Source organism: Pinus tabuliformis, chromosome 9 (assembly GCF_031772625.1).
Source record: "Pinus tabuliformis cultivar Carrire ecotype Pingquan chromosome 9, CPIR1, whole genome shotgun sequence".
Lineage (NCBI taxonomy): Eukaryota > Viridiplantae > Streptophyta > Pinopsida > Pinales > Pinaceae > Pinus > Pinus tabuliformis.
In genome coordinates, this window is record NC_142307.1 from 1,937,787,586 (window position 1) to 1,937,931,764 (window position 144,179).

The window sequence follows — 144,179 nt, forward strand, 5'->3', positions numbered from 1 at the left end:
ACGCGAGGAAGTATGGTGCATAAAATGCAAAGACCAAGGCCATGAAAAAGATCATTGTCCAGTGTTCGCGAACTACTTGGCAGGAGGAGGGCCAATGCCATTAAGACTAGAGACACAGGCGGGGCTGAGCATGGTGTTTGCATTATGGTACACGATCTGCCAGATAGTAGGAAAACATACCACGGATAATTTCCATCTGTTGCAGAAGTATACGTAGACGTCCCAACAGTTGCTTTGTAATTTCTATAGGTTGGTAGGCTACGACGAACGCACCTGCCAAAGCTATGAACTAATGATGGATCGGACCCCTACCTAGAGTGTGCAGGCCAAAACACGAGTCCTCGACCCAAATGTAGGAATGGCACACGCTGGGCTTTAGGGACGCGGTCGTGGTTGAGGTGGAATGGGACTAGGAAGGGGTCGTGGTGAGATAATTTGTTACAAGTGCGGAGGACCAGGGAATTATGCTCGCGATTGTACGAACCCGACTAGGATGTCTTGTTGGTACTATAATCAGTTTGATCATGAGGTGGAAGATTTTCCTTTGCTGATAGCGAAGATGTGTGAAAAGGGGGTACTCTAGCCCCCTCCGACCCAAAATTTACAAATAATGAGGTCTGAACTGCACGACGAAGACCCAAATGTAAACATGATTCTTAGGAGTAGTGTGACAATGGGAGATGATAAAGGGAAGAAGCTAGAAGAAAGCGTGTAGGTTTGTAAGGCTACTACAAAGGAACCTGAGTTTGATTTAGAACGCGTGAAGGAGAAATTCATGGAAGCTAAAAAGAGCTTCACGGAGGCCTCCACTTCAGGTAGTAGGGATCAACTAGAACCAGGGATGGATACTTCAATGCTCACTACCTTTCTAGAGACATGCATGAAACTATTGCACGACAACAAGGAAATCAAAGGGTTACAGGAACTTATCACTAGGTGCACAGGGTCAAGAGAACCGTGCATGGTCTGAAAATTGGGAAAGCATGCATTGCGCACAGGAAGGGAGATTTGGTTGACTGTTCAATAGGTGAGTATGAAATGGATCATGTAATCCTAGACCTGGCTTCGGACACGAATGTACTACCAAAGAAAATGTGGGAACGCATGGGAAAACCCACGTTGCAATGGTCCCTTATTAAGTTATGGATGGCGAACCAACAAAAGATTTTTTCCATGGGAAGATTGTAAGGAGTGATAGTTGATATTGAAGGCGCTAGCGTGCAGGCAAATTTTGAAGTGATAGAGATTGTTGATGACAACAATCCCTATCCCACGCTACTAGGGATAGACTGGGATACCGATATGAACAGAGTCATAAATCTGAAGAAGCGCAAAATGATCTTTGAGAAAAAGTTGCTACGCGTAGTAGTACCGCTGGATCTAGCCGAAGGAGCGCGATACACTGAACCGATGCGCGACGATGATAGTGATGATGATCTTGACTGTGTCTACAAGATAACTACCCAAGGAGGGGATTGGGTGAATCTAACTGCAGATGGAAGGATTTCGTGGTAGCGCGAAAGCTCTTGCACTTCGAATTCAAACAAAGAGATAGAGCAATGGCAGAGTCGGTTGCACGACATAACAACACTGAACTGCAACATGATGATTAGATCATTGCGTTGCGTAAAAACAGAGGCAAGGGAGTTGCCGACATATGATGGATTGTCAGTGGTGGATGAATTTCCGAGAAAATTCAAAAGTGCAGTACCAGAGCAGCAACAACTCAATGTGGTGAAGTGGGCACTGCGCGCAACACCCACACGATGGTGGGGTATGCATCAAGGAACTTTTGAAGACTAGCACGGATGTAGAAGGATGATGCACCTATGTTTTGGAAAACCTCAGCTTCAAATGAAAGCCAACTAGATGGGGTGAAACAACTTGCATGCCCACCTTTCCCGATGGGTAGAGACATATGTTGTACAACCAACACAAGCACACAACCTAGAGAATTGGAACAAACCACAATAGCAGGAAGGGCAACGTGCGTTACGAATTCTCCACGACAAGGCATTTGATAGGGTGCACAAAGTAGTGAACAAGGTTTACCAGATGAAATGAACTGATTGGGACCTGCACGTGCCAATGGTTCGATGGGCCTATAGGACCATGTCCAAAAACCTGAGCACGGAAATGATTCCAAAGGTACAAAACAGAGTAGAACCTGAGATTTCTAAAGGGAATACCAAAAGGAATCCACACGTAATAGCCCCCATGGTTATGACAACGCACAAAGACCAGGATGAAGAAATCACACAGCTACGCAAGGATGACCATATAAGGATTCGGGAAGCCATTCAATGAGGGAACCTTAAACTTCACGAACTCAAAGCAGAAGAGTTATGATTGAGAAAGAAAAGCATGTGGATTGATGCTGAGATTAGAAGATTGGAAAATGAGGTCATGCAAGAATGTCTCGTTCATAAACCAAGGATGACAAGGCAAGATATGGATGATCATACCACTGCGTTAGATGATTGTCACCGAGAATTTATGACTCTGCTACCATGGCTGAGACCACACCTTACCAAACATAGAAACAAGGGGAGTGCACCACATAAGGTAGAATGCGTTGCGCTGGTTGTCACAAGGGAAATCGAGGAGTTTCCACGGACTAGACTGGAAGGCGAATTAGAGTCTTGCACAGATGGTGCGATCACCTGACTAGCCATAGGGAGCATAGTCTCAATGCTCCAGACAGTTGAAAGAGAGTGTGGGACTCTAAATGAGTCTGTTTGGGAACTGTGCAGTGAGGGAAGTGCGTCCAGAATTTGCATGGTACAAGGTTCATGCCCATGCATGGGGGGCTGCGCTACCACATGGGTCAACTTGGAAGTAACCGTTGACATCACTATTCATGATGAGATGTCTAATTTAAGGAAAAAGGGAGCGGGTGGGGGGCAATTAAGACACGAATTACGAGCTAGATTTGGGACGTTCTGCTGCCAAGAACGCATTAATGACTCAAAAGTGGGGGAAACAGTCGAATTCAAATTCAAAAGATGCTTTAAAACTCCAAGGAATAACTACGAGATAACACTAGGTTGTTTGGGATTTTAGTAGTTGCAGAGTATTGAGCACCGAGCACTCTTACCATCTTTGAGTATATGACAGAACATATCCCGTGCAACCACAACGACTGCTACCAAGCCAGGTGTGAAATTTTCTGAAGATACCGCTGAGGAGCCTGGAGATGCGGTGGTTGCACCAAAAGTTCCAAAATCACCACGGATGCTGCGACCGAAGAAATATAAACAGACTATGGGACCAGTCCGCGTGTCCCCAAGAAACTCACAGTTTGGCAAGATATTAATGGAAGAAAAAGGCAAGGTCATCACCATTGAATCAGACGAAGAGGAGGAGGATTTACAGGCTCTAATTGATCAAATTGAGGTGCAAGACGACGTGGAGGAGGACATCCCACCAATGCCTTCCGCAGCGAAGTTACCCACGTATGTCCCTCCGTGGAAAGGGAAAGTTAGGGCGCCCAAAGATCTGGAGGCCACGAAGAGTGCAGTACAGACCCTGCTCCTCCCCAATGGAATTACTTTTGAAGGTTTGCTCCTAGGCTGAGTGCATACCCTAAAATTCAAAGATTGGGACCTCGCAGATAGCGAGAAGTTCCTGCACCTCACGATGAAGAGATTGATGAAGCAAAATTCGGAGGGGCCAGTAATCACGCTGGAGCCGTGAAAGTGGCTGCGTGGTGTAGAGAAGGCTAGGTTACTTCATCTACAATGGATATCCCACTTTTACCGTGTGCCCATCACCATTTTCGTCATCAGGCAGCTGCTATGCCTGGTGCATGATGGGCATCTATGGCTCGAGGAGCCTATTCCCATCACAACGAAGCTTATTCACCGGATTTCTCGACTTCCCTGCAAGGTAAAGGACCCTGCAATGATGGCAGGCAAAAGCAGCGATTTGGCTCTCGCAGAAGCCATGAAAACTAAGTACAAGCTGGAAATTAAGAAGCGAGGCTATGCAATTGAGAGTATCAAGGATAAAGGCCGTGCCGATAAAGTACCAGTGCCTGTGCTGCCGCTGGCTGAACAGTGTGCAAAGGGGGTCCAGTTCAACTGGGCAAAGTTCCTCTGTGAGGAATTTTTGACAAACTGCAAGGAGGCCCAAGAGTAGGGTAAGACCTTCCACTATGTGTGGTTTCTCTTATCCATCTTGTTGATAGTGGGCGAACTACCAGAAGATAGCTAGTTCCCAGATATCGACTAGGACATACCTGAGGCCGCAAAGTACGCTTCGCTCTGGGCCACTAAGGATGCAAAGCGGATTCACGCCACCAAGGTTTTTTGGGTGCTGATGGAGGTGAGCATCCGGATGTGGATCAATAGAAGACCACAGTTGTCTCCCACAGTGTACGCCACTCTACAGAGCTTTGCAGAGTTTAAAGCAGACATGCACAACATTTATGTTCGGGCATGGAAGGATCTGGTAAAGGCATGGATGAAGCTCCCATTCATTGCTACTAACGTCGCCATCTTCACAGTGTTAGAAACATGGCCTCCGAAGTGGCACGCCCCAAACTTGGCAAGAATGGAAAGGGTCATAGCTCAGCAAAGGAAGAAGGACACCAAGCTGCGCATCACGCAGCTGGCTGAAAAGAGGCGCCAGGAAAAAGCAGCAGCAGAGACAGCTATACAGCAGAAGCTGGTCGATGAAGCAGTAGCAGCGAAGACAACAGAAAGAACAAAAACACCAATAGAAGAGGCCGAGGAGGGCCATGGCATGTCCATAGGGCAAGAGACTGAGAACATAGACCTGGCCGAAGAGTGCATGGACCCAGAAACCACCTTGCAATAGTTGAAACAGCCGCACATCCCTAAGAAACCAGTCCCTAGAAGGAAGGTTAAGGCGTCGAAGATGGCTATCGACCCAATCGCGCTTACAGAAGGTGATCTTTTTGACATTGACGAAACGGTTCGCGACGTCACTAAGGACATGCTCTAAGAGGTGATGACAGAGCAGAAAACTATGTTGGGGGCACTAAGTACGTAGATACAGGGAGTATAAGTGCAAACCCCACAAACAGGAATGATGGCCTCATATGTCACAGCAGGTACATTAGAGGCGGAATAGATGCTGCACGTCCAAGTGACCAACACTTTTGTGTTCCCCGAGGGTGCGTTAGTAGCAGCGAACAAGGTTGACTGAGCTGTGGTGGGCAGGATGAAGGGACTGGGCTTAAACTTGGCTTCCCTTCTGTAGGAAACCATGTACCAGTTACAGGATGGGATCAATGCTGAGCTCCATGCTAGAGAAGACCACGTGCTATAGGTATTTAGTAAACAAAAGATCAAGATGGAACAGCTTAGCCAGTAGCGTGATGAACTGGTTGCACAAACTCAAGGACTAGAGCAAGTGGTAGACAATGCTTTTAGAAAATTCCCGGAATTGGTCATCCCGGTAGATCTACCAGTAGCGGAGTGGATCCACCGATTGATGACTAGATTCCATGAGGCAAAGGAGGAAGAAACAAGGGTATAGCTGGATTTCAACCTTCAGATTACCAAGTTGCGATTAAAGGCGTAGTCCTCTACACCCCCAGAAGTTAGGGAACAGCGTGCTGGTGCTATTCAAAAAGGGCTGGAAAAAATAGGACAGGCAGTACAGAACTACACCGCTATGTTGGAGGAATCCTTCGCAGTCCTCACTTCATTACAGGAGGACCCCAACATAAATTGCCTGGAAATGGAGGTGTGAGAGCTTCAAATGCAATATGATAGTGTGTGCAGTATGGCGTAGATAGTTGTCCTAACCTAGCGGCTTGCAAAGCTATAACAAGCAAAGGCATTGAAGGAATAGGTGGATGCCATGTGGCAGAAAGAGGTGGTCCTTAAAGCATGCGTCCAACCTTGGATTGATGAGGCCTTCCTCATCACAGTAGACATCGAGGGAAAACTCACATAGATGAAGGTGATGCATGCCTTAAGACAGGGAGTTTCCCCTGACAGCGAGACTTCAGCCGAGAGAGTGGATTAGATCCAGCAGACTGCAGATTAGTATGTCGTGGACCTTTAGGAAGTGAAGGACCGGTTAGAGGGGCTCCTTGCCAAGATTGCCGCACCAGTAGAGTGACTCAGGATGAGTCACAATGATTGTGTTGGGGGCCTGTTGGGCATGGAATCCCCCCACAGCAGGTTTTGGGGCTCAAAGCCCAAGTTTTGGTCAGAGATGTTGTAAAAATCCGCGAATTGCAGGCGCGGAGTGCGAAGTGTACAATTGAGTCATAGGGTTGTCCGCCCTAAGCATTGTATTGTAAATTAGTGTAAAGTCAGCCTACCCATGGTCCGCGGACCATGGGATTGTATAAATAGAGTGAGGCTCTAAGTTGTAAAGAGAATTAAGGAATGATGAATAGATGAATAGAAAAGGAGTTTTTTGAGCTTAGAGTAGAGTTCCAATTGTCTTGGGTTGTAGTAGTAGGAATAGGCTCTACAGCTGAGTGTGCAGAGGCCTAGTAGAGTCCACAGCTAAGTGTGTGGACCCCTGTAGCTAAGTGCATAGGGCGGTGTCAAGTTCTTAAGAAATATTGAATATTAATAAAAGAGAAGTTGATTCATATTCCTGTGTATTTGTTGTGCATTATCTTCTTTGTGGCCGTATTCATTTATGTATTGTGTGCACTGTTATGATTGATGAATAAGCTGTAATAACCATAAATCTTACACACACCAATTAAGTAGTTGGTTAGTTAACAAGGATCTTGGGTATTATAAGGGTTGCACCCCAAGTAGGGCTGCGTGGAAGCCGCACCACAGTTCGTGGACCTCCAAAAGCCCATCAGACATCCCCAGGGTGCAGAAACAAGGTTCTAGCACCCTCCCATACTACTTCAGGTGAGACCTCAGTTTGCGCTCTGCGGACTATTGCCAAAAGGGCCAGTAGTACTGGTATTTGCTTGGCTAAAACAGCTTTGAACTTGGGTTAGGCCCCACTAAGCCAACACCTAGTTATAAAATATAGTGTAATCATATCCCACTTCCATTCAGGTATGGATAGTGGATGAAGCAATCTAGTAGGATGCTGGTGCTCACATTTAACCTGCTGACATTCTAAACACTTGGCCAAATACTCAGAAATATCTTTCCTCATACCAGGCCAAAAATACCCTTATTAACTATAGAAAATAGTTTCTGATATATGGGGTGGGAAACATAAGGGCTTCGATGGAATTCATCCAGTATAAACTACTTATTTGACCCTTGGTTAGGCACATATACTCCACCATTGAAGGTTAATAAAGTGTTCCTATTTATACCAAATTCATATGGTGTTTTGGTGTTTTTTTCTTTCTTTCTTTGCTGCCATAAAAACATATATTCAGGGTCCTTTAAAGAAACCCTTTTAATTTGTTCAGAAAAGTAAAATTCCACCTGAGTGTAGGAAACTGCATACACATAGTCTAAATTCCTACTTAATGCATCAACCACATGATTTTCCTTTCCTTTAAGGTGTTTAATCTCAAAATCAAATTCGCCAAGGAAGGTAGTCCACCTAGCTTGGCATGCATTTAAGTTAGGTTTGTTAAAGAATCTGGTCAAACTATTATAATATATCATTAATAAAAATATTTTCCCTAGCAGATAATGTCGCCAAACCTTTAGAGCATGTACTAAAGTAGTGAACTCTAGATCATAAGCGGAACATATTTTCTCATGCTCCTTCAACTTGTGGGATTCATAAGTGATTACCTTTCCCTCCCGCATTAGAACACCTCCCACACCTTCTTGGCAGGCATCTGTACAAATAGTAAAAACTTTCTCCAGGTGTGTAATTTGTAGCATAGGGGTGGTTTTTAATAATTTCTTCAACCTTTCAAAACTATGCTAGAATTCTCATGTCCATTTTAATGATCTTCCTTTTTTCTTCAGGAAAGTTATAGGATATGCAATTCTAGCAAATCCTTTTATAAATCAATGGTAATACCCTACTAGACCCATAAAAGACCAAATGTTGCCCACATTTTTGGAAACAACCCATTCCATGATGGTTTTATTTTTCCTAGGATCCACAGCTAGACTTTCAAAAGAAATAATATGTCCCAGATGTTGAATTTGATCTTGATAAAAATCACATTTACTAATTTTGACATAAAGTTGATTTCCTCTTAAGGTTTGCAACACTATTTGGAGATGTTCTTAGTGTTCTTTCAAAATTTTCAAATAAATCATAGTATCATCAATAAAAACAAAAACGATATTGTCCAAATAGGGGTGGAATATAATGTTATTGAGAAATGGAAACATGAAATTCCAATTTCATTTATCCTTGAATTAAACTGTGAATTAAAATAAAATTATTTTCTCATAGCAATTTGAAAATAATTAATTAAGTTTAATTAACTTAATTAATTTAGGAAATTCAAATTAGAAGTCTTTTAGAAGACATGTATGTGTTCTCCCTAACTTATAGGAGTTAAGGATGAGTTATGAATGAGTTGTAATTAGTTAACTCAGTTTATTGAGTTAAGTCCAATTAAATTAGTTCCAATCAGTTTCAATAACTAATAATGCGTAAACAGTCAGTTGGGACACTAGTGACCTAATTAGTGCTACTCTAGTTAACTGAAGATTCCACCATCAGAAACTCATGCATGTTGATTCTGAGAAAGACCCAGTTGAGACTGGAGTGCAAGGACAATGTACTAATTGTTTTAGATTTATCTAAGTTGCACTGATAGTGCATTCAATCAGGAACTGATCCTTGAGTGATTATGATAATTTTAGAGGTTTTATTTCCCTTTAAATACAAGTTATCCTTCATAGGAATTACACATTGGAATAGAGACTTGCAGAGCTTTTGAATTGGGTAAGATTGGGCCTTGAGCTTGCTTATGAGTTTGATATTGAATTTGCTGAGTGTTGGAATTGTTCTACAGAGAACAAGCATTGTAATTTCATATTCATTTTCCAGATTAATAGAAAACAGATAGTGGGGTTTTGAGCTGTAGCTTTCCCTAGACATTTTTTGTGTTATGTGCCTTTGATTCTCTTCCTCTGTTGATTATTGTTTTCTTGATGTTTATGGGCTTCTCCTATAAAGAGTAGAAGTAGATTCTTGTCTCTTGTTTTAGTAGATTACATAAGCTTGTGAACCTATAGGTTTTTCTACATGGTATCAGAGCAAGATTGTTTTTTGGGCTGAGAGTTTGCACAGACGTTATGAGAATTTATGTGCAAAATTTTCATAAACAAATTGCAGATTTGGATTCCTTAGGAAAGGATACCCAAATTCAAAAAAAAAATCGGTCGAATCAAAGTTTGGATGAGGAAATATCGCTGATTTAAAATCAACTCTCTAGAGGAGATTTCAAGGTTTTGAGTTTCTGGGTTACAGGTGAAAGTTGAATTTACATACATACTTCAGGATTGGTAGATGGAATTCCATGGGTTGAGGCTTGAGTATTCCTTAGAAGGAAGCTTGAATTTTATAGCCTGGAGGGGAAAGATGGAGGTCGTGCTAGAAGATAATGGATTGACGGAATTCATTGATTAAGAAGTCCCCAAGCCAATAGCTATGGATGCATAGAACTTGGCTGAATGGAATAAGTGTGTGGCAAAGGAAGGTGGATAATCCTTGAGGGGGTTCAATACCACATTGTATTGAGTATCCATGGCAAGGAAACTCCACATGTTATGTGGAAAACATTGACGGACATGTATCAGAATAGCAGTGATCAAAGGAATTTGGCATTGAAGGATAAACTTTAAAATCAAGATGGAGAAAGGCGAGATGATTCCAAAGTACTTGATCAAGTTCGCTCAATGTTGGGATGAACTTGGAAGTTTTGGAATCACAGCTGCTGAGGAGGATATGGTGAGACTTCCTCTTCTTGGACTCCCAAATAGTTGGGATAGTTATTAAGACTCTGTCAATGGTCAGGAGAAGCTGCCAGATTGGGAACGACTATGGTCAGATTTGATGCAGGATGAGATCAGGAGGAACACCAGTGATGGCTTTTCATCAAAGACTGATGATGAAGATAAATGTGCCATAGTGATTAAGGCAAGGAAGGGGAAAGGTAAAATTTCTCGTTCCAAATCAAATTCTTATCATGGAGGTAAGAATAACGACATGACAAAAGTTAAATGCTTTCATTGTCACAAGATGGGTCACTTTGCTACAAATTGTCCATTGAATAAGTCCAAGGAGAAGTCCTCAGGAGGAGTGGCGAGTGAGGCTTTGGCCTCCCAATTCGAATTGGACATTTCCCTCATTGCATGCATGGTGTCTTCAATGATGGGAACTATCTGGTACTTAGACGGTCGAGCTTCTTTCCACATGACTAACAACAAAGAGTTATTCAGTGAACTAGAGGAGAAAGGTCTCAAGATGCATATTGAGAAGGGTGATGACGATAAGTATAGTTTTACTGGTGTGGGTACTATTAATGTTCATAGGGAACATGCGGCTCCACTCACCTTGAAGAATGTTATGCATGTACCTGGACTGACGAAGAACTTGGTATCCATTGTTGTGCTTGACTATAGAGGCTATGATGTGATATTTTTGAAAGGAAAGGTGTTCCTTTGACACATAGCCATAGGTCAAGTAAAGAAGATAGGGAGTCGAGTTCAAAATCTATATAAGATAGAGGTAGAGGATTGTACTGCTTTGATTTGAAAAGCAGAAAAGATGTTGAGACGAGATGTTGGCGAGTTGTGGCATAAGCCATTGGGCCACTTGCATCATGGGGCTTTGAAGATATTGTAGCAAATCTCTATCGGTCTTCCCAAAGGTACACTTGAGCAAGTTGATACATGCAAGGGTTTTACTTTGGGAAAATACACCAAGTCTTCATTTAGAGATAGAGACAGTCGAGCAGAGTCTATTCTGGAGAGAGTCCATTCATATGTGTGTGGACCATTGTCGATAATATCCACCGCCAAACATAGGTATTTTGTTATATTTGTAGATGACTATTCTCGTAAATGCTGGATAATTTTGATGCGGAGAAAGGATCATATATTCACAAAGTTTTGTGAATTCAAAGCATTGGTCGAGAAAGAGTCAGGAAAGAAGGTTAAAGCTCTACAGAGTGATAATGGTGGAGGATATGTCTCCAATGAGTTTAAGAACTTCTATGCAGCGGAAGGGATTAAACGAGAGTTGATGACATCTCATAGCCCTCAACAGAATGGGGTTGCCGAGAGGAAGAACAAGAGCATAGAGGGTAGCAAGGGCGATGTTGCATGATCAGGGCCTACCACTACACTTGTTGGCCAAGGAATGCAACACAACGGTTTATGTTCAGAACCATAGTCCACATCAGATTCGTGAGAGTAAAACATCAAAGGAGGCTTACTCCGGTAAGAGGCCAGATGTTGGTCACTTCAAGATTTTTGGGTCATCGATTTGTTTCCATGTGACCAAAGATGCACGGAAGAAGCTTGAGCCAACAAGAAAGTTGGTATCTTTGTGGGGTACACTAATACTCCCCACAACTATCGGGTGTACATGAAAACCAGTCAGATAACAGTGGTTCACAAGGATGTCAAGTTTGATGAGGAGAAGGCCATGCGAGTATCCCTTGAGAGGGATCTTGAGCTACATGCTGAGGAAGAAATTTTAGTTCCTAAGGTTGAGGAGCATCAGATTGATGTGCAGTAGTCACATGCAGATGTTTTGGGAGTAGAGGCATCTACTCAGGTAGAGTCTTCCAGAGAGGGAAGAAAGCACACTAGAGAGGCTGACAAATTGTTGGATGATGCACGGGAGAATGTGGGAACACCCTCTTCTTAGCACAAAAAGAGGAGGTCACCAGAGAGGTACACTGGATACATGGCACTTATGGGTGCATGTGTTGTGATAGAGCTATCTTCCTTTCAGGAAGCAGTGCAGTAGCCAGTTTGGGTTGATGTGATGGTAGAGGAGTATGACTCCATAGTTCAAAACTATGTTTGGGATGTGGTCCAGAGACCAGAGGAAAAGTCAGTTGTGAGCTCCTGTTGGCTTTACAAGGTAAAGCAAGTTGCATATGGTAGTGTTGAGAAGCATAAGGCCAGATTTGTGGGCCGTGGATTTTCATAGGTAGAGGGGATTGAATATGATTAGACCTTTTCTCCTGTTGCAAGGTACTCATCTCTCAAATCTATTTTGGCACTATTTGCACAGATAGGTTGGGGTATCCATAAGATGGATGTGAAAACTACCTTCCTCAATGGCATGATTGAGGAAGAGATGTACATAGAGTAGCCCAAAGATTTTGAAACCTTGGACTGTGAGTCGCATGTGTGCCAACTTAAGAGAGCATTGTATGGGCTAAAGAAAACACCCCGTTCTTGGTACACCATTATAGATAGCTACTTCACTGGGTTGGGCTTCACAAAGAGTGAAGCAGATGCAAACCTATATCACATAGTTGTGGAGGGTAAGCTTTTGATCATTGTACTTTATGTAGATGATCTCATACTGAAAAGTGATGAGAAGCTCATCAAATCTTGCAAGGTCCTGAGTTTGAGATGAAGGACATGGGGCTCATGCATTACTTTCTTGGCATGGAGGTATGGCAGGGAGATGGGGAGTTGTTTGTTTCTCAAGGCAAGTATGCCAATGAGATACTCAGGAGATTCCACATGGAGACTCCTCTAGCTGGTAACTGAAGGAAGGAGGATGATACTTAAGGAGAAGTATTGGAAGCTACTGTTTACAAGAAGCTTGTGGGTTCACTCATGTATTCGGTGAACACACAACCATATATGTGTTATGCAGTTAACCAACTTAGTCAAGCGATGGTTAGGCCTACCAAGTTGTATTACAAGGCGGCAAACCATGTATTGAGATACCTCAAAGGCACTACTCAGTTTGGGTTGTGGTACATATAGATAGAGGGAGTGAAGCTTCAAGGCTCAACCGATGGAGATTGGGCGGGGAGTCCATCTGATAGGAAGAGCACATTAGGAGGGATCTTTAGTATTGGGTTAGTTGCAGTTTCTTGGTACAGAAGGAGACATAGATCAGTTGCACTTAGTTCGGCAGAGCCAGAGTACATGGTTGCAAGTCAAGAAACGTGTGAGGATATCTGGTTGAGGAAGATCCTTGTTGGTTTGTTTGGTCATCAGATGGATCTGACAGTGATTTATTGTGATAATCAAAGTTCTATCAAACTCTCTGAAAATCCAGTCTTTCAAGATCAGTCCAAGCATATAGGTATCTGGTATCTCATCTCAGAGATTGTGTATTGAGGCAGATCATTTTGTTAGGTTACATTCCCATGGAGAAGCAAGATGCTGAAATCTTGACAAATTCATTGCCAAGATGTAAATTCAAGTTTCACAGAGACAGGATGAGGGTAGTGGATAATCCCTTTCTTTTTGAAAGGGAGTGTTGAGAAATGGCAACAAGAAATTCAAGTTTAATTTGTCCTTGAATTAAACTGTGAATTAAAATAGAATTCTTTTCTCATAGCAATTTGAAAATAATTAATTAAGTTTAATTAACTTAATTAATTTAGGAAATTCGAATTGGAAGTCTTTTAGAACACATGTATATGTTCTCCCTAACTTATAAGAGTTAAGGATGAGTTATGAATGGGCTGTAATTAGTTTACTCAGTTTATTGAGTTATGTCCAGTGAAATTAGTTCCAATTAGTTTTAGGAACTAATAGTGAGTAAACAATCACTTGGGACACTAGTGACCTAATTAGTGCTCCTCTAGTTAACTGAAGATTCCACCATCAGAAACTCATGCATGTTTATTATCAGAAAGACCTAGTTGAGACTGGAGTGCAGGGATAGTGTACTAATTGTTTTAGATTTTTCTGAGTTGCACTGATAGTGCATGCAATCAGGAACTGATCCTTGAGGGATTGCACTATTTTTAGAGGCTTTACTTCCCTTTAAATACAAGCTATCCTTCAAAGGAATTACACATTGGAATAAAGACTAGGAGAGCTTGTGAATTGGCTAATATTTAGCCTTGATATTGATTATGAGTTGGAGATTGAATTTTCTGAGTGCTGGGATTGTTCTAGAGAGAACAAGCATTGTATTTTCATCTTGATTTTCTAGATTAATACAAAACAGATAGTGGGGTTTTGAGCTGTGACTTTCCATGGATATTTATTGTGTTATGTGCCTTTGATTCTCTTCCTCTATTGATTATTATTTTCTCTATTTTTATGGGCTTCTGCTGTAAAGAGTAGAAGTAGATTCTTGTCTCTTTTTTTAGTAGATTACATTAGATTTTGAACCTACAGGTTTTTCTAAAAACGTTCATCAAGCTCATAAATATTGTTAGGGAATTGGTGAGCCCGAATGGAAACACAAAAAATCATAATGACCATAATGAGTTATGAATGTTGTTTTGTATATATCCTCCTCTTTAATCCTTGTTTGGTGATATCCTAATCATAAATCATTTTTTGAGAATACAGACACACCCTTGACTTGGTAAGATAAATATTCAATTCTTGGAAATGGGTACTTATTTTTAATAGTTAATTTATTTAATTTCCTATAGTCAATGCCTAATCATAAGGTTCCATCCTTCATCTTGACAAACAATACAAGGGCTCCCCAGGGTGACACACTTGGGCATATGTACTTGTTTTTAAGCAACTCTTGTAACTATATTTTCAATTCTGTTAGTTCCAGAATACTCATGCGATAAGGAGCTTTCGAAACTGGTGTTGCTCCTGGGACCAATTCTATCGTAAAATCAATATCCCTTTTTGGAGGCAACCCTAGAATATCCTCCGAGAATACATCAACAAATTCATGAATGGTTGGGATATTCTCCACAACATTTGATTTATTCCTAGAGTTAGTATAACCCACTTGCACTACATAAATTTGACAACCTTTCCAAATAAATTTCCCTATTTGATGGGTCGTAATTGGTCACAATTTTGTGCCTCTTATAATGCCCTGAATCTCTTGTCTAACATCTTCATCAGTAAGGAAACTGATGGTTTTCTCTTTGTAGTTTACTAAGGACCAATGATTTTCTAGCCAATCCATCCTTATCAACATATCATAAGATCCTAAAGGTAGTAGGTTTAGATTCACCTTGATTTGTTGTCCTCCTATCTCAACAAGACATTCATCCACCTTGGCAGATACCCTCCACTTTTATCCAACAACCAATTGTACAGGCTATGGGTTCCTAAATTTAATATTATGCAGATGACAAATCTCAACTAATTTTAGATTAACATAACATAAGCTTGCTCCGGGATCTATCAAAATTGGAACATTACTATTAACTAATTTACCTTCAAATTCCACCATCATTGGCTAATATTCAGCATTATGATCTTCCAGCACATCATTGATTCGCGGTATGCTCCTTGCCACCTCCCCAACTATAGAGGCTTCCTCTATATTAGCAGTTGGATATCTCCTAGAATGGTGAGGAATTTTTTTTATAATAATGGGGCTCTCCACAGCCCCAACATTATAAAGGAGGTTTCTGTCGTTGATTCTGTTTTGGCTTGTTGGACGCCTCTCTTTGTCTGGTTTTTCTTTGTGATCGAGGTTTCAATGGATTTTTCTGAGAAATTCCATTTGGTTGCTTCCTATGTATAGTCTTGTTTCGATTCATTTTAGCACTTTTGGTATTTTGAAAACCATTCTTCCATTATCTATTTGGCCATCCCTTGTTGGTATTGCCTTTTTATCTCATCTGTTGATAACATATTCGAGCTTTTCAGATAGCCTCATCCATGGACATTGGATTGTCAAATTCTAGTCTTTCCTTCATGAAAATCAGTAAAATGATGATAAAATTTTGTACTTTCACTTTCTCCTTCTGCATATAGTGGATATATTGTAATAAGGAGGTGAGCTTGGTTACAAATTCATCCATGGACTGTTATCCCAACTTCAAGCCACAAAATTCTTTCTCTTTTTTTGTCATAGAACCATTATGTCAAATACTTATCTTTAAAGTGTCTCTAAAAACTTCCCCATGTTAACTCTTTCTCATCCACTCGCCGAACAGTTTTAATCTCTTCCATCCATAAAGTGACTTTATTGTTTAGTTGATAGATTGAAAATTGAGCCTTTTGGTTGTCATTGTATTCATAAATATGGAAATATTTATTCATATTAATTAACCATGATTTGGTGGCTTCTTCTACCTCTCCATTGAATGTTGGAGGTTTAATTTTCTTAAAATCTCCTTGCAGTTCTATATGAGGTCTCTTGTTCCCTTTACCTCTAGAAGCATTTTCAGATTCCTCTTCATTATCAATTCTACCTCCTTCGACCTCCGGATTTTCCTCCCCTTGTTGATGCATTTCTCCTATGTTTCCATCTTCTAGACTGGGGTTTGTATTTCTTTGATTCTACCTATCTAAGATACTTTTAATTATTCTCTCTTGTTCTAGCCTTAGTTGCTCATTATCGGCACTTAAGTTTGTCATTTTAGCAATGTGTTCGTGTCGTGACTTTCTCCCCCTAACTGAGCCCACATTTCAGGATTAGCTTTTGTATGTTTTACTGGTACAAATCCCCCTGTTGATCTTCTGGGTGGAGTGATTCTTGTTCCACTCCTCATGCTACTCCTTCTTTTTGCATCATTATATTTTGTTAATTCACAATTTCCAAATAGGCCACAATGTCATAACCATGGTGCTTTGATACCACTTGTAACATGTTCTCACATACACCATAAAAAAAATAAAAATAAAAATAAAAATAATAAAAATAATAATAAAAAATAAAAAATAAAAAATTATACACAACAATTACATGTCCATCTTGAATCCGATAATAAACATGGTAACATAGTAGTGATATTTTATAGTTTATTTTATGGAGTCGAAGGCTTTTAATAGTTTAGAGTCTATTACAATCTACCCTCACTCCTATTCATACTGTTAATATATAATTGGGTGGTATGAAAACATTGTTAATCTTTAGTGGTAGATGTTTGTATGGTTAATATTTCTTTGATCCTAAAGTTAAGAGAGGGGTTCTCCCCACACCCTAGGTCATATGTTATGAAGATTCTCGATGGCTCGCTATATTCCTTATATATGACTCGTTACCTCCACTTCAGATGACGGCTAGGTTACAAAATACCATGGATTTTTCACCACCTCATCCAATGATGGAGGTAAATCATTCAACTTCTTGGGTAAGTACCTGCCCTGTACCCTCTCGGCCTATTCCGTCAGTTCCTCGATTAGCTGTTGGGGTTCTATCCGTCTGCATATTGATTTTGATGTCTAGGGTTTCTTCTGCTCAGTAGTTTTCAGCTAAACTCCACCACCCCTCATTCAATTACCCTCAGATATGCTACAAAATTGCACATTTGTTTCATGCAAGATTATAATGAAAATTCTTGTTTGTCACAGGTATGTCAGGCTCGGTCACAGTTTATTCAAGGCTATGGAAAGAAATCTTCTCTATTACAAGGTCAGTCATAGACTTCCACCTTCGTTGTATTAATTAATAGCCCCCCTTTGTTTGTTGAAATATGGCAACAAGAATATTCCAATTTAATTTGTCCTTGAATTAAATCGTGAATTAAAATCTAATTTAGTCTTAACAGCTACTTGGAAATAATTGATTAATTTTTTTAAAGTTAGTTAGTTGGAGAAATTCAAGTTATAAGTCTTTTTGAAGTCATGCAAGAGTTATCCCTTAAATTAAGGAGATAAGATTGAGCTATATCTGAGTTGTAATTAGTTAAATCAGTTTACTGAGTTAAGTCGAGTTAAATTAGTTCCAAACTGTTTGAGGAACTAATAGTGAGTTAACAATTAGTTGATGCATGCATGCACTCAACTAGTGCTACTCCAGTTAACTGAAGATTCCCTCATCATAAACTCATGCATGTCTATTCTGAGAAAGACCTAGTTGAGATAAATGTCAAGGACAATGTACTATCAGTTGCATGTGTTTTCTCATGGAGAAAAGTCACGCATGGAGTCAAGGATTTATCCTTGAGGATTGCACAGTTTTGGAGGATGAGTTTTCCACTTGGTAAGAGAGAATCATCCACAAGGAATAACACAAGGAAATAGGAGCTTGGAGGGTAGAGAGGAAGGCTAGAGAGAAGCCAAGACTTCCTGTGAGCATCTGTGAGGATTGTAATGAGAGCTGGCTAGCTGTGAAAGCTAAGGCTTTGCATAATTCCTATGTATTTCCACCATGTATGATAATACAATAGTGTGGTGTTTTTAGCTGAGGCCTTCCCCAAAGTATTTTCATGTGTATTGTGCCATTGATTCTCTTCTTCTGGTTATATTGTTCAACTCGATCTTTAAGCTTCTGCAAAATTGATAGTAGAAGTAGGTTATAGTATTCTGCTTTGATTTATATTGCATTATCAGGTTAACCTACATAGATTTTATACAAGGTATCAGAGCTGGATTTGTAGAAATTTTCTACATGGTATTGGAGTTGTGAACAGTATATTGAGAAGAGAATTCAAAATTTGAACTTCGAGGTTGCAGGTGCAAATCGAATTCATATCATACTTCAAGGTTGGCCAATGGCATTCTATTGCTTGAGACTCAAGTATGCCTTGGAAGGTATCTTGAAATAGCTAGCACGGAAAGATAGAAAGGAGGCTATATTAGAAGACAATGGCTTGAAGGAATTCATTGATCAAGAAATCCCAAAGCCAGCTTCAACTAATGCACAAGAGTTGGCTGAGTGGAAGAAGTGTTTGGTGAAGGCGAGATGGATAATCCTTGAGGGAGTTTGAGACCATATTGTCTTGAGTCTACATGGGAAGGATACTCCATTTTCAATGTGGAAGACATTGAAGGACCTCTACTAGAACAGTAGCGACCAGAGGAAATTGTCACTCAAGGATAAGCTTCAAAGAATCAAGATGGAGAAGGGCGATACTATTTCCATATATCTGAACAAGCTCACCACCTATAGAGATGAGCTTGGCAGTGTGGGAATAACTATTGCCGATGATGATATGGTGAGCCTCACTCTCCTTGACCTTCCATAGAGTTGGAATAGCTACCAGGACTTTGTGAATGGAAGGGAGAAACTGCTGGATTGGGAACGACTGTAGTCGAATCTTATGTAGGAGGAGCACACGAGATAGTTCTTCATCCAAGAATGATGATGAAGAAAATCTGGCCTTAGCAAGTAAGCCAAGGAAAGGGAACGGGAACACTTGCCATTTCAAATCGAATTATTCTCATGGAGGGAAGAAGGGTGACATGTCTAAAGTAAGATGCTTTAATTGTCACAAGATGGGACATTATGCGACTAATTGCCCATCGAAGAAGTCCAAGAAGGGATCCTCGGAAGGATCAGAAGGTGAGGCATTATCCTCTCAGTTCGAAATGGACTTTACCCTTATTGCATGCATGGTGTCATCGATTATGGGTTATGTCTGGTGTCTTGATAGTGGAGCCTCATTCCACATGACCCATGATAAAAATTTATTCAGTGCCTTGGAGGAGAAAGACCTCAAGATGTGCATAGAGATGGGTGATGACGGAAGGTATAGTGTTTCAGGAGTGGACACGGTTGCTTTTTAGAGGGAGCATGGAGCTCCTCTCACCTTGACAGATGTGATGTATGTGCCTGGACTGAAGAAGAACTTGGTATCGGTCATGATGTTGGAGGACAAAGGCTATGATGTTGTCTTCAATAAAGGAAAGGTGTTCCTAAGACACATAGACACTGGTCAGACCAAGAGGATAGTGTTGGGTGTGGAGCATGATTATCATCCTAATTTGGAGGTCTTTATTTTAGCTAGATGTATACCCCAAGAAGATTGTACACCCCTCAATGCAGGGGGTTTCGAGCGCAGCGCTCCCGAAGCTAAAAACAGATGTAAAATTTCCTTGTAAAAGTATAGCAATTTCTTGTCAACCTGGGCCATTCATTAGGCAGATGATCTGATGGTAGAACTTATGTTTAGTTTAGATAGGTGAGACTGTGAGAGAAAACAGAGGATATTACAATGGATCTGTTGTAGGTTGTGTCTCTTCATTTTGTTAGGTAATAAAAAATAAGGACTAGTTGTTTGGGGTGGACGTAGCCCAAACTGGGTGAACCACGTATATCTGTGTCTCTCTTGTTTTATGCATTTTTTTTGTTTTTATTTATACAATATTTTATGTGTTCCATTGCTCTGTAATATATAATTTTTTAACAGATATGGATTCAGGTGAAGAATCTTTTTAAACTAGAGGTAGATGATTGTGCAACATTGAGTATGAAAGAAGAATTGGCACAAAGGAAAGACATTAGCGAGTTGTGGCAGAGGCGGTTGGGCCATTTGCATCATGTGGCTTTGAAGATAATGCAACAAATACCTACAGGACTTCCCAAAGGTAAACTTGAGCAAGTTGACACATGCAAAGGTTGTACCTTGGGAAAGTACACGAAGTCTTCCTTTCATGATCGAGACAGTCGAGCAGAGGCTAGCTTAGAACGAGTTCATATTGATGTGTGTGGACCATTCTCGATGGCATCCACAATGAAGAAAAGGTATTATGTGATTTTCATTGATGACTATTTTCGTAAAAGCTGGATTTATTTCATGTAGAAAAAGGACCAAATCTTCACAAATTTTTGTGAGTTCAAGAAAGAGTCAGGGAAGAATATCAAGGCCTTGAGAAGCGACAATGATGGAGAATATGTCTCTCAAGAATTTAAGGACTTCTGTGCAGTGGAAGGAATTAAAAGAGAGTTGACGGCACCTCATAACCCTTAGATGAATGGGGTGGCCAAGAGGAAGAACAGAACTATTGTAGGGGCATCACGGGCAATGCTGCATGACCAAGGCCTACCACTTCACTTATGGGCTAAGGCATGCAACACAGTGGTCTATTTTCAAAATAGAAGCCTGCATCGCATACATGGGATGAAGACACCAAAGGAAGCTTTCTCCGGTAAGAGACTAGATGTGGGTCACTTCAGGATCTTTGGCTCATCAGTATATTTCCATGTGACAAAGGATGCACAAAAGAAGCTTGAGACAACAACAGAGTTGGGGATATTTGTGGGGTAAACAGATACACCTCACAACTATCGGGTGTACTTGCCTACCAGTCGAAGGACAGTGGTTCACAGAGATCTCAAGTTTGATGAGCAGAAGGCCATGCGAGTTTCCCTTGAGAGGGAGCTCCAACTACAGGCTATGGAGGAACTGTTGGTTCCTAAGGAGGAGGAGCCTTAGACTAATGTGGAGCAGCCACATGCAAAGGTTCCAAGAGTGGAGACATCCACTCAAGCAGAGTCTTCCAGAGATGGATGAAAGCGCACAAGAGAAGCTGACAGATTTTTGGAGGATGCGAGAGAGAATGTGGGAGCACCATCTTCTCAGCGCAGACAAAGGAGGTCATGTGACAGGTACAATGGATACGATGCCCTTGTTGGGGAATGTGTTGAGACCGAACCATCTTTGTTGCCTTGTTGGGGCCTGACCCAGGTTCAGAGGTGATTTAGCTAGACAAATCCCGGTACTACTGGCCCTTTCGGCACCAGTCCACGGAGTGCAGACTGAGGTCTCACCTGAAGTAGTATGGGAGGGTGCTAGAACTAGGTTTCTGCACCCTGGAGATGTTTGATGGTTTTAAGTGGTCTGCAGTACGATCCTACGCGCACTTACCCATACCTCGCAGCCTGTGATGTTTTCTTCGCACAACCCTACTCGAGGGCTGAATGGTGTTATTACCCAAGTCATTACTAGTAATCCTATCTTAGTTGATTAACTTAGCTTGTTTGTATGCTTTTAGTAAGACTTAACAATATTCACAATTCATACAAGTGCGCGTAGTAAGTAAACAGTATGATTGCAATTCATACTCAACAGATAATAACCCAAGACAGATATAAGTAATTCAGATAAAACTTATCTTTATTATTCTCTTCCTTCAGTTATAGACTCTATTTTACCCTACGCACTCAGTTGTAGGGGTCCGCGCACTCAGCTACGGACAACTAGGCCTCTGTGCACTCAGTTGTAGAGCCTTCTCCTACTCTACGACCCAAGATACACTTAGACACTCGCTCTGTACTTCTATCTCATACTTTTCTCTAACTTAATACGTGCTTTTTTACACTTAGAGCTTCACTCTATTTATACAATCCCATGGTCTGCAGACCATGGTATGATGCAGGAAAGTGTTCCCTCTATGGACAGAGGTAACCCCTCTAGCCCTAGAGTGGGTCTAGTCACAAAAAAGGACAGATCAACAATAGCTTTCCTTAAACAGTCATAGTTGGAGGCCTACCTCAACCGGTGGTCGATGGAGTTTCGTTGCGCTGCTCCAGCTTCTGCTTCCTTCTCCTTAACGAGTGATCAACCTGAAACCATGAAAAGGAAATACAAAAAGCACGTAACCGGAAAACAACAATGAACTATTTACTCACAAAATCAAGAAGTCATGAGTTATCAAGTAAATTACATACAAGACATAGGAAAACATCATTGATTGTATTAATAATGAAATAAGAATAAGCTTACAACCAAAGTCTTGACATCACAAGCCTTCTCAGAGGGATCCAACCAGAATGTTCTTCAAGCATTCACTCTTTGAAGATGGATCTCCAAACATACAAGATCTCTCTCACTCTTAAGTTTTACACAAGATTAAGGGCACTTCACAACCTTCCACAAGCTATCAACAATCACACACTTGTCACTCTCACACCAGTTATCTAGCAAACTCACAAACACTAACAGCACTGCTCAACTAGCCAACTATCAGAAAACTATCCCAAAAAATATCAGTGCATAGCAATGGTGAGAGTTTAAAGAGGAGAAGGAGTCTCTGTGAAAGGTGGAAGAGTGAGCTTATCCCAAAGAAAGGTAGCACAAATGATGGAACAGCCACGCCAGAGAAAGGAGGGCGATACAAACTATGCCAACAACCAGGTTTGGAGTCATCTGGAAGGCCGACTGTTGGGAAAAAATTGCCCAATATGGATCATCGCGGGTGCATAACTGAGCTTTAGCGCTGACATCACTAGTGAGCAATGTAGTCAGTCAGATCATCACTAAAGATAATAAGTAACCTCGTGCTGGAGCATGAAATCAGACCATCGTGGGAATCAAATGTACTTCTGTGCTGGTAGCATGGCTGGACTGTTTATGAGCATCGTTCAGCACGTATATTTAGTCCACAGACGCGATGAGGCAGATAACTTAGGAAAAGTGAGTCATTTGGCCACATCAGAGAGCATTTTTCTAATATGAGCATGTTTGACTTGGACACATGACACAGTAGGAGGGCTGGAGTGAAGACAGTGACAAATTATTGTGTAACAGATGCCCCCTAAAGTATGAAGCCCGAGAGAGTGGGAGGGATGAATTGCTTTACGAAACTGACTGAGCTGGAATACCATTTGGAAGAACCTACACGCAAGTAGAACTGATATCTCTGACAATGAAGTACATGTAGTCTAGGCATGGGCGCAGCCATCCAAAATACATACTGTGGTATGGACACAACCATCCAGCTAATGAGACTATGATAATGATAAAGGTATGGTCGCAGCCATCCATAAATACTTAGGTATGGTCGTAGCCATCCATCAATGAGTCATGTAATCACGAACCAATCCATGCAACCTGAACATGTGTAATCTAAGTTCGGGGTCTTGAACCCATCCGATCATAATACAAATTCTAACATACGAGTAGATGTGCTGAGGTCGAGCATGATAGAAAGTCGCTTGATTACTGGTCAATGAGTAAAACTGTTAACAAGCGTGAGAGAAAACACCAATAATGCCAATGGTTCTCAAGGTACTGTCTAGCACAATCCATGAAGTGTGAAAAAGGAGCTGAAGTCGAACACTCGTGGAATCACTCAATTGATGACCAATGATGAAAGTTGACCTTCAGGTGTGAAGAACTTGCCATTGAGGCATGCAAGGTCTAAGGTACCAAAGGGGATCTCTAGATCAATCTCCTGGATAATGAGCTGATGTCGACAGGAGACGATCCATCACAGGAGGGCCATAATGTTTCCCTCATCAACGTCACGAGATAAGGACCAAGTGGTAGATGGTGGAACAAAGTATCAAAGGAGACAAAGGAGGTAAACTGCAGAAGGATTATACTCTTGAACATATCGGCGACATGACTCTAGAGGGTGGTAGCATTCAGTTACCAAGGGATCAGAGGCGTGATGGAGATAGCGTGAATTGAATGGAATGAGGCTAAATGGAAACCCAAACCCGCAGAATGCCAAGTGACGATGTACGGATGTCCCAACCCGACAAGAAGCAAAAGTGTCAATGTTTAAGAGTGACTAGCTGCCAATGATGATTTCCAAATTTTCCCCCACCATTACTGGCACCCCCAATTATTTTTGAAAACAAAGTTGAAGGGGATAGCATGTGCTTGTAATATAAGTTCGACCATTGGTTGAATCCAACCTAGTAATGGTTTAATGAGCCCTAGGAAGGAGAAGCTCGAGTCTCATCATGGTGACGAGTCCAATGTCATCGGGGTTTAACGAGTTCAACATAGGTAAAACTCGGAGTCTTTTTCATGTTTAGAGAGTTTAAAAATGACATGGAAAAGAAAACTCCGAGGGGGGTCCTTTTTCGTAGATTTGTGTCTCTCGAGCCCGAAAAAGTATAAAACGATACTCGAAAGAACCACTTGACCATTACGACCGAGGAGTACTTTTCATGATTAGTGACTTTGACCCGAAAAAGTAGAAAAGCGGTCGGAATCATGTCGTTTCGTAACCAATAACTAGCTTGTAACGACAAAGGCCCAATAATCATTTTGTGTTTACACGGTCGAAAAAGAGCTTAAAGTCGACTACCTCTTATTTCTTTTAACGAGTCAAAAAAGGAAAAAATCGGCAATCTTTTCATCTTTAAACGGTCGAAAAAGAGCTGAAAGCAGACCTCCATTTATATTCTCTTTAACGAGTCAAAAAGGGAAAAATACTCCGCAATCTTTTCATCTTTTACGAGTCAGAAAAGAGCTTAAAGGAGACTTGTCCTAGAGGAACGAGTGGTATAAAGGGTAGCAACCGGTTCCAACAATGGTGGAACTGCTCAAAACATGTAATGGTTAAGAGCCTGGCTAATAAAACCACTCATCGCTGCGATTCCTCAGGAAAGGAAAAACAACCAAGTGAAAGAATATGATTAGCCAAAGAGATGGTGGCGATGGAATTAAACAACCAAGGCTCATCTAGTAGAATTTAGCAGATAAATGGCAACCATGAGATGTAAATCGGGTATGGGTTCATTTTTACACAAGCTTGAACCATGGAGAACTCTGCTTGGATTCGGTTTCATGTTTACACAAGCTTGAAACGAACAATTATTCTTGTTATAAGTTTGCATGCCCCCAGCATAATGACGCAAATCGAGGTGCATGCCCCCCAAGCTTCATTGCATTCAACGAGGTGGATGGAATGAAGGTTCACATTCGAGATCTTGGAAAGACTCGACTTGGATTTTACGAGATCTTAATCAAAGACTCGATTTGGAAAAGGAGGAGTTGTTTCATTTTTTAATGTGGTTGACATAGTAAAAGAACTATCCTCATAACCCTTGTTTCATTTTGTATCGAGCTTGACACAAGAGAAGGAACTGTGCTCGAGACTCCTTGTTTCATTTTTTATTGAGGTTGACACAAGATAAGAGCAGTCCTCGGGCACCTTGTTTTGTTTTTTAACGAGGTCAACACAAGATCAAAACTATCCTCGGGACTCTTGTTCATGGGCCATATGAGAACATGGCTCCCAAGAGGTCTTCCCGGGATGGAAGAAACACACTCTAGGAGGAATACATGTCATGATGCACCAATGACAGATCAGGTTCCAATGCCCCCAGTACATGATGGACGAGACCATCTGCATAATCATTAGTAGAGACGGAGATGGAATGGGTAGCCACATAATTGAACTGTGGCAAAGAAGGTACTGCTTGCAAGCAAGAACCGAGAGGGGATTATAGCTGCGTAGGAGGCACCGGGGGACTAAAGAACGATAATTGATCTATGGTCACCACTCTTTCGTCGTGTGGAAAACAAACCACATGGAAAAGTGAAGAGACGAGGGCCCCCATGGCATAAACATAGTCACGGCCAAGGAGAAGACTGAAATCTAAAGCAGCTTGGACAACCATAACGTCTATATAGATGGTTTTGTCCCCAAAATTGACAGGCAGCTTTGGGAGGATCCCTAAAGGTTGACTAGTTCCTCCGTCAAACGCCAACAAATTCTGTGTGACTGGCACAAGCTGTGGGAAGCCCAAAGCTTGCCAAGTAGTGGAAGGCATAAGACTGATAGACGCACCCTCATCCAAGATAGTGCCAGGTACCGCCTTATCATAGGCATGTACTGTAATCTGGAAAGGCACATAGGATGGAAGGTAGAATGCAGTCAAATGACTCCAGTCAAAGGAAACGACCGAACTACTTGCTGGGGGAATCGTATGATTGCCTCCCTACTCTACAGGAACCGAAGAAGGACTCTTGTGATCAGTGGGGATAGGAGGGTCGTTTTCGGACTCTGGAGAATCTGATGAGATGAGGAGAACATGAGCATGATGCCCTTTTGAAATAGAGTGATCAACAAGTGGTGAACCCAACTCGGCACTCTCTCCGACCAATGGTTGGTTTGGAATAGGCTTAGCACAGCCAGGCTCAGAAGGAGGAGGAAAGACAAGAGAAGAATCTAAGTCAATCTCTTTTTCAATCAGGAGAGGGTCTGAAGAGAGCCTCTAATAACAAACGGGAAGTTGGGGTGAAGAAGCTGTAAGAATTTCCAAAACGGCAGAAGCTTTATCCATGAGCGAACAAAGGTGAAGGGGATGGTTGCCTTCACATAGCCTATAGGGGAATCGAATCTTCCCTTTCTTCTTACCGTTGCCAGTTGATAGGTTAGCATCGCCATGAGCTTCAGAGGACTATGAGGGACGATTCAGATCGTGAGACCATACTTCTAAGATCCTAGGAATGCTAGGACAATCACGAAGAAGATGGTCACTCTTGCACAATTTACAAGGAAACTTAACCTTCCGCGGAGGAGTAGAAGGTGCTTCGACCTAAGATGTACTCAGAGCAGTAGCTGCACAAGTGGCCTCACATTTATCGGACTTCTTCTTCATCATCATCATCATCTTCTTCTTCTTCTTAGTCTCCTGGTTACTAGATGTGAAACTTTCATCAGGCGAAGGAGGAGAGGAGGAGGAAGAAACAGGGGAAGAAGGTGTAGGCTCAACCTTAGAATCAACATGTCGTGGTTCAGACGAAGAAGATGGTGGAACAGGAATCATGACACTTGGGACCACCGAGGTTGAAAACAACCGTATGGGCAAACCGATGGTTAACCTAGGCAAATACAATGTTGCCACATACAGAGCACCGGCAATTCCAAAAGAAGGAAATGGACTAGGATTCCCATCTGGGGAAAGACCTTGGCCAGTAGACTCGAGGAATGTTGCCATTAGGAACGAGCCTAAAAACAATCGAACTATAATGAAGAACTCTAAATGTTACCAGGAATATTTCGTGGGCAAATAAATTTTATGACATAGGAACAAAACTTGACCTTTTCATGTTTCAAGAGTTGAGAAAAGGACGAAAAGGTGACTCTAGGTTTAATGAGCCTGAAAGGACAAGTGCTCAGATGGACCTTTTATTTTAGGGAGTCCGAAAAGGAACGAAAGTGACTACTCTGGAGAACTAGGCAAAAGTTTTACCAGACAACCCGTAAAACTGCATATACACCTTGGAAGTCATATGAAAACCAAGGACTTTCCGTACGGCAGTCAGTCTTCCTGAATGCTGTGTTCAGTGCATTACATTTGGTAAGGCAGCAGACATGGCTTCCTAGGGGTAAAGGATGATAACCTAGTGGTGTCTCCCAACATATACTTGACGGTACATGGGAGCATAATTCCATACTAGACCACTATAGAGTCATAGAAGGAGGAATCACCTAACCTTGAGTGGAAACAAAAGTGACTAGGTTTAATGACGTCAGAGCACGTCTCTAGCCTAGACCTCTAAATAGTGTTTGTAATGTTCCAATGCGTTGTTAGGTTTATTCAGTTCATTTTACGGTTGATCTTGAATTATGTTTTAGTTTTCAGGCCTTACCGTATGTATGCAACAAATCCTAGGATGCAGCTAGAATGAATGAAAAATCCTTTTTCTTCAATGAACACCTACCTACGGGAGGGTAGAGAGATCATTCCCAAACCAAGAAAACCAAGACAACAAGGTAGTCACTCAATGCATACAGACATCAATCCTTAAAGTGCACGGATACTACTAATGAGAGACCTTATCATTCACTTTCCAATATGCAAACTTGGAATGCAATTTCACTTTCACTTTTGTACACTAAATGAATGCAATCTTTTTTATTTTGATGTCTTTAAATGTAAAAGAAACCAATAAGCAACAAGCAAGTGTGGAAAAAATAGTTGATCCAAACAATCGTGATCTATGTTCGGAAGCGAAAAGAAATCGAATCAATGCCAAAGATTGGTTCAATAACAATCACTAAACAATCAACCAAAATCAAACAGAGGGGAAGGCTCAATAAAACCAACAAAAAGCTGCACCTTGGGAAAACAAGCAACCAAGCCAGCTTATCCAAAAGACTTGAAATAATGAACTAGGTCACATAAGCAAAAAATCAAGATTCATTCAACAAAGCTCACGAAAGAGTGCCTTAACCATAAACAGTGAAAAACAAGCTACTAAGTAGGTGAGAAAAGCAAGGGACTAGCAGGACTGAGTGACTCAGGAGGCAGAATTGAGAAAATCAATTCTACAAAAATCAGTGTGGGTAATACACAAGCAACAAGTGCTAATAAAGCACTAGCCGCAGCAACAGAGCGATGTCAGCGCGGAAGTACACGACTTTTCTGCGATGGTCAGATTCTTAGAACCGTCGTGACTATGAGGCATAATTACGCGATGCACAGAATATTACAAAAGGGTGAGTGCGATGACAGTGCGACTGTTAAATTCAAATCCATGATGACTTTTAAAACAATGACAGGTGAACCAAAACTCCCAAATCAAAAGCAGTCAATCCTTCAATCAAATAGAGGTACTTCCCAGATCAAGCCAGGAAACTCAAGAGATTGATAACTAACCCCCATACTTCAAAAGAGACCAAATCAAAAACCAAAAACAAGAGCAAACAAAGAAAGCACAAAGGTCAGGATCCCCAATGGAGTTGCCAATTTGTGATGCAGGAAAGTGTTCCCTTTGCGAACAGGGGCAACCCCTCTAGCCCTAGAGTGGGTCTAGTCACAAACAAGGATAGATCAACAATAGCTTTCCTTAAATAGTCATAGTTGGAGTCCTACCTCAACCGGTGGTCGATGGAGTTCCGTTGCGCTGCTCCAGCTTCCACTTCCTTCTCCTTAACGAGTGATCAACCTGAAACCATGCAAAGGAAATACAACGAAGGACGTAATTGGAAAACAACAATGAACTATTTACTCACAAAGTCAAGAAGTCATGAGCTATCAAGTAAATTACATACAAGACATAGGAAAACATCATTGATTGTATTAATAATGAAATAAGAGTAAGCTTACAACCAAAGTCTTGACATCACAAGCCTTCTCAGAGGGATCCAGCCAGCATGTTCTTCAAGCATTCACTCTTTGAAGATGGATCTCCCAACATACAAGATCTCTCTCACTCATAAGTTTTACACAAGATTAAGGGCACTTCACAACCTTCCACAAGCTATCAACAATCCCACACATTTTACACTCACACCAGCTATCTAGCAAACTCACAAACACTAACAGTACTGCTCAACTAGCCAACTATCAGAAAACTATCCCAAAAACCAGCAGTGCATAGCAATGGTGAGAGTTTAAATAGGAGAAGGAGTCTCCATGAAAGGTGGAAGAGTGAGATTATCCCAAAGGAAGGTAGCACAAATGATGGAACAACCACGCCAGAGAAAGGAGGGCGATACAAACTATGCCAACAACCAGGTCTAGAGTCATATGGAAAGCCAACTGTTGGAACAAATTCGCCCAATCTGGATCATCGCGGGTGCATAACTAAGCTTTAGCATTGACACTGCTAGTGAGCAATGTAGTCAGTCAGATCATTGCTAAAGATAATAAGTAACCTCACGTTGGAGCATGAAATCGGACCATCACGGGAATCAAATGTACTTCCACGCTGGCAGCGTGGCTGGACTATTTATGAGCGTCGTTCAGTGCGCATATTTAGTCCACAGACGTGATGAGGCAAATAACTTAGGAAAAGTGCGTCATTTGGCAACATCAGAGAGCATTTGTCTAATATGAGCATGTTTGACTTGGACACATGACACAGTAGGAGGACTGGAGTGAAGACAGTGACAAATTACTGTGTAACACATGGGTAGGCCAACATTACATTCAAAACTTAGGGCGAACAACACTATGACTTTAACATACATTTCACACCTGCAATTCGTAGAGCTTACAATAATATCAACTCAAAACTTGGGCTTTGAGCCCCAAAACATGCTGTGGGGGGATTCCATGCCCAACAGGCCCCCAACACAAACATCGTGACTCACCATTGAGTCACTCTGTCAGCACGGTGATCTTGGCCCAGAGTCCCTCCAAATGTTCTCGTTCAGTGTTGATGTCGACAGTGCGTTGCACCGCTGCTTGCTGAATCTATTACATCCTCTGTTCTAAGACCTCCATGTCTGAATTGTGTCCTTACATCTGTACCGGCAGCTGCTGCGTGAGTTTATAGTCCCGCGCCCTTGTCCGTCTCCTCGGGTCACGAATATTGTGCTTCGGCCAGCTAGTCAGATACCCAGCCCACCTGTGTAGGGCTTCAAGCAACTGTTATTTACTTTGCTTGGGAAAGGTTCTCCATTTAGTTTGATTAGCTAGACCATGCCTCCATCTATGATCTCCTTAACCATGTATGGTCCCAGCCAATGCATTCTAAATTTTCTTGGAAATTTTTCAAACTTACTGTTATACAGCAACTCTAAGACATTTACCTTGAAGGTGCGCAACTTGATATCATGGTCATGCTAGGATTTTTCACACTGCTTTTGTACCTGCTGATGAAATCCAACCAAAAACAGTTCTTCCTCAAGTTCTTCTAATTTCTCAAGCCTTTCCTCCACAGCTTCACGGTCCATCATTCCTATGAGCACTGCTATTCGTAGACTAGGTACGATATATTCCATCGGCATGATAGCTTCTACGCCATAAACTAACAGGAAAGGTGTCTTTCCCATCAGTTTCTTGCATGTTGTCTTGTAAGCCCATAGCACGACAGGTACATGCAGGTCCCAATCGTTTCGTTGCGCGTTTCACACTTTGGTCAGCGTAGTCTCCATAATTTTTTTGAAAGCTTCTATAGTCCCATTGGCTTGTGGGTGATACAGTGTACTCTTTTGATGATACACCTAGAACTCTTCGGTGAGCGCACTAATCATTTCATTCAGGAAATGTGTTCCGTGATCACTCATTAAGAATTTTGGACAACCAAATCGGGTCAACATGTTTTCTAACAAAAACTTCGCAGCCATAGCGACTGTGCAGTCTTTGACTGGCTGCACTTCCTCCCATCGTGTCAGGTACTTCGTTGCGGTGATGATGTAGTGCGCACCCGTCTTTCCCTGAGGTTTTATCGGTCCCACAAAGTCAATTTCCCATTTTTCGAACAGCTACAGTGTCATTTGTGGATTTAATGGCATCTCTTCCCTTTGCAATGGTTTCCCAATCTTTTGACATATATCGCATGCCTTACAGTGCGCTTTTGAATCTTAGTGCAGGGTTGGCCACCATAACCCTGCGTGAAGAATATTTTGTGCGGTCACATGTCCTACATAGTGTCCTCCAGCATCACCCCCATGTGCTTCTGTGAGGATCTAACTTCGTTCAAATTCAGGTACGTATCTTTGAAATATCTCATCATTTCCCATTTTGTATAAGTGCCCCGCGATGAAAGAAAAATTCGTCGTGCGTACCACTAATTCCTTCTTCTGTTGGACAAAGTATTCCTTCAGCGCAGTCCCTATTGTCAGAAAATGGATTATATCTTCAAATTTCTTGTTCGTGACACGCACCACAAAGAGCTATGCATTAGGTAATCCTTCCTCCAAACTAGTAGGTTCCTCGCGTGTCTCAATGTACGACAAGTGATCTGGTCCTACATTCAGGCGTACCGGCTTTACTACAACCTCAAAATCATATTCCTAGAGCAATAAGAGCCACCTGCATATGCGCCCCCCAACACAGGCTTATTGACCAGGTATTTCAGCGCAGAATGGTCGGTATACATCTTGAAATGTCCTCCGAGCAAATAGTGTTGGTATTTTTGGAGCGCGTACACCATCATCAACCCCTCACGCTCGGTGGTGGAATGGTGGAATAGTTCTTCTTTGGTTTGGACAACCTCCGGCTTGCAAACGCGATAGGGTGATCCAAGCCTTCCCCGCCCTCCTATGTGAGCACTGCTCCTAGCGCAATACACGACGTGTCAACATGGACATGAAACTCCACATCCCATTTTGGGAAGACCAAGATTGGAGCGGAGGCCAATTTCCCCTTTAGGGCATCCAAACTTTTCATGTAATCGTCATTCTAGCAAAATGTAACATCCTTTTTCAATAGCTTTTCCATCAGTGCAGTGATCTGGGCATAGCTTTTGATAAAATTTCTGTAGTACCCAGTGTGTCCCAAGGTAGCGCACAACTATTTAACACTTTGTGATGCTTCCAAATTTAGAATTACTGCAATCTTCGTGGGGTCCACCATTAGTCCCTGTTTGCAGACCACATGTCCCAATAAGTTTCCAAAGGGAACAAGGAATGTTCACTTGTTAAGGTTCAGCGCAATTTGGTGTCGTCGACAAGTATCCAACATCAAGCGTAAGCTTGCTACATGGTGCTTAACTAATCTGAAGATAGTCCAATCATCTAGATAGACCTCCAAGAACTTGTGTATCTATTCTTTGGACGCAGCAACAACAATGCGCGAAAATATGTTTGGTGTGTTCTTCAATCCAAATGGCATAACGGTGTATTGAAAGCAGCCCGATTTCATTACGAAGGTCATTTTTCTCTCGTCTTCCAGCGCGATCTTGATCTAATGGTACCCTGAGAACCCATCCGTGGATGGGTATGCTTCCTAGCCACTAACATTTTCCAATACTTCATCTGTGAAGGGTGTCGGGAATGGGTCTTGTACACAGACATCATTTAGCTTCATGAGGTCCACGTATATTCTTATTTTTCCCTTCTACTTTTTCTCCTGTACTACCATAGGACTCACCCAGTTGGATTCTTCCACTGGCTCAATAATTCCGGCTGCGGGCATTTTTCCTAATTCTACACGGACCTTTTCCTTATATCTCGGATTGAAGTGGTAAGGCCTCTGCTTAACTAGCTTCATGTCAAGTTTCAGGGTGATCTGCATAATCCCTAAGTCACCAACGATCAATTTCAAATCCGTAATTTTGGTCGGGAATAATTCTTAGTATTCATGAGTAACTTAGCAACCTTATCCACCGTGGCATCATCCCAATAGTATCCAAGTGTTGCATACTTGGGTTCCGCGTCTGTCCCAATGTTTACCTGCTTCGTTTTTAGCGATGCAATGATGTCAGGGTCCTCAATCAATGGTCCTCGAACCTTGTGACAGCCTTCCATTTCTAGAATGTTAATATTTTGTGGGTCCTCATAATCCTCCTCAACATTTACATTGTAATACTCTAGCGCGTAGCTCAACTATGACGCCCATTCCGGCTGAAGCACTTCTATTAGCTCATGAGGTATTTTGAAGATAGCGGCTTTTTCCGCTTGTAGGGCATCATCAAATGTATCCCCCGCATGATCTTCAAATGTGAAATTTAACAGAAATCCTTCGTGCAAGATATCCCATTCACTCATACCATGGCAGAGCTCCATCTTAGTATACCAATTCATGGGTATGACATCCAGGGTATGACAGAACAAATGCACCCATTTAGGCTATGGCTCTTCCCGGTAGACTTTTGTCCATTTCGCGAGGTGTGTACGTGGATCATCTCTTCCATCATACTTGTCTGCCAGCCGTATCTATGGTTTCCCAAATCATATGCACATCATCCTTCTGCATTCGTGTTAGTGCTCAAATCTTCTCTGATGCGTACCCCACCACCTTGCGAGCGTAGCACGCAATGCCCATTTCAGAGCATCGAACCACTGCTTTTTAGGCACTGAGATTTCAAATTTGTTCAAGAATTCATCCACCACGGTCAACCCATCATACATAGGCATATCCCTTACCTCTGTTGTCACGCAGTGCAGTGATCTTACCATCATGTTGCAGTTGAGCGTGGTTACCTCATGTAACCGGTTTTGCCATCGTTCTGTTTCCTCATCCGAATCTGATGTGCAGGAGCTTTCACGCTCCCATGAAATCCTGCCATCCATTGTAGGATTTACCCAATCGTGTTCCCGAGCAGTGATCTTGTAGATACAGTCTAGCTCATCGTCGCTCTTGTGGTCGCGCACTGGCTCTGTGTAGTGCAATCCTTCTGCAGGGTCTAGAGGTACCACAACACACAGTGACTTTTTCTCAAATATCATTTTGTGATTCTTTAGATTTATCACTCCATTCATATCAATGGCCCAATCTATTCCCAGTAGCGTGGGATAGGGATTGTTGTCGTTGACAATCTCTATCACTTTGAAATCTTTGAGCGCGCTCGCACCTTCGATGTCTACCATTATCCCCTACAATCTCCCCATCAGTAGGATCTTCTGCTGGTTCACCATTCGCAATTGAATAGGGGACCATTGCAACACAGACCTACCCATGCACTCCCATGTCTGCTTTGGCAGCACATTCGCGTTCGATCCTAGATCCAAAATTACTTGATCCATTTCATACTCCCCGATTTGCGCAGTCAATCTCATTTCCAATCCTATTCACGATGTATGTTTCCTGAGCTTCCAGACTACGCGAGGTTCTCCTGAACCAACGCACCTAGTGATAAGTTCCCACAGTCCTTTCATAGCCTTGTTGTAGTGCAGCAGCTTCATACATGTCTCCAGAAAGGTAGTGAGAATTGAAGGATCCATCTTCAGCTCTAGTTGATCCTTACTACCCGAAGTGGAGGCCTCTGTAAAGCTATTCTTAACTTCCATAAATGTCTCCTTCATGCACTCCAAATCAAATTTTGGTTCCTTTGTAGGAGCCTTGCGAACCCACACACTTTATTTAGGTTGCTTACCTTTGTCATCTCCTGGCATGAAACTGCTTCAAAGCACTATGTTTACATTCGGGTCCTCTTCACGTGGCTCAGACCTCATCATTTGAAAATTATGAGTTGGGGGAGGCTGGGGTATCCCTTTATCACGCAACCTCTCTATCAGCGTAGGGCAGTCCTCCATCTCATGATCAAACTGATTACAATATAAACATGATGCTCTCGTTGGATTTGTATAATCGTGGGCATAATTCCCTGGCCCTCCGCAATTGTAATAAATCAGTTATCTACAACCCCTTCCTAGTGCCATTCCACCTCGACCTCGTCCGCACCCCTGAAATCTAACGCGTGCCATCCCTGCATTTGGATCGAGGGCTCGTGTTTCGGTCTGCACTCTGTAAGCAGGAGTCTGATCCATCATCAGTTCATAATTTTTACAAGTGTGTTCATCATGGCCTACTAACCTTTAGAAATTGCAGAACAACTGCTGGGATGTCTGCATATACTTCTGTAATAGATGACAATTATCCGTAGCATGTTTTCCTCCTATCTAACAAATTGCGCACCATAATGCAGGCACCGCACTCAATCCTGCTTGTGCCTCTGGTCTTAATTGCATCGGCCCTCCTGCTGCTAGGTAGTTCGTGAAGACTGGAAAATGGTCCTTGTCATGCCCTTGGCCTTTGCATTTTATGCACCATACCTCCTCGCGCACTTCTGGGTGAGTTGTCCTGTCCTATTTCAAACTCTACATTTCCAAACACAAATTTTGCAGTTGCGCGTGGATTTGTTGGACTCCCAGGCTAGGATCTTGTATTGGGGTCTCATGCAGTCTCATCGCAATCTCCAAAGCTTCTGCCTGGGTGGATAACTTCTGTTGCAACAATGCCATCCTTAAATGCGGCGTTAGTGATGCTACAAACCATGCGCGGTGCTGTCCATTCGTCAAGGTCATGTTGGCTTCACGAATCATACTCTTCAATCTCTGATCTAGATCCCATGGGGTTTTGCCTGGAAGCATCGCGATTTCCTTGAACCTGATAATCGATTGTCTCTCCAAATTTTCCTGCTAAATTCCCTGTTCAGCGTGGCCTGGATATTTGTGATCCCCGCGTTTGGATGGTCATTAGAATGCTTAATATACCATGTCAGTGCACGATCCTGCAACACCCTTACTAGTGTTTCCTTCTTTATATTGTCATCCACGACTCCTTGCACTTCCCATACATGTTTTAGCACGAACCAAAATTGGTCCGGATCTTCATTCCCTACTCCTCTAAACACCGACAATTTTATCGCACTCACCATATTGAACTATGGTGGTCACAGAGGTGGTGTAGGCAGTGATGGAGGTATAGATGGTGAGACTGGTGGTGGTGTAAGTGGAGGTGGTATGTGCGGAATTCATCGCCTTATCAGATTGATTGTGCTTCTTAGAGAGACTTTCGCGAGCTCTTCCTCACTTTCCCACCGAGGCGAAATCAAGGGTCTATTTTCTATCTCTGCACTATCTTCGTTTCTATAGATCCTCCAACTTCGCGTAGCCCCAAACATCAATTTATTCACATAAATTGCTTCTCACACAATAGCATCTTAATCCAAGTGTTCAAAGATTTAATGTACTTACCTCGCGGTCCTTTGAGGAACTGTCATTCTGCCTCACTGTAGCTGACTGTTGTGTATACCACGAACTCGGTGATAAATCCTCCTATAATTCGATTGATCCAATGGTCCACAACGCACGTGATCTTATCTTCCGACACTTCTAGTCTACATACTAATTCTGGAGTCCACACAATCAGTTTGTTGAGCCTACACCTTCCCTGATTGTCTGCTAGCTTCGCGATCCACTCATACAACTCAAAGGGGAAGGATGCAAAGAAAATTTCGTTTATTTCTGTATATATGTAGCACTCTAACCACTGTTACTTTGATACTAATGGATTCCTATTTTCCTGCACCGCGAGTATCTTTCTATCCAACCACCCTTCAATTTCTTTCTTCGTCGGATTCCAGTGACATGACATCAGACATCCCTTATGCAGATCCCGGTCCTCGCAATAGAACCATTTGTTGGCTTGTTGGGGCCTGACCCAGGTTCATAGGTGATTTAGCCAAACAAATTCCGATACTACTAGCCCTTTTGGCACCAGTCTACGGAGCACACACTGAGGTCTCACCCGAAGTAGTATGGGAGGGTGGTAGAGCCAGGTTTCCACACCTAGGAGATGTCTGATGGTTTCAAGTGGTCTGCGGTTTGACACTGTGCACACGTTGCTATGCGCACGTATACATAAAGGATCTAGACAACACCTATTCGCGCTCTTTACAGAGCTGCGTGGAAGTAGTTGCATAAGTTGCGAGGGGCAGACAATTGCGTGAAGCAGCGCAAGCACATAGGTTCGGTTCGCGAACTTCCTAGACTTCATCAAAACATCCCTAGGGTGTGGAAACCTAATTCTAGCACCCTCCCATACCACCTCAGGTGAGACCTCAGTCTGCGCATCGCGGACTGTTGCCGAAAGGATCAGTAGTTTCGGGATTTGTTTGGCTAAATCACTTCTGAACCTGGGTCAGGCCCCAACAAGACAAAACCATTGATACAACATTATATATATTTCAACAAAAAGAGAAGAGGAGAAATACAGATTCATTGTATATATACTGTGATCTAGACAGATCAAAAGGAGCGAAAAATGAAGATCAGAATGCAAGCGAATCATGTTACAAAAATTGATCTCTACGGTTCTTCGTGGGTAGTGAATGGTTCCTGAAATGGTAAGCCTTTGTTGCCCATTAGTGGTCAGAGAAATCCCATCGTATGGAACTTGCGCTCTGGAATTGCATGATCTCGGCGCCACTGGTTTTGGGTGAGACATCTTGGATTCCAGAGCCTAGAGGTGGACACAAAAATTTTAGTGATTGCATGTCTTCTTCATACAATTCACTGGAATATACTCTCATTTCTCTACTCCTAATGAACGTAAAGGGAGGTGGAGGAGGTGGTGGTGGTGGCAACAATATGATTGAGCATGAGAGGATTTATATGATAATTCTTCGTTACTCAACATGGCGTTAATATGAAGCATAAGTGCCTAATAGTTTCATATTCTATGCACGCTCTAATCTATTGGACCCTCATGTATATATTTTCCAAATAGTTTAAATTATATATTTAATTAGGATATGTGTACTTTGCCTGTCTCTTCGCAAACTTTTATTTTTAGTTAATATCGGCCAAAATAAAAATCTAAATAATCATACAAAACATATAAATAATGTCTCAGTACAATTAACTCATGTTTTTATATATATATATATACGTTGAATATGAATAGATCATAAATTTACCTTCAACAAAAAAATTAACCACATTAAAATTATAAATTAGGTAAAACTTTAAACATCTTTACTCTTTACTAAAGTCAATATGATTTCTTAAATCAAAGTAAAAAGGTAAATTCAAGACAAAGAATATAAAATCTTGCTCCAAAATCTTTTAATATTTCTTTTAATTAAATATTTGTAAAATGAATCTTTAAAAGGAAAACCATATCCTATTGATATATTAAAACATGTAAAGCCATAAATATTTGCACATCAAAGTTGTAATATTTGAAAACATTAATTTGATTTAGTTTTATTATAAATTTTGTTATCATGCCATGTAAAAAATAACATTAAATCTAATATTAATATTGAAAGATTAATATTCATATTAATATTATTACTAAATCAAATATTAGTATTAATATATTATAATATTAATATTATTAAATTTAATATAATTTAAAATTTGTTATATTACAATATATATTAATATATCATGATATATATTAACTCTAGATATATATGGGAGGGAAGAACAAAGACATAGAGCAATAGAGGTGGAGAGATAGAGGGAGTGAGAGAAAGGGAGAGAGAGGGAGGTAGGAGAGAAAGGGATAGAGAGGAAGGACGAGAGATAAGACTTGAGAGTGAGGGAGAGGAAGAAGGAGAGCGAGAGGGAAGAACAAATACATAGAGAGAGAAAGTGGAGAGAGGGTGTGTATGTTTTTGGTTGAGATAGAGATGCATAGAAGTAGAGATGGATAGAAGGGGGGGAAGAATGAGAGAGAAGGAGGGAGGGAGGGAGATAATGATAGAATTGGAGGGCGAAGAGAGAGAGAGAGAGAGAGAGAGAGAGAGGAAGGAAGAGAGTGAGGATGTGAGAGAGAGAAGGAGAGAGGAAGGAAGAGAGAAGGAAGGAGAGGAGTGAGAGCGGGAGAGAAGGGTGATATATAAAAGTTGAGACACAAATATGGAGGGATGAGAGAGGGGGAGAGAGAAAATTTGAGAGGGAGGGAAATAGTGACATGGTTGGAGGGTTGAGAGAGAGAGAGAGAGAGATGGGGGCGAGAGAGAGGGAGGTAGGAGAGAAACGGAGAGAGAGGACTTTAGAGAGAGAAGAAGAGAGGAGGTTAGAGAGATAAGAAGAGAGGGAGGGAACAAGATTTTGAGTTGGAAGGGGAGTGGGAGAGAGAAGAATAAAGATATAGAGAGAGAAAAGTAGAGAGAGAGAGATGGAGTGCCTTGGGAGAGATGGAGAGAATGTGTGTATGTTTGGAGGTGAGATAGAGAGATAAAGCAGGAGAGATAGAGGGAGAAATAAATATTGATGGAGGGGGAGAGAGGGAAGAAAATTTCTTGAACTAGATGCATTGATTTTAGTGTAGATGTTGATTTCTAATCCTATAATATTTATTGCACTAGGTGACTTGATTTCAGTGTAGATGCTGATTTCTAATGATATATGATTTCTTGCACTCGATGCATTAATTTTAGTGTAGATGTTGATTTATAATCATATTTGATTGCTTGTACTAGATGCATTGATTTCAATCTAGATGCTTTCTAATTCTATTTGATTGCTCGCACTAGATGTATTGATTTTAGTGTAGATGTTGATTTATAACTCTATTTGATTGCTTGCACTAGATGCATTGATTTCAGTCTAGGAATTTACAGGGTAAGTTCCTCAGAAAGAATACCAAAAGGACACCGCTCACAACCAGATCACAGATCAATACACCAGTATTTTTGACGTGGTTAAAACCCTCAAAGAGGGAAACAGTCCACGGCCTGTCCCAACGTGGGTACTACAGGCAATTTATTAATCAAAGAATGAAAATTTACATTAGCTTCTCTCATGCACGGATTACCCGAACAATGACCCTCCATGCGCTTTAAATAGAACTCATGGACCAATCGGGTGTCAAGCCACGGATCAAGTGTCGGTAATACTGAGGAGAGAATGAACCGTCGGATCACTACATATCGTGACCGTCGGATTATAAGTTACAAAATGTACAACGGTAAAGAAACACACTTTACCTAACTCTATACCTAACTCTACACTAGACCAAGTTGAACTTAACTATATCCTATGTGTCGGAATATCCTAACATCCCCCCTTAAGAACAACTTGGGATAGGATTGAAGGATTTACAAATATGACACAATAGGAGAAGGAAGGAGGCACTAGAGCCTATCCCCCCTTAGTGACAACTTCCTGAACTCCAAGCATATATCGAAGTTGAGTGAACTTCGCCTCTGTGAGAGCCTTTGTGAAGATGTTTGCAACCTGATCATCTGTTGGACAATATTGCACTTCAAGAACATGGTCATGAATGAGCTTTCTGATGAAGTGCATGTGTAGTTCAATGTGTTTGCTGCGCTGATGCTGGACTGGATCTTTGCATAGCTGAATGGCACTTTGATTATCACACCAAAGTGTGGTTGGATGCTACTGCTCAAAGCCAAACTCTGATAGGATCTGACGAAGCCACAAGGCTTCCTTACTAGCTTCCACCGCACCACGATACTCTGCTTCTGCTGACGAAAGAGAAATGGCAGCCTGTTTCTTACAAGCCCATGTAATAGGTCCTGAACCAAGAGTGAAGACATAACCGGCAATAGACTTCCGATCATCAGGGTCACCAGCCCAATCAGAATCAGTGAAACCAACTAATAGAGGAGCTGCTTTGGCACTGTAATGAATCCCAAACTGTATTGTACCTCGAACATAACGAAGTATTCTTTTGGCTGCTTTCCAATGACTTTCACGGGGGTTTTGCATAAAACGAGCAACAAGGCCAACAGCAAAGGAAAGATCAGGACGAGTATGGGTTAAATACAAGAGTTTTCCTACAAGTTGACGGTATAAGGTAGCATCAACTTCAGGAGAAGTACAAGAGACTGAAAGTTTGACTCCAGACTGAAAGGGAGAAATGTGAAAATGACGAAGAATATCACAAGCATACTTGGACTGGGAAAGGAAAATACCCTCCTTGGATTGCAAGACTTGAAGACCGAGAAAATAGTGTAAGTGTCCTAAGTCTGTCATTTCAAATTTCTTTTTAAGGCTAGACTTCACATGGTTTATAAGGTTGGGATCACTACCAGTAAGGATAAGATCATCAACATAAAGAACAAGGATGATAAGAGAGTTGCCCACTTTCTTGGTGTAGACAGTATTGTCAGAATGACACCTAGAAAAGCCAGATTCTAAAAGAAAGCTATCCATTTTGGCATACCAAGCCCGAGGAGCTTGCTTGAGACCATAAAGGGATTTCTTAAGTCGACAAACAAGGCTGGAGTCTGTTTGTATGAAGCCAATGGGTTGTTCCATATAGATTTCTTCCTGTAAGTCCCCATGCAAGAAGGCAGATTTAACATCCATCTGATGGACTTCCCATTTTAAAGAGGCAGCAAGGGAAAGAACAAGGCGGATAGAGTTCATTTTGGCAACAGGGGAGAAGGTTTCAGTGTAGTCAATGCCTTCAACCTGTGAAAAGCCCTTAGCAACAAGACGAGCTTTATGTTTATCAACTTTCCCATCTGGTCCATACTTGGTTCTGTAAACCCATTTACATCGAACAAGTTTGCGTCCCTTTGGTAGAGGAACAAGATCCCATGTATCATTTGTCAACAATGAATGATATTCTTCATTCATAGCTGCTTCCCAATATGGATGGCCTGAAGCTTCTCCAAAAGTGTCAGGATCATGATTTACTGGAGCTTGAGCCAGTAAAGAAGAGGCTCTTTCAAACTGAGAACGTGTACGGCGCTGATCTGTAGGATCACCGGCAAGATCACCTGCTGCATCCCGAGTACCACGGACCCATCTTCGAAGTTGAGGATCCTGAGAAGGTGGGGGAGGATTATCATCCTCACTTTCATCATCTGAAGAAGAAATGTTTTCAAAAGTAGAAGAGATAGGAAGAGGTGGCACATCCGCCGGACTAGGCTCGCAGGCCGATTTATGTTCATCAAATTTTACATCTCTTCTAATGATAACATTTTTGGACTTAAATGGAATAAGTCTATAACCTTTTACATCTTCAGAATATCCAACAAAAGTACATTTCTCACTCTTAGGTTCTAAAGCTTTATGCTTTTCATCTGGAATATGGGCCCATGCTTCACTTCCAAAAACACGAAAGTGACTTACAACTGGTTTAATGGAACTCCAAGCTTCTTCTGGAGTGATATTCTCTAGAACCTTAGTAGGAGTGCGATTGATTATATAATTTGCACAATTAATTGCTTCGGCCCAAAAACTAAGACTGAGTCCTTTAGATTGCAGCATACAATTAGCCATTTCCTTTAAGGTGCGATTTTTCCTTTCAGCTACACCATTTTGTTGTGGAGTGTATGGAACAGTATGTTGCATTTGAATTCCATTTTCGGTGCAAAAGTTGATGAATGTGTTTTTAACATATTCTCCACCATTATCAGTTCTTAGCTTAAGAATTTGATGTCCAGATTGTTTTTCAACAAAGGCTTTGAAGGCCAAAAATGTGTTAAATACTTTGCTCTTGAGTTTTAAGAAGTATACCCAAGTGCGTCTGGAGAAATCATCAATGAAAGTTAAGAAATACTTGCAGCCAGAGAATGAAGCAACAGGAAGAGGACCACATAAATCACTGTGCACAAGCTGTAAAGGGGCTGAGGCGTGCCAAGAGGCACGTTTGTCAAAACTGTCCCGATGATGTTTTCCGAGTACACATCCGGAACAAACACCATCTCTGCAAGATACCATAGGAAGACCTGTCACCATATTTTCTTTACATAGATGCTGAAGGGAGCGATAGTTTAAGTGACCAAATCGCTCATGCCAAAGTTTGCTCACTTCATCATTATGAGCAACAAATACTGAGGGAAGATTTGATGACCCAAAGTTGTGAAACTTATACAACCTTGTGGAATCATCAGCAAGACCAGTAGCTAGAATCTGTTTAGGATCTTTTAGATCCTTGATTACAACATCATGAGGTGAAAATTCAACAATTTTACCTTCACCTGAATGATTTATCTGATATACAGATAGAAGGTTGCAGGATAAGGTTGGAACACATAGTACATCATTAAACTGACCATTGTCTAGATGAACAGTTCTAGTCCCTACAACATTAAGAGATCTATCATCACCAACATATATATTTTTGGTGTTACAATCATTTAAAGAAGAAAACATGGCTTGGTTTTTGGCCATGTGATAAGAGGCTCCAGAATCAATGAGCCACTCATGAGAAGGAGAAGAAGAAGATGCATTTAATGCATAACCAGACTGAGATGATTGACAATGACATGCAGAAAGTGCCATTCCGGAAGTTGAAGTTGAAGTAGGCTCCACATGGATGTTATGTTTCTTCATTGCGGCTTCCAAGGCTTCCATCTTCTTAAAGCATTTAGATTCTAAGTGGCCATCTCGATTACAAAAGTTACAATGTCTATCAGTCTTCTTCCATTTGTTTTTATTGGTCTTATCATTTTGCAGAGATGATCTTTCATTTTGAGGCTGAGTTGGTTTAGGACCATTCTTTTGAGGATATGACTTCTTACGATTCTTTGAATTAGGTTGCTGCTGGGCGGCTAACGCTTTCGTGGAAGAGTTTCCAAGATTAAGAAGACCAAGGTGTAAGAGTTTTTCTTATTCTCTTATTAAGGAATCACAAAAGGAGTCAAAGGAAGGGGCCTTGTAGTCTTTTCCTTGACAAATGAAAGCTTCCCTTGTAGAATGGAAAGTGGAAACAAATACAGAGTAGTCTGGTCCCAACTTAGTAAGGATGGAATAAATAAGGTTACCATCTTCTTTCTTAACTTTAACACCTTCCAAGAGATATCTAAGGGTCTTGAATTTGGACAAGAAATCTTCAATGCAAGAAAAATTATTAGGATCCAAAGTAAGCAACTCATTTTCAAGTTGATGGGCTCTAAATTCACTTTTAATCCCAAAAACTTTAGCGAGTTTTTCCAATGCTTCATGAGGAGTTTCAAGTTCTGCAATATGGAATCTAAGATCAGGAGAAATAGACATCCCTATCAAACCACGTGCTTGATCTTGTCTATTTTCCCATTTTGCAGCCTTGTCTTCATCTTTTGGTTTCTTCTCTTGGTCTGTGGCTATTCTGAAGAGACCTTTACTTCTAAGTAAATCTTCCATGTAGGCTACCCATTGGAAGTAGTTAGTGCTGTCAAGAATGACTTGGCATGGACTTTCCATTTTTTTAAAAAAAAACTGAAGCTGAAGATGCTGAAAGTAAGTGTTCCAATGGATAGATCTCGAAAAATTAGGCTGTTTTAAAAAAAACAGCTCTGAAAAAGGCTTCTGGATGAAGAAGTTATGGCTTTTTGAAAAAAAATTTGTTGAAGTTGCCGGCAAAGTGTGCGAATGTGCGGGAACGAAAAAAAAATAAATCCGCCCCCACAAAATGGAGACTTGAACCCAAGACCTCTACTCTCTTAAAATAGCTTTGAACCAATTGATCTATACAAAAAATTTGAGAGAGAGAGAGAGAGAGAGAGAGGGGGGGGGGGGGTCCTTGGTTTGCGTGCTTGCCTTGAGAAAGCTCTTTTTCCCTACAAAACACAAAACACAAAACCCAACACGAATATGCAAAGAAAAACGAACCTTGCAGCTCGAAGTTAGCTTTAGCCAAAAAGCTAGAAATTTAAAAAAAAAATCTCAAAGTTAGCTTTAGCCGAAAAACTAAATATTTTTCTCAATGTTTCTGATTTTCCGAGATCACACTAAGGTGCAGGGAAAAGAGCATACGCATGAGAAAAATCCTTCCTTTCTGTTTCTGATTTGCCCAGATCGCACAGAGTCGCAGGGCAAAGAGCATACGCAGAAATGAAAGGTATAGATCCGGTTAAAAAAAAGGTAAATAAACTGAAACCGAAATAAGCAGAGAGAAAATAACAGTAAACTGCAAAAACACTGTATACCTCCCGATCTGAAAAATGACGCAGCTAGGGCTACCGGAAACCTTTTCGCGTGAAATGAAAGGGGTTCCTCACTGGAACAGATGCTCCGAACGCAACAGAGCAGTCCTCTCAGCCCGAAAGCAGTCAGAAATAGCAGATCTAGGAAACGAACAATTATTCTTGTTATAAGTTTGCATGCCCCCAGCATAATGACGCAAATCGAGGTGCATGCCCCCCAAGCTTCATTGCATTCAACGAGGTGGATGGAATGAAGGTTCACATTCGAGATCTTGGAAAGACTCGACTTGGATTTTACGAGATCTTAATCAAAGACTCAATTTGGAAAAGGAGGAGTTGTTTCATTTTTTAATGTGGTTGACATAGTAAAAGAACTATCCTCATAACCCTTGTTTCATTTTGTAACGAGCTTGACACAAGAGAAGGAACTGTGCTCGAGACTCCTTGTTTCATTTTTTATTGAGGTTGACACAAGATAAGAGCAGTCCTCGGGCACCTTGTTTTGTTTTTTAACGAGGTCGACACAAGATCAAAACTATCCTCGGGACTCTTGTTCATGGGCCATACGAGAACATGGCTCCCAAGAGGTCTTGCCGGGATGGAAGAAACACACTCTGGGAGGAAAACATGTCATGATGCACCAATGACAGATCAGGTTCCAATGCCCCCAGTACATGATGGACGAGACCATCTGCATAATCATCAGTAGAGACGGAGATGGAACGGGTAGCCACATAATTGAACTGTGGCAAAGAAGCAACTGCTTGCAAGCAAGAACCGAGAGGGGATGATAGCTGCGCAGGAGGCACCGGGGGACTAAAGAACGATAATTGATCTATGGTCACCACTCTTTCGTCGTGTGGAAAACAAACCACATGGAAAAGTGAAGAGACGAGGGCCCCCATGGCATAAACATAGTCACGGCCAAGGAGAAGACTGAAATCTAAAGCAGCTTGGACAACCATAACGTCTATATAGATGGTTTTGCCCCCAAAATTGACAGGCAGCTTTGGGAGGATCCCTAAAGGTTGACTAGTTCCTCCGTCAAACGCCAACAAATTCTGTGTGACTGGCACAAGCTGTGGGAAGCCCAAAGCTTGCCAAGTAGTGGAAGGCATAAGACTGATAGACGCACCCTCATCCAAGATAGTGCCAGGTACTGCCTTATCATAGGCATGTACTGTAATCTGGAAAGGCACCTAGGATGGAAGGCAGAATGTAGTCAAATGACTCCAGTCAAAGGGAACAACCGAACTACTTGCTGGGGGAATCGTATGATTGCCTCCCTACTCTACAGGAACTGAAGAAGGACTCTTGTGATCAGCGGGGATAGGAGGGTCGTTTTCGGACTCTGGAGAATCTGATGAGATGAGGAGAACATGAGCATGATGCCCTTTTGAAATAGAGTGATCAACAGGTGGTGAACCCAACTCGGCACTCTCTCCGACCAATGGTTGGTTTGGAATAGGCTTAGCACAGCTAGGCTCAGAAGGAGGAGGAAAGACAAGAGAAGAATCTAAGTCAATCTCTTTTTCAATCAGGAGAGGGTTTGAAGAGAGCCTCTAATAACAAACGGGAAGTTGGGGTGAAGAAGCTGTAAGACTTTCCAAAACGGCGGAAGCTTTATCCATGAGCGAACAAAGGTGAAGGGGATGGTTGCCTTCACATAGCCTATAGGGGAATCGAATCTTCCCTTTCTTCTTACCGTTGCCAGTTGATAGGGTAGCATCGCCATGAGCTTCAGAGGACGATGAGGGATGATTCGGATCATGAGACCATACTTCTAAGATCCTAGGAATGCTAGGACAATCACGAAGAAGATGGTCACCCTTGCACAATTTACAAGGAAACTTAACCTTCCGCGGAGGAGTAGAAGGTGCTTCGACCTAAGATGTACTCAGAGCAGTAGCTGCACAGGTGGCCTCACATTTATCGGACTTCTTCTTCATCATCATCATCATCTTCTTCTTCTTCTTAGTCTCCTGGTTACTAGATGTGAAACTTTCATCAGGCGAAGCAGGAGAGGAGGAGGAAGAAACAGGGGAAGAAGGTGTAGGCTCAACCTTAGAATCAACATGTCGTGGTTCAGACGAAGAAGATGGTGGAACAAGAGTCATGACACTTGGGACCACCAAGGTTGAAAACAACCGTATGGGCAAACCGATGGTTAACCTAGGCAAAGACAATGTTGCCATATACAGAGCACCGACAATTCCAAAAGAAGGAAATGGACTAGGATTCCCATCTGGGGAAAGACCTTGGCCAGTAGACTCGAGGAATGTTGCCATTAGGAACGAGCCTAAAAACACTCGAACTATAATGAAGAACTCTAAATGTTACCAGGAATATTTCGTGGGCAAATAAATTTTATGACACAGGAACAAAACTTGACCTTTTCATGTTTCAAGAGTTGAGAAAAGGACGAAAAGGTGACTCTAGGTTTAATGAGCCTGAAAGGACAAGTGCTCAGATGGACCTTTTATTTTAGGGAGTCCGAAAAGGAACGAAACTGACTACTCTGGAGAACTAGGCAAAAGTTTTACCAGACAACCCATAAAACTGCATATACACCTTGGCAGCCATATGAAAACCAAGGACTTTCCGTACGGCAGTCAGTCTTCCTGAATGTTGTGTTCAGTGCATTACGGTTGGTAAGGCAGCAGACATGGCTTCCTAGGGGTAAAGGATGATAACCTAGTGGTGTCTCCCAACATATACTTGACGGTACATGGGAGCATAATTCCATACTAGACCACTATAGAGTCATAGAAGGAGGAATCACCTAACCTTGAGTGGAAACAAAAGTGACTAGGTTTAGTGACGTCGGAGCACGTCTCTAGCCTAGAACTCTAAATAGTGTTTGTAATGTTCCAATGCGTTGTTAGGTTTATTCAGTTCATTTTACGGTTGATCTTGAATTATGTTTTAGTTTTCAGGCCTTACCGTATGTATGCAACAAATCCTAGGATGCAGCTAGAATGAATGAAAAATCCTTTTTCTTCAATGAACACCTACCTACGGGAGGGTAGAGAGATCATTCCCAAACCAAGAAAACCAAGACAACAAGGTAGTCACTCAATGCATACAGACATCAATCCTTAAAGTGCACGGATACTACTAATGAGAGACCTTATCATTCACTTTCCAATATGCAAACTTGGAATGCAATTTCACTTTCACTTTTGTACACTAAATGAATGCAATCTTTTTTATTTTGATGTCTTTAAATGTAAAAGAAACCAATAAGCAACAAGCGAGTGTGGAAAAAATAGTTGATCCAAACAATCGTGATCTATGTTCGGAAGCGAAAAGAAATCGAATCAATGCCAAAGATTGGTTCAATAACAATCACTAAACAATCAACCAAAATCAAACAGAGGGGAAGGCTCAATCAAACCAACAAAAAGCTGCAAACGAACCTTGGGAAAACAAGAAACCAAGCCAGCTTATCCAAAAGACTTGAAATAATGAACTAGGTCACATAAGCAAAAAAGCAAGATTCATTCAACAAAGCTCACGAAAGAGTGCCTTAACCATAAACAGTGAAAAACAAGCTACTAAGTAGGTGAGAAAAGCAAGGGACTAGCAGGACTGAGTGACTCAGGAGGCAGAATTGAGAAAATCAATTCTACAACAATCAGTGTGGGTAATACACAAGAAACAAGCGCTAATAAAGCACTAGCCGCAACAACAGAGCGATGTCAGCGCGGAAGTACACGACTTTTCTGCGATGGTCAGATTCTTAGAACCGTCGTGACTATGAGGCATAATTACGCGATGCACAGGATATTACAAAAGGGTGAGTGCGATGACAGCACGACTGTTAAATTCAAATCCATGATGACTTTTAAAACAATGACAGGTGAACCAAAACTCCCAAATCAAAAGCAGCCAATCCTTCAATCAAATAGAGGTACTTCCCAGATCAAGCTAGGAAACTCAAGAGATTGATAACTAACCCCCAAACTTCAAAAGAGACCAAATCAAAAACCAAAAACAAGAGCGAACAAAGAAAGAACAAAGGTCAGGATCCTCAATGGAGTTGCCAATTTGTGATGCAGGAAAGTGTTCCCTTTACGAACAGGGGCAACCCCTCTAGCCCTAGAGTGGGTCTAGTCACAAACAAGGATAGATCAACAATAGCTTTCCTTAAATAGTCATAGTTGGAGGCCTACCTCAACCAGTGGTCGATGGAGTTCCGTTGCGCTGCTCTAGCTTCCACTTCCTTCTCCTTAACGAGTGATCAACCTGAAACCATGCAAAGGAAATAAAACGAAGGACGTAATTGGAAAACAACAATGAACTATTTACTCACAAAGTCAAGAAGTCATGAGCTATCAAGTAAATTACATACAAGACATAGGAAAACATCATTGATTGTATTAATAATGAAATAAGAGTAAGCTTACAACCAAAGTCTTGACATCACAAGCCTTCTCAGAGGGATCCAGCCAGCATGTTCTTCAAGCATTCACTCTTTGAAGATGGATCTCCCAACATACAAGATCTCTCTCACTCATAAGTTTTACACAAGATTAAGGGCACTTCACAACCTTCCACAAGCTATCAACAATCCCACACTTTTTACACTCACACCAGCTATCTAGCAAACTCACAAACACTAACAGTACTGCTCAACTAGCCAACTATCAGAAAACTATCCCAAAAACCAGTAGTGCATAGCAATGGTGAGAGTTTAAATAGTCGAAGGAGTCTCCATGAAAGGTGGAAGAGTGGGCTTATCCCAAAGGAAGGTAGCACAAATGATGGAACAACCACGCCAGAGAAAGGAGGGCGATACAAACTATGCCAACAACCAGGTCTAGAGTCATATGGAAAGCCAACTGTTGGAACAAATTCGCCCAATCTGGATCATCGCGGGTGCATAACTGAGCTTTAGCATTGACATTGCTAGTGAGCAATGTAGTCAGTCAGATCATTGCTAAAGATAATAAGTAACCTCACGTTGGAGCATGAAATCGGACCATCGCGGGAATCAAATGTACTTCCACGCTGGCAGCGTGGCTGGACTATTTATGAGCGCCGTTCAGTGCGTATATTTAGTCCACAGACGCGATGAGGCAAATAACTTAGGAAAAGTGCGTCATTTGGCAACATCAGAGAGCATTTGTCTAATATGAGCATGTTTGACTTGGACACATGACACAGTAGGAGGACTGGAGTGAAGACAGTGACAAATTACTGTGTAACACATGGGTAGGCCAACATTACATTCAAAACTTAGGGCGAACAACACTATGACTTTAACATACATTTCACACCTGCAATTCGTAGAGCTTACAATAATATCAACTCAAAACTTGGGCTTTGAGCCCCAAAACATGCTGTGGGGGGATTCCATGCCCAACAGGCCCCCAACACAAACATCGTGACTCACCATTGAGTCACTCTGTCAGCACGGTGATCTTGGCCCAGAGTCCCTCCAAATGTTCTCGTTCAGTGTTGATGTCGACAGCGCGTTGCACCGCTGCTTGCTGAATCTATTACATCCTCTGTTCTAAGACCTCCATGTCTGAATTGTGTCCTTACATCTGTACCGGCATCTGCTGCGTGAGTTTATAGTCCCGCGCCCTTGTCCGTCTCCTTGGGTCACGAATATTGTGCTTCGGCCAGCTAGTCAGATACCCAGCCCACCTGTGTAGGGCTTCAAGCAACTGCTATTTACTTTGCTTGGGAAAGGTTCTCCATTTAGTTTGATTAGCTGGACCATGCCTCCATCTATGATCTCCTTAACCATGTATGGTCCTAGCCAATGCATTCTGAATTTTCTCGGAAATTTTTCAAACTTACGTTATACAGCAACTCTAAGTCATTTACCTTGAAGGTGCGCAACTTGATATCATGGTCATGCTAGGATTTTTCACACTGCTTTTGTACCTGCTGATGAAATCCAACCAAAAAAAATTCTTCCTCAAGTTCTTCTAATTTCTCAAGCCTTTCCTCCACAGCTTCACGGTCCATCATTCCTATGAGCATTGCTATTCGCAGACTAGGTACGATATATTCCATCGGCATGATAGCTTCTACGCCCTAAACTAACAGGAAAGGTGTCTTTCCCATCAGTTTCTTGCATGTTGTCCTGTAAGCCCATAGCACGACATGTACGTGCAGGTCCCAATCGTTTCACTGCGCGTTGCACACTTTGGTGAGCGTAGTCTCCATAAATTTTTTGAAAGCTTCTATAGTCCCATTGGCTTGTGGGTGATACAGTATACTCTTTTGATGATACACCTAGAACTCTTCGGTGAGCGCACTAATCATTTCATTCAGGAAATGTGTTCCGTGATCACTCATTAAGAATTTTGGACAACCAAATCGGGTCAACATGTTTTCTAACAAAAACTTCGCAGCCATAGCGACTGTGCAGTCTTTGACTGGCTGCACTTCCTCCCATCGTGTCAGGTACTCCGTTGCGGTGATGATGTAGTGCGCACCCGTCTTTCCCTGAGGTTTGATCGGTCCCACAAAGTCAATTTCCCATTTTTCGAACAGCTACATTGTCATTTGTGGATTTAATGGCATCTCTTCCCTTTGCAATGGTTTCCCAATCTTTTGACATATATCGCATGCCTTACAGTGCGCTTTTGAATCTTGGTGCAGGGTTGGCCACCATAACCCTGCATGAAGAATATTTTGTGCGGTCACATGTCCTACATAGTGTCCTCCTGCATCACCCCCATGTGCTTCTGTGAGGATCTAACTTCGTTCAAATTCAGGTACGTATCTTTGAAATATCTCATCATTTCCCATTTTGTATAAGTGCCCCGCGATGAAAGAAAAATTCGTCGCGCGTACCACTAATTCCTTCTTCTGGTTGACAAAGTATTCCTTCAGCGCAGTCCCTATTGTCAGAAAATGGATTATATCTTTAAATTTCTTGTTCGTGACATGCACCACAAAGAGCTATGCATTAGGTAATCCTTCCTCCAAACTAGTAGGTTCCTCGCCTGTCTCAATGCACGACAAGTGATCTGGTCCTACGTTCAGGCGTACCGGCTTTACTACAACCTCAAAATCATATTCCTAGAGCAATAAGAGCCACCTGCATATGCGCCCCCCAACACAGGATTATTGACCAGGTATTTCAGCGCAGAATGGTCGGTATACATCTTGAAATGTCCTCCGAGCAAATAATGTTGGTATTTTTGGAGCGCGTACACCATCATCAACCCCTCACGCTCGGTGGTGGAATGGTGGAATAGTTCTTCTTTGGTTTGGACAACCTCCGGCTTGCAAACGGGATAGGGTGATCCAAGCCTTCCCCGCCCTCCTGTGTGAGCACTGCTCCCAGCGCGATACACGACGCGTCAACATGGACATGAAACTCCACATCCCATTTTGGGAAGACCAAGATTGGAGCGGAGGCCAATTTCCCCTTTAGGGCATCCAAACTTTTCATGTAATCGTCATTCTAGCAAAATGTAACATCCTTTTTCAATAGCTTTTCCATCAGTGCAGTGATCTGGGCATAGCTTTTGATAAAATTTCTGTAGTACCCAGTGTGTCCCAAGGTAGCGCACAACTATTTAACACTTTGTGATGCTTCCAAATTTAGAATTACTGCAATCTTCGTGGGGTCCACCATTAGTCCCTGTTTGCAGACCACATGTCCCAATAAGTTTCCAAAGGGAACAAGGAATGTTCACTTGTTAAGGTTCAGCGCAATTTGGTGTCGTCGACAAGTATCCAGCATCAAGCATAAGCTTGCTACATGGTGCTTAACTAATCTTAAGATAGTCCAATCATCTAGATAGACCTCCAAGAACTTGCGTATCTATTCTTTGGACGCAACAACAACAATGCGCGAAAATATGTTTGGTGTGTTCTTCAATCCAAATGGCATAACGGTGTATTGAAAGCAGCCCGATTTCATTACGAAGGTCATTTTTCTCTCGTCTTCCAGCGCGATCTTGATCTAATGGTACCCTGAGAACCCATCCGTGGATGAGTATGCTTCCTAGCCGCTAACATTTTCCAATACTTCATCTCTGAACGGTGTCGGGAATGGGTCCTGTACACAGACATCATTTAGCTTCATGAGGTCCACATATATTCTTATTTTTCCGACTCACCCAGTTGGATTCTTCCACTGGCTCAATAATTCCGGATGCGAGCATTTTTCCTAATTCTACACGGACCTTTTCCTTATATCTCGGATTGAAGCGGTAAGGCCTCTGCTTAACTAGCTTCATGTCAAGTTTCAGGGTGATCTGCATAATCCCTAAGTCACCAACGATCAATTTCAAATCCGTAATTTTGGTTGGGAATAATTCTTAGTATTCATGAGTAACTTAGCAACCTTATCCACCGTGGCATCATCCCAATAGTATCCAAGTGTTGCATACTTGGGTTCCGCGTCTGTCCCAATGTTTACCTGCTTCGTTTTTAGCGATGCAATGATGTCAGGGTCCTCAATCAATGGTCCTCGAACCTCGTGACAGCCTTCCATTTCTAGAATGTTAATATTTTGTGGGTCCTCATAATCCTCCTCAACATTTACATTGTAATACTCTAGCGCGTAGCTCCACTGTGACGTCCATTCCGGCTGAAGCACTTCTATTAGCTCATGAGGTATTTTGAAGATAACGGCTTTTACCGCTTGTAGGGCATCATCAACTGTATCCCACGCATGATCTTCAAATGTGAAATTTAACAGAAATCCTTCGTGCAAGATATCCCATTCGCTCATACCATGGCAGAGCTCCATCTTAGTATACCAATTCATGGGTATGACATCCAGGGTATGACAGAACAAATGCACCCATTTAGGCTATGGCTCTTCCCGGTAGACTTTTGTCCATTTCGCGAGGTGTGTACGTGGATCATCTCTTCCATCATACTTGTCTGCCAGCCGTATCTATGGTTTCCCAAATCATATGCACATCATCCTTCTGCATTCGTGTCAGTGCTCAAATCTTCTCTGATGCGTACCCCACCACCTTGCGGGCGTAGCACGCAATGCCCATTTCAGAGCATCCAACCACTACTTTTTAGGCACTCAGATTTCAAATTTGTTCAGGAATTCATCCACCACAGTCAACCCATCATACATAGGCATATCCCTTACCTCTGTTGTCACGCAGTGCAGGGATCTTACCATCATGTTGCAGTTGAGCGTGGTTACCTCGTGTAACCGGTTTTGCCATCGTTCTATTTCCTCATCCGAATCTGATGTGCAAGAGCTTTCACGCTCCCATGAAATCCTGCCATCCATTGTAGGATTTACCCAATCTTGTTCCCGAGCAGTGATCTTGTAGATACAGTCTAGCTCATCGTCGCTCTCGTGGTCGCGCACTGGCTCTATGTAGTGCAATCCTTCTGCAGGGTCTAGAGGTACCACGACACACAGTGACTTTTTCTCAAAGATCATTTTTTGCTTCTTTAGATTTATCACTCCATTCATATCAATGGCCCAATCTATTCCTAGTAGCGTGGGATAGGGATTGTTGTCGTTGACAATCTCTATCACTTTGAAATCTTCGAGCGCGCTCACACCTTCGATGTCTACCATTATCCCCTACAATCTCCCCATCAGTAGGATCTTCTGCTGGTTCACCATTCGCAATTGAATAGGGGACCATTGCAACACAGACCTACCCATGCACTCCCATGTCTGCTTTGGCAGCACATTCGCGTTCGATCCTAGATCCAAAATTACTTGATCCATTTCATACTCCCCGATCTGCGCAGTCAATCTCATTTCCAATCCTATTCACGATGTATGTTTCCTGAGCTTCCAGACTACGTGAGGTTCTCCTGAACCAACGCACCTAGTGATAAGTTCCCACAGTCCTTTCATAGCCTTGTTGTAGTGCAGCAGCTTCATACATGTCTCCAGAAAGGTAGTGAGAATTGAAGGATCCATCTTCAGCTCTAGTTGATCCTTACTACCCGAAGTGGAGGCCTCTGTAAAGCTATTCTTAACTTCCATGAATGTCTCCTTCATGCACTCCAAATCAAATTTTGGTTCCTTTGTAGGAGCCTTGCGAACCCACACACTTTATTTAGGTTGCTTACCTTTGTCATCTCCTGGCATGAAACTGCTTCAAAGCACTATGTTTACATTCGGGTCCTTTTCACGTGGCTCAGACCTCATCATTTGAAAATTATGAGTTGGGGGAGGCTGGGGTATCCCTTTATCACGCAACCTCTCTATCAGCGTAGGGCAGTCCTCCATCTCATGATCAAACTGATTACAATATAAACATGATGCTCTCGTTGGATTTGTATAATCGTGGGCATAATTCGCTGGCCCTCCGCAATTGTAATAAATCAGTTATCTACAACCCCTTCCTAGTGCCATTCCACCTCGACCTCGTCCGCACCCCTGAAATCCAACGCGCGCCATCCCTGCATTTGGATCGAGGGCTCGTGTTTCGGTCTGCACTCTGTAAGCAAGAGTCTGATCCATCATCAGTTCATAACTTTTACAAGTGCGTTCATCATGGCCTACTAACCTTTAGAAATTGCAGAACAACTGTTGGGATGTCTACATATACTTCTATAATAGATGACAATTATCCGTAGCATGTTTTCCTCCTATCTAACAAATTGCGCACCATAATGCAGGCACCGCACTCAATCCTGCTTGTGCCTCTGGTCTTAATTGCATCGGCACTCCTGCTGCTAGGTAGTTCGTGAAGACTGGAAAATGGTCCTTGTCATGCCCTTGGCCTTTGCATTTTATGCACCATACCTCCTCGCGCACTTCTGGGTGAGTTGTCCTGTCCTGTTTCAAACTCTGCATTTCCAAACACAAATTTTTCAGTTGCGCGTGGATTTGTTGGACTCCCAGGCTAGGATCTTGTATTGGGGTCTCATGCAGTCTCATTGCAATCTCCAAAGCTTCGGCCTGGGTGGATAACTTCTGTTGCAACAATGCCATCCTTAAATGCGGCGTTAGTGATGCTACAAACCATGCGCGGTGCTGTCCATCCGTCAAGGTCATGTTGGCTTCACGAATCATACTCTTCAATCTCTGATCTAGATCCCATGGGGTTTTGCCTGGAAGCATTGCGATTTCCTTGAACCTGATAATCGATTGTCTCTCCAAATTTGCCTGCTAAATTCCCTGTTCAGCATGGCCTGGATATTTGTGATCCCCGCGTTTGGATGGTCATTAGAATGCTTAATATACCATGTCAATGCACGATCCTGCAACACCCTTACTAGTGTTTCCTTCTTTATATTGTCATCCACGACTCCTTGCACTTCCCATACATGTTTTAGCACGAACCAAAATTGGTCCGGATCTTCATTCCCTACTCCTCTAAACACCGACAATTTTATCGCACTCACCATATTGAACTATGGTGGTCACAGAGGTGGTGTGGGCAGAGATGGAGGTATAGATGGTGAGACTGGTGTTGGCGTAGGTGGAGGTGGTATGTGCGGAATTCACTGCCTTATCAGATTGATCGCGCTTCTCAGAGAGACTTTCGCGAGCTCTTCCTCACTTTCCCACCGAGGCGAAATCAAGGGTCTATTTTCTATCTCTGCACTATCTTCGTTTCTATAGATCCTCCAACTTCGCGTAGCCCCAAACATCAATTTATTCACATAAACTGCTTCTCACACAATAGCATCTTAATCCAAGTGTTCAAAGATTTAATGTACTTACCTCGCGGTCCTTTGAGGAACCGTCATTCTGCCTCACTGTAGCTGACTGTCATGTATACCACGAACTCGGTGATAAATCCTCCTATAATTCGATTGAGCCAATGGTCCACAACGCACGTGATCTTATCTTCCGACACTTCTAGTCTACGTACTAATTCTGGAGTCCACACAATCAGTTTGTTGAGCCTACACCTTCCCTGATTGTCTGCTAGCTTCGCGATCCACTCATACAACTCAAAGGGGAAGGATGCAAAGAAAATTTCGTTTATTTCTGTATATATGTAGCACTCTAACCACTGTTACTTTGATACTAATGGATTCCTATTTTCCTGCACCGCGAGTATCTTTCTATCCAACCACCCTTCAATTTATTTCTTCGTCGGATTCCAGTGACATGACATCAGACATCCCTTATGCAGATCCCAGTCCTCGCAATATAACCATTTGTTGGCTTGTTGGGGCCTGACCCAGGTTCAGAGGTGATTTATCCAAACAAATTCCGATACTACTAGCCCTTTTGGCACCAGTCTACGGAGCACACACTGAGGTCTCACCCGAAGTAGTATGGGAGGGTGGTAGAACCAGGTTTCCACACCCAAGAGATGTCTTATGGTTTCAAGTGGTCTGCGGTTCGACACTATGCACACGTTGCTATGCGCACTTATACATAAAGGATCTAGACAACACCTATTCGCGCTCTTTACAGAGCTGCGTGGAAGTAGTTGCATAAGCTGCGAAGGGCAGACGACTGCGCGAAGCAGCGCAAGCACATAGGTTCGGTTCGCGAACTTACTAGACTTCATCAAAACATCCCTAGGGTGTGGAAACCTAATTCTAGCACCCTCCCATACCACCTCAGGTGAGACCTCAGTCCGCGCATCGCGGACTGTTGCCGAAAGGATGAGTAGTTTCGGGATTTGTTTGGCTAAATCACTTCTGAACCTGGGTCAGGCCCCAACAAGACAACACCATTGATATCATATGTATATACATTATATATATTTCAACAAAAAGAGAAGAGGAGAAATACAGATTCATTGTATATATACTGTGATCTAGAAAGATCAAAAGGAGCGAAAAATGAAGATCAGAATGCAAGTGAATCATGTTACAAAAATTGATCTCTACGGTTCTGCGTGGGTAGTGAATGGTTCTTGAAATGGTAAGCCTTTGTTGCCCATTAGTGGTCAGAGAAATCCCATTGTATGGAACTTGCGCTCTGGAATTGCATGATCTCGGCGCCACTAGTTTTGGGTGAGACATCTTGGATTCCAGAACCTGGAGGTGGACACAAAAATTTTAGTGATTGCATGTCTTCTTTGTACAATTCACTGGAATATACTCTCATTTCTCTACTCCTAATGAACATAAAGGGAGGTGGAGGAGGTGGTGGTGGTGGCAACAATATGATTGAGCCTGAGAGGATTTATATGATAATTCTTCGTTATTCAACATGGCGTTAACAGGAAGCATAAGTGCCTAATAGTTTCATCTTCTATGCACGCTCTAATCTATTGGACCCTCGTGTATATATTTTCCAAATAGTTAAAATTATATATTTAATTAGGATATGTGTACTTTGCCTGTCTCTTAGCAAACTTTTATTTTTAGTTAATATCGGCCAAAATAAAAATCTAAATAATCATACAAAACATATAAATAATGTCTCAAGTACAATTAACTCATGTTTTTATATATATATACGTTGAATATGAATAGATCATAAATTTACCTTCAACAAAAAAAATTACCACATTAAAATTATAAATTAGGTAAAACTTTAAACATCTTTAATCTTTACTATTTAAGTCAATATGATTTCTTAAATCAAAGTAAAAAGGTTAATTCAAGACAAAGAATAGAAAATCTTGCTCCAAAATCTTTTAATATTTATTTTAATTAAATATTTTTAAAATGAATCTTTAAAAGGAAAACCATATCCTATTGATATATTAAAACATGTAAAGCCATAAATATTTGCACATCAAAGTTGTAATATTTGAAAACATTAATTTGATGTAGTTTTATTATAAATTTTGTTATCGTGCCATGTAAAAAATAACATTAAATCTAATATTAATATTGAAAGATTAATATTCATATTAATATTATTACTAAATCAAATATTAGTATTAATATATTATAATATTAATATTATTAAATTTAATATAATTTAAGATTTGTTATATTACAATATATATTAATATATCATGATATATATTAACTCTAGATATATATGGAAGGGAAGAACAAAGACATAGAGCAATCGAGGTGGAGAGATAGAGGGAGTGAGAGAAAAGGAGAGAGAGGGAGGTAGGAGAGAAAGGGATAGAGAGGAAGGACGAGATATAAGACTTGAGAGTGAGGGAGAGGAAGAAGGAGAGCGGGAGGGAAGAACAAATACATAGAGAGAGAAAGTGGAGAGAGGGTGTGTATGTTTTTGGTTGAGATAGAGATGCAAAGAAGTAGAGATGGATAGAAGGGGGGGAAGAATGAGAGAGAAGGAGGGAGGGAGGGAGATAATGATAGAATTGGAGGGCGAAGAGAGAGAGAGAGAGAGAGGAAGGAAGAGAGTGAGGATGTGAGAGAGAGAAGGAGAGAGGGAGGAAGAGAGAAGGAAGGAGAGGAGTGAGAGCGGGAGAGAAGGGTGATATATAAAAGTTGAGACACAAATATGGAGGGATGAGAGAGGGGGAGAGAGAAAATTTGAGAGGGAGGGAAATAGTGACATGGTTGGAGGGTTGAGAGAGAGAGAGAGAGATGGGGGCGAGAGAGAGGGAGGTAGGAGAGAAACGGAGAGAGAGGACTTTAGAGAGAGAAGAAGAGAGGAGGTTAGAGAGATAAGAAGAGAGGGAGGGACAAAGATTTTGAGTTGGAAGGGGAGTGGGAGAGAGAAGAATAAAGATATAGAGAGAGAAAAGTAGAGAGAGAGAGAGAGAGAGATGGAGTGCCTTGGGAGAGATGGAGAGAATGTGTGTATGTTTGGAGGTGAGATAGAGAGATAAATCAGGAGAGATAGGGGTAGAAATAAATATTGATGGAGGGGGAGAGAGGGAAGAAAATTTCTTGAACTAGATGCATTGATTTTAGTGTAGATGTTGATTTCTAATCCTATAATATTTATTGCACTAGGTGACTTGATTTCAGTGTAGATGCTGATTTTTAATGATATATGATTTCTTGCATTCGATGCATTAATTTTAGTGTAGATGTTGATTTATAATCATATTTTATTGCTTGCACTAGATGCATTGATTTCAATGTAGATGCTTTCTAATTCTATTTGATTGCTCACACTAGATGTATTGATTTTAGTGTAGATGTTGATTTATAACTCTATTTGATTGCTTGCACTAGATGCATTGATTTCAGTGTAGATGTTGATTTATAATTCTATTTGATTTCTTTCACTAGATGCATTGATTTCATTGTAGATGTGTATTTCTAATTATATTTGATTTCTTTCACTAGATGCATTTATTTTAGAGTATATGTTTATTTACAGTGCTATTTGATTGCTTGCATGCATTGCTTTTCAGTGTAGATGTTGTTTTCTAATCCTATTTGATTTGTTGTATTAGATTCATTGATTTAATTGTAGAATTTTTCTTCTAATCATCTCTGATTGCTTGATTTGGATGCATTTATTTCAATGTATATGCTTATTTTTAATTTGATGTAATTGGATGTATGATGGTACATTAAGTTTAAAGTGATTGGATTAACAATGTGAATTGGTTTCAGTGTAAGTATAAAAAAAATCTTGACTTGAATGTGCATTGATTTGTGTGTTATAGTAATTCAACCTATTAATATTGGAAAGAAAGAGAGAGAATATATGATGTTTACTACAATAGCTTGAATTAAATATTTGAATGGTTTACAATTTCAACTACCCCTTTCATATAATCGATATGAAAGATGGCTAAACTTGCAATGGTTACAATAAGAATGGTAGAAGGAAATAGTTTGAGATTGACCCAAATGAAGACTATTGATCACAATGAAGGCTATTGATAATTATAATTATAATTATCAAAAACCTGATAATTATACTTGACAAGAGAAAGTGGATTCTAGACATTGAGCTCATCTTTTATAGCGTTTTCTTGATCCACATAATATTTACATTAAATTGCCTCAAATAAAACAAGCAACGACCATAAGGAGCAGTAAATGGATGACCCGTTATTTTCAAGAGTGGTTCTTGTGTTGGGCCACTTTTCGTGAACGAAAGTTGGGGATGGAGGATTAAATGCAGGGTGAGCCCAATTCAGAAAGGAAAATGAGAAACCCTTACATGGTTTTTCTCATTTTCTTTAAAATTGATAGAGATTAAAAATAATTCAATGAACAATGAATCCCACAGTGGGATGAATTATTTCCCAAAATTTCTAACCAATGACAATTTCAATTAATCATCCATCTCTATTTTTTTTTTTCAGTCTGGTAAATGGTTGAGAAAGGATTTTCAATAGAATCCATAATTAAAATATCATTTCCATTTTCAGAAGCTCAAGGTTTCAAAGTTAAAGAATCCAGGGATTTCAATATTCCTATGTAAAATTTACTTGAGAATCCCCAAAGCAATAGGTGTGAGGAGTTTCAATCTTGATTCACCCAAAATTTAGGAGCCTGCTTCTTGTAGTGGAGTTCATAGATCCAACATAGATCCATTAAAGATGCATTTCCATGTTTAAAACCTCCAGGTTTCAAGGTTGAAAATCTAGGGATTTGAATATTTCAATATTCCATGAAATTGTACATACCCACCCTCACCTTTCAGCCTTTAAGTTCATATGGTTGTGTTACTATCCACACTCAATGCACCCAATGCACAAACAAAAAAAACACATGGATCACCGCAACTTCTAAATTGTATCAATGCAGAATTTTCATATATTCCCATACAATGAATTTTATTTCTAGGAAGTTACTAGCTTGGAGACCCAATATGCAATTGAAGTCTTGGCGACAGATAATCAACTACTTTTTCCAATGATAGATGCGAGGACCCTTTCAAAAATGATCTTGTTCTCTGTCACTATTGTGTCCTTCTCGGGAATCGAACAATCTTTAGAGAATGCAATCTACCAACACAAACTAGTTAATCAACATCCTTCCATAAACAGACCGAAACAAGAAATTATGAATTTTGTAGGATGAGATATTGATCATACATACTTCTATCCCGGTAGGAGAAATAGTAAACTTTATGGAGGAACCGCGGGGGGATTATGGTCCTTAAAAATCTCCTTAAACTGCTTTATCACCTTGGCTTCAGCTTCACCATATATGCTTGTAGCTTCCCAAGCTGCCTTGCACCCTTCACTCGCTTTTTTAGAGTAATGAGCTCCCGAGAGCACTAAGATGAGTGTTACTCTTACAAATATCTCATATTGACCTGCAAGTTACTGATTCCCACAACCACCTCATTTCAGACTTCTAAGAGAAGAAAAGTACTTTCATAGTTCTAAGAGAAGCAAAATTTAGGACTTCATTGGATGTAGACAATATTAATGTAGAATAATCTAGCACAAAAACAAATCAAACTCCACATTTGGGAAAATAAACTATAGAAATTAAGGAACGGGCCCTTTGAGACAAAATTTACAGATATTATGACATCTGTAATAGATATCGAACATCTCTTTACCATTATTAAACCAAAGTTTGCAATTACAGGGTAACACATGTCCATTTTCAGATGAAATTATGGTGGTAGCAGGGTTGAGAAGAAACTGATGCACATAGATGTCAAGTGTTGAGGAGACGAATGCAGCAACTGGAAATAACATGTGTATTGGCAAAGAATTATCTTTTTTATGAAAAGACAAAAACCTCGAATAATCAAACTTCCCTATTTTAAATGTGGCTAGGTTAAAATTTCAACCAATTTTTTTTTATATAAAAGAATATGAAAAAGGTTTTGTCTATTACTTCTATATTTTGTCAATAATTATGATGACAATGTATCATGGTCAATGAAACTTCCAGAAGATATTGTTACCATCATCAAGGATACAAAACATTTTGAAGGGAAAATGATGCTACAAAACATCTTGGGTCAAAAGTCATGGATGACAAATTTCTATATAGCATCATTTCAAAATGATGCTTCCATGAAGAAAATTAAACATATTGAATAACAAATATTGGACAGTAATGTTACCTATCTTCCTGAGTTATAGAGGAACTTGTTGTCTCCATTGCATATTCAATAACAAGGCCATTCCATTCACATGTTTGATGGAAAAGTTGAAATAAGGATGTATTCCGACAACATGGTCATCTTGACAAGATGGGAGGATGAGAAAATATTGAAGTTGAAAGGGACATCTAGATAGGTACATAATTCTACGTATTTTTCACACCTTGATGAAGGTACAATGTCCTCTAATCTCTTGTGGTATGCTATATTTGTGCACATCAATTATGACAGTCTTCATGTGATGAATAAAAATGGTGCTTTTGGCTTGCCCACCATTGGTCCAAGGAACATGAAGCAATGTGAGGCTTGTATCCTTAGAAAACATGACAAGCAAGCCTTTTATAATTCCACTTCAACATTTAAAGGACATTATAACAAATTATAGTTTAAAATGAAAATTGGTTTAGATTCATATTAGTTCTAGATCCATCAAGTGTTGAAGTGGATCAAATCGATATCAAATATCTATAGATGCAAACCTTTCCTCAAATTTTATACTTGGAAGAAATTTGCATCTAAAGAATTTCGACACCGCAGATGCAGGGATGCAGTACGAATGCCCTATACCTACATGAGATAATGTACGGGATTATGTATGGCATGACTATTAATGAAACATAACTTAACTAAAATCACTGCTGTTGCACAGGACCAAATTGGAGTTTCCCTTATTCGTTTTCTCGAACATAATGATGTGAATCGCGCTCTAATGGGTTCTAATATGCAGCGTCAAGCAGTTCCACTTTTTCGACCCGAGAAGTGCATTGCCGGAACTGGGTTGGAAGGTCAAGCGCTCTAGATTCAGGAAGTGTAGCTATAACTACACAAGAGGGAACCCCAGTACCTTTTCTTACCTCGGCCAACCACCACCGTCATGCTATAGATTGCTTCTTGCCCGGGCTTACGCCCGGATACTTCCACTTCCTCTTGCCCGGGATAAGAACCTAACCCTTACCCTCCAGCGTTAGACCCCAACCTCCCCCAACGAAGGAAGCAAGGAAGTTATACCAGTCAAGTCAGAACCTACTTAGGGTTAGACTTCCATTAGCTTCTTTACTTACGATTACCCCATACGAACTCTATTTACTTATTTACACCTATTACACTTGCCCGGGCGTCCCTCTAAATTCCATGAAGATAAATATATACTAATAATAAATAAACACAAATAGATAAATATAAACTAATAATAAATAAACTCAAATGTTACATGTCTATGATTAAGCGAGAATCTTATTTTAAATTATCAAATCATTATATTATATAAAATTAAGATCATTTTTATTCATTTATTTGATCAAGATATTACTACCATCATCAATATCAATGCAATTTCAGGGTAAAGAATATGCTATGAAACATCAAAACCCATACCTTCCTCTTTTGGGTAAATTTTCCTTTGGATCCCTATGGGAAATAAAGGTATCAAGTTGGAAGATAAGACTAAAAGGGTTGGAAGATAAGACTAAAGGTACCAAATTCAACTTTGCGTTGTTGCGTTGTGCACCAAATCCCTGAAGTAGATGCGTTGTGCCCTAGCTTTTATCGACCTGTATGATGAACTAGTAGACAATGTTCCAGTGCGATTCGAAAAGCGACGTACGTATCGAACACAGTTACATGAACCAATTAAAGATGTGGAATATTACATGTCCAGTCTTAGTCTTTGACGTCCTCCCTCCTCTTGTCAAATTTGGAGGTTCTGGACGCTCAATATCAATATCAATATGAGGCGGTTTTCAACTATAACGTCCTCAGTCCTCTGGTCAAATTTGGAGGTTCTGTTCTCGACAGAGATCGCTTATTTTGGATGGAGGAGTTTACGTCCTCCCTCCTCTGGTCAAATTTGGAGGTTCTGGACACTCAATATCAATATCAATATGAGGCGGTTTTCAACTATCACGTCCTCAGTCCTCTTGTCAAATTTGGAGGTTCTGGACAGAGATCGCTTAAGATCTCCGTCGACAATTTAGTGAATTTAGTGAGAGTGTAAAATGAGTAAATATATTTTATAAACTAAATATCAAAAATTTTATTTAAATTTATTAAAAAGGTAAATATGATATTTTTTCCATGCTAGTAATTTGGTAACTTAAATTTTGTACATACTTCCAGCTTAAATAGGAGAGAAAGGATTAGTCATGGCAAGCTTATGAGATTTTTCCCTACACAACAATTTGTCTACTTAAATTTATAAGAGATGTACATACTTCACCCTTTAAGATTTGCATCTATGACCTTTTAAGAGGAAAAAAAAACACATGTGAAGAATCATTAAATCCACTCAAACTATACATCATTATAATTATAATTATATCTGGGTCACATAATTTAATTTACTCTCGAGTAAAAATAGATAGTTGCATAAACACTCTATGAGCATGCTCACATTTATTCTAAAGATTAGCTACTTCGATTCTGTGTGAATGTAGTTTAATTGTTAAAGGGGAATGCTCTTGAGTCTGTGAAAGTAGTTTAATTGTTAAAGGGAATGCTCTTGAGAACCACTGTTTCGATGGTGAGGCCCGACCCGAATCAAAACAGGACTCCCATTTCCAACCCCTCTCCACTAGTTGAACATCCGTTTTGTCGAGAAGCCTTCCTTGTCTCATCCAATATGAAGTGGACGCAAGCACTAGACATGTTTCCGTACTCGCTCATAACGTGCCTAATGGGTATCAGTTTTGTGGGATCTAGATTGAGCTTGGCCTCTACCCGATCAAGGATGGCACATCCTCCGGGATGAACAACCCAGAACAACTAGTTCCAGTCAGAGATTTTGAACTCACTGAACGCCTACACCAGACAGTTTTCAATGTTGGTAGAGATAAGATTCGAAACCACGCCTTTGAGTTGGAAGGTCAGTTTGACCTCTCTCACCTTCCCACCGATGGCTCCGTCACTATCGGGAACAATTGTTTGGGATGTCCAAACGATTTCAAAACAGGGCTTCTCCACTTCGGGGATGGGATCGGCTCCCACAATGAGTGCAGATGCACCGTCGCCGAAGAGAGCTTGGCCCACCATGCTGTCGAGGTGAGTGTCGGAGGGGCCACGGAAGGTAACGGCCGTGATTTCACTGCAGACGACCAGAACCCGAGCTCCCCGATTGTTCTCGGCCAGATCTTTAGCCACTCGGAGAACGGTGCCTCCAGCGAAGCAGCCCTGTTGGAACACGCCCACTCTCTTCACACCCAGGTGCAGCCCAAGTAACTTGGCTACCTCAAAGTTTGGTCAGGGTAGATCCGAAGTTGTTGTGGTGCAAAATATGAGATGAGTGATCCCAGACTTGGGCTGCCCCCACTCCTGAATGGCCTTTTCAGCCACCTCTTTTGCTAGCCGGGGCACCTCCACAGCCAACATCGTCTGCCGATGGCATCTCCACGAACGCGCACACATCGGGATTCTTCTTCAGAATCTCCTCCGTAAGGTACATGTATCTCTGTTTTATTGCCGACCTTTCACCTGCATGCAACCATATGTATGATGATTAGAAAAACTAACATCATTTTTGTATCCAAAATCTTGAATGATAATCAATAATTTTAAGTTATAATCAACTTAATATCTGAAAAATATTATTTTTTTAATAATATTAAAAATCTTTATAATTTAATTAGATTTTTATAATATTAAAATATAAATATTTATTTTTTGAAACTAAATATTATAATCTGCATAAACCAGCATTAAATTAATAATAATAATTTCACATATAATTCTACCTTAACAATAACTAATTAGAACACTCACTATATTTGATAAACTATTACCATATTGAAATTTAGTTATATAAGAAAACGTTATAGTCACTAACTAAACCATTCCTATATTGTAATTTAATTCAATCGTTTGAGTAACTAAACCATTTCTATATTGTAATTTAATTCAATCATTTGAGTAACATAATAAAAGGTTACAACCACTAAATTTAAATTTGAAAAGTGACGCCAACATTGAAGCAATGCAGATTTTGGAATCTCTCATTTGTGTGACTCTAAATCTGAAAAGTGACGCCAACATTTAGGTAGAGGCAGAGGCAGAGGCAGAGGTATGAAAATATTGTTAATCTTTAGTGGTAGATGTTTGTATTGTTAATATTTCTCCGATCCCAAGGTTAACGTATGGGTTCTCCCCACACTCTAGGTCATATGTTACAAAATCTTCTCGATGGTCTACGACATTCCTTCGATGTGACTTGATACCTCCAATCTGGATCAGACCTCGGTTACAAAAGACCATGGATTTTTCAGCGCCTCATCCAACTGTGGAGATAGATGGTTCAACTTCTTGGGTAACTACCTGCCTCGCACCCTCTCGGCTTATTCGGTCATTTCATTGCTTAGTTGTTGGGGTTTTGTTGGTTTGCAACTTGATTTCGGCCTCTAGTTTTTCTTCCTCTTGTAAGATTGTACGTAAACTCCACAACCCCTCATTCAATTACCCTCAAATCCGCTACAAGCTTACACATTTGTTTCATGCAATATTATAATGATAGATCTTGCTTTCACACGTATGTCAGGGTTGGTCACAATTTATTCAAGGCCATGGAATGGAATCTACTCGGTCACCAAGTCAGTGATAGACTTCCCCCCGCGTTATCTCGATTAATAGCTCACCTTTTTTGTTCGCTAACATGGTTCCCTTTTCTATCTAAGGCTTGCAATAACCATAGGCCTGGTTCTTCCCTCTTCCAAGGTAAGGAATATCTGGCCTTCCTAAGTAGAGTTTCAATTTATCTACTAATTTTAAGGATTTATCTGACCATGAAAGTAACCCCTTTATACCCTCTTGGTTGCTTGTAGGTGTGCTTCACGCTCAACTTCGTTTTTAACAAAATTGTAGTTGGAAGTTTACGGTTGTGATGACGTGCACTTACCTCGGTTTTTGCCTCTTCTAGGTTGGTTTTTCGTTTCCCCTTTGCTTGGGGTTCCTCTTCAAATGTTTCCACTAACCCTTGTGGTTAAAATTAGAGTTTCGACAGTTTCTCGTTTTCATTGGAAACCCTGAAGGGTTTAATGTATTATGGCCTTTAGCATAGGAAATTTGTTGGTTTCCCAGCAGTTACAACCCGTGACCAGGGTATTCGTTATGTTATTATTATTTATTATATTGGAAATTTTTCTATTGTAATTTTTTTCTTAAGAACAGAAGTTTAGACTTTCAGATGTAAATTAGCTTTTAATGCTGCTCGACCTGTTGTGTGAAAGGAATCTCATGTTCTCAACAATTTTCTCACTTAAATTTTAGTTGGAATTCACACTATGTCTTACTGTATTTCTAATTTGACTAAAGGTAGTTAGCATGCAGACTCTGCTATAACATTTTGCCTCAGATTATAAATGTGCGTACTCATTTTCAAGATATAATTACCTTTAATATGTTTTTTTTCAAACGAAGGTAGGGTTTGACCAATATTATTATTATTTTTTTCTCGTTTAACTATTCTAACATATTTTTATTTAAATTGAATAACGAGGGTATGTACAAACTTTGTATTTCACATAGTGCTCATACGATATATGTATTATTGTTTCAATTAGAGTTTGTATGTATTATATTTAATGTTGAACCTTCGAGCTTGAACTGTTATTATATTTTTTTATGCATGTTCTATAAGTACCTGACGATAATGGGTTCAGAATTTCCTCACGCCTATCTCCGCCGATAGGGTCCTTACGTCATTGTAGCTTGGTCTTGGACCACTCTCGGATAAAAGTCAGAGTTCAACTATAACCCGTGGCTCACTTCTTAGAGCTAGTTTATGCTACCCATTTCCATAGGGTTTGTTGCACTGTACGATTTGGATTCACTAACCAATAAATTTCCTTTCCTTTTATTTTTTGCAACTAAACAATTCCCTCTCATTAAAATTTCTACATCAAAATGATAACCTTAAATAGGTTTGGGACTAGCCATTTTCTACTTTTCATGTTCAGTCATGCGTAAAGCATATTTCTACTAAAAAGAATCGATAATAAATTTTCCTATCAAATCAGAAAATTAATTCTTTCAAGACATAATCCACTGTAAGGAAACAAAACCTTAGAAAAACATAAATTCTGGAAGCAATAGTCACACTTACCTCACCTAGCTTAGGCTTGTACCAAAAACTCAACTGGGAAAGGTCACACCACCCTTCCAACGAGATCAAAAATCATGTATGATTGTCTCCCCGAGCTCCTTGGTTCCACAATGGTTAGATAAACAATGATTCTCTGTTCAATTCTCAAGCTTCAGGATCCTCTCCAGACAAGAATTTTATATACTTAAGGTAGTTTGGGAGATTTCCACTGGCTCTAATCCATCTCAAGAAATACTCCATGGCAACTTCCTTCCCAGCTTCAGATGAGCTGATAAATTTTCTTTCATCCTCTCTCTTTAGATGTTTCATTTTTTGCTAGCTAACCCCTTCTTTTTCCCACTGAGATTCTTTTAACCTCCAGGGAAAGAGAGAATTGTAACTATCAGTAACCATCTGGAAGTTCAAGAATTCATTTTGGACCTTTTCATGAGTTTCCAAGATTCACCAAAACCTTTCATTCATTTAATAATAAATAATTACTTAAATATCAAGCTCCATTTAGGATTTTAAACTAAGCCCTTACTTGTTTAAGTCTTATATAGTAAAAGTAAGAAACAGTAAATGGAAAATATTCATAGTAACCGGGAGTGTTACCTCTCCCCCTCCATGTGCAGAACACCATCCTCGATGTTCATGCTTGTTCTCAGAACATATTAGGTTATGCTTGTTGCATAAATTTTTCATCTTCCCAAGTAGCCTCCTCTGGGCTAAAGTGCCTCCACTGCACTTTAACTTGGGTGATAGCTTTCCTCCGCAATGTTGTTTCTCATTGGTCAAGAATACATAGAGGTTCTACTAGAAAATATTCATCTGTTTTGACTTGTTCCACAACATAGCGCTCCTTTAGTCTATTGAATCATCAAATCAATACATATACTTTACAACTTAACATGCAATTACCTATACATTTTGCCAACTTACAATATGTCTCAGTTCATACATATATCTCTTTAATAAGGAAACCTAAAACACATTATGAATTCGTATGTGACTTGGTAAGGCAAGTTGATACACCACAAGTCTAATCCTTTCCAATATCTGGAAAGGTCCATAATATCGAGGTGTTAATTTCGGACAACTTCCCCATCTCAGAGTACTCCTCTTTGGTTTAACCTTTACATAGACACGATCACCTACATGGAATTCTTAGTAGGTAATTTATTTTTCTACACAGTTTTTATGTTTATCCTACAGAGCCTTTAATTTTTGTCGCACTTGTTTTACTACATGCTCCATTTTTAGCAACATCTCAGGTCCTAACATTAGCTTGTCTTCTAGACTACTCCAATTAGTAGGTATTGTATATTTTTTCCCATACAGTACTTCAAAAGTACTCATTTTTAATGATTCATGGTAACTATTATCGTATGCAAAATCTACTAGATGAAGGTACTCCTCCCTTTTCCTTGGCTGCTGCATCACATGCATTCATAACATATCTTCAAGCACTTGATTCACTCATTCAATTTTCCCATCTGTTTTTGGATCGTAAGCAATACTAAACTAAATTTTTGTACCCAACCCAGTAAAGAGAGCTTTCCAAAATGCATATGTAAACTTCACATCTCTATCATAAATTATCACTCTTGGTATCCCATGTAATCCAAATACTTTCTTCATAAATATATTTGCAATTTGGGCAGTTTGATATGTAGATTTAATAGGTATGAAATGGGATGCATTTCTCAATTTATCCACTACTACCATGATAGATTTATTTTTTTTCTTTGATATGGGTAACCCGGTTATAAAATATAGTGTAATCGTATCCCACTTCCATTTAGGTATGGGCAGGGGATGAAGCAATTCGACAGGATGCTGGTGCTCAAATTTGACCTACTGACATTCTAAACACTTGGCCAAAAACTCAACAATATCTTTCCTCATGCTAGGCCAAAAATACCCCTTATTAACTGTAGAAAATAGTTTCGGATATATGGAGTGGTAAAAATAAGGGCTTCAATTGAATTGATCAAATATAAACTACTTAATTGACCCCTAGTTAAGCACATATACTCTACCTTTTAAGGTTAGTAAATTGTTCCTATTTATACCAAATTCAAATGTCGTTACGGTATTTTTTTCTTGCTTACTTTGTTGCCATAAAAAATAGTATTTAGGGTCCTTTAATGCAGCCCTTTTAATTTGTTTAGAAAAGTCAAATTCCACCTGACTATAGGAAACTTCAAACACAGTGTAACTTCCTACTTAACGCATCAGCCACACAATTTTCCTTTCTTTTAAGGTGTTTAATGTCAAAATTAAATTTGCCAAGGAAGGAAATCCACCTAGCTTGACATGCATTTAAGTTAGGTTTCTTAATGAATCTGGTCAAACTACTATGGTATGTCATTAATAAAAATATTTTCCCTAGCAGATAATGTGGCCAAACCTTTAGAGCATGTACTACAATAGTCAACTCTAGATCATAAGCAGAACATATTTGCTCATGCAACTTCAACTTGCGATATTCATAAGTGATTACCTTTCCCTCCCGCGATAGAATACCTCCCACACCTTCTTCGCAAGAATATGTACAAATAGTAAAAACTTTCTCTAGGTCTGCAATTTGTAGCACATGGGTGGTTTGTTATAAAACCAGCTCACAAAAAGATAGAAAATATAGATCAACACCTTAGAAATAAGCCTCTTCGAGGGGGCAACCTCCTTTACATTACACAAATGAACAATTCTTGGATGATACAAATGACAAGACATCCTTTCTATATATAGGAGTCTAAGGGGTCATAATATAATCAGAACTGACATAACAATAATAATGTAAGGGAACAATAATAACAATAGTGGGCTTCTATGGGGCACAATAATAACAATACTGGGACTACAGGGGCACAAAAATATAATAAGGGGGTTGTACTAATAACAATAAGGGGTTACACTAGTAGTATAGGGACCTAACATTCCCCTCTCCTTCAAAAAGTCTTGTCCTCAACGCTTGAGTAGTTCTTGATTGTTACATAGTAATTTGTCACTGTCTTCACTCCAGTCCATCTACTGTGTCATATGTCCAAGTCAAACATGCTCATATTGAACAAATGCTATTTTGTGCTGCCAAACAGACCCAATTTTCCTATGTTATCTGCCTCATTGCGTCTGTGGACTAAATATACGCACTGAGGGGTGCTCACAAACAGCCTAACTGCGCTGCCAGCGCGAAAGTAAATTCGATTCCCGCAATGGTCCGATTTCATGTCCCAGCGTGGGGTTTCTTATAATCTTTAGCGATGATCTGACTAGCTGCATTACTCACTAGCGATGTCAGCGCTCTAGCTCAGTTATGCCCCCGCGATGATCCAGATTGGGCGAATTTGTTCCAATAGTCGGCCTTCCAGATGACTCGGGACCTGGTTGTTGGCATAGTTTGTATCACCCTCCTTTCTCTGGCATGGTTGTTCCATCATTTTTGCTACCTTCCTTCGAGATAAGCTCACTCTTCCACCTTTCATGGAGACTCCTTCTCCTATTTAAACTATCACCATTGCTATGCATTGCTAGTTTCTGATAGTTGGCTAGTTGAGCAGTGTTGTTAGTGTTTGTGAGTTTGCTAGATAGCTGGTTTGAGTGTGACAAGTGTGGGATTGTTGATAGCTTGTGGAAGGTTGTAAAGTGCCCTTAATATTGTGTAAAACTTATGAGTGAGAGAGACTTGTATGTTGGGAGATCCATCTTCAAAGAGTGAATGCTTGAGGAACATGCTGGCCGAATCCCTCTGAGAAGGCTTGTGAAGTCAAGACTTTAGTTATAACATTACTCTTATTTAATTATTAATACAATCAATGATGTTTTCCTATGTCTTGTATGTAATTTACTTGATAGCTCATGACTTCTTGACTTTGTGAGTAAACAGATCATATTTTTTTTCCAGTTACGTGCTTTGTTGTATTTCCTTTGCATTGTTTCAGCTTGATCACTCATTAGGAGAAGGAAGCAGAAGCTAGAGCAACGCAACGGAACTCCATTGACCATCGGTTGAGGTAGGCCTCCAACTATGACTGTTTAAGAAAAGCTATTATTGATCTGTCCATGTTTGTGACTAGACCCACTTTAGGGCTAGAGGGGTAGCCTCTGTTCGCAGAGGGAACACTTTCCTGCATCACATTGATGCTTCTGTATAAATTCTTGTCCTCCCATGTGGAATCTTTAGCGGGTAAGTTCTTCCACTTGATGAGATACTCTGAAATTGATCTATTTCGTAGCTGTCGATTTCTCGGTTCTGTGACTGCTTCAGGTTCCAATATGATTTTTCCTTCCTTGTCAAGTTCTCACAATACTATTGAACTGGGATCTTCTGCAACTTTTGAATGAGTGGCCACACTTCTTCATCCTTCTTCCATTCATCCCTTGCTTCGTTTATCCAATCTGGTTGGATAATAGAAATAGCATAAAACAATGCTTCCACATCCTCATCCTTTCTTGAGAGTGCATCTGCAACAACATTTTTATTCCCTTTTTTATAGATGATTTCAAAGTCACAACCCAACATATTTGTGACCCATTTTTTCTATTCTTATAAAGATAATATTTTTTCTAAAAAGTATTTAAGACTATCATGATCCATTTTTACCTTGAAGTGTCTTCCCATTAGGTAAGGTCGCCATTTCTTAAATTCATGTAATATTGCCAAAATTTCCTTCTCATAAATAGCTTGCTTGAGATGTAGCTGTAAAAATAACCAATCGCCTAGATAAAAACTTATTTCACTGCGATGTTGATATGCTTGTTGTTTCATTCAATTTTGTACCAAAGTGGTGTTATCCTTTAAAAGTTGGAGAACTTGTTTTTGATGCTCGATGTGATATTTCAATACTTGAATCTTTTTCTTCTTGATATGTCCTTCTATCTTGAGAGTTTGAGGAGTGGTAATTTCTTCCAATGCATTACAAGATATGGTTGGATTCATTTCTTGATGCTCGATGTGATGTTTCACTTCTTGAACATTTTTCTTCTTGATATGTCCTTCTATCTTGAGAGTTTGAGGAGTGGTAATTTCTTCCAATGCATTACAAGATATGGTCAGATTCATTTCTTGACGCTTGATGTGATCTTTCACTTCTTGAACATTTTTCTTCTTGATATGTCCTTCTATCTTGATAGTTTGAGGAGTGGTAATTTCAACCAATGCATTAAAAGATATGGTCGGATTCATTTCTTCTTTCTCGATGTGATCTTTCACTTCTTGAACCTTTTTCTTCTTGATATGTCCTTCTATCTTGAGAGTTTGAGGAGTGGTAATCCTTGCCAATGCTTTACAAGATATGGTTGAATTCATTCCTTCTTTCTCTGGGGTTAGTTCCTGGTTTATATCCTCTTCTTTTGACTTTTCTTGATCATTTTCTTCCTCCTCTTCACAATCAATGTAAACTAATTTCTTCTCTACACACATATGACCTTTAATGTATTTGTTATCACAATTGTAACAAAGCCCTTTTGCTCCTTTTTCTTCCAATTTTTGTGGTGTCAAACTTGTAGGTTCTGGAAGGCTAGGAGAAACAACACTTCCATCTCTATAGTTACGAGGGGTGGACTTCCTTGTTGCCATAATTTTGCTTTCCACTTTTCTTTCCAACTTGAATGCATTCTCTAATGAATCAGGTTCCCAAAGATGAACCACGTGTTGAATGTTATCCTTTAAAGTCCTTATGGAGACATCAATCCTCTACTTATCTAGAATATCATTTTCCCTTATATTAAATTTTTGAAAGTCCTCAATGTTCTCTTCCATTGAAAAAATTTATTTGATATTTATCAATTGGCTAAAGAAGGTGTTTCTCTTTGTATCCTCATAATGTGTTATCATTTCCTCCGTGAAAATTGGCCACGTAACAAGGGGTTTACGAGAACAAAGCCCATTATACCATAACAATTCATCTAGTTCTAAATATGAAGATGCAATATGTACCTTTTGTAACAGTTGTACCTCATGTAGATCAAAATATTGCTCCATCTGTAGTAGCCAATTTACCGGATCCTTGCCATCAAACTTCCTCATATCGCCTTTTCTTGATTTTAGGAGCTCGATCTTGAAACGAATGTAACTCTATAATTTTGGATCTTCTAGTTCTGAAATTATGACCTGAAGTATCCCTCTACGTCTTGTTTCCAATGCCACAAGTTTGATTGAAATCAATTCTCCAAGAAGGAGTTATGTACAATCTCCTAAGATGGCGTGATTATATACCTTTTCAGAAGAGCGAAATTGTATGAAGTTCCACGTGTAATTGTTTTGACTTCGGATATAAAAACTATACACAGAACACTACAATTCGTCCTCGTTCTATAACTTCTTATGAAATTTCAATCTGATTCTCAGAGAGATAGTTATGATGATTTTCCCTAGGTCACTTGTTTGGGATGTTATTCGGGACCCTGCAAAAACCCTAACTTCCTCAGATCATATATTCGAACATATAGTGATCCAAGATTTGAAATTCGGACCAAAGTTGCAGAACGATTTTTTCTCAAATGGTTTTTTTTAGCTTCCGAAACATTGCAGAGAAAAGGTATAGTTAAAAGTCCACGATGATCTGTTTGGAGCAGCGAAACCCTAGAATCCAAAGCTCTGATACCAAATGTTATGAAACTAGCTCACAAAAAGATAGAAAATATAGATCAATGCCTTAGAAATAAGCCTCTTTGAGGGGGTAGCCTCCTTTACATTACACAAATGAAAAATTCTTGGATGATACAAATGACATGACCTCCTTTCTATATATAGGAGTCTAAGGGGTCATAATATAATTAGAGCTGACATAACAATAATAATGTAAGGGCACAATAATAACAATAGTGGGCTTCTATGGGGCACAATAATAGCAATATTGGGACTACATGGGCAAAGCAATATAATAAGGGGGTTTTACTAATAACAATAAGGGGTTACACTAGTAATATAGGGACCTATTAGCTCTGTTATGTTCTTCGGCATTTGATGGATAAATATAGGTTGGGCAGTGCTGGTTTTGGTTGCATAAGGTTCGCAGTAGTTTTTCCCGTTTTCTCCTTCATTTTCCCTATAACTCCACAAAACCCTGCTACCCCTATTTTATACCTGCATTTAGTGTAAAATCCGTGCTCTGTTAGAACCCTGGTGCTGGTTTAAATGTTATAACCCTGATGACGTGACCGCGCACTATAACCCGCAGCTTTCCCGGTCACATCACTCCCGTTAACCCTTTACCTTTTTCTGCCGTCAGATCATCTGTCACCGCAATCCAGCGACATACGCAGCCCCCGCTCCTGTAACCTGCACGCCTGTTAGTCAGCAGGGAAAGTGGTTTCCCACCGGACCTACCTGCCATGTGTCGTCGTTAGATTGGACCGCGCCCCTGCATATGGATACTGCCCACCTCCCGTAAGCGATGTGGGGAAACCACTTACCGATCATCCCGTATGGCTCCTGCCCATTAACCTTCGATCATCTCCGCCGCCCGATAGCCATTGGATCTACCCGACCGCGATCCGATGGCCGACATTCGGCCGTCCGCGCTATCTCCCGATACCCCTCGTCAAACGATCTCTGTTGTTGATTTGTGTGATCCGACAGCTGAGCTTCATCCCTTCACTCAGTCTTCCTCCGCCATTCTGTCTATGCCCATAGCCTGCTCTATGCTCCTGAGAAACGAAGGTGGATGGCTACCAATCCCGGTACTGTCTGTATTAATTCTTCAACCACTGCAATTAAGGAACAACATGACCGAGAAGAAAAAGTACAGGAAAGAGAAATCAAAGGTATTAATCAATCATGGAGCCTTGTACACATTACACTCCATCTACTCAGAGAAGGACGGCAGAGTACCAGAAAGGTCGATTTTGTTCATTAAAACACACAGTTTGCAACAGAGACCCATATCTGATTATAAATGTGGTTGGTGGTCCATTATGACCCCTCCACGCATAGAGTAGCAGAGAAATTTTGTAAACGAACTCCATATATACCCTAAAAGAAGATGTAATCAGGGTTGATGAATGTTATTTTGATGTAAAGTTCAACTTCTGGAGACTGTAACTACTGTGATACCTACAGCTTCTGGTCTTCATTTTCAGCTAATGCAAGCTTCTTTTGCTATTAATTGCTCACTTTCCACTTCTTCTTCTTTGTTCCAGGTTGTGCCTATTATGCATTTTTCATGTGCTCTTGATGTTTAGCATTAGAGGGGTTGTCATCCCACCTTTGTGTTAGAATCTAGTTAGTATTATTGAATGTGTATGTAGGTTTCTGTTGTTTTAATGCCAGAGAGTTGTCATCCTGTCTATGCATTAGGAAATAGATTTACAGACCTTTTAACTGGTTGTAGCTGGCCATCACAGGGTCATGTGCATCTGCTGGTGTGATCAGTATTCTCCATCATCACATTTTCCTTAAACTGTGAGCAATTGGTGGTCTAAAGCCTTGTAGTTTGGGGGTGTTCACCCATGTCTGGGGTTAAGCATAGTAGAAGTGGTTATCTGGCTTGAGTTTGCATCATTTCTTCCATTCATCCACCATTTTCCAACATTTTTGTTGAGTTTGTAATGTTACCGAGCATCTCAGATATACAAACTAGGAGAGTTTCTTGGGGTGATAACATTAATTGGCGCCGTTGCCAGGGAGAGGACATTGAAGCTCAGCTTCCCTGGGAGAACGACATTGTTCCAGATTTTGATGATAGACAAGGTCTAGGCACATTTCTGGTTGTAATCCTCTATCTCGGGACTCCACTGGAGGAATACCATCATTTGGCGATTCCACATTGAAGTTCTGGCTCAGTTTGTGAGACATACCCGAAGAAATCCTCAGAAATCACCAGCTAAACCAGTGCATGACCCTGAGAGGACTTTCAAATCAAAGAAAGCATCACAGAAAGGGGCATCAGGATCAGGTAAGCCTAATGAAAATCATTCATCTCTGAAAGATAAAGTTATAGCTGAAGATGTATGATTTGAAGATTTAGAGCCCAACATTGTTAATAAGGAAATTTCTTCAGAGATTAATGCAACCCTTTGTTCAGTTAGTTCTCCTTTGAATCTCAGTCCAAAGAAAATTTCCCATTCCATCCAAAATATCCCTTTGTCTCTACCATCCATCACATTACTTCCTACCTTTGAAGCTGCCAAAATTTTTCCACATATCCCAATTATGGCAGGCCAACAAGCACCCACGAAGATAGAAAGAATTGTTGCTACTAGATATGGACCTTTAGTCTTGCCTGTTCCTTTAAATCCTATGCATGTGGGAGAATATCATAAATATATGCCTAAATTCACTGGTACAGAGGGAGTAACAACAGAAGAACACCTTGAAGCTTTTTACAGTTATGCTGATAACTTAGATATAAGCGAAAATGATGTATGGATGAGAGTTTTTGTTCAAAGCCTTGATGGAGAGGCTAGAAAATGGTTCAGAGAACTAGCCCCTAGATCTATTACTGATATTGAAGCCTTAGATGATGCATTTTTGAAGAACTGGGGAGATAAGAAGGACTTGTTGTATTATCATACTGAGTTTGGCAACCTAAAGAGGGAAAATGGGGAATCATTGCCTGATTTTAATAAAAGATTCAACCGTATGTATAGTAAGATACCAGCTGAGGTAAAGCCTACCCCCACCTCTACCAAACTTACTTATGCCAATGATTTTTACTTTGATTTATACCTGTTATTGAGAGAAAGAAGATGTGCCACTCTAGCTGATATGCAAGATGTAGCACTAGAGGTGGAATCCAATATCATGGCTGCAGAAAAGCTAAAAAGTCAAGCTGACAGAAGGAGGAAGAGAGGTCAGACTTCAACTTCCTCTGCTTCATCTTCAGAACCTAAATTAGATAAAATGACCAAGATGATAGAGTCATTGGCTGCTGAAATTTATAAGCTAAAGCTTGAGCAGAATTTAGGAAAAACAAGGAAGCATAACACATTTGCTCCAAGAAATCAGAATCCATTCAGAAGAGCAAATGAGCAGTTACAAGTAATTCATAGGGGTAAAGAACCAAATGAAGAACAGAAAGTTAAAGCCCCTTTCCAAAATGTAGTCATGGAGGAGGAACAAGTTGAAGATGAGGATGAAATTCATTGCATGGAAGATAAAGGCAGCACTGCATTTTTGACACTGGCTCCGTATGAAGAATCATTGCTGCAGGAACAATATTGTCAAGAATGGGATAGAGAGGTTGTTCTGCAAATTGGTGAACAGAAAAGATATAATCTAAGGTCAAATGAAAAAAATGTCAAGGAGAATCCTGCCCAAAGAGCTGTTGTCCAAACAGAGTCACAAAATATCAGGCAGAGAAGACCAGCAATTGATCTAGTCATCCTCAAAGCTCCAGTCCAAGAGGTAAGAGGTTCTGATAAGTTGCCTTCCTCTTTCAGCCTTGAGTCAGAAGTTCAGAAATTGAAAATATCTGTGCCTCTGGTAGAGTTGGTAAAGAGTGAAGTATTTAGAAAACCTATCTTTGAAGCCCTTGAGCTAGAAACCACACAAGCCTCCACTGACTCTGCCAATTTGCAAGATGCTAAGCCTGCCATTGTGCTCAGCCCCATGATTGAACCTACTGATAATAATTCTCCATATTTTTATGTCTCCTTGACCATTCATGACAAAATCCTCCACAACTGCCTGCTAGATACAGAGGCCAGCCACAATTTAATGGCTACTGTCTCATTTTTTGGAGGAGAAAGCAGAATATTGTACAAAGAAGCATAGTTGGCATATATCATCAGTGATGAGAAGAATCCTACCAATCATCCCATATATGCAGTGGACATCGATTTTGGAACATGTATCCTCCATATAGAAGAATCTCAGAAGGCCTCAATGCAGATCAAGAAACCAATAGTTCAGGCTGAAGAAGAGCAAGGAAGTCAGGTTTGGGAGATGTTCTTTGATGGAGCATGTTCTAGGGAGACTGCAAGAGTAGGGGTGGTGTTAGTATCTCTAGATAAAGAAATCATTCAGTTGTCTTTTAAGCTGGTTTTTCAAGTCACTAATAACATAGTAGAGTATGAGGCTCTGATATTGGGCCTTAATGGAGCAAAAGACAAAGGAATCAAGAATCTGAAGGTATTTGGAGATGCTGATTTGATTATTCAACAAGTAAATAAAACATTTCAAGCAAAGCACCCAAGGCTGAAAGCATACAGAGATGAGGTATGGAGAATCAGAGACTCTTTTGATTATTTCTGTATGTCATATATCCCTAGAGCCAAAAATCAACTTGTTGATTCCCTTGCTGTGTCCGCTAGTCTATTTATCCTTCCCATGCCTCCCGTACTAGTTTATGAAGTGAAAATAAAATACAGGCCATCCTCGCCTGATAATGTCCAGCATTGGAAATTTTTCGACGATGATGATGAGATAAATAGGTTTCTTCAAGTCATTGATGAGTTTTCTAAAATGCAAATTGACCAAGAAAATGAAGCCTTGGAAGAAAACCCCCAGTCCCAGCTTAGAAATAAAATTGGCAAAAATTTCATTGTCCAGCTTCCTTGTAATCATATTCCAAAGGGTCTAGTTCCTATAGAAAGAATGTTTGACCAGAATGATGTGCCTTACAAAGCTGCCCAAAAAGAAGACCAATCTATAGTCTGTAAGCATGATATAGGGAGTCCAGGTCAGCCTAGATACATACATTTGTCCACTCATTTGTCTGCTGACCAAAGCGCTGAATACTGCAAATTAATGAAGCAATTTGCTGATGTGTTTGCCTGGGAGTATGTGACTTGAAAACTTATGACAAAAAGATAATCCAGCATAAAATCCCTCTGGAGAAAGACACCATTCCTTTCAAATAGAAGCTGAGACCAATAAATCATATGCTTCTTCCTCTGATTGAAAAAGAAATTAAAAAGTTGTTGGCTGCCAAGATCATAGTTCCTCTTAGATATTCCAAATGGGTAGCCAATCTAGTGGTGGTGAGGAAGAAGAGTGGAGAAATCAGACTGTGTGTCGATTTCAGAAATTTAAACAAATGCTCAAAGAAAGATAAATATCCTCTACCCAAGATAGAGAATTCGCTGCAAAAAGTCTCAAGAGCCAAAGTAATGTCTTTCTTGGATGGATTTTCAGGCTTTAACCAGATTGTTGTGCACCCAGATGACCAAGAGAAGACTGCATTTACCACTCCTTAGGGAAATTTTATGTATGCTAAGATGCCTTTTGGATTGATGAGTGCTGGAGCAACCTTTCAGAGAGCTATGGATATAGCATTTGTGGGAGAGAAGGATAAATTTGTCCTTATCTACCTTGATGACATAACAATATACTCTAGCAGCCATCAAGATCATTTGCAGCATTTGAAAAAAGTGTTTCTGAAGTGCAGGAGGTTTGGAATTTCAGTCAATCCTAAAAAATCTCAATTTGCTTTAGAAGAAGGCAAGCTGTTAGGACATGTTGTTTCTGCTGCAGGTGTCCAAATTGACCCAGAAAGAGTAAAATCAATACAGACTTTGTCTGTCCCTAGATCAAAGAAAGATATCCAGTCCTTTCTGGGTAAAATTAACTTTGTAAGGAGGTTTATCCCGAATTTTGCTGAATATGTGAAGCATATTACCTCCATGTTGAAGAAAGGGGCAGAGATCAGATGGACTGATGCAGCAAGAAAATCATTTGATTCCATCAAGAAAGCTATTATGGAGGCTCCCACTTTAATAAGTCCAGATTACAGCAAGGAGTTCCATATATTTTCATTTTCCTCTGAAGATACCATTGCAGTAGTTTTATTGCAGGTAGATGAAGAAGGTTCTAAACATCCAGTAGCATTTTTCAGCAAGAACTTGAGGGATGCTGAACTGAGGTATGATATTATTGAAAAACAAGCATATGCTCTTATCAAATCCTTGAAAGCTTTCAGAGTTTATATCTTGCATTCCAAGATAATTGCATATGTACCCTTTGCTACAATAAAAGATGTTTTAACACAGCCTGATGTTGATGGAAGAAAGGCTAAATGGATTGCAAAGATGATAGAATTTAATATAGAATTAAAGCCCACCAAACTTGTCAGAGGTCAGGGTCTTGCTAGGTTGTTAGCTGAAGAAAATTGCAGATCTTTGGATATTGATTCCCTGTGCACAATTGCAGAAAATGGTCAAAGAGAAGAAAGGGAAGCAGCTGAACCAGAAAAGAATCAGACATTGACCGAAAATCTAGCTTCTTGTGATTGGTATTCTACAATAATTAATTTCTTGCTGAAGCTAGAAATCCCTTCAGGATTTACTCAAAGTCAAGCCAGAAGTATAAAGCTTAGGGAAGCAAAATATTTTACCTATGAAAATCTGCTCTACTGGAGGGATCCATCTGGAGTGCTTTTGAGGTGTTTGGACAAAGAATAGTCAAAAAAAGTTATGCAGCAGTTTCATTCCAGCATGTGTGGAGGGCACCATTATTGGAAAACCACTGCCCATAAAATTCTCAGAGTTGTGTACTATTGGCCCACTTTATTTTCTAATGTATTTTCTTTTGTTAAATCTTGTGACAGGTGCCAAAGATTTGAAGGAAAATAGTAGTTGAAATCCCTGCCCTTAAAACCAATAGGAAAAAGGACCTTTTCAGCATTGGGGCTTGGATTTCATTGGAGAAATCAATCCACATTCCAGTGGCCAAAACAGATGGATATTAGTAGCCAATGATTATTTCACTAAGTGGATTGAAACAGTTCCTACCAGAAAGGATGATCACAATGTGGTCATCAAGTTTTTAACAGAAAATATCTTTAGCAGATTTGGTTGTCCACACACACTAGTCACAGATAATGCAACAACTTTTGGAGCAAAAGAATTGGTGGAAATTTGTGATTCAATGGGTATTAAACTGGTTTATTCCACCTCATATTATCCTCAAGGAAATGGTCTGGCAGAATCTTCTTATAAAAGCCTGATAAGAATAATTAAAGAGCTATTGGAGGAAAACAAGAAGAATTGAGATTCAAAGCTCAAGTATGCACTATGGATTGACAAAGTGACCATTAAGGAATCCACAGGGAATTCTCCTTTCAAGCTGGTATATGGCACTGAGGCTGTATTCCCAATTCAATTAACTCTCCCTGTGGCAAAATCCCTTCAAGAAGAGCAGAATGAGGAAGAAGAAATGGAAAAAAGAATCACTGATTTGGCAGAGTTACATTAGATTAGAGAACAGCTGGTTGAAAAGGCTGTAGCACATCAGAGAAAGATCAAGGAAGCCTTTGACAAGAAGGCAAAAATAGATAAATTTCAGGTTGGAGACTTGGTTTTGAAATGGGATGCAGTAAAGGAAAAGAAAGGCAACCATGGAAAATTTGATGCTTTCTGGACAGGGCCTTTCATCATTGCTCAGATTCAAGGGAACAACACTTGCATACTAAAAAGTATGGGAGGAGAAATAGTTTTTGATGGCCCAGTTAATGGGCGTTTTCTGAAAAATTATGTTGTTTAAGGTCTTTGGCCTTAAAAGTTGTAAATATTTGGTTTTTGTCTATTTTGTATAGGCAAAGTAGGCTCCATGCCCAATGGAACACTAGGAATTTTGGTTAATTTGTTTTCAACTGGAAAGGCATTGATCTACAAGTTCTTGAGACCTCACAGGGAGGATCTCATCCCCAGAAGGAGCCAATGTTAGCTCTGCTATGTTCTTCGGCATTTGATGGATAAATATAGGTTGGGCAGTGCTGGTTTTGGTTGTATAAGGTTCGCAGCATTTTTTCCTATTTTCTCCTTCATTTTCCCTATAACTCCATGTTGAGGGCCCCGAAATCGGGTCAACAACAAGGGGGATACCCACTCGGTCCGGAACCTGGTTGGCGGCTCCTTGTCCGTTTGGTGTAGCGAGTCCGACTGGGGATAATGGGACCAGCTTCCCAATCCAAAGGATGTGTGTGTGTGTAGGGTTTGATTATGCTGATTCTAGAAGTATTGTAGAGCTAACTCAAATCTAACTTATAAACTGACTCTATGCTATTGTAATCTAATGAAAACAACACATCTAATCTACGCTAACCCGGGATATATCTCTTCTATTACACGATCTAAAAAGATTTCATACAATAACTGGTAATAAAGATCATTCAGCTATCATAAGAATATAAATCAATTAAGATAAACCATTCTGCATAAGAAGTTAGGCAAAACAGTTGTGAACAGCATATCGCATAACAGTTTATTCATATGTCAAGCACAAATAAATGACTCCACCGTACAAAAGTGCCAAATGGTAACCCACACATTCATACATTAACATATAAACAACTCAGCTGTATATCACTTTAAGAATATAAGCAGAAATTCGTCAAGAGATAAAAGTACCATTTATGACTGATTTTCACTCACAAACTTCAAGCAATAACGATCTATCTCTACTTACTTCTAACATCTACCAAGAGTACAGAAGTGCAACATCAGTAGCAGATATTAAAATGCAAACATAAATAAATCTCGATCCTTCCATTCATCAAAACCTCCTCTGAGGGTGCAGAAGTGCATGTTCCGAGGACAAGTTTTTGACAAATTTCTGGACCCTTCTCTAATGCAATGAGAAGGGTTAAAATACTACTTCCTAATTCTAATAATAGTATCATTACAAAATTTTAGGATACGGTTTTCAAATGACCGTCCTTTTTCTAATCTAGTTAAAAAGAGAAAAAACAACATTCTAAATGAAATCACTTATGAACTTGGTCTTTAAAGTTGCAAGTGTCCAGCATAGGCTTGAGAAGAGTCGGCTGACTGATTTCTGCGCTGAGCTGGGCTGCGAAAACGGCATCTACAAGAGCTGGCTCTAACTTCTCGGCTGCGTTTGTAATGCACTTCACCGTCATCCATTGGCTGTGTGGTTTAACCAAATACGTCCAGTAACATTCCCAATTCAGCTTGGCCAATGCTTGGATCGCCTTCCCTTTTGCCTGTGCTTTCTGCTTCCATTCTGTTTCAAGTTGCAACTTGTTTGGTAGGTACCTCGAGGTGGTCTCTGCAATTAAATTTGCCTTGTGTAAATTCTCATTTACACAGTCGATAAGAGTGCTTGCCTGTGTCGCTGCTGTCTCTGCTGCTTGCTCCGCCCGCGTGATTTGATCGTCCCATTTATTAAAGAGCAACTCTTTATGATTTTCATTAATCCTGGGTGCACCTGCTCTTTTCCCTTCCTCATCATCTTGCCAAGTCAAATATTCTGTCACCCTCTTGTCGTTCTGATCATAGTCGCTCCGCAAATCCACCACTTGACTGGTGATTTTGTCGCTCAGCGCACAATAGTGACTCCACTGTGATATTTTACGTCCCAACTCTTCCTGTTGCTGCAGTAGTTGCTCGTTCAAGCCGATAGATTCTGAGATAAACTCTGCCAGCTTAGGCTCATCTTTATGCGTTTCTTGCAAAGTCTGCAATTGTTTTTCTTTTTTTTCGAGATTCCTTTGATAGCCTATCTGCATCCGTTGAAAGTCTTCCTTTAGCTTTTCAAGCTGTCTGGAAGCTTCAGTGTTCGCGTTGGCTTGCAGCAACTGTTGTTGTAGCAGTTGTATATGATTTTCTTGTTCCTTTAATAGTTGCTGAACTTCAGAGGCCTTATCAATAGTTGCAGAAGCATACGCTCCTGCAATCTGAGACAGCTTCGTAAGATTTTCAGTCGGATTATTATTGGGGTCTTTCCATAAGACGTCCAAATGTTCAGCCTCTTGAGACAGTGTATTTTCAAGCTTTCTTTTCTTTCTCTGTCTCCTTACAACTGCTTTGTGTTGGGGACTATAGAATACATCCAGTGGAGGAATTTCTTCTACGTTAAGTAGAAGTTCTGAGGTTGGAACGATAGGAAGGTGTTCAGCTTCTGTGGCGCTACTGACCATGGTCGAAACGACTTCTTGCACCACCTGTGTATTATTCACAGGTGTTTTCGGGACTTGCCCTTCAAGATTGATCAATTCATTGAAGGTTTCCCACTCTTTATCTAGCTCCGTCGTGACAAGTGGTGCTTCGATGACAGGAGGGGGGACATCTCTTGGTGGTGAGGCGATAACTTGCTGCTGAGACATTGCACTCGACTGAGCTGTGTCTTTGGTTGTTTCTTCGTTTTTTCCTTGTTCGTGACCATTGTGCGGCATTGGACTTAGACCTGGAAGTGCTGGAGTTTTCACTGAGGCAGATGCTTGGAGTTGGTTCTCTAGTAGGTAGTCGCAGCCTCTCTAGTGGTATACTGGCCAGCCTTCTTTCTCTGTATAACGTGAATTTTTGGAGGTCATCTGGAGACAACCTCGACTGAGCTTCCCGCAAAATTTCTTTGAGCGAACTTTTACTCTGAAACAGATCATCAAACGGATCTTTCTTTCCAGAGAACACTCTTATCTTGACGTTCGTTGTGAATTCTTGGGCCACATCATTTGGGTCGAATGGCCTCGCTGTGAACTTAAATAATTGAAGACACGTCACATTTTCCACTTCACCAAAAGCGTGTCCTACATCAAACAAAGAGAAGGCCCCACAAGTTACGGGAAATTGAGGCCATATGGCCTTCTTCTTGTCCTTTAGGTCTTTGGTCAATCCGCCTTCAGAACAGGTTTGATAAGCGATTTCCCGGGCAAAAAGTTTATCAGGGATATATAGGGGTAGGACATGTGGAGGTACAGTGCTTCCAAAAACTCTAATGTAAGTAAACCATTCTTCCCCAAACCATCTCGCGACGGGGATGATGTCAATTTGGGCCTCGGGAGAGCACCTTGGGGGGTCCTTATCATATATCATTCTATATAGGGGCAAAATAAGCCCATGGCAAATCTGGTAAAAGTGACGGGTAAACTGGGAATCCCATAAGATCTTATGATAAACATGGATGGGCAATGGGTCTTGGGTAGTCCATTTCCAACCCATAATAGGGAATTCAGATACAAGACAAACAGAATCCATAATATAGGCAGACAGATAAAAAGGAGGATAGACCCTTTGAGAGAAGGATCTCTTAGACCGGTAATTGAGAACAACCGTGTATAGAGTATCAGAAAGGATTTTGGCCCAATCTAGGATGTCGGCGTTAGTGGCAGCATCAATTAATGGCAACCATTCAGATGAAAACTTGTTGATATCCGGCATCCCAAATAACCTACAGGGCATGGCCGCAACAAAACAATATGGAGAAGTGAGGGAACCAGTGCTGTACATACCGTGTTTATCCTTTTTTAGCGGCTCGTCTCTTCTAGACCATTCCTTAGTGGTGTCTGATAGATCTGGATTCTCCGCCGCGAACTTCTTAACAAATTGTGCATTATAGGTTGCTTGCGGTTCAGGAAGATGATACATAAGCTTCAAATCTTGCGCAGCAAACGATCCCACGAGCCCATGCCCATGAACTTTGAATTGTCTGTTCTTCAATTCTGCATCATCCAGCATCCACTTGATCATATCTGTGTATGGTAGAATTTTGGGTCTTGCCGCTATTCTCTGAAGGAATGAACATGCTAGGTCCTCCAAGGACGCCTCAGAAGAGCGTGGTGCACCTGCGACAGCAGTCACCTTCATTATTCTAGGCTTTTCTTCCTCTAGCAGCCTGTACATGCCTTCCCATGTTGATATCCCTGTGTCTTTGTTGCAGGCTGTGTCTGTGTACAGGGGCGCCATCTCCTTGGTCTTCTCCCTCGCTTCGGAGCTTTGAGCTCTATTTTTCTTTCCCATTTCTCTTTACATTTCTGTCTGAGACGTCTTAGCATTTTGTTCCTGCAGATTACGAGTGAAATGGAAATGACTGATCCAAAAAGGTGATGGGAGATTTTTAAATGCAAGAGATAAATCAAATATGCCACCTTACGTGAAGCAAATCTCTACCAAGGCACGCGTCTTTAATCCATTTAATAACTGACAACTAATTCATTTACTATCATTAAAAGCACATGATTTCGGGTCAGATTATAGTAAGTGGCTTTTTCTTTGAATGGCGCGCCCGAAGTATTCGTACCGAAGTGATTTATGATTTGCTGACGTAATCCTGTATGTCGCGCGATCACTAATCGCATCATCGCAAATCGCATGGATGTGGCATCGCAGCGATCGCAATATCACAGATCGCAGAAATTTGATGTTCACCAAATCTTGCCTGGCTCATTTCTGCGATATGCGATGTAGCGATCGGCGTTATGGCAGATCGACGAATCTTTAAGTTTTTCTTTATGAGCGTTACTAATTTGCGATGCGATGTCATTATTAACACGAGGATGGCGCACATAAAAAGGGAAATGAAGGTGTTTCCTATCCTTTTGCAACGCGACCTTAAAGGTTTTCTCTTTTATCATAGACTTAGGCTTTAAAATATCCAAGAGGCTTTTTCTAAGCGTATGATTGTGACTTCCAAAAGAAACTCTTGCTTTTCATAAAAATTAACTAAGGGTCCCCATTCATTCAGTATCATGGTTGATACTTAATTGAATAAGGGGGGGTGTTGCTGGCTACAACAATTGGCGATTCACTTGGGAGAACCAGTTATCTCTGCTTTTATATTGACGTTTTGAAACCCCTGAAAATTTTTCTTAAAGAAAAACTTGAACTTTATTATAAAAAGATAAAGCATATGATACTTCAAACTGTCAATGATGTTTTGTTTCAGCCTCTTTTCTATTTCAATTACTTGCGTCTTCAGCTTGTCTTTGCATTTAAATCAGTCATTACTTGGTCTTGTAAAACATAAAATAAAGTCTTCTTTATGTATCAGCTCTTTTTAAATATGCTCCTTTGTCGCAGGTAGAGCCTCTGCTGCCAGCAAGCATCCATAGCCTCGACAGGGTTACCTATTACCCAGCAATGATCCTTTATCCTGCTTAAGGTTATTTACAACTTTTTCAGAGAAAATCCTTTTTTGACACTTTTTTCCTTTTTATTCTCTAAAGAACAATGTCTTGGTTTGGTGGCCAAATTATGACACAGTCATTCACTTGATTTACACTTTTGCTGAACAAGCTGGCTCGTGATGAGACCCCTTGTCTTTTGATTGCAACAATCTTGAGTCATTGCCCTGTTTTGGTAGACAGTTTTGGCAAAGTCAGCAAGTTATAATATCTATGATCATGATAAGCCGGCTCGCGATGAGACCTCTTATTCTTTGAGATATAGTGTCTTTTTGGATTATTCTTCTGAATGCTGCGTTTTCCTTTAGCAGGGAGGAAGTCAAATTTTCTTTCCTTAAGAAAGTTTTGGACGACAATGATAGGGCTGCTTTGGTAATGGCTGTTTCTACAGAGAATATTTATTTTAATATTGATACCTTTCATTGCGTTGACCTAAAGCAAATTCTCCACTGAGATAGCTTTCTTAAAAAATTTTGCAGTTGAAACTATCATCATATCTGGGTTAAAGTTCTATTGATAATAAAGATCAAATTCCCAAAAGATTTGTTGTTTATAGAATCAGAAGCTTCAAAAATCTTTAACAGAGAAAAGGTGTCTTTAGTAAATGCCAAATGCCATTAACCAAAGAAAACATTATTATGGAGAAAACTATTTCACGCAATGAGAGGCAAGCATTCCCTAGGGTTATGTACAGAATAACTTTGCCTATCAATTATTAAAAGCAAACCTAATAACCTAGCTAAATTGCTCCTACTCCTATTCTAACTATATACAGAAAATCAACTATGTGAAATGATATTTCCAATGGAACCATCTATTCATTTTTATTCCTAGCCGTATGAAACTTTCAAACATCAGTGTAAAGAACCAAACTTTTCTTGGATCATAAATATTGGATGTGGAATAAGAACATACAACCTCAATTGGAATTCTGTCTGATTTTCCTTTCTTATGAGAACTTTTTTCCAACTGGATACCTATTGGATCATAAAAATTAGGGTGAATTTCTGTTATGAATTGATGATCTCACAATAGGAAGGATAACAAGTCAGATTGTGAAGATGATTTTTTAGTTTCAATGGCTTGTAACCTGTTTTTTGTTAACGCTGGGCTTTTAGCGATTTCGTTTGAAACGAAAGTTCTCATATATAAATCGCTAAAACATAATCTATCCAAAGCTTGAAAATTTAAAAAGAAATCCGATTTTGTACAAAATGAGTTTAAGTGATAAAGAAATGAATGATTATTTGTACAAATATTGTTACAGCACAACTGGGATTTACTTGTAACATCTTGCTCCTCACAAGAACTGGCTAGGTCTTGTGAATCAGGGAATAAGTTATGATTGCGAACAGGAGTGGAGTTTTCCTCATGATATGAATCATAGATCGGGGTATTGTCTTGGATAGTAGAATCATCCAAATGATTTTTTACTTTGAAATGAGGGTTGTTTGATATGATTTCTGATTCAAGTTGTTTCTCATTATCTGAACCTAGTTGAGTTACTTGGGATAACTCAACAACATCATCGTTGTCAAAGTAACTATCACTAGAGACTCTACAGATTTCCCTAGGTTCCTCTTTTTCATTATATATCTTCAGACAAGGGAGGTCAAACAGCTCTTGTTTGACATTAATCAAATGATGTGCTAAAGCTGTCTCTTTATCTTGAAGACCTAATGATGAGTCATTTGAATAACCCTTTGTGTTCTTTGAGACATCTTTAATGTTGAGAGGGGAAAAATTGTCATCACTAAAAACATCGGGATAAAGAGAAAAATGTGAATCTGGAATAATGCATTTGAAAACATCATAAAAAAAACTTCGTTCATTAGATCTATCATAAACATCGGGCTTTAGATCATACCTTTGTGCGTTGATACTTTTTGAAAGAGAAATAGTTCGCTGTTCTAACCTTGGCATCTGCATTCGTTGATTCGTAATGATATTGTCTGACTTTGTGTCAGAGTCATCTTCTGGTTCCAAGGTAGTTTCTCTTTCAGTATTTTCGTTTTTGTTCTCTGGCATTAGAGCATGCATGACTCCTAGGCTTTGCAGATTTTCTTCATTACGAATGCTTTGTGTATTTGACTTGAAATGCTCATTCATATTAGAAGAAAATGAAACAAAGGTTGAACTAATTTCTGCTTGATCAGACATAGGAGGTAGGGAATACTCATCATAATCCGAAGATTCTTCATCCGTGAGCTCACTCTCAAGATCATACTTTAGGAATTTAAGATGAAATCGCATATTAAAATCCCTTAGTGGTTCATCTTTCTACCGTAGATAGTCAATTTCATCATACACCTGGTCGTAGTCATAGCAATCAAATTCCAAAATGAAAGTCTTGACGAATTGGTCCCAGCTGTGGATTGATGCAACTGGGAGGGTTCTGCACCATTTTCTAGCTTCCGCCGTGAATGTAAGAGTAAAAATTCTGCACAAAACGCCTTCATCAATTCTCTGAATATCAGAACTTGAAACTTTTTGAATAAACTGAAGGGCATGATTAAATGCAGAAGAATTATTCTTACCGTTGAATTTTACCTGAGACAAGAGCCTTACCACATCTCGTGGAGTGTTGGAAGAGGTAGGAACATGGATGCAACTCCAAATAGGGATTCTATGGGCAGTCATCCTGTTTCAAGCTTTATAATTTGGAAAACATTCCAACAGACACTATGCTCAGGCCCTCCTTCTAGCGCCAAATATGTTGAGGGCCCCAAAATCGGGTCAACAACAAGGGGGATACCCACCCGGTCCGAAACCTGGTTGGCGGCTCCTTGCCCGTTTGGTGTAGCGGGTCCGACTGGGGATAATGGGACCAACTTCCCAATCCAAAGGATGTGTGTGTGTGTAGGGTTTGATTATGCTAATTCTAGAAGTATTGTAGAGCTAACTCAAATCTAACTTATAAACTGACTCTATGCTATTGTAATCTAATGAAAACAACACATCTAATCTACGCTAACCCGGGATATATCTCTTCTATTATGCGATCTAAAAAGATTTCATACAATAACTGGTAATAAAGATCATTCAGCTATCATAAGAATATAAATCAATTAAGATAAACCATTCTGCATAAGAAGTTAGGCAAAACAGTTGTGAACAGCATATCGCATAACAGTTTATTCATATGTCAAGCACAAATAAATGACTCCACCGTACAAAAGTGCCAAATGGTAACCCACACATTCATACATTAACATATAAACAACTCAGCTGTATATCACTTTAAGAATATAAGCAGAAATTCATCAAGAGATAAAAGTACCATTTATGACTGATTTTCACTCACAAACTTCAAGCAATAACGATCTATCTCTACTTACTTTTAACATCTACCAAGAGTACAGAAGTGCAACATCAGTAGCAGATATTAAAATGCAAACATAAATAAATCTCGATCCTTCCATTCATCAAAACCTCCTCTGAGGGTGCAGAAGTGCATGTTCCGAGGACAAGTTTTTGACAAATTTCTGGACCCTTCTCCAATGCAATGAGAAGGGTTAAAATACTACTTCCTAATTCTATTAATAGTATCATTACAAAATTTTAGGATACGGTTTTCAAATGACCGTCCTTTTTCTAATCTAGTTAAAAATAGAAAAAACAACCTTCTAAATGAAATCACTTATGAACTTGGTCTTTAAAGTTGCAAGTGTCCAGCATAGGCTTGAGAAGAGTCAGCTGACTGATTTCTGCGCTAAGCTGGGCTGCGAAAACGGCATCTAAAAGAGCTGGCTCTAACTTCTCGGCTGCGTTTGTAATGCACTTCACCGTCATCCATTGGCTGTGTGGTTTAACCAAATACGTCCAGTAACATTCCCAATTCAGCTTGGCCAATGCTTCAATCGCCTTCCCTTTTGCCTGTGCTTTCTGCTTCCATTCTGTTTCCAGTTGCAACTTGTTTGGTAGGTACCTCGGGGTGGTCTCTGCAATTAAATTTTCCGTGTGTAAATTCTCATTTACACAGTTGATAAGAGTGCTTGCCTGTGTCGCTGCTGTCTCTGCTGCTTGCTCCGCCCACGTGATTTGATCGTCCCATTTATTAAAGAGCAACTCTTTATGATTTTCATTAATCCTGGGTGCACCTGCTCTTTTCCCTTCCTCATCATCTTGCCAAGTCAAATATTCTGTCACCCTCTTGTCGTTCTGATCATAGTCGCTCCGCAAATCCACCACTTTACTGGTGATTTTGTCGCTCAGTGCACAATAGTGACTCCACTGTGATATTTTACGTTCCAACTCTTCCTGTTGCTGCAGTAGTTGCTCGTTCAAGCCGATAGATTTTGAGATAAACTCTGCCAGCTTAGGCTCATCTTTATACGTTTCTTGCAAAGTCTGCAATTGTTTTTCTTTTTTTCGAGACTCCTTTGATAACCTATTTGCATCCGTTGAAAGTCTTCCTGTAGCTTTTCAAGTTGTCTGGAAGCTTCAGTGTTCGCGTTGGCTTGCAGCAACTGTTGTTGTAGCAGTTGTATATGATTTTCTTGTTCCTTTAATAGTTGCTGAACTTCAGAGGCCTTATCAATAGTTGCAGAAGCATACGCTCCTGCAATCTGAGACAGCTTCGTAAGATTTTCAGTCAGATTATTATTGGGGTCTTTCCATAAGACGTCCAAATGTTTAGCCTCTTGAGACAGTGTATTTTCAAGCTTTCTTTTCTTTCTCTGTCTCCTTACAACTGCTTTGTGTTGGGGACTATAGAATACATCCAGTGGGGGAATTTCTTCTACGTTAAGTAGAAGTTCTGAGGTTGGAACGATAGGAAGGTGTTCAGCTTCTGTGGCGCTACTGACCATGGTCGAAACGACTTCTTGCACCACTTGTGTATTATTCACAGGTGTTTTCGGGACTTGCCCTTCAAGATTGATCAATTCATTGAAGGTTTCCCACTCTTTATCTAGCTCCGTCGTGACAAGTGGTGCTTCGATGACAGGAGGGGGGACATCTCTTGGTGGTGAGGCGATAACTTGCTGCTGAGACATTGCACTCGACTGAGCTGTGTCTTTGGTTGTTTCTTCATTTTTTCCTTGTTCGTGACCATTGTGCAGCGTTGGACTTAGACCTGGAAGTGCTGGAGTTTTCACTGAGGTTGATGCTTGGAGTTGGTTCTCTAGTAGGTAGTCGCAGCCTCTCTAGTGGTATACTGGCCAGCCTTCTTTCTCTGTATAACGTGAATTTTTGGAGGTCATCTGGAGACAACCTCGACTGAGCTTCCCGCAAAATTTCTTTGAGCGAACTTTTACTCTGAAACAGATCATCAAACGGATCTTTCTTTCCAGAGAACACTCTTATCTTGACGTTCGTTGTGAATTCTTGGGCCACATCATTTGGGTCGAATGGCCTCGCTGTGAACTTAAATAATTGAAGACACGTCACATTTTCCACTTCACCAAAAGCGTGTCCTACATCGAACAAAGAGAAGGCCCCACAAGTTATAGGAAATTGAGGCCATATGGCCTTCTTCTTGTCCTTTAGGTCTTTGGTCAATCCGCCTTCAGAACAGGTTTGATAAGCGATTTCCTGAGCCAAAAGTTTATCAGGGATATATAGGGGTAGGACATGTGGAGGTACAGTGCTTCCAAAAACTCTAATGTAAGTAAACCATTCTTCCCCAAACCATCTCGCGACGGGGATGATGTCAATTTGGGCCTCGGGAGAGCACCTTGGGGGGTCCTTATCATATATCATTCTATATAGGGGCAAAATAAGCCCATGGCAAATCTGGTAAAAGTGAGGGGTAAACTGGGAATCCCATAAGATCTTATGATAAACATGGATGGGCAATGGGTCTTGGGTAGTCCATTTCCAACCCATAATAGGGAATTCAGATACAAGACAAACAGAATCCATAATATAGGCAGACAGATAAAAAGGAGGATAGACCCTTTGAGAGAAGGATCTCTTAGACCGGTAATTGAGAACAGCCGTGTATAGAGTATCAGAAAGGATTTTGGCCCAATCTAGGATGTCGGCGTTAGTGGCAGCATCAATTAATGGCAGCCATTCATATGAAAACTTGTTGATATCTAGCATCCCAAATAACCTACAGAGCATGGCCGCAGCAAAACAATATGGAGAAGTGAGGGAACCAGTGTTGTACATACCGTTTTTATCCTTTTTTAGCGGCTCGTCTCTTCTAGACCATTCCTTAGTGGTGTCTGATAGATCTGGATTCTCCGCTGCAAACTTCTTAACAAATTGTGCATTATAGGTTGCGTGCAGTTCAGGAAGATGATACATAAGCTTCAAATCTTGTGCAGCAAACGATCCCACGAGCCCATGCCCATGAACTTTGAATTGTCTGTTCTTCAATTCTACATCATCCAGTATCCACTTGATCATATCTGTGTATGGTAGAATTTTGGGTCTTGCCACTATTTTGTGAAGGAATGAACATGCTAGGTCCTCCAAGGACGCCTCAGAAGAGCATGGTGCACCTGCGACAGCAGTCACCTTCATTATTCTAGGCTTTTCTTCCTCTAGCAGCCTATACATGCCTTCCCATGTTGATATCCCTGTGTCTTTGTTGCAGGCTGTGTCTGTGTACAGGGGCGCCATCTCCTTGGTCTTCTCCCTTGCTTCGAAACTTTGAGCTCTATTTTTCTTTCCAATTTCTCTTTACGTTTCTGTCTGAGACGTCTTAGCATTTTGTTCCTACAGATTACGAGTGAAATGGAAATGACTGATCCAGAAATGTGATGGGAGAGTTTTAAATGCAAGAGATAAATCAAATATGCCACCTTACGTGAAGCAAATCTCTACCAAGGCACGCATCTTTAATCCATTTAATAACTGACAACTAATTCATTTACTATCATTAAAAGCGCATGATTTCGGGTCAGATTATAGTAAGTGGCTTTTTCTTTGAATGGCACGCCCGAAGGATTCGTACCGAAGTGATTTATGATTTGCTGACGTAATCCCGTATGTCGCGCGATTGCTAATCGCATCATCGCAAATCGCATGGATGTGGCATCGCAGCGATCGCAATATCGCAGATTGCAGGAATTTGATGTTCACCAAATCTTGCCTGGCTCATTTCTGCGATATGCGATGTAGCGATCGGCGTTATCGCAGATCGGCGAATCTTTAAGTTTTTCTTTATGAGCGTTACTAATTTGCGATGCGATGTCATTATTAACACGAGGATGGCGCACATAAAAAGGGAAATGAAGGTGTTTCCTATCCTTTTGCAACGCGACCTTAAAGGTTTTCTCTTTTATCATAGACTTTTTCTAAGCGTATGATTGTGACTTCCAAAAGAAACTCTTGCTTTTCCTAAAAATTAACTAAGGGTCCCCATTCATTCAGTATCATGGTTGATACTTAATTGAATAAGGGGGGGTGTTGCTGGCTACAACACTCCACAAAACCCCACTACCCCTATTTTATACCTGCATTTAGTGTAAAATCCGTGTTCTGTTAGCCCTCGGGTGTTGGTTTAAACGTTATAACCCTGATGACGTGACCACGCACTATAACCTGCGGCTTTCCTAGTCACATCGCTGTTGTTAACCCTTTACCTTTTTCCGCCATCAGATCGTCCGTCACCGCAATCCAACGACATACGCAACCCTCGCTCCTATAACCTACACGCCTGTTAGTCAGCGGGGAAAGCGGTTTCCTGCCGGACCTACCTGCCACGCGTCGTTATCGCACCCCCGCATACGGATACCACCCACCTCCCGTAAGCGGTGCGGGGAAACCGCTTACTGCTCATCCCGTACGACTCGCGCTCGTTAACCTTCGATCATCTCCGCCACCTGATAGCCGTTGGATCTGCCCGACCGCGATCCGACGGCCCACATTCACCTGTCTGAGCTACCTCCCGATACCCCTCGTCAAACAATCTCTGTTGTTTATTTGTATGATTCGATGGCTGAGCTTCGTCCCTCCACTCAGTCTGCCTCCGCCATTTTTTCTATTCCCATAGCTTGCTCTGTGCTCCCGAGAAATGAAGGTGGCCGACTACCAGTCTTGGTACTGTCTGTATTAATTCTTCAACCACTGCAATCAAGGAACAACATGGCTGAGAAGAAAAAGTATAGGAAAGAGTAATTAAAGGTATTAATCAGTCATGGAGCCTTGTACACATTACACTCCATCTGCTCAGAGAAGGGTGGCAGAGTACCAAAAAGGCCAATTTTGTTCATTAAAACACATAGTTTGCAGCAGAGACCCATATCTGATTGTAAATGTGGTTGGTGGTCCGTTATGACCCCTCCACAAATAGAGCAGCAGAGCAATTTTGAAACAAACTCCATATATACCTACAAAGAAGATGTAATGAGGGTTGATGAATGTTATTTTGATGTAAAGTTCAACTTCTAGAGACTGTAACTACTATGACACCTGTAGCTTCTGGTCTTCATTTTCAGCTAATGCAAGCTTCTTTTGCTGTTAATTTCTCACTTTCCACTTCTTCTTCTTTGTTCCAGGCTATGCCTGTTATCCATTTTTCATGTGCTCTTAATGTTTAGCATTAGAGGGGTATTATTGAATGTGTATGCAAGTTTCTGTTGTTTTAATGCCAGAGAGCTGTCATCTTGTTTGTGCATTAGGAAATAGATTTACAGACCTTTTAACTGGTTGCAGCTGGCCATCACAGGGTCCTGTGCATCTACTAGCGTGATCAGTATTCTCCATCATCACATTTTCCTTAAACTGTGAGCAATTGGTGGTCTAAAGCCTTGTAGTCTGGGGGTGTTCACCCATGTCTAGGGTTAAGCATAGTAGAAGTGGTTATCTGGCTTGAGTTTGCATCATTTCTTCCATTCATCCACCATTTTCCAACATTTTTGTTGAGTTTGTAATGTTCCTGAGCATCTCTGATATACAACCTAGGATAGTTTCTTGGGGTGATAATAGGACCTAACATGGTTTTTAATGATTTCTTCAACCTTTCAAAACTATGCTGGAATTTTGATGTCCATTTTAATGCTATTCTTTTTTTCTTCAAGGAAGTTATAAGATATGCAATTCTAACAAATCCTTTTATAAATCAGCGGTAATACCTGACTAGACCCATAAAAAACCAAATGTTGGATACAATTTTGGAAACAACCCATTCCATGATGGTTTTATTTTTCCCACGATCCACAGCTAGACTTTTAGAAGAAATAATATGTCCTAGATGTTGAATTTTATCTTAATAAAAAACACATTTACTAAATTTGGCATAAAGTTGATTTTCTCTTCAGGTTTGTAGCACTATTGAGAGATGTTCTTATTTGTGAGAGATTTTTCGGCGAAAATCACATGGAATACCATTTGTCGACGCGTTTCGAACCAACTAGTGTGGTTCATCGTCAGGACAAGTTGAAGAAACAGATCCAGCTTAGCAAGTTAAATAGTCTGAGCAGAGCCTCCAACGGCTAACTTGACCAACGGCTAGTTTGACTCTAGGACCGGGGTCAAAATTATTTTATTAATTTAATTAGTAATATTTAGGACCAATCCCTTAAAAATATATAAAATATTTTTAATGGGTATTTAGTTCAAAAAATATTATTAAAATTATAAGTTAAATAGTATTTAAAAGAAAATTTAGTTAAATAAAGGACCTTATAATATATGAATAAATTAAATCCGTAAATACAAATATATAAAGTAAAAAAGTATTACTAAAAATTATAAGTTAATTAATAATTAAATGGAAAATTAGTTACATAAAGAACCTTATAATATCTGAATAAAATAAAGTAAAATCAAAAGGATGTTAGTTTAGTTAGAAAATTAGTTAAAAAGTATAAGTTGATTAGAATTTAAATGGAAAATTAGTTATATAAAGGACCTTATAATAAATTATATGCATAAATATATGAAGTAATATAATATATATATATATATATATATATATATATATATATATATATATATATATATATATATATATATATAATTGAAATGGGTGTTTATTTATAACTATTATTAAAATTATAAGCTAACTAGAAATCACATGGAAAATTAGTCACAAAGGACCTTATAATACCTGAAATAATAAGCTATAAGAAATGAAAAAATTAACTCTCTAAAAATAAATAAATAAGTAAATGAAATGAGCAAATAATGATGAGAAAACATAAAAGTCTAAAAAATAAATAAATAAATAAAAATAAATAAATAAATAAAAAAAAAGTAAAAATAATTAAAAAATAAAATTAAATAATAAATTAAATAATAAATAAAATAAAAAATAAATAATAAAAAATAAATAATAAATAAAAATAAATAAATAAAATAAAATAAAATAAATGAATAAATAAATAAAAAGTAAAAATTCATATATATATATATATATATATAAGAAAAAAAAAAAAAAAAAACCTTAAGAGGAGGGCGGAAAAACAACTAGGAAGAGAGTGCTGGGACCCAACACCTACTGATTTTCCAGCCAACCTCTCTATTGATATTGCTTGGCCTCTTTTCAATCTCAAGTGCTTCCCTAAATTTTCGATGATGGAAATGCGAAACCCTAGCAATAACACTAGCCTCCTCAATACAAACATGATGATTGGTTTTCTCAGCATGTTCAGCTAAAGCGGAAGACTTAGCTCTCCTATGCTTAAGCTCTGCTGCGTGCTCGCTAATCCTTTGATTAATGGAGCGACCAGTCTCCCCAATATAGGGGGTCCCACAAGAATAAGGGATCATATAAACACCTTTCATATCCTTACGGTCGATAGGATCCTTCACCGATCTGAGGGACATACGAATGGTGTTCAGGGGCCTAAAGGTCACAGGGATACTATGCTTCCTGAGAATCCTTCCAATTCTATCAGTGGTCCCTTGAACATACGGAAGATGGACACCTGGAATTCGTTCCTTTGGTTCCCTTTTAGTCAGAGAATTCTTGGAAGCTTTAAGGAAAGCCCTCTGACCCATGTATCTACTATAACCATTCTCAACAAAGACATCAAGCAGATGGGATTTTTCTTTCTCAAAGCTCTTCTTGTCCGAGATCCTTAGGGCCAGAGTAGCAAGGGTATTGAGAACACCCATCTTTTGAGTCGGGAAATGGTGGGAACTGGCATGAAGATACTGCTCTGTATGAGTTTTCTTCCGAAAAACTTGATGGGCGAGGGAACCATCACTATTCTTAGAAATAAGAATATCAAGGAATGGAAGGCATCCATCAACTTCCTGCTCCTTAGTGAACTTAACGGCTGAGGATTGATTGTTGAGATGATCAAAGAAGAGATCAAGCTCATCCTGGCCATGAGACCAGATGATATTGGTGTCATCCACATACCTTTTCCACAGCTTTGGCAAGAGCCGAGAAGAGTTAAGAGCCTTGGATTCAAAATCTTCCATAAACAGATTAGCAATGACAGGGGAAAGGGGTTAGCCCATCGCAACCCCACAGGTTTGCTCGAAGAACTCTCCCTCAAAACTGAAGAAGGTGGAAGTGAGACAGATCTCAACCAACCTGGCTGTGTCAGGATCTGTTAGGCAGTTTATCACCTCCATGGCCTCATTAATAGGGATGCAAGTGGACAGGCAGACAACATCAAAACTAACAAGAATTTCCCCAGGTTCAAGCTTAATGTCCTTGAGTTCCTCAATAAAGGAAGCGGAGTCTTTTACGAAGGACTTCGTACGACCAACTAAGGGCTTAAGCTTTAACGCAAGGAACTTCGCAAGAAGGTAGGTAGGACCTCCAATGGTGTTGATGATGGGCCTTAAGGGGGCTCCTTCCTTGTGAATCTTGGGGAGACCATAGATTCTAGGAGTAATAGGGTTGCTTTCAATGAGTTTTTGGTGCAAGGAACTCATTGAGCTAATGGATTTAATGGCCAAAGCCACATTCCTAGCAACCTTCTTCAAAGGATTTTTGGGAAGATTTTTGTAGCTACCACTATTATGAAGATGATCCAACATCTTACTGCGGTAATCAACCCTGTTAAGAATGACGGCAGCACCACCCTTGTCTGCCTTAAGAACAATGATATCTTTGTTCTGGTTTAAGGATCTGAGAGCTAAAGATTCTTCCTTGCTAAGGTTGCTCTTAGGCGGCCTAGCCTTTCTCAAGGAAACTGCACAATCCTGCCTAATAGTATCCTTGATCCTATCAGGTAAACCTCTGATCCCAAACTCAATATCACAAATAATATCCTCCACGGGGATTTTCCTAGGGGCTAAGGCAAACTTTAATCCTTTGCCCAAAACTTTAAAAACAGAAGGGGGAAACACAAAACTGGAAAGATTAATAACCCTGTTACTAGAAAGAGAAGAAAGGTGAAGATTATTAATACTAGTAGTCCTCTTATTCTTATTATTTTTCATGTTAGAGATGTTTGTGTTAATCTTGTCCATCCAGTTATTATTATTATTATTATTATTGAATTTATTATTATTATTACTAAAATTATTATTATTATTATTATTATTACTAAAATTAATATTATTATTACTATTATTATTAAAACAATAAATATTGTTATTACTATTATAATTAGTAATGTCATTATTATTATTCATATTATTATTATTCTTATTAACATAGTTATTATGATGATTCATATTACTATTATTATAATTATTAATGTTATTATTATTATTATAAGTATTATTATTATAATTATTATTATTCTTATTAATAAAATTATTCTTATTAATCATATTAATGTTACCATTACTGTTCATATCATTATTATAACTCCTATTAATAACGTTGTTATGATTAAACATAATATTATTATAATGATTCATATTAACCAAATCAATATTATCCTGAGGCACCGCAAAACCCGCGGGATCTCCAACGCTGAACGAAGAACGAGGAACGGGGATCGAACCCACGCTGACCCCTCCAAACATTCCAGCCACATCACTTTCAGGAATCACGGTCTTGTTAGGCACCGGGGACGAGGAGCTATCCTTCGGCGACAACGAATTCTCCACGCTGACCATACCAAACCGGCCTGCTAAATCGTCAATTGATATCCTTCTACGCACTGCGGAATCAGAGCTATCCGAAGGAGAACACGGACTTAAAACCACTGGATCGGAACCCTCGATGCCTGGGGAGGCAGAGAATTCATTGGACGACAGCATAGATGGACTAGAAATGCTGAAAGCTGTCCCAACAACACGGCTGTTGTTATAAGAAAACCGTCTTGCGCCTAAAGAAAGAATGCGTTCAGGATCACTGGCCACATGATGGGAGCATTAGATAACCTCAGAGTGATTTCCTGCAACGCAGGTACCAGGACGAATGATCCCCTGAGAAGCAAACTCCATTTCTTCCTCTGCGCAGGGATGACCCTGGTTACTCCCTTCCAGTAAAACAGAACCCACTATAGATGAATGCAGGTTTGAAGAGACAGAAACGACTCCATCAAAGTGAGCTGAGTTATCCAGTGATAGGAAACTAGAGACCCCACCTGAGCAGCCAGATAACGAATCATTCAGCGCAGAGATTTGCCCAGATGAGACACGGCTACGGGAAGCTGTTCCCACATCTCTATCAAGAAACGTTGAATTCCTAGCTAGCCTTAGAAACTTAGAAGCTTGATTTTGCTTCCGAATCTCCTCTAACCGAAGAGACTTTAGAGCCGAACATGCATCTATTCTGGCCCAAAGGGAGGCCGAAAATAAGTTTCCAAGATCAAGATGCAAATCTAAAAGAACCCGAGAAAGCCGATTCAAGGATTTTCGGACCCTACTGATTTCTGCCCTTATTAATGCCAAACTCGCCTTAAGGAAAACCTGATGGTTTTGGGGAGTGTGAAGGCGGTGCTTAATCTGGGCAAAGATAGGAATGATGGAGGAGTCTCTACATCGTTTAAGAAAAGCTAGATCTGACTTCAACCTTGAAACCTGCAAGCGAGCCCATTCAAAATGATGAACCTTGGTTGCAATGGCTTTTCCGTGCAAGGATTCAATTATAGAGTTCAGGCTTCTGTGATCCATATCAAGTTTGTGAGAGATTTTTCGGTGAAAATCACATGGAATACCATTTGTCGACGCGTTTCGAACCAACTAGTGTGGTTCATCGTCAGGACAAGTTGAAGAAACAGATCTAGCTTAGCAAGTTAAATAGTCTGAGCAGAGCCTCCAACGGCTAACTTGACCAACGGCTAGTTTGACTCTAGGACCAGGGTCAAAATTATTTTATTAATTTAATTAGTAATATTTAGGACCAATCCCTTAAAAATATATAAAATATTATTAATGGGTATTTAGTTCAAAAAATATTATTAAAACTATAAGTTAAATAGTATTTAAAAGGAAATTTAGTTAAATAAAGGACCTTATAATATATGAATAAATTAAATGTGTAAATACAAATATATAAAGTAAAAAAGTATTTAAAAGGAAATTTAGTTAAATAAAGGACCTTATAATATATGAATAAATTAAATGTGTAAATACAAATATATAAAGTAAAAAAGTATTACTAAACTATTTAACTTATAGTTTTAATAATATTTTTTGAACTAAATACCCATTAATAATATTTTATATATTTTTAAGGGATTGGTCCTAAATATTACTAATTAAATTAATAAAATAATTTTGACCTCGGTCCTAGAGTCAAACTAGCCGTTGGTCAAGTTAGCCGTTGGAGGCTCTGCTTAGACTATTTAACTTGCTAAGCTAGATCTGTTTCTTCAAATTGTCCTGATGATGAACCACACTAGTTGGTTCGAAACGTGTCGACAAATGGTATTCCATGTGATTTTTGCTGAAAAATCTCTCACAAACTTGATATGGATCACAGAAGCCTGAACTCTATAATTGAATCCCTGCACGGAAAAGCCATTGCAACCAAGGTTCATCATTTTGAACGGGCTCGCTTGGAGGTTTCAAGGTTGAAGTCAGATCTAGCTTTTCTTAAACGATGCAAAGACTCCTCCAACATTCCTATCTTTGCCCGGATTAAGCACCGCATTCACACTCCCCAAAACCATCAGGTTTTCCTTAAGGCGAGTTTGGCGTTAATAAGGGCGAAAATCAGTAGGGTCCGAAAATCCTTGAATCAGCTTTCTGGGGTTCTTTTAGATTTGCATCTTGATCTTGGAAACTTATTTTCGGCCTCCCTTTGGGCCAGAATAGATGCCTGTTCGGCTCTGAAGTCTCTTCGGTTAGAGGAGATTCAGAAGCAGAATCAAGCTTCTAAGTTTCTAAGGCTAGTCGGGAATTCAGCATTTCTTGATAGAGCTGTGGGAGCAGCTTCCCGTAGCCGTGCCTCATCTGGGCAAATCTCTGCGCTGAATGATTCGTTACCTGGCTGCTCAGGTGGGGTCTCTGGTTTCCCGTCACTGGATAACTCAGCTCACTTTGATGGAGCTGTTTCTGTCTCTTCAGACCTGCATTCATCTATAGTGGGTTCTGTTTTACCGGAAGGGAGTAACCAGGGTCATCCCTGCGCAGAGGAAGAAATGGAGTTTGCTTCTCAGGGGATCATTCGTCCTGGTACCTGCATTGCAGGAAATCACTCTGAGGTTATCAAATGCTCCCATCCTGTGGCCAGTGATCCTGAACGCATTCTTTCTCCAGGCGCAAGACAGTTTTCTTATAACAGCAGTCGAGTTGTTGGGACAGCTTTCAGCGTTTCTAGTCCATCTGCGCTGTCGTCCAATGAATTCTCTGCCTCCCCGGGCATCGAGGGTTCCGATCCGGTGGTTTTAAGTCCGCGTTCTCCTTCTGATAGCTCCGATTCCGCAGCACGTAGAAGGATATCAATTGGCGATTTAGCAGGCCGGTTTGGTATGGTCAGCGTAGAGAATTCATTGTCGCCGAAGGATAGCTCCTCGTCCCCAGTGCCTAACAAGACCGTGATTCCTGAAAGTGATGTGGTTGGAATGTTTGGAGAGGTCAGCATGGGTTCAATCCCCGTTCCTCGTTCTTCGTTCAGCGTTGGAGATCCCATGGGTTTTGCGGTGCCTCAGGATAATATTGATTTGGTTAATATGAATCATAATAATAATATTATGTTTAATCATAACAACTTTATTAATAGGAGTTATAATAATGATATCAACAGTAATGGTAACATTAATATGATTAATAAGAATAATTTTAATAATAATAATAATAATAATTATAATAATAATACTTATAATAATAATAATAACATTAATAATTATAATAATAGTAATATGAATGCCCATGGGGTTTTGGATTGATGGTGAATGGGTGCATTGTTAAGGCACTCCTTGCGATAGGTCACCGGTTCAAATCCGCCGTGGGTACTTAGGTTAGTCTTAACTTAGAAAAAAAAATAATAGTAATATGAATAATAATAATGACATTACTAATTATAATAGTAATAACAATATTTGAGACATTGTTTCCGGCGAGCGGGAACGGCCTCTGCAACCCAACCTAGGGTTTTTGCAAACCCTGCAACGGCAGGCCTGCCAAGCACAATACAGACGGTGAAGATCAGGCAGACGGGTGGTCAGAATAGAGCGGCCATGGGCAAAAAGTAAAATGCAATCACCTCAGGGGGAGGGCCAGGAGCCTCCCCCCGATAAGGATAGTCGGATGCCGTCAACGGAAGAAAAGGAAAATGAAAATGAACAGAGCGGAGGTAATACGGATCAAAGCAAGCAGAAGGGCAAGGACATAGATCAGGAAGACAAAAACGGAGCAAGTTCTTCCACATGCAAGCCAGTAGCAACTCACAGACAAAGAGTGGAGTTCCCAAGTCATCGCATCAATGCGAGGATACAGTATATGAGAGACCACGCGCTGATCGGCAAATTCATAGGAATATAGCCGACGGAGAAAGCGCTGAGAAGTTGGATAAGCGCTAAATGGCATCCAAAAGGGGATATTACTCTGCACCTAGGAGCAAAGGGGTTTTTTACTGCAATTTTCAACTGCTTGGAAGATCGCAATAGGATTCTGGATGGGGGTCCCTATTTTTTCAACTCTGCAGGATTATATCTCAAAGCATGGGTCGAAAGATTCAATCCAGACAAGGAAGACCTGAGCTACGCTCCTGTGTGGATAAGGTTGTATTCGCTGCCATGGGAGTACTGGGAAGAAAAATCCCTTCAGGAGATTGGGAACGCTCTTGGTGAGTTTGTAAAGATTGCAGAAGAAACAAAATCATGCAGATACACGTCTTATGCTCGAATATGTGTTTATATGGACCTCAAGCAAGCACTGCCAGACACGGTAAGTTTCTTTCATGAAGATTCTGAATGGATTCAAGTTATAGATTACGAGCATGTCCCATTTAGATGTAGGAAATTCCATGATATAGGGCATCTCTACAGAGACTGTCCTCTTAATAAGAAACCCCCTTCCCAAGAGAGCTCAGATAATCAAACATCAGATGGTTTCACTAGGGTAACAAACCGAAGGAGAGGGAATAAAAGGACAACAGGTAATCCCAAGGTAAATCCGGTCAACAAGCCAATACCCACAACGAGTAATAGCTTTGAGGCCCTAGCCAAAACTGATATGCAAGATCTGGAGAAGGAAGCGCAGAAGAACAATGAATCCAATAAAGAACAACTAGGAGAAACTTCAGTGCAAGTAGGAGATATGACTCACAAGCAATCAACCCCGCAATCGCAAGCAAAATCTGTATCATGGCAGTCCCTAGGAATGGAAGTGGAATACACAGAACCCATTGAAAAATCATCAAAGGAACGAGAGGAATCATCTCAAGAACCTCAAATCATGGAAGAAGATCCGGAGTCTTTAGATATAGGGGATCTGGATATTCTAGGCCTGGAACAAGCATGCAAGACAGGGAATTTTGAAAAAATACCAGATCGGCAAGTGGACAACCTAGTAGAAGTATTAAACAGAGCACAGAAGAAATATGCGTTAGGTGTCCAGATAGGAAGCCCATGGGATGGCAAGTTCATCACAAAGGATAACAAGAAAAGAGGCAGAAAAACAACTCTTGAGAGAACCATCAAGATAGGAGAGGTATTAGTGGAGTCAGGTAGGTATGCCAAACTGACCAGATATTTTAATACTGACCCCCATCCTTCTCAATGAAGCTGATATCTTGGAATATAAGAGGGTTAAATGGCCCAAGGAAAGGCAGATTATTAAAAAATATGCTTATGCTAGAAAAACCAAGTATACTCTTTCTGCAGGAAACGAAATGCAACTCAACAATTTTCGAAAAAATAGCAGCAAAAGCCTGGCCAGGAGGGCTAGTAACAGCTGTTGATGCACAGGGAGCCTCAGGAGGACTCGCAATTCTTTGGGATGCGTGAGCCATTCAATTAAATGACATACAAGCTAATAAAAGTTTCATTCAGGCAACATTTCATCTCATAGGTACTAACACCTATGGATTTATAACTAATGTCTATTTTCCTCAGGATACTACTCAAAAAGCTCAAATCCTGAATACATTATCAGATCTCAGCTCAGAAAGGCCATACCCACTTTGGATTTCTGGAGGGGATTTCAATATGACAGCAAGCATGGAGGAAAAGCAAGGGGGAAGAAGCAGAGTAAATAATGATGGTAACCTACTAAAAAATTTCATTCATACTAATTGGCTGGTGGATGTTCCCACAAGCAATGGCATCTTCACTTGGAGCAACAAGAGAGAAGGATCGCAGCAAATTGCTTCGCGTCTTGATAGATTTCTTATCTCAGACAATGCAACTCATTTAGGAAGGGAATTTACAGCATCCATATTACCTATCTCAGGATCTGATCACTGACCTATCGAACTTCAATGGAACAGACCTGGCAACAGCCTCAAGCGACCCTTTTGATTTGAGGAATTTTGGCTAACGCATCCGGACTTCGAGAAATTAGTTAGATCAACTTGGCTCAATTTCAATCCTACTGGAGGTACAAAAATGTCCAAGTTTCAGCAGAAACCCAAGCATCTTAAAGGAGCAATCAAGCGCTGGAATCATAATACTTTTGGTAACATTTTTAAAGCTCAAGCCACTCTCAATTTAGAAATGAAGAGGATCCAGCAAAACATTATAACTGAAGGACGCATGGAGGAGTTATCCAAGCAGGAGCAATTCATAGAATCTCAAATTTTAGAGAGGGCCAAACAGGAGGAAACATTATGGAGGCAGAAATTGTGGATTAGATGGTTAAAAGATGGAGAAAAGAACACAAAATTTTTCCATAAAACTACGGTCCAGCACAGAATGAACAATTGTATTACTCACATCAAAAATGAACAGGGGGACAAAATTGAAACACAGGAAGGCATTGAAGAGGAATTTCTCAGATATTTTAAGAAAGCACATCAGGAACCCAATATAGACAGAATGCCGGCTATTAACAAGCTCCTAAAGGACATCCCAAAGCTAATAACAGAGGAACACAATAGTCTCCTCCTTAAACCCATCAATCTATAGGAAGTTGAAGAAGCGGTACATCACTTGAAGGAGGGGAAAGCACCGGGTCCGGATGGTTTTACGTCAAATTTCTTTCATAAGTTTTGGGACCTTATAAAAGATGAGGTATGGAAATTAGTGGAGGAATCCAGGGCACTTCGATGGATGTATCCAAGGTTAAACGCCACATTCATTGCCTTAATTCCAAAAGGGGAAGACTCTAGCACTCCAGACAAGCATAGATCGTTTGCCTTGTGCAATATCGTCTATAAAATAACATCAAAAGTCATAGCGACCAGACTAAAGCCGTTGCTCCCTCTTATTATCTCGCCCGAGCAGTCTGGGTATGTAGAAGGCCGGAAAATAACGGACAGGATTATTCTAACCCATGAGATAATTCATTCCTTAAAGCAAACCAAAAGGCCATGTATGTTGCTTAAGCTAGATTTGTCCAAAGCTTTTGATAGCATCAGTTGGGTCTATATTCAAAAAATTCTCACTGCGTTTGGGTTTGCCCCATCATGGGTTAGATGGATTTTTAATCTTTTATCTTCAGCTTTTTTCTTTGTTTTAATCAATGGAATCCCCTCGGCCACGTACTGTCCCTCCAGAGGTATAAGGCAAGGAGACCCCTTATCTCCCTTTCTTTTTGTTATTATGGCTGAAGGACTTGGCAGAAGTATCACTTCGGCCAAGCTTGCTCAGCATCTAAAAGGCCTTTCTTTCAATAATTCCCCCTCCTACTCCCACCAGCAATTTATGGATGACAATATGCTTTACGGTTATCCATCGATACAAGAAGCTCGCCTCCTCAAATCAATTCTGTCAAATTTCTCTGATGCCTCCGGCACCCTTATAAATTGAGTTAAATCCCAGATTTTTTTCTTTAATACCCCTGTTCCCACCCAAAAAGCTATAGGCCGCATTATGGGATTCAATATTGCTTCCCTACCCTCCAAATACCTAGGTGCTCCTTTAATGGCCTCAGCTCTCAAACACTCATCTTGGAATCAGTTGCTGGAAAAACTGGAGGCTCGACTCTTCCTTTGGACTCACCGAGCCCTTAACATGGCTAGCAGACTTGTTCTTATCAAGGCGGTTCTAAATTCAATGCCTTTGTATCTTTTCTCCATCCTTGCTGCCCCAAAATGGGTTCTCAAAGAAATCAAGAATCTCCAGCGCAATTTTTTATGGGGAAGCTCAGGACACAATAGGAAATGGGCTCTAGTTAAATGGGATAAAGTTTGTCTTCCTAAAAAAGCAGGGGGTATCGGACTAAGAGATCCTGAGCAAAGTAATAAAGCAATGGGCACAAAAATCTGGTGGAGATGTTTAGCCTATCCTAATACCCCATGGGCCTCTCTTTGGACAGCCAAATATGCAAGCAATTGTCCTATGGAAGAAAGAATACGAATGACGGAGGTCAGCATGGGATCGGCAATTTGGAATGCGACTATACAACATTGAAGTCTTATACAAAAGCACAGTTTCTGGGAAGTCAAAAGTGGATCCACAGCTCAGTTCTGGGAAGATTCCTGGCAGCAATTACCCAAACTAAGAGATATACTCCAAAATCATCCAATATCAGAGCAGGAGATCAATCAGTTAGCCAAGGTAAATCAATTCTGGAGCTCCTCTATATCTCAAGGACACAGGCAATGGAAAAAGGCCAATCAAATATTAATGAACAACTCTGAACAAACTCAGCAGACTCTCACTACAGAACTACAAAAGAGGCAAATCACCATCTTAGAAGAATCAGATATTCTAAGATGGGGCTACGAAGAGAAAGGAACATTCACCACCAGGGAAGCATACAAGATAATAGTCCAAGATTAGATGAACAAAGACACATTATGGGACAAAATCTGGGACACATATAATTGGCCGAAGGTCTCCACCTTTTTATGGCTCTTATGCCACAATAAAATTCTGACTTGGGATAATCTTCGGAAAAGAAGCTTCTTGGGCCCATCCATATGTCTCGTCTGTAGGCAAGAGGAGGAAACAACTATACATCTTATGCAGACATGTCAAATGGGAAGAAAACTTTGGGAGAAGGTCGCCTTCCGCTGCCAAAAAGAAGGTAGAGTGCAAGGAGATCTCAAAGGAACCATTCGTAATTGGAGTCAAAAGCCATTTCAAAGCAATCTCCTTAACATTATGTGGCAAATTATACCTGGCTTACTGATGTGGAACATCTGGAAAGAGAGAAATAGAAGAGTTTTCAAGGACCAAATTATGCCCATAGAGCAAATTTGGACGAAATTTCATCAGAACATCATGGAGTCTCTATCGATTAGAGAATGGTACGCAGAAGACCTCCCCACTTTACCACAGGAGAAAACAGTATGGGACAATTGGAGGATCCAGATAAATCAACAGTCAATTATCAAAAAGAATCCCACAATGCAGGAAAAAGAATCTAGTCAATGGACACCGCCTCCCATTAACATGTTCCAACTCAACTTCGATGGCGCCTCAAAAGGAAACCCAGGGAAAGCAGGGTACGGAGGAGTGGTTAGAGATCACAATGGCAATCCTCAATGTATTTTTATGGGCTCGAAAGGCTGGGATACCAACAATTCAGCAAAATTGGAGGGACAATGGAGAGGTCTTAAAATGGTCCATGAAAGGAGATTTTTTCCAATCATCATAGAAGGGGATTCGCAAATTATAATTCGAATGATCACAAATCTCATGCATGGATCACCCATTCACAAAGTCAGCAACAGCTGGAGAATGGCCCAGAGGCTTGAGCTGATAAACATTTGGCTTTCTAAACACCAAGCGATCTCATTCAAACACATCAGAAGAGAAGGAAACAAGCTTGCTGACTTTCTTGCTAATCTTGGAGTGGAAGCTGAGGTAGGTTACTTCGAAGGGTCTATAGCTAGTATAGTCACCGAGGACCAACTCGCTAAATTCCAAGAAATTGTTACTTGGGATAAATCTCAGAAGAAGAATACACACCCGGATGTGGGTGGCATTAACAGTGATTTATGAGACGCCGTATTACACAAGCAGCTGGCCTGGCAGAAGGCAGGTGGATGGCTCTCAGGGTACGCGTAGTAGGTTGGCAAATGAATTTAAACACAGGTGAATTCAATACCGGGCAGTCTCGAATGTTGGTCTTGCAGTCAGGCATTAATGAGAGCATGGGTGATCGGCAGACAGATTGGTTTATAGTTATGGATACGCCTGTTTCATTCACTGGTTCTTTTCATGGTGAGGCAGAGCTGCTTCAGTACCCCTATTTGGCATTCCGAATTTGGCTGTTAGCCTGGGTATGAAAGCTCATTGAAGCTACTTGCGTTCCTCCGGTTATTGGTTTGCTCTGTCTCAATCCCTCTTATCGTCAATTCGCTCTTCTGAATATGCCGCGACGTCGAGGTATCCCTCGCAGAGGCAGCCATACCGGGAACAGAGGCCGCCCTTCTCGCCCTGTTCCTCAGAATGTTATTCCTATAGCCTCAGCGTCCCCTTCTTCTCCGCCTCTGGAACAAACTAGGCCTATACCGAATAATTCATTCCAGACCTCCAGGTTTACTTTTCAAAGCCGGCTCAACAGGCCTGTTTTGACAGCAAGTATCACTATCATTCTTGCAGAGGAAGATAGCAATCAGGTCAGCTCGGCTCCAACTACCCCCTCTCAATCTCAGGGAGACAGTGTGCTTCTAGGGGACCTGACAGGGATGGTGTTCCAGGCAGACAACAAGCAAGAAGACGCCCAGGTCTCGGATATGCCGCAACAGCCCGTGGATACGGCTCAAAGTGATATTCTAGCCTGCGGCCCGACTCAGAGTGCAGGTGGGATTTTAAATTTGGTGATCACTCCTGATGGCGCACCGGCAGTTGATGAAAGCGGTTTTGTGACTTGGGTTGCTTCTTCCAGCCAGGTGGATAAGGAAATGCCAGATTCACCAAAGCATGCAGGTTAAAACTGTCTCCTCACTGCCGGGTGGCCAATGCAATTTTGGTTTTGTGTCGTCAATGTTGAGGTTAGATGTCTCTGTCTGGTTCATACTCTGGTTACAGAGTGCGGTGAATGCCATTCTAGTCTCTGCTTTTTGCTATAGAAATGGTTATGATAGATGATTTTCTGTTTTTGTGGTCAATGAAGGGCATGACGAAATCAGTCCAGGCAATCTCTTTCAATATGTCAGGGCCCGAATTCAAAATTTTGTAGTATGTTCTGTAAATTCGGCAGTAATCCTGAACTGTAATGTCTCTGAGTTTTTGGCAGAAGGATGGCCGCGGCCTCCTCTGAGGTTCTGACCTCTTTGTATATATCTCTTTATTTTTCTTTAATAGAATTAGCATTTACGGAGAAAAAAAAATAGTAATAACAATATTTATTGTTTTAATAATAATATTATTATTAATTTTAGTAATAATAATAATAATAATAATAATATTTATAATAATAATAAATTCAATAATAATAATAATAATAACTGGATATTTATTCTTCTCTTTCTAGTAACAGGGTTATTAGTCTTTCCAGTTTTGTTTTTCCCGCTTCTGTTTTTAAAGTTTTGGGCAAAGGATTAAATTTTGCCTTAGCCCCTAGGAAAATCCCCGTGGAGGATATTATTTGTGATATTGAGTTTGGGATCAGAGGTTTACCTGATAGGATCAAGGATACTATTAGGCAGGATTGTGCAGTTGCCTTGAGAAAGGCTAGGCCGCCTAAGAGCAACCTTAGCAAGGAAGAATCTTTAGCTCTCATATCCTTAAACCAGAACAAAGATATCATTGTTCTTAAGGCAAACAAGGGTGGTGATGTCGTCATTCTTAACAGGGTTGATTACCGCAGCAAGATGTTGGATCATCTTCATAATAGTGGTAGCTACAAAAAGCTTCCCAAAAATCCTTTGAAGAAGGTTGCTAGGAATGTGGCTTTGGCCATTAAATCCATTAGCTCAATGAGTTCCTTGCACCAAAAACTCATTGAAAGCAACCCTATTACTCCTAGAATCTATGGTCTCCCCAAGATTCACAAGGAAGGAGCCCCCTTAAGGCCCATCGTCAACACCATTGGAGGTCCTACCTACCTTCTTACGAAGTTCCTTGCGTTAAAGCTTATGCCCTTAGTTGGTCGTACGGAGTTCTTCATAAAAGACTCTGCTTCCTTTATTGAGGAACTCAAGGACATTAAGCTTGAACCTAGGGACATTCTTGTTAGTTTTGATGTTTTCTCCCTGTTCATTTGCATCCATATTAATGAGGCCATGGAGGTGATAAACCGCCTAACAGATCCCGACACGGCCAGGTTGGTTGAGATCTGTCTCACTTCCACCTTCTTCAGTTTTGAGGGAGAGTTCTTCGAGCAAACCTGTGGGGTTGCGATGGGCTCACCCCTTTCCCCTGTCGTTGCTAATCTGTTTATGGAAGATTTTGAGTACAAGGCTCTTAACTCTTCCCGACTCTTGCCAAAGCTGTGGAAAAGGTATGTGGATGACACCAATTTCATCTGGTCTCGTGGCCAGGATGAGCTTGATCTCTTCTTTGATCATCTCAACAATCAATCCTCAGCCATTAAGTTCACTACGGAGCAGGAAGTTGATGGATGCCTTCCATTCCTTGATATTCTTATTTCTAAGAATAATGATGGTTCCCTCGCCCATCAAGTTTTTCGAAAGAAAACTCATACGGAGCAGTATCTTCATGCCAGTTCCCACCATTTCCCGGCTCAAAAGATGGGTGTTCTCAATACCCTTGCTACTCGGGCCCTAAGGATCTCAGACAAGAAGAGCTTTGAGAAAGAAAAATCCCATCTGCTTGATGTCTTTGTTGAGAATGGTTATAGTAGATACATGGGTCAGAGGGCTTTCCTTAAAGCTTCCAAGAATTCTCTGACTAAAAGGGAACCAAAGGAACGAATTCCAAGTGTCCATCTTCCGTATGTTCAGGGGACCACTGATAGAATTGGAAGGATTCTCAGGAAGCATAGTATCCCTGTGACCTTTAGGCCCCTGAGCACCATTCGTATGTCCCTCAGATCGGTGAAGGATCCTATCGACCGTAAGGATATGAAAGGTGTTTATATGATCCCTTGTTCCTATGGGACCCCCTATATTGGGGAGACTGGTCGCTCCATTAATCAAAGGATTAGCGAGCACGCAGCGGACCTTAAGCATAGGAGAGCTAAGTCTTCCGCTTTAGCTGAACATGCTGAGAAAACCAATCATCATGTTTGTATTGAGGAGGCTAGTGTTATTGCTAGGGTTTCGCATTTCCATCATCGAAAATTTAGGGAAGCGCTTGAGATTGAAAAGAGGCCAAGCAATCTCAATAGGGAGGACGGTTGGAAAATCAGTAGGTGTTGGGTCCTAGCACTCTCTTCCTAGTCGTTTTTCCGCCCTCCTCTTAAGGTGGTTTTTTTTTTTTTTTTTTTTTTTTTTTTTATGAATTTTTACTTTTTATTTATTTATTTTATTTTATTTTGTTTATTTATTTTTATTTTTATTTATTTTTTATTTTTTATTTTTATTTTTTATTTTTAATTTTTATTTTTAATTTTTTTTTTTTAATTATTTTTACTTTTTATTTATTTATTTAGACTTTTATGTTTTCTCATCATTATTTTCTCCTTTCATTTATTTATTTATTTATTTTTAGAGAGTTAATTTTTTCATTTCTTATAGCTTATTACTTCAGGTATTATAAGGTCCTTTGTGACTAATTTTCCATGTGAATTCTAATTAGCTTATAATTTTAATAATACTTATAAATAAACACCCATTTCAATTATATATATATATATCTATATATATATATATATATATATCTATATATATATATATATATATATATATATATATATATATATATATATATTACTTCATATATTTATGCATATAATTTATTATAAGGTCCTTTATATAACTAATTTTCCATTTAAATTCTAATCAACTTATACTTTTTAACTAATTTTCTAACTAACCTAACATCCTTTTGATTTTACTTTATTTTATTCAGATATTATAAGGTCCTTTATGTAACTAATTTTCCATTTAATTATTAATTAACTTATAATTTTTAGTAATACTTTTTTACTTTATATATTTGTATTTACGCATTTAATTTATTCATATATTATAAGGTCCTTTATTTAACTAAATTTCTTTTTAAATACTATTTAACTTATAGTTTTAATAATATTTTTTGAACTAAATACCCACTAATAATATTTTATATATATTTTTTACATATTTTTAAGGGATTGGTCCTAAATATTACTAATTAAATTAATAAAATAATTTTGACCCTGGTCCTAGAGTCAAACTAGCCATTGGAGGCTCTGCTCAGACTATTTAACTTGCTAAGCTGGATCTGTTTCTTCAACTTGTCCTGACGATGAACCACACTAGTTGGTTCGAAACACGTCGACAAATGGTATTCCATGTGATTTTCGCCGAAAAATCTCTCACAAACTTGATATGGATCACAGAAGCCTGAACTCTATAGATGTTCTTATTGTTCTTTCAAAAATTTCAAATAAATCAGAATATCATCAATAAAAATCAGAATGACCTTGCCCAAATAGGGGTGGAATATAACGTTCATCACGCTCATAAATATTGTTGGGGAATTGGTAAACCCGAATGGAAACACAAAAAAATCATACTGACCATAACGAGTTATGAATGTTTTTTGTATATATACTCCTCATTAATCCTTATTTGGTGATATCCTGATCATAAATAATTTTTTGAGAATACGGAAGCACCCTTGACTTGGTAAGATAAATATTCAATTCTTGGAAATGTGTACTTATTTTTAATAGTTAATTTATTTAGTTTCCTATTGACAATGCATAATCTTAACGTTCCATCCTTCATCTTGACAAACAATATAGGGGCTCCCTAAGGTGACACACTTGGGCATATGTACCCCTTTTCAAGAAACTCTTGTAACTATATTTCCAATTTTGTTACTTTCAGAATACTCATGCGATAAGGAGCTTTCGAAAATGGTGTTGCTCCTCGAACCAATTGTATCATAAAATCAATATCCCTTTTTGGAGGTAGCCCTGGAATCTCCTCCGGGAATACATCAAAAAATTCATGAATGATCAGGATATTCTCCATAGCAGTTGTTTTATTCCTAGATTTAGTATAACCCACTTCCACTACATAAATTTGACAACCTTTTTGAATACATTTCCCTATTTGATGGGTTGTAATTGGTCACAATTTTATGCCTCTTTTAATGTCCTGGACCTCTTGTTTAACATCTTTATCAGTAAGGAAACTGATGGTTTTCCCTTTGTAGTTTACTAAGGACCAACGCTTTTCTACCCAATCCATCCCTATCAACATATCATAAGATCCTAAAGGAGGTAGATTTAGATTCACCTTGATTTGTTGTCCTCCTACCTCAATAGGACATTCATCCACCTTGGTAGATACTCTTCGCTTTGCTCCAACAACCAATTGTACTAGCCATGGGTTCCTAAATTTAATATTGTGCAGATGACAAATCTCAACTAATTTTATATGTAGCAAATAACTCCAAATTATACTTCAAATGAGGAAAACAGAATTGAGTTGTTCCATATTAGAGTTATTTCCAAACACACCAAGATTGATATGATGTTTGAGAGTGGATCTGAGGGCAAATTTAATTTCTACAGACTTGGTCAAGAAGTTCAATCTAGAAACCGTGCCTCATCATTAACCGTATTTGTTGGGTTGGATAACCAAGGATGCATATCTTCAGGGCACAAGGAAATGCGTTTTAGGTTTGCAATTACTGCTAATTTTGTTGATGAAGTCGAATTAGATGTAGTGTCGTTGGATATTTCTGGAATTGTGTTTGGAAGCCCGTATTTGTATGACAGGAAAGTCATTTTGCATAGATTTGAGAACAAATATCATTTGTTCAAAGATGGAGTGGAGTATATTGTGAGAGCCCATCACAGAAAGCTTAATCTATCTTTGGCAAGTGCAGGGAAAATGAAGCGATTGGTCAATTCTAGCAAGAATCTCGTGCTTCTTATGATCAAGCAGAGGAATGACATGGAGCGTGAATCCTTTGCAGGATGTGACATGAAGCTGAAAGATGAATTGGTTTATGTGGTCAATCAACATGGAGACATGTTTCAAGAACCAAAGAGATTGCGACCAAAAAGGGGAATTCAACATGATATGTTGGATTCAGTTGGCCATACCCAGTCTGTCAGAGATATGTTCAGTATCACATGAGCTATTTAGTCCTTTGCTCGTGCTGGTTTTGGAAGGTCTCCATTAACTTCTTGTTGGTGGGTCTACCCTTATCGACTTCAACACATTTCTCTGTGAGTAGGCCTATAGCCGTACCCTGGCCCTATTTCCATCATTGATAGGTGACCTTGTGCTCAACATCGATCAATATTATGGGTCTTTGACTGAGTGGTTTCCCTTGTGTTCGACGTCATCATACATTATCACACATTGGGATTCATGTAGTACCTTGGTTTCCATTTGACCCTTTTGGTGGATTCCTCACCTCTATGTCAGATTTCATTATTGGTTGGTTGAGAGGGTTTTTTTCGTGCGCTAGCCACATCTTGTGTATGCCAGACACATGCTTCGGTATGGTTACTTCATCTTTCTTCATCCGATTTGTTCCACATTATTGGCCTGTGGGTTACACTCATGCTGGACTGATGTAGGATGCCTTAATGCCTTCCTTCCAGAAGACCTTTTCCCATCGAATTTGACTCATTGCTCTGGGAATCAGATCTAGAGTCATTTTTCAATACCTTAGGGTTTGCATTCATTAGTGGCATACTCCTTCGCTATCGACAGTGAGAATACATCAATTTCTTCTGATTGATAGATTCCCTCAAGTGTTCAACTTCAACTCATTTATTCGCACTTGTTAGATTGTACTGGGGTACCTTGACTCTCATCATCATTATCGGTGAGTTGTCTCATGTTTGTTAATGGTATACATCAATGACCAATAATCAAACGATTTCTCACATGGTCGACCTCATCTCATTTATTACCATAGTGTAGAAATGTACCATGGCGGTAGGTGAAGACCTCAGGTTGCATCAACATTTCATGGTTCACATTTCATTCCCTATAGTTTACTGCCAATGACACCATCCACCTTATATGTTGTAGTTCATCACAACAGCATCCTATATATTGGCACTCAAGTTGCATGCAGTACCATTATTCCAATTTTTGACTTGGTACTTTTGAGGATCAGTTATGTGACTTCAGTGATCATATATCTACTTCAACATCATTGATCAGTTCTTCTATATGTGATATTGTGACATGGCGTTGATATGTACTTTTGCGACTATGATCAGATGATCGATCATGTATATCTCGGTTTCCTTTGTACTTGTATACATATTGGATCCCCTCTACACTTGATATGCGAACATGTTTTACTATCTCTGAGCATGGGTATGCCTGCCTCATACATGAGCTTTCTTTATGATCTCTTCCACTGGCTTGACATGCCAGAATCTGGTGATCTCCTCCCAACTCCTCGCATGATTCTTTATATACACTTAATACATTTCAGCCATCATGTACCCCTTCTCACCTCATATCATAGGGGGAATCTACTATAGCATCATTTTCTACCTTTGTATACTTGATGCTTTGAGTCATGACCTTGGGAAGCCCTTTCCCTTCATACTTGGTCTAAATATTAAAAAATATTATTTTAAATTCCATACACGACTCTGCCCTACAAAACATGCGTGCACATGTGGGTTCAACTATACCCAACCTACATATATGATTTAAAATATGAAAAAAATATAAAATCCCTATTTTTTTGGCAGGGTTTACGAGTTACACCGGAAGCCTACCTATAGGAGCTTGTGGCCTAACTATTTCCCAAATGAAAAAATTGTTTTGAAGTAATATAAATACACCTCATGGGGAAGGCCTAAGGGGAGAGAAATATAAGATATTGACATTATATCCAACTTGTTGAAAATAGCAACAAGAAATGCTAAATATAGAAGTGCTAAATTTAGTACTGCTATAAATAGCATTTCGGGATACCTTCCTATTTTAGTTATTCCCTGAACTAAAATAGAAAAGTAAATTTCGAATTTAATCTTAGCAGCTATTTGTAAAATAATTAATTAATTCACCATGAGTTAATTAGTTGTAGAAAATCAAACATGAAGTCTATGTGGGGAAATGCAACATTTTCTCCATTTTCTGAGGAATTTATCCATCAGTTAAAGAGATAAGAATGATTTGTAATATTGAGTTGTAATTAGTTGGCTCAGTTAAGTGAGTCAAGTCCAGTTATATTAATTCAAACAGTTTGTTGAATTAATTGTCAGTTCAGTTAGTTAATGCATGCATGCATGTAACTACTGCACTTCAGATAACTTAATATTCTCTCATAAATAACTCATGCATGTCAGTTTAGACAGAGGCCCAGTTGAGATCAGATGGAGGGACAAGTTACTATCAATTGCTAGAATATTCCATTGTGAATATCTCTTGTATGCATAAGGAATTCTTTCCTTGAGGATTTCACAGTTACTTCTCTAGGCTTTGTGAGTGTGATGAGGCCAATTCACACATGTGGCATCAATAGACCCCAAGAAAAACTGTGCAAGGAAATAGGAGGCTTGGAGGGCTTGAGGAGGACATATACTGTGTCTATTCATTCTGTGAGCTGTATTGTTTGATTGCAAAGAGAGCAAGATAGCTTGAGAGCTGATTCTTTTTATAACTTGAACAAGATTTCCACTTGCATGATAATACATATATTGGGGTTTTAGGCTGAGGATTTCCCCGGGTTATTTCTTCTATGTTATGTGTGATTGATTTCTCATTCTCAATTATATGTGTTCTCATTGATCTTGCTCAATTCGATTAAGATTCCACAAAGTTTGTTGTAGAAGTAGATCTTGTATTTTGCTTTAGTATATTGCATAATCTATTGATCTACAGTGGGAATTTCTACATGGTATCAGAGCAAAGGTGATCAAAGGAGAGAACTGTATACAAGAAGGGAGAAGTTTGAAGTTTGAGGTTCTTGAATATAGAAATCAAGTTCTTATCACATCTCAATTTCACCAATGGCATTCAACGGTTTAAGACTCGAGTATGCCCTTAATGAAAGCTCAAATTATATAGCCTGGAAGGATCGCATGGAAGCAGTATTAGAGGATAACGGTCTAAAGGACTTCATTGATCAAGAAGTCCCCAAGCTAACTGATGCTACTCAATTGGTGGAATGGAAGAAATGTGTGGCTAGGGCAAGGAGAATTCTTCTAGAGGGAGTTCGAGACCACATAGACTCGAGTCTCCATGGGAAGGAGATACTGTTTTCAATGTGGAAAACATTGAAAGATCTATATCACAATAGTAGCAATTAGAGGAAGTTGGCGTTGAAAGACAAGCTTCGGAAAATCAAGTGTGAAAAGGACGACACGATCTCTACATATCTGAACAAGCTCACCACCTACAGGGATGAGCTTGGAAGTGTAGGGATCACGACCAGTGATGATGACATGGTGAGTCTCTCACTCATCAGTCTTCCTAAGAGCTGGCATAGCTACCAAGACTCAGTTAATAGAAGAGAAAAACTGCTAGATTGGGAATGGCTTTGGTCGGATCTGATGCAGGAGGAAATAAGAAGAAGCACCAGAGATAGTATGCACTAATTTTTAAATGAAAGACATGGATAGTATGCACTATTTTTTAGGCATGGAGGTGTGGCACAAAGATGGTGAAGTATTTGTGTCTCAAGGCAAGTATGCCAATGAGATACTCAGGCACTTTCACATGGAGAAGTGCAAGCCCATGTAGACTCCTCTAGCTGGGAACTAGAGGAAGGAGGATGCTACTTCAGGTGAGGTAGTAGCTGCTATTGTTTATTGGCAGCTGGTGGGTTCACTTATGTATCTAGTGAACACATGACCCGACTTATGCTTTGTGGTGAACCAGATGAGTCAAGCTATGGTTCAACCTACCAAGTTGTTTTGGAAGGCAATGAAGCATGTGTTGAGATACCTCAGAGGCACATCTCAGTTTGGATTGTGGTACAGATGGATAGAGGGAGTGAAGCTTCAGGGCTTCAAAGATGTGGATTGGGCAGGGAGTCCATTAGACCGGAAGAGCACTTCTGGAGGAATCTTCAACCTTGGTTCAGTTGCAGTTTCATGGTATAGCAGGAAACAGAGGTCAGTTGCACTTATCTCACCAGAGGCTGTATACATGGCTACTAGTCAGGCTGCATGTGAGGTCATTTGGATGCGGAAGATTCTAGTGGGATTGTTTGGTCAGAGGATGGATCCAACCATGATCTACTACGATAATCAGAGTTGTATCAAACTCTCTGAGAATCCAGTTTTTCATGACAGGTTCAAGCACATTGATATCTGATATCACCATCTTTGAGATTGTGTGATCAAGAGGATCATGTTGTTGCTGTATGTTTCGACCGAGGAACAGGATGTAGATATTTTGACGAAGGCATTGTCAAAATTCAAGTTTGAGTTCCATAGCGACAGGATTGGGGTTACTGATAATCCCTTTCTTGTTGAGAGGGAGTGTTGAAAATAGAAACAAGAAATGCTAAATATAGAAGTGCTAAATTTAGTACTGCTATAAATAGCATTTCGGGATACCTTCCTATTTTAGTTAGTCCCTGAAATAAAATAGAGAAGTAAAATTCGAATTTGATCTTGGAAGCTGTTTGTAAAATAATTAATTAATTCACCATGAGTTAATTAGTTGTAGAAAATCAAACATGAATTCTATGTGGGGACATGCAACAATTTCTCCATTAATTGAGCAATTTATCCATCAGCTAAAGAGATAAAAATGAGTTGTAATATTGAGTTGTAATTAGTTGGCTCAGTTAACTGAGTCAAGTCCAATTAGATTAATTCAAACAGTTTGTTGAATTAATTGTGAGTTCAGTTAGTTAATGCATGCATGCATGTAACTGTTGCACTTCAGATAACTGAATATTCTCTCATAAATAACTCATGCATGTCAGTTCATATAGAGACCCAGTTGATATCAGATGGAGGGACAATGTACTGTCAGTTGCTAGAATATTCTATTGTGAATATCTCTTGCATGTAGAAGGAATTCTTTCCTTGAGGATTGTGCAGTTACTTCTTGAGGTTTTGTGAGTGTGATGAAGCCAATTCACACATGTGGCATCACTGGACCCCAAGAAAAACTGTACAAGGAAATAGGAGGCTTGGAGGGCTTGAGGAGGACATATACTGTATCTATTCAGTCTGTGAGTTGTATTGTTTGATTGCAGACAGAGCAGGATAGCTTGAGAGCTAATTCTTTTTGTAACCTGAACAAGATTTCCACTTGCATGATAATACAGAGATGGGGGTTTTAGGTTGAGGCTTTCCCTGGGTTATTTCTTCTGTGTTATGTGTGATTGATTTCTCATTCTCAGTTATATGTGTTCTCATTGATCTTGCTCAATTTGATTAAGCTTCTGCAAAGTTTGTTGTAGAAGTAGATCTTGTATTTTGCTTTAGTATATTTCATAATCTGTTGATCTACAGTGGGAATTTCTACACAACTTGTCCCTGATCAAGTTTGATTTATCTGTGTGCCTCATGCACTCCCAGCTACAGGAAACCCCTGTTTCCTTATTGTGATGTCCATCTCCTTTATATGGCATCCATGTGATCCGAATGGAAAATGGCATCAACCCATGGTATTCATCCACCCATGGAATTTATTCATGGTATTGTAAGTGGCATCCACCCATGGTTTTTATCTACCCATGGTATTGTAAGTGGCATCCACCCATGGTATTCATTCACGCATGGTATTTTCCCATGGTATTGTTACATCCACCCATGGTATTAAATCGAAGAATAACTGTAAAAGCTACATTGTGGTGGAAAAAATTGTGGTTTTACAAAATGTGACTTGTTACTTATATTCTTTTTCGGTTACAATACAACGGGTAAATTCCATGGGTGAATGAATACCGTGGGTGGAAGCCACTTACAATACCATGGGTGGATGCCACTTACAATACCATGGGTAAATTCCATGGGTGGATGAATACCATGGGTTGATGCCATTTTCCATTCGGATCACCATGTGTATGCATTTGAAAGAGTATTGTTGAGGCTTGGGCTGGACGGATCCAGAGGAAGGTTTCGCTTGGAGTTGTGGATAAATCGGGTTGTATTCTTCCACATTATTTTGCAATCATCAATAAAGAAGCGTTGTCTTGTTCTGTTATGATCTTAATGCTTTAATTCATGTTTTAATCTAACTTATGCATGATTTCATGTTTTATACTTATATGCTTATATGATCTAACATCTGTATCATGAACATGATTTGAACTACTATTGGTATATGTGGTTTACTTGAATGAGTTGCATGTTTTGAAGCATTAGAAGAAGTAGAGGGTTTGGACCCTACGGGAATGATCTCAAATGTAGAACCTTCAGGTAATAATTCTTCTTCCTACTTTAGTAGTTTAAGTATCAAGAATTCTTGTTTGTTTGCTTCTTGTTGGTGTATGCCCTCTTCTTTGTTAGGGTGATCAACCCATACCCTAGGGTGTATTGTTCCCGTAACAAGGTCGTGAAATGAATGCTACAATATATTGTAGTTTCTCTACCCCATTTGTAAGCCATATCGAATGCTACAACTGTGTCGACTTTGGGCATGAGGTATCACATTGCAGATATAACAAAATAAAGGTCGCTTCTCATATGATGCAGCAAAATGAAGCAAGCTATCCATTGAGGATGAGAAAAAATAGTGGAGCAGAGGAATACAAGTTTGTCTTTAGTGCTTAGTGTCAAAAGAGAAAGATGAAAAGAGGAGGAAGAAACCAATTGAAAACCATGAAGAATGATCCTCTTACTCTTGTAGTAGACCCCTCTGTAAATAAAAAAGGCAACAAGAAGACATGCGTTAAGAAAGAGGACTTGAAGGAGAAGTTTCCTCCAGCCATGTGCAGCCAAAAGAAATCCCAAACATGGGAAAATAAGCAGCTTGAGGGTAATGCTTTTGTTTGGACTCGGTCAAAGAAGGTTTGGAAGAAGAAAGAGGACAATCTGCTCAAGGGGGAGTTGGCCATTTGTTTCTCTTCAATAAAGGAAGAAAATGGCCTCAAGGGAGGCCGAATAAGTATGATGCAGGAGGCTAGAGAGAATTGACAAAAAGGTGGATCTAATTTATTGAAGGTATAACCAAGTCCTTTTGTTGATTACAATAATGTATTTGCTTATTCAAAATGTATCAAGAGTGAAAGAGAGAGGAGGAGTGCAACCAACCAAGTTTCATGGGAGGTACACAATAATACTCTATGTTGTGAGAGAAGAATATGAGATGCAACAGAACTGTGGAATGATAAGAGGCCCATAGTCAAGTCAGGTCCACGGGATTAGTCCCCATGTGGAACAAGGAAGAAGATGCAAGAGATAAGAGAGCATTAGCTTAGGGGGAGCTTATTTATTAAGTAGTAGCAGGCAACAGTTGTTAGCCTCAAGTATAAATATTGCACATTGGTAGGGTCATATAAATATAGTAGTCAAGGTATGGTTATATAGCCATTTATCCGATTGGGATATTGTTAATTTTTTTTCATTTTAAGATTGTCTAGTCTATAAAAAGAAAAATAGAGCAAAAAAAATTAAAAATAAAATAAAATATAAAAGAAAAGAAATAAAAAATTAAAGGGGAAAAGAAAAATAATAAATAAAATAATAAAACTCCAAAGGAGCGGGCTAGTTCAAATTCCGCCAATTTGTCAAATTATATTAAATTTTGTTTTCAAGTTTAGAATAAAGGTGATTTGATTGTTTTGTCACTTTCCATAAAGCACTTTTGCTTTTGGAGGGGTGAGATCATCCCTGCCTGGATCAACGAAGATGGATGATGTTCAGACCCCCCCGGCCTTTCAGGACTTAACAAGGGGGGTTCGAAATGTGGTTTACAATAAAACCACCCGAGATAACATGGCAGCTCCTTTTTTATTTCGGGGAGTCCCTTCCCTTTACCGCCTGACACTCCTACCCCCTCCCCCTAAAACCACTATTCGACGCTCCTTCCACTCATTTTCTCCCACTCCACCCTCACCACCTATCATCCAGTTCTCCATCAACATCACCCATCCTCCATGTCATGTAACCGTTAACATTCACATCTCCCGCCAACATCTAAAAATTCATAAATGTTATGCTCCAAAGCGGTAATAATCTCATTGATCGCCCTCAATTGTCATGATAAAATCCCATATCAACGTGTATTATCTCCTTTTTCTTGTTATTTTATCCACGTGGGTTCAAATTGAAAGATTTCTAAGCTCACCAATGCCCTCTTTAAAGTTTTCCCCTTTTGCAACCAATCAAATTGTGACCTGGTAACACTTTTTTTCTTCTAATTTCACATTGAAATTAAAAATGTCTTCGCAAAATGGAAAGGGAAAGATGCCTGATGAGAATCCTATGGTACCTTTTTCCCCTGATTTAGATATGTCACCTTTGATTGATACCTGATACAAGATAGTAGAAACCCAATGCAAATTTGATTTATATGAGCTTCAAAATTGGGAAAATATGAAGTTCTTGGATAACAATGATGATCTAAGTATATGGGAATCTCTCTTGCCTCAGTTTATCTTTCCTCAAAATCATATTTTCTCAGAATTCCCTACCTAGTGTCATCTCAAGTACCTCCCTAGTGAGAAAAAGGTAATTCCTCATAGCAATGAAGTTGTGTTTTCAATTACCCCAGAAATCATTTGTCAAGCTCTTCATATAAATCCTCACGCCTCCTTTCACCCATTCTCCACTGATGCACTCATAAAAATATACAAAAAGCTTACTTTCCCTTAGCGAGCCCATATTTTTTAATGTTTTGTTGACTGTGCTGGACCCGTCAACATTTAGGGATCACCCCTCTATGAAGTCCCAACTAGACCTCACATCATTTGGTGTATAAGTCCCATCTAGTAAGATGGCCCGGTTTCCATTATCTTAAATATTAGCCTTAGCTCTTACTTGTCAGCACATGAGAGTGGTCTTCTTTTTCTTCGAACAACAAGTTTCATGTGCCTAGTGAGTGCTAGTGTTACTTGTGTCAAGGTTCTTTCACCGTAGAGTGAGAGGGTGGAAGTGAGTCTCTAGTCGAAAGGGAGGAGTCCTAGCTCTGTCAGAGACACACAACACGATAGGACATGAGCAACTTCCAGAGGAGTAGTCCACATATATGCGGCATTCAAAACACATAAGAAGGGATAGCACATACAACACTAGACAGAGTAGTCTGCGCGAGTGCAACGATCATTATAGCAAGTTTATGCCAAAGGTTTTGTATGATGTCCGATGAGGCAGCCCACTTGGGCAAAACAACATTAACAACTTATACAACATATTTTCATAAATATACGTATTAGAGCAACCGAAATAGTTTAATTTTTTTAACACATGTTAAAGCAACATGCATTACAAGTGTTCCAAGATTAGTCTTACAAACAATTACAATACTTTTGTGAAAATGTACTGGCATGTTATTAGGCTTCTGAATTAAGTGAAAGTTCCAAGACACATCGGTAGACCATACATCACTAACCCCATAAGAGGGGTGTTGAAGCCACTACTCGATCCTCAAAGAAAACATTATAGACTCTCAAGGCTATGTGGGAGGAGCCAAGGTGAAAAGTATGTTGCATGTACAAATGAGGGGTATTTATAGCCAAGGGTAAAACTGGCCCTTGTAACTGTAAGAATTCCCTCATGACTGTTTGACTTTCATGACTTTGCAGATTTACATGACTCTTTGGATTTACATGTGGGTCCCTTGGACTTCCACTTTACATTACATTGATTTACAGTAATATGGCCCATAGTAGTGATGTGGCTGAGATTACTCATGACATGACTCGACATGATAGAGCTGGTGTGTTCATGTTGCTACTGGTGTGCATGTCGAGTTGCAGTGTTTCTGAGTGATCGATGTCCTATTGGTGTATCATAGCTTCACCTCCACATGGCAAGGTGTGCGATGTCTTCAATGGTCTTTGTGTTCGCTTGATGTTTCATGTGCACATCACTCCTTCGCTTGTGAACATTGTTCATTCTCAAAAAAAAATATCCTCGCATGCATTTTCCATTCATGAAAAAATCTCCTCGCATGCATTGTCCATTCGCTAAAAATTTCCTCGCATGCATTGTTCGTTCGCAAAAAAATCTCCTCGCATGCATTGTCCATTTGTTTGTTCGCAAACAAATCTTCTTGCATGTGCTCTCCTTATTCATCCCGTTCATCTTCGCGTCATGTCTCATCCATGTACATGTATCTGCAATTACTCATGATGAGACGACATCAAATCCATGAATCTCCTAGTCTAGCATAATGCATTGTTGTTCGTTTTCGGATCTAGGTGACTGGGAGAGAGGACAAGGTTATGAAACTCTACAAGGTGGATTTCAAGCTGGGATGCAGGCTTCAGGCACTCCCAATGAAAATTGTGCAAAAGTCATTGGGAGACTGATATTGAAAATTGAGATTAGAAATGACTATCCATGGGATCTGCCTCGGTTGGTGGGTAGATCTGCGCAATTTTTTGAGGGAAGAAATGAAGGCAGCATAGGGGCTTGGCAGCAAAAACTTCTTAATTACTTCGAGGAGCTGGTAGTGGACTGCAGGAGGCTTGCCTAGAAAAAATGTGCATTTTATTCAAGGAGCCGGTAGCGGGTTGCAGGAGTGCTTGATCAAGTGCTCAGAATTATGTTGAAAAATAAAAGTGTTAGAATCTTATCAAACTAGGCTTCATATTGAATAGATCTTCATTTTGAAGCCAACGGTGTGAATGACACTCAAATCTGAGTTCGTATGCAGAAGTTAGAGCAAGTCAAAGTTCAAGTTTGACTTGTCTACATGGCAGGATTGGGATGATGTGGCAAGTTCTTCAGTGAATGAGGAGGCGCGAAGTGGCAGCCTGCCATTGGCCCTCGCATATTTCATATTAGAGTGGTAAGTGGTATGGGTTAAATAATTGGCCCTGACTCATACAGGTTTTTATGTGATCTAATCGCAATCACAAATCACAGATGGACTTGTATTATGGAAATTGGCCATTGATAGGTTGGGTTGCAATTCAATATCACAATCGTATATCGCAGGAAAATACAAGTCTCGCTAAATATTGCCGCTAGTTCTTCATCGATTGCGATGAGCGATAAGACCCCAGACGCATGATTTTATATGTAACAGTTTAAGCTCCCATCAGGTCTACCGATATCGCAATCGCAATGTTTTGCTATGTTAACAAGGCCTTCCGCCCATAAACACTCACTGATTGTGATGAGCAATAAGACCCTAGACGCAGGCTTTTATATGTAACAGTTTAAGTTCCCGTCAGGTCCGCTGATATCACAATCGCAATGTTTTGTTGTGTTAACAAGACCTTCCACCCGCAAACACTCGCCAATTGCGATTTGCTATATGGTTCGCGGTGTGGAGAATTTCTCACTCCATCAGTGGATTTTGGAGCAGAAATGACGTTTTTGGTCACATTTGGAGCATTTTGTGGAACGACTAGTGGAAGAACTGGGAGAAGTCATAAATGATTCGGTTCTTATCCAAATTGGATGCAAAAAGAGTCAATTCTAGTAGTTTTTGGGATTCTAAACTCATTGAGCTAGGTTGTAGAGGCATCTGAGCATTGTAAACACAGTTTTGTTGTAATTTGAGCATAATAGAGAGATCCAAGCCATTGGAAGCTCGACCAAGGAGACGTAGCCCAAGAGGGGTGAAATCCTTTATCATGTGTTTGTTGTGTGTTGTATTTTGATGTTCTTTGTTGTTATTTTGTTGTTGTTCTGCATATGTTTTATGTTAAATTGTTTCTAACATTTACATAAGAAACTCTCATGCGAATTAGTTAATTAAGAAAAAATATTGAATCCTTAATCACTTGATAAGAAAATGATAAGCATATTGGGTTTTCTTCTGAATGGGGTGTTAGAAAAACATTAAAAATGTGCTCCATTTTAGATCAACTTGGTATCATAGAACTGGTTTTTGCTTACGATATTTGCTTTGTGAAAGAAGTATTTAATGTTTTTCCAAGTTTATGTCATGTTTACAAGGTTAAAACTCAAAAGAGGAGAAGGGAAGCTGGTTGAAAGCCCTATAGTTGGCTCAAGGGGAAGAAGAGCAGGGTTTCCAAAGTCTTCTACACCAATACATCCTCAAGTTGTAGAAGTTGCAATTGAGTTTTCAGAGACCATGTCTCATGAAGGAGAGCCTATGAACATGAAAGAGGACGAGAATACCTTCAGAAAGGCTTTCTCTACTATGACAGAGATGGTGAAGGTCCTCTATGAAGAGAGGAATAGCAAGTTATAAGGAGAAAGTTCCAAACCTCCCAAAGGACAAGGCTCTTCAGGAGCAGGTAATGGAAAAGGAGGAAATGGGAATGGAGACAAGCCTCCACCCTCTCCACCATCTTCTTCATCTTCTACTTCAAAAGCATCTTCACCCTCTTCCACTATGACAACCCATACTCATAATCATCAACATTCTGCAAAAGGAACTGGTAAATAACCTTTTCTAAAGCTTGATGTTAAATTCGAGTTGCCTATGTACAATGGTGAAGTGAATGCAAAGAAGCTGGATAACTGGATTCTTTAGTTGGAGGTGTATTGTAGAATTTAGAACCTTCAAGAGGATGACATCAAAATTTAGTTGGCTTCATTGAGAATGGAGTGTGCATCACATGTATGGTGGGAATAAAGGACTCAAGACAAAATAAAAAAACATGGTAAGATCTCTATTACTTGGTCTGATTTCATTGTTGCTATAAAAATACAATTCTACCCTTTAGACCATATGAAAAAATCTATCATGAATTGGAAAAATTGCAGACAGTTAAAAGGTAAAAATTTGCAAGAGTATACTTAAGAGTTTAGGAGAAGAGCTCTTTTGCTAGGAGTAGACTTGCAGTCAGAATATACTTTGTTGAAATATATAAAAGGTTTGCATAGCTACCTTCGACATACCATTCTTATGTGTAATCCCACGAATCTTGATGAGATCTGTGTTCAAGCTACACACCTCGAAGAAAGAGGGAAAAATGTAGAAGAAGAAGCCATTCCAAAGTGGTGATAAAGGGAAGAAATTAAAAGGAAAGCAGAAGAAAATTTCTTCTGTTAAGAAAGAAGGGGAGAAAACTATGTGCAAGAATTGTTCCAAAGAGGGATATGATGAAGCACATTGTTGGAAGCTTCATCGAGAATTGTGACCAAAGAAATCTAAAAAGAAAGGGAAACAAAAGAAAAACGTTGTTGTACAACAAGTCTTGGGTTTCGACTCAGGTGATGAAGCAAAGATTGTAGCCACAATCACTAAAGGAAAAGCACTGGAAAAAGAAAGCAAAGAGGAAGTAGTGGAAAGCACCAATGCAAAAAATAACTCCAATAACACTTCAAATGAGGAAAATAGAATTGATTTGTTCCATATCAGAATTATTTCCAAACACACCAAGATTGTTACACTGTTTGACAGTGGATCTCACACAAATTTAATTTCTACCGACTTGGTCAAGAAGTAGAAACTGGAAACTGTGCCTCATCATAAACCATGTCTATTGGGTTAGAAAACCAAGGATGAAAATCTTCAGGCCACAAGGAAATGCGTTTTTCAGGTTTTCAATTACTACCAATTTCGTTGATGAAGTCGAATTAGATGTAGTGCTGCTAGATATTTCTGGAATTGTGTTGGGAAGCCCGTATTTGTATGATAGGAAAGCCATTTTATCTTATATTTGAGAACAAATATCATTTGTTCAAAGATGCAGTGGAGTATATTGTGAGAGCCCATCACAGAAAGCTTAATCTATCTTTGGCAAGCGTAGGCCAAATGAAGTGACTGGTCAATTCTAGCAAGAATCTCATGCTCCTTATGATCAAGCAGAAGAATGACACGGAGCATGAATCCTTTGTAGGCTGTGACGTGAAGCTGAAAGGTAAATTGGTTGATGTGGTCAATCAATATGGAGACATGTTTCAATAACCAAAGGGATTGCCACCAAAAAGGGGAATTCAACACGAAATTTAGCTACAACAAGACTGTCCACTCCCAAATATCGGTATGTATCGAATGTAAATTCTAGAAAGTTTAGAAATTAAGAAAAAAGTCGAGGAATTGTTAGATAAAGGTGTAGTTCGTCCCTCTACTTCGCCATGTGGTTCACCAATTGTTTTGGCACCCAAGAAAGATGGAACCTAGCACATGTGTGTAGATTATTGAGATTTGAATAAAATTACCATAAACAATCAATACCCATTGCCCAGAATACATGGCTTGCTAGATCAGTTGAAGAATGCAAAATATTTCACTAAATTAGACTTGAGAAGTGGATATCATCAAGTAAGAATAACTGAGGAGGATATTTGGAAGACTTATTTTAAAACCAAAAAGGGATTTTTTGAGTGGTTGGTTATGCCTTTCGGTATTTGCAATGCTCTAGCTAAATTCATGAGAGTTATGAATGATGTTTTAAGATCATTTCTTGATGAGGTTGTAATTGTCTATTTAGATGATATTTTGATATATTTAGAAAATAATGAGAAGAGCATGTCAAGCATGTGAGGAAAGTGTTGGATGTCTTGAAAAGAGAACAATTATTTCTGAAGATGTCTAAATGTGAAATCAGGAAAGCTTCCTTAGTATTTTTGGGCCTCATAGTTGGAGCAGGTGAGCTGAAGATTGACCCCTCTAAAGTTTTGGTCATTGTGAATTGGCCAATACCCGAATCAGTCACAGAAGTAAGGAGTTTTCTGGGAGTAGCACAGTACTGGAGGAAGTTCATTTCCAATTTCTCTTCCATAGCAGCTCCACTACATGCTTTAACCAACGCGAAGGTTGTCTTCCAGTGGGGAGGCAAACAAAAAAATATATTTGATGCTTTAAAACAAAAGATCAATTTAGCTCCAGTTTTAGTATTGCCAGATTTGAAACAACCATTTGAAATACAAAGAGATGCAAGTGACTACACCATGGGTGCAATTCTTTTACAGCATGGTAAGACCATTTCATTTCATTCTGAAATTTTTAATGGTGTTGTTATTATTTATCCTATGTATGATAAAGAGCTTTATGCGTTGGTGCAAAGTGTGAAGAAATGGAAGCATTACTTGATGGAAAAAGAAACGATTATTCACATTGATCATCAACCTTTGCAATATCTGCAATCTCAAACAAAATTGCAGCAATCAAGGCACTTTTATTGGATGGGATTCTTACAACAATTCCACTTGGTAATCAAGTACAAGAAAGGTATTTATAACAAAGTCGTTGATATGATTTCTAGACCGATTGTTAATGCAGTCATTTTACTCAAGAATCATTATGTTTTTCCTGAAAGTGATGTTGAGAAATATGCACATGATGATGAATTTCAAGAGGTATATGTAAACTTGAGTCAAGGCCACCAAGTTGAGGAATTGGACTACCATGTTCATGATAATCTGTTGTGTCATTTGGGAAAAATTTGTGTTCCACAGGGAGAGAGAGTAAATGTCATAAGGGAAGCACATACTTCTCTTATTGTTGGACATTTTGGTGTAAGGAAATAGTGGAAAATATTCAAAGGTATATTTACTGGCCTCGTATGCTTGAAAGTGTGTCACGTTTTGTCTGAGGTTGTTCATTGTGTGTAGTCAGTAAACCTAGTAATAGGAAGCTATGATTTACATACCACTTCTAGTACCTTCATGTGCATGGGAGAGTGCTTCTATGGATTTTGTAAGAGGTCTTCCATTGTCAAGGAAAGGTCATGATTATTTGTATGTAGTTGTGGATAGGTTCAACAAGATGTGTATATTAATTCCTTGTAAAAAACAAATTACAGCTGAACAAATAGCTCAAATTTTCTTTCAAAATGTATGGGTTCATTTTGGATTGCCTACTTCTATTGTAAGTGATCATGATTCTCGATTTGTTGGGAATTTTTGGTCAAGTTTATGGAACTTGATGGACACCAAGTTGAAGAAAAGTACAACCTTCCATCCAAAAACCGATGGTCAAACTGAATTGGTTAATAGGACAATTATTCATTTGCTAAGAGGATATTGCAGCAAACATCCTAAGTTTTGGGATGAACAATTGCATTATATTCATCATCCTTACAACCAAGAAAAACACTATTCTACTTTAACTTCGCCTTTTGAGGCATGTCTTGGTTATTTTCATAAATCTCCCTTGGATTGCATCTTTTATATATAGATGGACACAGTAACATAGATAAAGCAAAGAAATTCATTGATAAAATTGAGTTGATTCACCAAACAGTTCAATAACAACTAGAAAATAGTCAAGGCAAGTATAAGGAAAGCCATGATAAGCATCGTGTGGATCATCAGTTTCAAGTAGGTGATGAAGTTTGGCTATACATTAGCAAGGAAAGGCTTCAAGGTGAAGGTAAAAAACTGAAACCAATCTATTATGGTCCATTTAAATTTCTGGAAAAGATTGGTAATAATGCTTTCAATCTAGATTTGCCTTCATATATGAAAATTTATTCTTTTGTTAATGTTGAAAATTTGAGATTGTATGAGCCTCCTTTGATTGAAGATTAAGGAGAAATTGTACAGATTCCATCAATTGAAGATTTTTCTCCAGAATTTCTTGATGAGATTAAACAAGACACCATACTTGAAAGAAGAATGAGGTCATCAAAGAGGGGAAATTTTGATTATCTTTGAGTCGGTCTCAAAGTTACAAATCCATCAAAGGCTGAATGGATTGAAGAGGGGAAGGTGAGGAACAATACCCTCATCTATTCAATAATTGAATATAATATTTTGGGGTCCAAAAGGCTTCCAGTGGGGAGGAGTGATTAGGTGCTCAGAATTATGCTCAAAAATCAAAGTGTCAGAATCTTCTCAACCTTAGCTTCTAATTTGAGAGCTCATGTTGGGTAGCGAAGGTCCCGCGTAACAGTTTTGGGGCTTAAAGCCTATAATTTAGGATAATAATATTGTAAATCTCTGAAATATGCAGAGCACGAAATGTAATAGGTCGAGTCAAAGGGTTGTCTGCCCGAGAAATAATATAGAATAATAGGAAGTAAGTAGGCCTACCCATGGTCCGTGGACCATGGGAATGTATAAATAGAGTGGGGCTCTAAGGGTAGAATGCAGTTCTTGTTTTGGATGGATCTTAGTGCTATGGGTTTGTGAAGACAGTAGTTTCTACGTCTGTAAGTTCGAGTCAAGGGTATTGGTGGGTAGATAGAGGCTCTACAGGTGTGTGTCCAGAGGCCTAGTAGAGTCTATAGCTATGTGCGTAGACCCCTGCAGCTGAGTGCGCAGGGCGGATCTGGTTGTATTGAAGAGAAGATCAATAAAGATAAGAATTTCTAAATCATTATGTGTTTTCTTGCGGATCTGTTTATTGCTTATGTTATGAATTTATGCATTATCTGTTATAATTGTGTGCATGGGGTTTTAAGTTTAAATGTTTGCTTAAAGACTATAATAAAAAGCTCAAATCTATAATAATTTGATTAATAAGAAAGTGCATCTGTACGGATCTACGCGAAAGCCTGATAGTGGCACAGAGTGGTGCGAGGCCACAGAATGGTTCGCGACCCCTCTAGACCACATCAAGACATCCCAAGGGTGTGGAAACCTGGTTCCGGCACCCTCCCTTGCTACCTCAGGTGAGACCTCAGTCCACGCTCCATGGGCTATTGCCGAAAGGGCCGGTAGCTACAGGATTTTTTTGGCTAATAACTCTTCCGAACCTGGGTTAAGGCCCAATAAGCCAACGAATTCTTCCATTGCCGAGACCGGGATCTGCCTAAGGGATGTCTGATGTCGAGACACTGGGACCCTATGGAGAAAGAGTCTAAGGATTGATTGGATCAGGGGCGGTACGAGTTCATAGTAGGTCCTAGTACACCAACGTGCAAACTAGAGGTTAAACATGACAAGTGCGATCTAGTTACCAGTATTCAAAGGAGTAGGAAGCGAAGATCTAGAACAATTTTGGTTCATGGTAATGGCAGTATGGGAAGCGCACGGAGTTACGGACAATAACATAAAAAATGCTACCCTAGTTAGGGCGCTGCAGGACCGAGTGCTGACATGGTGTATTAAGTACTCAAGCGATCACCCGAATGAGGGAAAAACGGAGATCTAGGCTGAATTGAAAAGAGAATTTAATCGGCCGAAATCAGAAACGTAGTCGATCATCGGGTTCAAGGAGATCGGGATGATGCTTGGTGAAACTCTGTGGGATCTAGATCAAAGATTGAAAATTACAATCTGCGAGGTGAACATGACGCTGTCGGATGTGCAACACTACGCATGGTTTGTGGCATCATTGACACCACATCTGAGGATGACATTGTCTGAGCAGAAGATCTCAACCCAGGTTGAAGCATTAGAGACAGCGATGAGGTTGCATGAAACTCCAATACAGGATCTGGGGTTGGAGTTCAGCAATTCCACGTGCAAATACAAAACCTGTGTTTAGAAATGAAAAATTTAAAACAAGAAAAGACACTCTGCCCAGAAGCACAAGAGGAAGTATGGTGTATAAAATGTAAAAGCTAGGGCCATGATAAGGATCATTGTCCGGTCTTTGCAAACTATGTGGCAATGGGGGGACCAACACCATTGTGACCAGAGGCACAAGTAGGGCCAATCGCGGCACCCTCGCTCTGGTGCGCAATCTGTCAGGTGGGAGGAAAGCACAGCACGAACAACTGTCATCTACTGCCAAAATTTAACCACACCCCTCAGCAGCTATTTTGCAACTTTTGTAGATCGGTGGGCCATGAGGAGCGAGACTACCATAGTTATCAATTATTGATGGACCGATCACCTGCCTACAAAATGCAAACTGAACTGCAAGGTCAGGATCCAGCCAGGGCAATAGCACGCAGTGGGTTCTAGGGACGTGGACAAGGACGAGGAGGAATGGGGCTAGGATGGGGACGCGGGTAGCTAATCTGTTACAACTGTGGAGGACCAGGACACTACGTGGAGGAATGTACCAACCCGACTAGAATATCGTGCCCTTACTGCGAGCAGTTCGATCATGAAATGATAGATTTCCCCACATTGATAGCACAGATACGTGAGGGCAGCACAACCTACGATGACGCAAAATTCCAAATGATGAGGGCCGAACCGCGCGAGGAAGACCCTAACGTAAACATGGTGCTCAAAAGTGGCGCAACTATAGGGGAGGATAAGAGGAAAGTAACCAAGGATGATGTCGGGGTTCTCAAGGAGACAGATTTGGAAGCTAGGAAGAGCTTCATGGAGGTCTCTACCCTAGGTAGTAAGGATCAACCTAAGCTCGAAATGGATCCCTCGATGCTAACTACCTTTTTAGAGACATGCATGAAATTGCTTCACGACAATAGGGTAGTTAAAGGATTACAAGAGTTGATAACTAGGTGCACAGGGTCGGGTGAACCTTGCGTGGTCCGAAAATTGGTTAAACATGCTTTGCAGACTGGGTGGGAAATACGATTAACGACATAGATTGGCGACTATGAGATGGATCAGATCCTTCTGGACTTGGGCTCAGATGCAAATGTACTACCTAAACAGACTTGGGAGCGCATGGGCAAGCCCACACTACAATGGTCTCCTATTCAATTGTGGATGGAAAACCAACAGAAGATCCTGCCCATGGGAAGATTGTAAGGAATTACAGTAGACATAGAAGGTGTGAGCACCCAAACAGACTTTGAGGTAATGGAAATCGTGGATGAAAGTGGCCCTTATCCTACGTTGTTAGGGATAGACTGGGCCACTGATATGAATGGGGTTATTAATTTAAAGAAGTGAAAAATGATATTTTAGAAGTCACTCCACGTAGTCATTCTGCTAGACTCGACTGAAGGACCACATTACACTGAACCTGTGTGCGACAAAGGAAGTGATGATGAATTAGATTGCATCTACAAAATTACTACACGAAATCAAGATTAGGTCAATCTGACTGTGGAAGGAAGAATATCCTGGGGGCATGCAGAGTCCTACACCGAAGATTCAGATGAGGAAGACAAGCGGTGGCATAATCGGTTGAATGGAGTAACCACGTTAAACTACAATATGATGACTAAGTCACTATATTGTGTCAGAGCTCAGGATCGCGAACTGCTGATGTATGATGGGCTGACAGCAGTAGATGAATTTCTGACCAAGTTTGAAAGCGTGGTACCAAAGCACCAATGGTTTGATGCATTGAGATGGGCATTGCGCGCGCCCCTTCACGTTGGTGGGGTACACATGAAGGAACCTTTGAAGATTGGCGCGGCTGCAGGCGCGTGATGCAGATAAGATTTGGGAAGCCAGAACTATGAATAACTAAGCAATGCGATGGACATGATGACCTGCACATGCACCTTACCAGATGGGTCCAAGCCTATGGAGAAGAGCCTCAACTGGAGTGGGTACACTTATTTTATCATACCCTGGATGTCATTCCAAGGAATTGGTGTACTGAAACAGACCTCCGATATGGTACAGGTGAATCGGATATCTTGTGTGAAGGGTTTTTGTTAACGTTCCTGTTTGAAAATCAATGGATGGATATTGTGGTCGACGCATTGTAGGTTGTGAAGGCCACTATTTTCAAAATACCACTGGAACCAGAAGAAATCATGCAGCCAAACTGGTTGCGACAGTTGAGCCAGGCCTTGGAATGTTATAATGTGAAGGTATAAGATGATGAGGACAACCCTAGAAACATCAATATTCTGGAAACAGTGGGGAGTCGCAAGGTTCGCAGACCAGCAATCGAGGATCTAGACATCACCGTGCCACTGAAAACAAAACAAGTAAACATGGGAACGAAGGAAGAGTCGAAGTATGCAACGCTTGGGGAATATTGGGACGAGGCCATGCTGGAAAAGGTCATTGAATTGTTTCGAGAGTATCAAGATTTATTCCCAACTAAAATCACGGAGTTAAAAGGGATCCTTGGTGACCTGGGAATGATGAAGATAACCCTAAAGCCAGATGCGAAGCCAATTAAGTAGCGGCCTTACCAGTTGAATCCAAAATACAAAGTGAAGGTTTGTAAAGAGTTAGACAAGATGCTTGTAGCAGGAATAATTGAACTAGTGGAGAAGTCCGACTGGGTAAGTCCTATGGTTGTACAGGAGAAGAAACAGAGAGGTGAAATTCGCATTTGCGTGGATCTCCAGAAGCTCAATGATGCATGTGTTAGTGATCCATTTCGGACGCCATTTACAGTCGAGGTACTCGAAAATGTGGGAGGACAGGAAGCATACTCCTTTATGGATGGCTTCTCGGGGTACCACCAGATCAAGATTACGCCGGAGGATAGGAGTAAAACAATGTTCGCTACAGAATGGGGCTGTTTTTAGTATACAGTGATGCCCTTTGGACTAAAGAATGCACCAACGATATTCTCACGTGCTGTGGTAGCTGCATTCAAGGAATTTATACACAAGTTCTTAGAGGTATACCTTGATGATTGGACCGTATTCAGGCTAGTTAAGAAACATACCACGAGCTTATGGTTAATGTTGGATACTTGCTGACGGCAGTAGATTGTGCTAAACCTAAAGAAGTGTACTTTCCTCATCCCTTTCGGGAACCTGCTCGGCCATGTGGTTTGTAAGCAAGGTCTGATGGTGGATCCGACGAAGATCACTGTCATACTCAATCTGCAAGCGCCGTGAAGTGTCAAACAACTGCACACCACACTGGGACACACTGGTTACTATCGGAAGTTCATAAAAAGCTATGCATAGATCACAGCACCAATGGAACAGTTGCTGAAGAAGGATGCTACTTATTTATGGAATGAGAAATGTAACAAAAGTCTGGAAATGCTTAAGGAAAAGATGGCATCAGCCCCTATATTGGTCTTTCTGAAATGGGACATCGAATTTCATATGTACGTTGATGGGCTTTCACGTATATCCACACAAACGCACTTTCTTATTAACAAAATTATTATAGATCTGATCTTTTTATTACAATCTTTAAGAAAACATTTAAACTTAAAATCCCATGCGCGCAATTATAACAGATGATGCATAAATTCAAAATATAAGCAATAAACAGATCCGTAGGAAAACACACAAATTATTCAGAAATTCTTATCTTTATTGATCTTTTCTTCAATACAACCAAATCTGCCCTACGCACTCAGCTGCAAGGGTCTGTGCACACAGCTGCGGACTCTACCAGGCCCTTGCGCACACAGTTGCAGAGCCTCTATCTACCCACCAACACCCTTCACTTGAACTTATAGACGCAGAAAATACTATCTTCACACAACCATAATACCCAGATCCAAGACAAAGACTTCTCTAAAACTGCCTTCTACCCGTAGAACCTTGCTCTATTTATACATTCAGGCCGACTTACTTCCTATTATTTTACATTATTTTTGGGCAGACAACCCTTTGACTTGACTCCTTACAATTCACGCTCTGCGCACTTTGCAGAGTCTTTACCATACCTTTTCCCAAAATTGTGGACTTTGGGTCCCAAGACCATTACGTGGGGCCTTCGCTACCCAACAGGCCCCCAAAATAATCATCGTGACTCGTCCTAAGTCACTCGTCTGGTGTGGTCATCTTTACGTGGAGGTCATCCAAAAACTTCTGGGCGTTGTTTACCCTCACAACAAAATCATCCGCCAGTTGCTTTACCCGTTCTACGCGAGCCACCGATGTATCAGTATCCGAGTCCATTGCTTACCTGCATTCAGATGTTACCTGCATGTGTGCTAACATTCTCTCGATGTTGGAAGAGACTGCAAAGGCCTCATCCGGCCAAAGCTGGATGTGTTCTTTAATCACGACTTCCTTCTACCGAGTCGTGTCGACCTGTGCCTTGAGAGCCTGGGCCTCCCTCATTTTTTCCAGTCGTTGTGTGATGGCGACTATTTGTACAATTCCCCATATGTTGTCATACGCCTGCTGTAACTCCCATAATTCTATTTCCACCTACTATAGCATTGGGTCGTCCTATAGAGATGTGAGCGTAAATAGGGACTGATCCAACAATCCCGAGCAATGTTGGACTGCGCGCTTTATGAATTCCAATCTTGCTTGAATTTCACCGCAGTGCCACTCTCGAACTTCTGGGGGTGTGGGTGGTTGTGCCTGTAGTCGCATCCTTCTAAATCCAATGATGCAAACAACACTCAAATCTGAGTTTGTATCCAGAAGTTAGAGCAAGTCAAAGTTCAAGTTTGACTTGTCTACATGGCAGGATTGCGATGATGTGGCAATGTCTTCAGTGAATGAGGAGGTTCCAAGTGGTAGCCCTCGCATATCACATATCACAGCAGTAAGTGGTTCGGGTTAAAGAATCGGCCCCGTCGTAGACAGGTTGCGATGCGATCTAATCACAATCGCGAATCGTAGATGGACTTGTATTACAGAAATTGGCCCTCGATAGGTTGGGTTGCGATGCGATATCACAATCGCATATCACAGGAAAACACAAGTCCCGCTAAATACTGTTGATTATTCTTCGCCGATTATGATGAGTGATAAGACCCCAGATGCAGGATTCTATATGTAATAGTTTAAGTTCCCGTCGAGTCCATCGATATTGCAATCGCAACATTTTGTTGCATTAACAAGACCTTCCGCCAAAAATCACTCACCGATTGCGATACACGATAAGATCCCGGGCACGAGATTTTATATGTAATAGTTTAAGTTCAAGTCGGGTCAACCGATATCACAATCACAAAGTTTTGTTATGTTAACAAGACCTTCTGCCTGCAAACACTCGCCAATTGCAATTTGCGATAAGACCGATAGGTTATGGCCCACAGTGCGGTGAACTTCTCACTACGTCAACGTATTTTGGAGCGGAAATGTGATTTTTGGTCAGATTTGGAGCATTTTGTGGAACAAATAGTGGAAGAACTAGGAGAAGTCATAACTTCTTCAGTTCTTATCCAAATTGGATGAAAAAAGAGTCAATTCTAGTAGTTTGGGGGATTATGAACTCATAGAGACAGGTTGCAGAGGAATCTGAGCATTATAAACACATTTTTGTTGTAATTTGAGCATAATAGAGAGGCCCAAGCCATTGGAAGCTAGACCTAGGAGATGTAGCTTAGGAGGGGTGAAGTCCTTTATCATGTGGTTGTTGTGTTTTGTATTTTGATGTTCTTTGTTATTATTTTGTTGTTGTTCAACATATGTTTTATGCTAAATTGTTTCTAACATTTGCATAAGAAACTCTCATGGGAATCAGTTAATTAAAAAAAAAAAATATTGAATCCTTAAGAACTTGATAAGAAAATGATAAGAATCTTAGGTTTTATTTTGAATGGGAAATTAGCACAACATTACGAATCTGCACCATTTCAGATCAATGCTGCTGGAAAAAACTATGTAATTATTGGGAGACTAGCCTGCTAAACATGCTTGCGCAGTTTCGAAGTTGAGTAGGATGTTGGGCAGCTGGGGGACTGCTCATGAAATCTGCATAGTTTTCCAGGTGAGTAGTAGGTCGGCTAACTGGGTGACTGGCTGGAAAAACTGCTCAATTTTTTTAGGGGGATAGTGATAGACACTTAGTGTTTGTCCAACATGTCTGCACAATTTCTTCAGTTAATGGAGCGGGCATGGTTTGCATATTTTGCGCAATTTTTTAGGGGAGTGAGTCTCAGGGTCCCTGCATGGTCAAACTATTCAGTTGACCAACTAGAGGGTTGGTTGATTCGCTTGCGGGCAGTGCAGATTGAGATGGCTTGCTAAAAAACTTATGCACTATTCTGGGTGATAGTCGGGCCACTCAACCCAGGATTGTGCAATGCAGGCTGCATGGGAGACAACCTTAAGCTCTGCGCAATTCTGGGCAGCAATACATTTTCACTAAGGGTTGAAATTATGCAATGTAGCTCAACAAGGGTCCGACTGTTGGATGGTGATCCGGTCGTCAGAACTTCAGCAAAATGGCTAAGTGTGTGAGCAAGTGAACTTGTTTATACGCAACCTTGCAAATGCAGAGTCAACATGACTCGACGAAAAGATGCCTCAAACCATCAAGACAACATATACTCAGTGTGATTGACTGACGGTGTGAGCGACACATGCAAAAATTGTGATAGATCGCTGAACAACCATGACGACACTTGTGTGAAAGTGCATACAACTTCATGTGGGAGTGCAATGGATGTTTACATGGTTGCAAGCGTGACATTGTGACCAACATGAAAAAAGTTGTTCATTGAACAGTCAAGCGAGGAGGGTGCAAAGACTCAACACAAGCTCAAGGGATGAGCCCGAGTGCTTGCAAACATCAACGAAAAACCTAAGCAAGGCTTCGAAATTGAACAAAGGCCAAAATTTTGGAGGGTGTTGCAGCCACTACAACACTTGGCGACACACTAGTTGAATTCCATCCTATTTTTTTTGGTTCATTGACAGCACAGGGCCTTGGTCTTTCAGAGAGTATTGAATCGATGTTCGGGTTACTTTAGCTTCCCCACTTACCCCATGGACAGACATGGTTCGCCTTTCACCAACTCAGTCAAACAAAACAATGTGTTTTAGCTTGATCGTGGTGTTTCAAAATCGGGAAGGATAGTTTGGCTTACGAGGTAAAAAATTTCATAGTATAATTTTTCATCTTTAGTGTTGCTCCACTGCCAGCAGGCCTAGTGAGTACCCCAACGAAGTCACGCAGGAACACATGCATTGCTCCACTGCTAGCAAGCCTAGTCAGTACCCCAGTGGAGTTTCATGCTTCACCTCTCTGTGCAAGAAGCCTTTCTCTTCTTTCACCTTTGTATATATATATATATATATATATATATATTAAAGAGGATTGTGCATAGGAACTTATTTATTTTTGGGGCGAAAGAGGGATCCCGACTTATTGAGAGAAGAAGAGGTTGTTCCTTCAGAGAAGCATGTAAGACCTCTGACATAGGTTTTATCATTTATATTTTCCCCTTCTCCATGTCTACTAGTTGGATGAGCTTGAACGCACAGAGCAGAAGGCTGAGTACAGGCATGGGATTTCCCGGTGTGGACACAGGTTCATGGTTGGACCCAAGCTTACCTTGCAGACAACTCATATTTTCCGTCAAGACTTCATCGACCGAAGGTTATAACCAAGCACAAAGAAGATAGACACAAGATTGGCCAAGTGATGCAGTGTCACAAGAATATTTAGATCTCAGCCACATGCTCATTCAAAAGCCAGAACTCGGTAGAGGGCAACACTTATTTACAAAACCAAAAATAGTAGGATACTAAGCAAACAAAAAAAACGAAATAGAAATAGCAAAGTAAAACGAAAAGACAACAAGAAAGCAAAGAAAGAAAGAAAACAAACCAAACCAAGTCAGCAAGCAAACAAACATGCAAACTAGAAAGAAAAGACAAGAAAGAAATCAAACACTACTCCTACTCCTACGCTAATCGATTGGGGTTATGTGAAATGAAACTTCCAGTGAAGCCAACTTAGGCGTACCTGACCTACAACCACAATGATACAAGCGATTAAAATTGGAAAAAAAACAATGTGCAACATAAAATACAAAAACTTGAAAAACCTACACATGAGAGAGAAGGTCTCGAATCTGGGCAGAAAGGTGTGCCACAACCACCCAACACACTTTCCTACCTCTTCGGTGACTACCATTTTTCAACAAACCTCGGAGGCCTCTTGCCAATGTGTGTCCTTTTGCACCAAGTTTCTTAGTGAGTACGAGGAAGGAATGAAGCTTGTTACCCGCAACATCACTCGCCAAGTAAGATTGTTCCAGTCATT

At 40.1% G+C, this 144,179-nt stretch overlaps 1 pseudogene; it reads right to left on the bottom strand.

Moving 5' to 3' along the window:
* Positions 1 to 65,967: 65,967 nt before the first annotated feature.
* LOC149156716 (chalcone synthase 4 pseudogene) lies at positions 65,968 to 102,374 on the bottom strand (annotated as a pseudogene).
* Positions 102,375 to 144,179: the final 41,805 nt, after the last annotated feature.